The 141,856-nt window shown below is 44.5% G+C and overlaps 1 protein-coding gene across 1 annotated transcript; it reads left to right on the top strand.

Annotated features, from left to right (window-relative positions):
• Positions 1–28,432: 28,432 nt before the first annotated feature.
• CREB3L2 (cAMP responsive element binding protein 3 like 2) lies at positions 28,433–133,182 on the top strand. The gene is made up of 12 exons (XM_080818370.1): positions 28,433–28,945; positions 92,352–92,568; positions 105,955–106,130; positions 107,580–107,667; positions 111,216–111,400; positions 112,843–112,989; positions 114,053–114,111; positions 115,428–115,496; positions 127,953–128,052; positions 128,304–128,430; positions 129,844–130,060; positions 131,715–133,182. Exons 1-12 carry the CDS (start codon positions 28,844–28,846, stop codon positions 131,788–131,790), a joined length of 1,563 nt encoding a protein of 520 aa, XP_080674496.1. The 5' UTR covers positions 28,433–28,843; the 3' UTR covers positions 131,791–133,182.
• The last annotated feature ends 8,674 nt before the right edge of the window (positions 133,183–141,856 follow it).

Raw genomic sequence — 141,856 nt, 5'->3', positions numbered from 1 at the left:
TAATCAGTACAATTTCTTCATCAAATATTTGAGAACACCACTGAAATCACCAGGGTCTAGTGCATCTATTCCCATGGCATCAGTAGTGATGGCTCCTCTTTTCTTTCTGATATTGGTAATTTGTTTCTTCTCTCTTTTTTGTCTGAGTAAATCCAGTCAAAGGTTTATCACTTTCATTGATGTTTTTAAGGAATCATTGATTTAAAAATCATTGATTTTCTCTACTGATTTCTTATCTTCAATTTCATTGATTTCTGCTCTAATTTTTGTTATTTTATTCTATTTATTTTGAATTTAATTTGCTATTTATTTTTAAATTTATTTTATTATTATTTTGCTATTATGTTCAATTAGCCAACATATAGTTGGCTAAGCATCATTAGTTTTTAATGTACTGTTCAACAATTCATTAGTTGCATATAACACCCAGTCCTCATCACATCACATGCCCTCCTTAATACCCATCACCCAGTTACACCATCCCCCAACCCTTTCTTTTCTGTAACCCTCGGTTTCCTGGAGCCAAGAGTCTTTCATAGTTTTTCTCCTTTCTGATATCTTCCCATGCAGATTTCCCTCCCTTCCCCTATGGTCCTCTGTGCTACTCCTTATATTCCACATATGAGTGAAACCATATGATGATTGTCTTTCTCTGCTTGACTTATTTCACTTATCATAATACTCTCCAGTTCCATCCATGTCAATGCAAATGGTAGGTATTCATCCTTTCTGATGGCTGAGTAATATTCCATTGTATATACGCACCACATCTTCTTTATCCATTTATCTGTTGAAGGACATCTTAGTTCCTTCCACAGTTTGGTTATTGTGGACATTGCTGCTATGAACATTGGGGTGCATGTGCCCCTTCTTTATATTACATCTGTATCTTTGGGGTAAATACCTACTAGTGCAATTTCTGGGTAATAGTGTAGCTCTGTTTTTACCATCTTGAGGAAACTCCATACTATTTTCCAGAGTGACTGTACCAGATTACATTCCCACCAAGAATATAAGAGGGTTCCCCTTTCTCCATATCTTTGCCAACATTTGTTGTTCCCTGTCTTGTTAATTTTAGCCATTCTAACTGGTGTAAATTGGTATCTCATTGTAGTTTTGATTTTTATTTCCCTGATGGATAGTGATGTGGAGCATTTTTTTCATGTCTGTTAGCCATTTGTATGTCTTCTTTGGAGAAGTATCTGTTCATGTCTTCTGCCCATTTCTTGACAGGATTATTTGTTTTTTGGGTGTTCAGTTTGAAAGTTCTTTATAGATCTTGGATACCAGCCTTTTATCTGATATGTCATTTGCAAATATCTTCCCCCATTCCGTGGATTGCCTTTTAGTTTTGTTGACTGTTTCCCTTGCTGTGCAGAAGCTTTTTATCTTGAAGAAATCCCAATAGTTAATTTTTGCTTTTTGTTTCCCTTGCCTTTAGAGACATGTCTTTCAAGAAGTTGATGTGGCTGATGTCGAAGATGTTACTGCGGTCAATGTCAAAGATGTTACTGCCTATGTTTTCCTCTGGGAGTTTGATGGATTCCTGTCTCACATTTAGGTCTTTCATCCATTTTGAGTTTATCTTCGTGGATGGTGTATGAGAATGGTCCAGTTTCATTCTTCTGTATGTGACTATCCAATTTTCTCAGCACCATTTATTAAAGAGACTGTCCTTTTCCCATTGGATATTCTTTTCTTTGTCAAAGATTAGTTGACCATAGAGTTGAGGGTCCATTTCTGGACTCTCTATTCTGTTCCATTGATCTATGTGTCTATTTTTGTGCCAATACCATGCTGTCCTGATGATCATAGTTTTGTAATATAGCTTGAAGTCAGGCATAGTGATGCCCCCAGGTTTGGTTTTCTTTTTCAACATTCCCCTGGCAATTCAGGGTCTTTTCTGGTTCCAAACAAATTTTAAGATAGTTTGTTCCAGCTCTGTGAAAAATGTTGATGGTATTTTGATAGGGATTGCAATGAATGTGTAGATTGCTCTGGGCACCATAGACATTTTAACAATGTTTATTCTTCCAATCCATGAGCATGAGATATTTTTCCATCTCTTCGTGTCTTCCTCAATTTCTTTCATAAGTGTTCTGTTGTTTCTAGAATACAAATCCTTTATCTCTTTTTTAGGTTTATTCCTAGATATTTTATGGGTTTTGGTGCTATTGTAAATGGAATCAATTCCTTAATTTCTCTTTCTTCAGTCACACTGTTAGTGTTGGTGATTTCTGTGTATTGATTTTGTATCCTGTCATGTTACTTAATTGCTGTATGAGTTCTAGTAATTTGGGAGTGGAGTCGTTTGGGTTTTCCACATCAAGCATCATGTCATCTGAGAAGAGAGAGTTTGACTATTTCTTTGTCAATTTGAATGCTTTTTATTTCTTTTTGTTGTCTGATTCCTGAGGCTAGGACTTCTGCTACTATGCTGAACAATAGTGGTGAGAGTGGGCATCCCTGTCATGTTCCTGACCTTAAGGGAAAAGCTCTCAGTTTTTCCCCATTGAGAATGATATTTGCTGTGGGCTTTTCATAGATGGCTTTCATGATATTGAGGTATGTTCCTTTTATACCTATACTTTGAAGAGTTTTAATCAAGAAAGGATGCTGTATTTTGTCAAATGTTTTTTTCTGTATCAATTGAGAGGATCTTATGGTTCTTGTCTTTTCGTTTATTAATGTGCTCTATCTCGTTAATTGATTTGCAAATGTTGAACCACACTTGCAGCCCAGGAATAAATCTCACCTGGTTGTAGTGAATGATCCTTTTAATGTACTGTTGGATCCTATTGGCTAGGATCTTGTTGAGTATTTTGGCATCCATGTTCATCAGGGATATTGGTCTGTAATTCTCATTTTTGACGGGGTCTTTGGTTTTGGGATCAGGGTAATGCTGGCCTCATAGAACAAGTTTGGAAGTTTTCCTTCTGTTTCTATTTTTTGAAACAGCTTCTGTAGAATAGGTATTCATTCATTCTTTAAATCTTTGGTAGAATTCCCTTGGGAAGCATTTGGCCCTGGACTCTTGTTTTTTCGGAAGTGTTTGATTACTGCTTCAATTTCACTACTGGTAACTGGTCTAATCAGATTGTCTATTTCTTTCAGTTTCAGTCTTGGTAGTTTATAAGTTTCCAGAAATACATTCTTTTTTTCCAGGTTGCCTAATATGTTGGCATATAGCTGACGATAATAAGTACCAACAATTGTCTCTATTTCCTTGGTATTAGTTGTGATCTCTCCCCTTTTATTCATGATTTTATTAATTTGGGTCCTTTCTCTTCTCTTTTGGATAAGTCTGGCCAGAGTTTCATCGATCTTTTTAATTCTTTCAAAGAACCACTTTCTAGTTTTATTGATCTGTTCTACTGTTCTAGTTTCTATTTCATTGCTTTCTGCTCTAATCTTTATTATTTCTCTTCTCCTACTTGGTTTAGGCTTTTATTTGCTGTTCTTTCTCTAGGTCCTTTAGGTGTAAGGTTAGCTTGTGCATTTGGAATTTTTCTAAATTTTTGAGAGAGGCTTTGATGGCTATGTACTTCTCTCTTAGGACTGCCTTTGCAGTATCCCATAGGTTCTGAACCAATGTGTTTTCATTTTCATTGATTTTAGTGAATTGTTTACATTATTCTTTAATTTCCTGGTTGACCCATTCATTCTTCAGGATGCTTTTTAACCTCCAAGTGTTTGAGTTCCTTCCAAATTTCTTCTTATGATTGAATTTCACTTTCAAAGCATTGTGGTCTGAAAATGTACAGGGAATAATTTCAGTCTTTTGGTATCAGTTGAGACCTTATTTGTGACCCAGTATATGATCTATTCTGGAGAAAATTTATTCCATGTGCACTCAAGAAGAATCAGTATTCTGTTGTTTTAGGATGGAATGTTCTGTAAATATGAAGTCCATTTGGTCCACTGTATCATTCAAAGCTCTTGTTTCCTTGTTGATCTTCTGTTTAGATAATCTGTCCATTGCTTTGGAGTGCTGAAATCTCCTAATATTTTATTATTATCAATGTTTCTTTATTTTGGTTATTAATTGGGTTGTATAATTGGCTGCTCCCATGTTGTGGGTCATAGATATTTACAGTTGTTAGATCTTTTTGTTGGATAGTCCCTTTAAGTACTATATAGTATCCCTCTACATCTGTTACTACAGTATTTGGTTTAAAATTTATTTTGTCTGATATGAGGATTGTGACCCCAGCTTTCTTTTGAGGTCCATTAATGTGGTAAATGGTTTTCCATCCTCTCACTTTCAATCTGGAGGTGTCTTTAGTTAAAAATGAGTCTCTTGTAGACAGTAAATGGATGGGTCCTGCTATTTTATACAATCTGTTACCCTATGTCTTTTGATTGGAGCATTTAGCCCACTTACATTCAAAGTAACTATAGAAAGATATTAATTTAATGCCATTCTATTGCCTGTAAAGTCCCTGTTTCTGTAGATTTTCTCTGTTACTTTCTAGTCTATATTACTCTTGGGATCTCTTTTCACTTTCAGAATCCCCCTTAATGTTTCTTGCAGGGCTAGCTTGGGAGTCACATATTCTTACAGTTTCTGCCTGTTCTGGAAGTGCTTTATCTCTCCTCCCATTCTGAATGACAGCCCTGCTGGATAAAGTATTCTTGGCTGCATGTTCTTCTCATTTAGTACCCTGAATATGTCTTGCCAGCCCTTTCTGGCTTGGCAGTTTTCTGTGCATAGGTCTAATGTTATTCTGATGTTCCTCCTTTCATATGTAAGGAACTGCCTCTCCCTAGCTGCTCTCAGGATAGTTTCTTTGTTTGCAAGATTTGCAAGCTTCACTATTATATGTCTGGGTCTATTTTTATTGATTTTGGGAGAGGTCCTCTCTGCCTCTTGGACACGAATGCTGTTTCCTTCCCCAGATTAGGGAATTTCTCAGCTATGATTTGCTCAAATATACCTTCTAGCCCTCTCCCTCACTCCACCCCCTTGGGGATCCCAATAATTCTGACACTGGAATGTTTCATGGCATTATTAATCTCTCCAAGCCTTTTTTCATGGGATGTTAGTTGTCTTTCACAGTTTTGCTCAATTTCTTCTTTTCAATCAGCCTATCCTCTAGATCACTTTTTCTCTCTTCTGCCTCATTGACCCTAGCTGTTAAAGTATTCAGTTTAGACAGCATCTCACTCATAGCATTTTTAAGTTTGGTCTGATTAGATTTCATTTCTGCCCTTAGAGATTCTATATTTTCACTTATGCTATGCCCCAACCTCTGGCCCAGAGCAGAAAGATTGCAGTCTGCTCTCTTTGATAGACCCTCCTGGACAAACAGTCTCTGCTTCTGTATGCACCAAAACCTGCAACATCCCATGGCACATTCCCACTGCAACTGTTTCAGGCATAGTCCCACGGGCCCAGGAGTGCCACTGCCCTTTGTGGCTCTAAAGTCACAAGCAGCCACAGGCTTACACGCACATCATGTCTGGGTGCCACCCTTTCCAGGTTGCTATCACCTTGTGAGCTTTTGTCCCAGTTGTGGGTGCAGCTGTCTCACCCCACCCAGGGGATGGCAAATAGCCCCCAGGTTCCAGTTCTTTTCAGGCTGCTCAGGAAAAGAGAAATTACTGACCGGCCCAACTCTCAGTGAATGGTAACCCAAGCTGAGAGTCCCCTCCTGGGCTTGCTGACCATAACCTGCTTCCCAACTTCACTGCTTGGGCACTCTACCAGTTCAGGCACCCCATTTTCTGTGACTCCTTGGATCCCAAGACCACAACCCCCCACCTAGAATTCTGCCTTTTCATTTCCAGAGCCCCTTTCAGAGAGGGATGTATCTCACTAGAGCAGATTTCCAAGGGTTCTGATTTTGCACTCTGGTGTTATGTCACCTTCCAGGAGCCAGCTAATGGAGGCTCCCTCCTTCTTCCACTTATCTTTGGATATCTCCCCACAGATTCACAACTAAACATGTCCTACCTTGCAAAAAGCAGTTGCTTTTCTGCTTGTAGAGATCCAGATATATATTCTTACACCTCAGACTGATTTTGTGGGTATTCAATGGGGTTTGTTAGATATTCAGCTAAATTCAGGGGACCAGTTGAAATGGGGTCCCCTACTCCTCTGCCATTTTGCCTCCTCTTGTTATTTTTTTTTAAGATTTTATTCATTTATTTGACAGACAGAGAGATCACAAGAAGGCAGAGAGGCAGGCAGAAAGAGGGGGGAAGCAGGCTCCCCGCTGAGCAGAGAGCCCAATGCGGGGCTCAATCCCAGGACCCCAGGATCATGACCTGAGCTGAAGGCAGAGGCTTTAACCCACTGAGCCACCCAGGCACCCCTCCTCTTGTTATTTTTAATGTAATCTCCACCCCCCCACCCCAACATGGGGCTCAAACCCATGACTCCAAGATCAAGAGTTGCACCCTCCACCAACTGAGCCAGCCAGGTGCCCTGAATCTAATTTGCTCTTTATTCTCCAGTTTCCTAAAGTAGAAGCTTAAATTATTGATTTTATTGATTTCAGATCTTTCTTCTTTTCTAACATATGTGTTCAATGCTATAAATTTCCCTTAAAATACTGCTCTTGCTACATCCCACAAATTTTGATAAACCATATTTTCATTTTCATTTATTTCAAAATATCTAAAAATTTCTCAAGATTTCTTTTTGATCCATCAGCTATTTAGAAATGTATTGTTTAATATCCAAGTAGTCAAGAAGTCAACAGCTATCTTTCTGTTATCAGTTTCTAGTTTAATTCCATTGTAGTCTGAAAGCATATTTTGTGTAATTTCTGTTCATTTAAGAATGGTTATTAAGGAGGGCATGTGATGTCATGAGTACTAGGTGTTATACGCAAGCAATGAATTGTTGAATACTACATCTGAAACTATTGATGTACTATGTGATGTACTATGTGTTGGTTAATTGAATTAAAAAAAAAAAAAGATTGTTAAGGTGTGTTTTATGGCCCGGTATGTGATTTCTTTCTTTTTTTTTTTTTTTAAGATTTTATTTATTTATTTATTAGAGAGAGAGAGAGAGAGCATGAGCAGAAAAAGGGGCAAAGGGAGAAGGAAAAGCAGACTCTCCACCAAGCAGGGATCCCAACATGTAGCTTGATCCTAGAACCCTGGGATTATGACCTGAGTCAAAGGCAGATGCTTAGCCAACTGAGCCACCCAGGCACCCCCAGACTGTGACTTCTCTTGGTGAATATTCTGTGTGAGCTTGAAAATTATATGCACTCTCCTATTTTTGGATGACATAGTCTATAGACTATGTTTATTATTATTAACATACTATTAATTAGATCCAGGTGTTTGATGGTGCTGTTCAGCTCAATTATATCCTTATTGGTTTTTCCCTTCTTGATCTCTTCATTTCTGATAGAGGGGTGTTGAAGTCTCCAAATATAATAGTGGGTTAATCTATTTCTCTTCCCTTTCTCTTCTTAGCTCTATCAGCTTTTGCATCATGTATTTTATGGCTTTTTTGTTAAAAATGTTATTCTTACTTTGTTAAGTACACACATATCAGGAATTAAGTTTTCTTGGAGAATTGACCCTCCTATTATTATGAAATGCCTCTCTTTGCTCTGAAGTCCACTTTGTCTGAAATAGAATATTAGCGACAGTATACACATAATAGGAAGAAAACCCAGAAATAACCAAATGCCATTGACAGAAGGACAGATGACTTGTGGTGTATTCCACAATGCAATAATATAACTCAAAAGAAAATGAGCAAACAACAGCTACACAGAACAACATGTACAAATTCCATAATAGAATATTGAGTGACCAAAAGTCCTAGAAAACAACAAATAGTACGATATCTTTTCTGTGAAGTGCAAAAGCCATCAGAACTAAAATGTATATTGCTTGGCACAGATATTCTACATTTCATTGATTATAAGATGTAAGCTGAGGAAAAAGTTTTGATATAGAAACACTGGAATGACAAACAAGAAATAAGTAAAAATAGGGGAGGTGAACCATGATAGACTATGGACTCTGAAAAACAACCTGAGGGTTTTGAAGTGGGGGGGGGGGTGGGACGTCGGAGGAACCAGCTGGTGGGTATTAGGGAGGGCACGGATTGCATGGAGCACTGGGTGTGGTGAAAAAACAATGAATATTGTTACGCTGAAAAGAAATAAAAAATTAAAAAAATAAAAATAGTTCCCTCTAGTGGAGATGGTGGTAGTTTGGAGTCCTGGTGAAAGGCTTTGGAATAAAAGCAAATCCGTGAGTATGGTTTTTTAACATAATTTTTACCTTGAAAGTATGTATTTTTCATATTAAAAATTAGATCATAAAAGGAAAAAAAGCCTTAAAAAAGGAAACAAATGAACCTAACTATATATCCACTTGATAATAGAATCTCAGAGAAAAAACAATTATTCCAAGTGACCTTTCAACACAGAACTTTGTACATCTTCAGTGAGATATAGATTAAGGATAAAAGAAAAAAAAAAGAAGGAATTTGAGAGTGAGGGAACTACAAATAAACCATATTCCTCTGTCAATAGTTTCATTTTTAATAATAATACTGGGTACTGTAATTTTGAAAGTATATTATATCTACAATAAAGCAAGTAAATAAATATCTTAAAATTATTAGGAACCAAGATTTTCAGTGTCAGAGAGCTATAAATGTAAAATCATGCCATGTCATGTTAAATCTGAGTTGGATATACCAGGATAAATTCAAGCTAAAAATACATACATATATTCTGCATACTGAAAGGGTCTAAAAACAATGACGTTCTAGGAGTGAGCCTTGCTGGAGGTCAGATTTAGGTATTTACATACTTTTCTCCACTCTAGGGAATTAGGACTCTTCAGAGATATGGTTGAGGACTGGGGCTGGGAAAGGATAAGGTGGGCTTGTCACTTCTGGGTGTGCCAAAGAGAAGGAAGCATCAGAGACTACTGGGGTGACATCAAGAAGACAGAAGTCAGTTTGTTCAAGCTGCCATTGGTAAAATTTGGGGCAATTTGATTATCAAAAATATTAGTGATTATAAAAACAGTAAACAAATACAACTTCACAAGTCCAAAGTTATTAGAAAAGAAGAGCAGAAAAGATTTACAGATGATCATTGCAGACAATTATTATATAAGATAAAATAGAAATTGGTAGTTAAAGAAAAATAATTAAACTTTCATTCTGCCTTTGGCAAGGAACAACAGTTCATCTCCACTAGAGATAATGCTTCTTAACTGAAGGAGGCAGGTTATTCATGAAAGAATTAGAATATCACCATTTTGCAACTCCCATTAAACAATCGATTTAGGTAAATATCACAGTGATTGGCTCTACTTCCAAGTATATTGGGCAACGAGATAATTTACACTGTGCCAAAAAATCACCCCAGAGAAAAACAAACCTTTATATTAGTGTGATCTAGGAACTACCATTTTTAAAAAAAGATTTTATTTATGTATTTTAGAGATGAGAGAGAGAGAGAGAGCACAAGCTGGTGAAGGGTAGATGGGGAGGGAGAGAGACACATTCATGTGTACATGGAGTATTCACCAAAATAAACCAAGTCTCAAAAAATCTCAGAAGACTGAGAAACTACACAATATGTTCTCTGACCACAATGGAATGAAACTAAAAATTAATAACTAAGAGATACTCAAAAAATTCCAACATATTTGGAAATGAAGAAACACTTCTAAGTAACCCATGGGTAAAAGGAAAGTTTACAATAGATCTTGGATGGTATTTGAACTAAACAGTGACTATAAAACATTTCAAAATATATGGGATGCAGTTAAAGCAGTATTAAGAGGGGAACGTATAGCTGTAATACACTTTTTAAAAGAAGAAAGCTCTCAAATTAATGATGCAAGTTTCTTTTCAAGGAGGAAGGTTTTTCAGTACTAGAGCTATTGGATGTCTATATGAAAAAAAATCAACCTTGACCTCTACCTCACATCATACAGAAAATCTATTTTGAGATGGATTATAGACCTTAATGTAGAAGGTAAAATTATAAAGCTTTTAGGAATAATAAGAGAATGACTTCATTACCTAGGAGTAAGCAAAGATTTCTTAGGACATGAAAAGCACTAGCGCTAAATAAAAAATTTTAAAAATGGACTTAATTGAAATGTAAAAGTTCCACTCATCACAAGTCACCATTAAGTACATTAAAAGGGAAACTACACACTGGGAGAAAATAGTCACATTATTACATTACTTGTCATAATACATGTATTTCAAAATATATATATATATTTAAATTAAATTAAATTAATTAATATATATTATTAGTTTCAGAGGTAAAGGTCAGTGATTCAACAACCTTATATAATTCCCAGTGCCCTCCTTAATGTCCATCACCCAGTTATCCCATTGCCCCACTCCCTACAATGCCTGTATTTGACAAAGGATTTATATGCAGAATATAAGAAGGACTCCTAAATATCAGTTATAGGAAAGATAAACATCCCAATTCAAAATGGACAAAAATTTGAGAAGGAACATCATAAATATATCCAGATGGTTAATAAATGTATAAAAATGTGTGCAACATCACTAATCATTGGGGAAATACAAATGAAAACCACAAGAACAAATACAATTACAAAGACTGTCAGCGGCAGGTGTGAAGATGTGGAACGCCTGAAACTCTCATATTGCTGATGAGAGTGTGAAATAGTAAATCACTCTGGAAAACCATTTGAAAATTTCTAATAATACTGAACATGCACTGTAATTTCTCACCTCCAAAAGAAATGTGTGCAGTTTCACAAAATAGCTTTTATAAGAATGTTTATAGAGGAGTCAAGATGGCGGAGAAGTAGCAGGCTGAGACGACATCGGGTAGCAGGAGATCAGCTAGATAGCTTATCTAACCATTGTGAACACCTACAAATCCAACGGGAAATCAAAGAGAAGAAGAGCAACAATCCCAGAAACAGAAAATCGATCACTTTCTGAAAGGTAGGACCTGCGGAGAAGTGAATCCAAAGCGACGGGAAGATAGACCCCGGGGGGAGGGGCCGGCACCCGGCAAGCGGCGGAGCGACGGAGCACAAAATCGGGACTTTTAAAAGTCGGCTCCACTGGGAGACATCGCTCCAGAGGCTAAACTGGGGGGAAACCCAGGCGGGGTCAGCATAACCCCAGGACCCGCAGGGTCACAGAAGGACTGGGGGTGTCTGAGTGCCGCAGAGCTCGCAGGTATTGGAGCGGGGAAGCCGGCTATAGCGACAAAGCCGAGGAGTGAGCTCTAAGCCCAGGGTTACCTTGTGCCGGTCGCAGGCTGGGTGGGCTCGGAGCGCGGCCGGAGGCCACGGAGACAAAAGCGACCCGGCGCTTTTCTCCAGCTCCAACAATTGACTGCTTTCCTCGAGGCGCGACCGCAAGCCAGGGAGGCGGGACTGTTGGGCGCTTTGCTCTGAGAGCGCACTGAGGAGCGGAACCCCAAGCTCTCGGCTCCTCCGGGCCGAGAGATTGGGAGGCCGCCATCTTCATTCCCGTCCTCCGGAACTCTACGGAAAGCGCTCAGGGAACAAAAGCTCCCGAAAGCAAACCCGAGCGGATTCCTTAGCCCGGCCCCTGGCAAGGGCGGTGCAATTCCGCCTGCGGCAAGGACACTTGAAAATCACTACAACAGGCCCCTCCCCCAGAAGATCAACAAGAAACCGATCCAAAACCAACTTCAGTCACCAAGAACAGCGGAATTCCACAGCAGGAGAAAGCAAATCCTACCTGGACAAAATGACAAGGCGGAAAAACTCACCTCAAAAAAAAGAACAAGAGGCCGTACCGAAGGCTGGAGACCTAATCAATACAGACATAGGTAGCATGACAGATCTAGAGTTCAGAATGACAATTCTCAAGGTTCTAGCCGGGCTCGAAAAAGGCATAGAAGATATTAGAGAAACCCTCTCCGGAGAGATAAAAGCCCTTTCTGGAGAAATAAAAGAACTAAAATCTAACCAAGTTGAAATCAAAAAAGCTATTCATGAGGTGCAATCAAAAATGGAAGCTCTCACTGCCAGGATAAATGAGGCAGAAGAAAGAATTAGTGACATAGAAGACCAAATGACAGAGAATAAAGAAGCTGAGCAAAAGAGAGACAAACAACTACTGGAACACGAGGAGAGGATTCGAGAGATAAGTGACACCATAAGACGACACAACATTAGAATAATTGGGATTCCAGAAGAAGAAGAAAAAGAGAGGGGAGCAGAAGGTATATTGGAGACAATTATTGGAGAGAATTTCCCTAATATGGCAAAGGGAACAAACATCAAAATCCAGGAGATGCTAAGAACGCCCCTCAAAATCAATAAAAATAGGTCCACACCTCGTCACCTGATAGTAAAATTTACAAGTCTTAGCGACAAAGAGAAAATCCTGAAAGCAGCCCGGGAAAAGAAGTCTGTAACATACAAGGGTAAAAACATTAGATTGGCAGCGGACCTATCCACAGAGACCTGGCAGGCCAGAAAGAACTGGCATGACATATTCAGAGCACTAAACGAGAAAAACATGCAGCCAAGAATACTATATCCGGCTAGGCTATCATTGAAAATAGAAGGAGAGATAAAGAGCTTCCAGGACAAACAAAAGCTGAAAGAATTTGCAAACACCAAACCAGCTCTACAGGAAATATTGAAAGGGGTCCTCTAAGCAAAGAGAGACCCTAAAAGTAGTAGATCAGAAAGAAGCAGAAACAATATACAGTAACAATCACCTTACAGGCAATACAATGGCACTAAATTCATATCTCTCAATAGTTACCCTGAATGTTAATGGGCTAAATGCCCCAATCAAAAGACACAGGGTATCAGAATGGATAAAAAAACAAAACCCATCAATATGCTGCCTACAAGAAACTCATTTTAGACCCGAAGACACCTCCAGATTTAAAGTGAGGGGGTGGAAAACAATGTACCATGCTAATGGACATCAGAAGAAAGCTGGGGTGGCAATCCTTATATCAGATCAATTAGATTTTAAGCCAAAGACTATAATAAGAGATGAGGAAGGACACTATATCCTACTCAAAGGGTCTGTCCAACAAGAAGATCTAACAATCTTAAATATCTATGCCCCTAACATGGGAGCAGCCAACTATATAAACCAATTAATAACAAAATCAAAGAAATACATCGACAGTAATACAATAATAGCAGGGGACTTTAACACTCCCCTCACTGAAATGGACAGATCATCTAAGCAAAAGATCAACAAGGAAATAAAGGCCCTAAATGACACACTGGACCAGATGGACATCACAGATATATTCAGAACATTCCATCCCAAAGCAACAGAATATACATTCTTCTCTAGTGCACATGGAACATTCTCCAGAATAGACCACATCCTGGGTCATAAATCAGGTCTCAATCGGTACCAAAAGATCGAGATCATTCCCTGCATATTTTCAGACCACAATGCTCTGAAGCTCGAACTCAATCACAAGAGGAAATTTGGAAAGAACGCAAATACATGGAGACTAAACAGCATCCTTCTAAAAAATGAATGGGTCAACCAGGAAATTAAAGAAGAATTGAAAAAATTCATGGAAACAAATGATAATGAAAACACAACAGTTCAAAATCTGTGGGATACAACAAAGGCAGTCCTGAGAGGAAAATATATAGCACTGCAAGCCTTTCTCAAGAAACAAGAAAGGTCTCAAATACACAACCTAACCCTACACCTAAAGGAGCTGGAGAGAGAACAACAAAGAAAGCCTAAACCCAGCAGGAGAAGAGAAATCATAAAGATCAGAGCAGAAATCAATGAAATAGAAACTAAAAAAACAATAGAACAAATCAACAAAACTAGGAGCTGGTTCTTTGAAAGAATTAATAAGATTGATAAGCCCCTGGCCAGACTTATCAAAAAGAAAAGAGAAAGGACGCAAATAAATAAAATCATGAATGAAAGAGGAGAGATCACAACCAACACCAAAGAAATACAAACAATTATAAGAACATACTATGAGCCAACTCTACACCAACAAATTTGACAATCTGGAAGAAATGGATACATTTCTAGAGACATATAAACTACCACAACTGAACCAGGAAGAAATAGATAACCTGAACAGACCCATAACCAGTAAGGAGATTGAAACAGTCATCAAAAATCTCCAAACAAACAAAAGTCCAGGACCAGACGGCTTCCCAGGGGAATTCTACCAAACATTTCAAGATGAATTAATTCCTATTCTCCTGAAACTGTTCCAAAAAATAGAAATGGAAGGAAAACTTCCAAACTCATTCTATGAGGCCAGCATCACCTTGATCCCAAAACCAGACAAGGATCCCACCAAAAAAGGAAATTACAGACCAATATCCCTGATGAACACAGATGCGAAAATTCTCACCAAAATACTGGCCAATAGGATCCAACAGTACATTAAAAGGATTATTCACCACGACCAAGTGGGATTTATTCCAGGGCTGCAAGGTTGGTTCAACATCCGCAAATCCATCAATGTGATACAATACATTAATAAAAGAAAGAGTAAGAACCATATGATACTCTCAATAGATGCTGAAAAAGCGTTTGACAAAGTGCAGCATCCCTTCCTGATTAAAACTCTTCAAAGTGTAGGGATAGAAGGCACATACCTCAATATTATCAAAGCCATCTATGAAAAACCCACCGCAAATATCATTCTCAATGGAGAAAAACTGAAAGCTTTTCCGCTAAGGTCAGGAACACGGCAGGGATGTCCGTTATCACCACTGCTGTTCAACATAGTACTAGAAGTCCTAGCCTCAGCAATCAGACAACAAAAAGAAATTAAAGGCATCCAAATCGGCAAAGAAGAAGTCAAACTATCACTCTTTGCAGATGATATGATACTATATGTGGAAAACCCAAAAGGCTCCACTCCAAAACTGCTAGAACTTATACAGGAATTCAGTAAAGTGTCAGGATATAAAGTCAATGCACAGAAATCAGTCGCATTTCTTTACACTAACAACAAGACAGAAGAAAGAGAAATTGAGGAGTCAGTCCCATTTACAATCGTACCCAAAACCATAAGATACCTAGGAATAAATCTAACCAAAGAGGCAAAGAATCTATATTCAGAAAACTATAAAGTACTCATGAAAGAAATTGAGGAAGACACAAAGAAATGGAAAAATATTCCATGCTCATGGATTGGAAGAACAAATATTGTGAAAATGTCTATTCTACCTAAAGCAATCTACACATTTAATGCAATCCCTATCAAAATCCCATCCATTTTTTTTAAAGAAATAGAACAAATAATCCTAAAATTTATATGGAACCAGAAAAGACCTCGAATAGCCAAAGGAATATTGAAAAAGAAAGCCAAAGTCGGTGGCATCACAATTCCAGACTTCAAGCTCTATTACAAAGCTGTCATCATCAAGACAGTATGGTACTGGCACAAAAACAGACATATAGATCAATGGAACAGAATAGAGAGCCCAGAAATAGACCCTCAACTCTATGGTCAACTAATCTTCGACAAAGCAGGAAAGAATATCCAATGGAAAAAAGACAGCCTCTTCAACAAATGGTGCTGGGAAAATTGGACAGCCACATGCAGAAAAATGAAATTGGACTATTTCCTTACACCACACACGAAAATAGACTCAAAGTGGATGAAGGACCTCAATGTGCGAAAGGAATCTATCAAAATCCTTGAGGACAATGCAGGCAGCAACCTCTTTGACCTCAACCGCAGCAACTTCTTCCTAGGAACATCGCCAAAGGCAACAGAAGCAAGGGCAAAAATGAACTATTGGGATTTCATCAAGATCAAAAGCTTTTGCACAGCAAAGGAAACAGTAAACAAAACCAAAAGACAACTGACAGAATGGGAGAAGATATTTGCAAACGACATATCAGATAAAGGGCTCGTATCCAAAATCTATAAAGAGCTTATCAAACTCAATACCCAAAGAACAAATAATCCAGTCAAGAAATGGGCAGAGGACATGAACAGACATTTCTGCAAGGAAGACATCCAGATGGCCAACAGACACATGAAAAAATGCTCCACATCACTCGGCATCAGGGAAATACAAATCAAAACCACAATGAGATACCACCTCACACCAGTCAGAATGGCTAAAATTAACAAGTCAAGAAATGACAGATGCTGGCGAGGATGCGGAGAGAGGGGAACCCTCCTACACTGTTGGTGGGAATGCAAGCTGGTGCAACCACTCTGGAAAACAGTGTGGAGGTTCCTCAAAAAACTGAAAATAGAGCTACCCTACGACCCAGCAATTGCACTACTGGGTATATATCCTAAAGATACAAACGTGGTGCTCCGAAGGGGCACGTGCACCCGAATGTTTATAGCAGCAATGTCCACAATAGCCAAACTGTGGAAAGCGCCTAGATGTCCATCAACAGATGAATGGATAAAGAAGATGTGGTATATATACACAATGGAATACTATGCAGCCATCAAAAGACATGAAATCTTGCCATTTGCGACGACGTGGATGGAACTAGAGGGTATCATGCTTAGCGAAATAAGTCAATCGGAGAAATATAACTATCATATGATCTCTTTGATATGAGGAAGGGGAGATGCAAGGTGGGGGGGTTTGGGGGGAGGTAGGAAAAGAAAAAATGAAAAGATGGGATTGGGAGGGAGACAAACCATAAAAGACTCAATCTCAAGAAACAGACTGAGGGTTGCGGGGGGGAAGGGGGACGGGAGAGGGTGGTGGGGAAATGGACATTGGGGAGGGTATGGGCTATGATGAGTGCTGTGAAATGTGTAAACCAGATGATTCACAGACCTGTACCCCTGGGGATAAAAATACATTATATGTTTATTAAAATAAAAAAAAAATTAAAAAAAAAAAAAAGAATGTTTATAGAACCTTACTTCATCATAGCCCTAAATAGGAAACAACCCAAAATTCCATCTATGTGAATGGATAAACAGATAGTGCTTTATGCAGATAATGGAATATTACTCAGCAATAATAAAGAACAAAGTATGGATATAACTGATCCTCATTATCTATGGATTCTATGTTCGAGAATTTTCCTATTTGCTAAAATGTATGTGTAAGCCTAAAATCAATATGGCGTTCATGGCCATTCATGAACATGCGCAGAGTAGCAAAAACTTTTAATTGCTGGGTGGGCAGGTTTCCAGTGGGGATGAATAAAGCCATGCTCTGTCTTTTTGTTTTAGCCCTCATACTGTAAATATGTATTATTTGTGTGGTCCATTTAGTTCTATGTTTTTCATATTTTTTTGCTTTTTGATGGTGATTTCACCATTCAAAATGACCCAAGTGTAGTGCAAGAAGGCTGTGCCTTGCCTCACAGAGAAAATATACGTGTTGGATAAGCTTCTTTCAGGCACATAGCTCCTATAGTGCTGTTGGCAGTGAGTTCAAAGCTAATGAATCAACAATATACATTAAATAAGGCATCTTTAGACAGAAACACAGATAAACAAAGTATTTGTTTTGATTTTGCTTTTTTATGTGTATTAAGTTGACATATATTTGTATATATTGGTATGTTTGCTTATATGCATTGATGAGGTGAGTTAAGACTGAGACCCACAGGAACCTACTGCTGTATTTCCCCTAGAAGCAATTTCCCCTAGAAACAATGACCCAGTATTCACAATTCAATGTTTGTGGAGAATTTAGTCCCATTATTGGGAATAACCAGGAATTGACTACATGCAACAACATGGGTGAAACTTAAAGACACTGTGAGCCACACACAAAAGGGTATGTACTATAGGATTCCATTTATAGAATGCTCAAGAATAGCAGATCTAATGGAAGCTGGGAAAATGATGATGGGGAAGTACTGACTGGAAATAGCATAAGGACACTCTTTGGGTTGGTGGACATGTTTATTCCTTGACCTGGGAGGTACAAATTAAGATAGAGCATGAGAACGGATTCTATTTAGTAACTACTCTGCTCTTCCAACCCAAACTTGAGGTTTGCTAGATGCAATGTTCCACAGCCACATGGTGGCAGTGTTGTAGAAATGACGAAATTTCTCACTGAAACTTAAGTTCCTGTTCTCTCTAGAACAGATCTTAAGTTTCAGGTTGTCTTCCATCCTCCTTTTAGTAATCTATGGTCTCTCTTGTGACGCAGTGTGAACAGTTTCCTAAAGTGAGGACCTACATTGGTTAGAGGCAAAACTGTGGCATGGCAAAGAATATCCTTGTAGCCCATGTCCCTTCGCTGCCCCTTCAGGCCACTTTAGCCCCCAACCACTTACTAAGCTCTACTCCTGGAACCCCATCTCCAATCCTTGGGCACTTGGGGCTTGGAGGCTGTGAAATTCAACAATCTGAGCCTGATCTTCCATTTCTGGGAGAAGGTCGCTTCAAAAGAAAAAAGCATATTATCCCACGTCACCTGATTGATGTTTCCAGAGGTAAAATTTGGAAATGGAGTAAATGCTTGTCAACTGGGGGATAAAAAGTGCTTTATTTTGTTAAAATCAGGACAACAGGCACAAAATGGAATTGCTTACGCTAAGCCCCACATCACCAAACCAAGTTTAACTTGAAGTTTCAGTGCTCCCAGAAATGGAATAAAAAAAGAACCACCTGATCAACACCTGTAATTTCTCTGATAGACCCTGCCATCTCCCAAAGGGTAGTAACCTTGCATAACTAACCTGCTTTATGGCTTCGTACAACTTGCTTGTTCCTGCTCCCTTCTGCCTATGAAAGTTTTTCATTTTGTACAGCTCCCTGGAGTTCCTTTGTATTTGCTAGATTGAATGTGGCCTGACTCAATCAGTTTTTGCTCAAATAAACTCTTAAAATGTTTAATATGTCTTAGTTTATCTTTTAGTGGTCCTTTATCAGTCAGTCATTAACAAGAATGCACTAGATCTATATCAGAGGACTCTGGGAGATTTCCAAGCTCTATTGTAAAGCGAGAAAAGCAAAATGTAGGGAAGTGTGCATAACACAACAGTGATTAAGCTCCTCTGTATGTGTATTTGTATAGAACTATACAGACATAAAGAAAAGTGTGGAAAGGTACTTACTAGGCTGTTAACACCATATATTTGGGATGAGATGGGAGTACCAGGAAAAATAAATTAAAGGGACCGTCACCAAAAAAGACTCAGGTTAACAAGAGCATGGATAATATTTTAATTCCATTTACTCAAATTACATATTCTGTGTGGAGACACACACACACACACACATTCATATATATATATATATACATATATATACACACACACACTTATACACATCTATCTATGTATAAATAAATCTAGTTCTTCCTATATTTTTTCTGCCTTTTATATTATGTCTAGTCCTTTCTCACACTAAAATTATATAAGTATTTTATCACTATTTCCTTTAGATAGTTTTGTTTTATTTTATACTTTTGTCCTTAGTCCATCTGAAATTTAGTTCCATATAAGTTGTAAGGTAGGGATTGAATAAAATTTTATTTTCAAACAGCCAGTTGACTCAGAAAATTTTCTCTAACATTCTAAGAGGAGCTGTAGTGTATTGTTGGCAGGCCGTCTCAGTGGCAAAGCAGTGTGAGTGTGGATTCAGAACACGACTGTGAAGCTGCCTCGTGGCACTGAAAGGGTGGGGATCAAGATCTCTGGGGACAGCAATGGTCGAGCAAGGCTGGCTTGACAGACATTATCAATTGAAATGTGTTCCCCCAAAATACATGTTGAAGTTGCCAGTAATTTAGAATAAGACCCTATTTGGAAACACAATCATTGCAGATCCAATTAGTTGAAATAAGGTCATACTACAGTGGTGTGGGTCCTAATTCAATATAATTGGTATTCTTAAAAGAAGAGCAGTTAGAGAGACATAGGGAGGAGAATGCCACGTGAAGATACAGACACACGGAGGAGGATGCCATGTGACATTGGCAGCAAGGGTCATAATGACACAGTTGCAAGCCAAAAAATACCAAGGTTGGAGAGCTACCACCCGAGGCCAAGAGGAGGCAAAGAAGGATTGTATCTAGAGTCTCAGAAGGAGCATGGCTCTGCTGATACCTTAATTTAAGACCTCTGGTCTCTAGAACTGTGAGACAATTCATTTCTGCTGCTTTAAGCCTCCTGGTTTGTGGTACTTTATTTGGCAACTATAGGAGACTAACAGAGTTTGGCAACTTTTTGTGATGGCATGCTTTCTTGACTGCTTCTCTTCTTCACATAGTTCTCACCATTGATGAGGAAGACCTTTTTAAGCCAACTGCTCTCCAGTCTCACACATATTTTCTGACATACAATTTCATTTGGGAGGACCAACTCTTTAAGGCTTGCATCTTGTATCACTATCAGGATATGACTCTAGGGATGTTTTTATTATTCTGCATAGCTTTTCCTTGTGGGTTGAGGGAGATTTTTCCTCTCACCAAGAAAGGCAACAGGCTTGTCACTGAACTCTTTCTCTGATTTGTGGGAAATGGAGGAAAGATTACAGTTTAGGACAGAGAACCAAACAACCATATCTTTCTATCACCAACTTAAATTTCCTTAGGTGCTGTGATATTCATGTGCTGTGATATTCATCTATTGGTTAAGCCTTGAGGTAAAAGTTGATCTCCAGAAAAGCTTGATAAACACCAGACTGGAACGTATCTGCCATTGGGTTACCTCTTCATACTTGACCAAACATGGCCTTTTCTTCTCCTAACCATTAGTCTAGGAAAAGGGTGAGTGGTGAGATTCCATTTCTTTTTTTTGAGGAAATTTTATACCTGGAAAATATACACATACAATGTCTGGAATTCAAAACATACTTAACAAATCTTGTGGATCAATTGAAGAAATTATAGGACATAAAAAGAGAAAATCAAGAGACTAATATTTATTGAATACTCAGATTGAAAGCATGTGGATGCGCTGGGCCATGCCATCCTGTAAGGAGGGTTTTATTTTCGTGATGTGGAAATCTGTCAAGTGCCCAATTCTGGACACCATTTATCTTAATATTTAGGATGAAGGCATAGATAACATGTAGAGCAAAACTGTAAATAGATTGGGACATGGAAGTATAGGAAATAATATCACAAAAAATCAAGAAAAAATCTTGTTGGCTTTGTACTTCATTTTGGTTTTGGGAAAACATGACTTCCAATCATTCAGATGCCATTTATTTACCACGAACAGACAGGAGGCTCTGATTCAAGATGGCAGTGTAGGAGAATCCTGAACTTACATTCTGCCATGGCCCACTGAAGCTATACACAGAACAATTTCTTCTGAAAGAAATCCCCAAACCAGCTGAGCGACTCCTATACATTGGGCCAATAAGAAAAAGACCTACATCAAAATGGGCAGTAGAGCAGCAAATGGTTACATTAAAAAACAAGGAAAATCTCAACTAAACAATCTAACTTTTTACCTCAAGGAGTTAGAAAAAGAACAAATGAAGTTCGTTAGGATAAGAAAGGAAGTAACAAAGATCACAGTGGAAGTAAAAGACATAGACTTAAAAGATGATGGAAAAAAATGAAACTAAGAGTCTATTTAAGATTAAAAAAAAATTGACAAGCCTTTACTAGACTCCCCAAGAAAAATAGAGAAGACTCAACTAAATACAATCAGAAATTAAAGAGGAAATGTTACAACCAATACCACAAGAATACAAAGAATCATAAGAGACTGCTACGAACAATTATATGCCAAAAACTGGACAACCTAGAAGAAATGGATAAATTCTTGGAAACATACCACCTACCAAGACTGAATCATGAAGAAAGAAAAAAATCTGAACAGACAAATTATTATTATTTTTCAAAAGATTTTATTTATTTATTTGTCAGAGAGAGAGAGGGAGAGAGAGCAAGCGAACACAGGTGGACAGAGTGGCAGGCAGAGGCAGAGGGAGAAGCAGGCTCCCTGACGAGCAAGGAGCCCGACGTGGGACTCAATCCCAGGCCCCTGGGATCATGACCTGAGCTGAAGGCAGCCGCTTAACCAACTGAGCCACCCAGGTGTCCCTGAACAGACATATTATTAGTAAAGAAATTTAATTGGTTATCAAAAACCTCCAAACAAGCAAAAGTCCAGGACCAGATGGCTTCATTGCTGAATTCTACCAAGCATTTAAAGAAAAATTAATACCAAGCCTTCTCAAACTTTTCCAAAAAAATCAAAGAGGAGGGAACACTTCCCAACTCATTTTATGAAGCCAGCATTACCCTGATTCCAGAACCAGACAAGGACACCACCAAACAAAAGCCAGCATTACCCTGATTCCAGAACCAGACAAGGACACCACCAAACAAAACAAAACAAAACAAAAAAAAAAAGAGCGCCTGGGTGGCTCAGTGGGTTAAGCCTCTATCTTTGGCTCAAGTCATGATCTCAGGGTCCTGAGATTGAGTCCCGCATGAGGCTCTCTGCTCGGCAGGGAGCCTGCTTCCTCCTCTCTCTCTCTCTCTCTGCCTACTTGTGATCTCTCTCTGTCAAATAAATAAATAAATAAAATCTTAAAAAAAAGTGACAGGCCAATATCCCTGATAAATATAGATGCAAAAATTTTCAACAAAATATTAGCAAACCAAATCCAATAATACATTAAGAGGATGATACACCATAATCAGGTGGGATTTATTCCAAGGATGCAAGGAAGGTTCAACATTCATAAATCAATGTGATATAGCACGTTAACAAAATGAAAGATAAGACTCATATGATCATCTCAATAGGTGCAGAAAAAGCATTTGACAAAATTCAACATCCATTTATAAGAAAAACTCTCCACAAAGTAGTTATAAAGGGACTATCTCTCAACATACTAAAGCCCATATATGACAGGCCCACAGCCAACATCATACTCAGTGGGGAAAAGATCAGGAACAAGACAAGGATGACCATTCTCACCATTTTTATTCAAAATAGTACTGGAAGTTTTAGCCCAAGCAATTAGGCAAGAAAAAGAAATAAAAGGCATCAAGATAAGAAAGGAAGAAGTAAAACTATCTCCATTTATAGATGACACAATATTTTATTTGGAAAATCCTAAATACTCCACCAAAGAACTGTTAGACCTAATAAACAAACTCAATATTGTTGCAGGATACAAAAACCCACATGCAAAATCTGTTGGATTTTTATATCCTAATAATGAACCATCAGAATGAGAAATTAAGAAAACAATTCCATTCACAATGGCATCCAACAGAATGCAATACCTAGGAATAAATTTAACCAAGTAGGTGAAAGACCTGTAAATGAAAACTGAGACATTGATGAAAGAAATTAAAGAAAATCCAAATAAATGGAAAGGTATTTCTTGCTTCATGAATTGGAAGAATTAATATTGTTAAAATGTCCACATTACTCAAAGTGGTCTACAGATTCAATGTAATCCCTATCAAAATTCAAATGACATTTTTCACAGACATAGAACAAACAATCCCAAAACAGGAAAAGCAATTTTGAGAAAGTAAAACAAAGCTGGAGGCATCATGCTTTTTTTTTTTTTTTTAAGATTTTATTTTTTTAAGATTTTATTTATTTATTTGACAGACAGAGATCACAAGTAGGCAGAGGAGCAGAGAGAGAGAGAGAGGAGGAAGCAGGCTCCCTGCCAACCAGAGAGCCTGATCCGGGGCTCGATCCCAGGACCCTGAGATCATGACCCGAAGGCAGAGGCTTTAACCCACTGAGCCACCCAGGTGCCCTGACATCATGCTTCTTGATTTTAAACTGTATTATAAAGGCATAGTATTGGCATAAAAACAGACAGATCAGTGGAACAGAATAGAGGCCCAGAAAGAAACCAATCATATAAGGTCAATTAATTTATAAAAAAAGAGCTAAGAATATACAATGGGGAAAGGACAGTCTCTTTAATAAATGGTGATGTGAAAACTGGACAGCCACATGGAAAAGAATGAAACAAAACCACTGTCTTAAACCATACACAAAAATTAACTCAAAAGGGAATAAAACCTTTAATGTAAGACATGAAACCCAAAAAATCCTAGAAGAAGACATAGGTTGTAAGCTCCTTGACATTGTTATTGGCAATGATTTTTTGGATTTGAACACCAAAACCAAAGGCAATGAAAGCAACAGTAAACAAATGGGGCTACATCAAACCAAAAAGACAACCTACCAAATGGCATTAGATATTTGCAAATCACATATCTGATATGGGGTTAATATCCAAAATATATCAAGAACAGGGGTGCCTGGGTGGTTTAGTCAGTTAAGCCTCCAACTCTTAATTTGGAGTCATGATCTTAGGGTCGTGAGATGGAGCCGTGCATCAGGCTCTGTGCTAAATGTGGAGCCTGCTTAAGATTCTCTCCCTCTCCCTCTGATCCCTGCACTTATGCATTCTCTGTCTAAAATATACATACAGGGGCACCTGGGTGGCTCAGTGGGTTGAAGCCTCTGCCTTCAGCTCAGGTCATGATCCCAGAGTCCTGGGATCGAGTCCCACATTGGGCTCTCTGCTCAGCAGCGAGCCTGCTTCCCTTCCTCTCTCTTTGCCTGCCTCTCTGCCTACCTGTGATCTCTGTCTGTCAAATTAAATAATATCTTAAAAAAATGTTTAAAAAAATACATACATACATAAAAAGATGTTCAACATCACTAACTATCAGGGAAAGGGAAATGCAAACCACAATGAGATATCATCTTAAACTTGGTTGAGTAGCTATTATCAAAAAGACAATAGACAGCAAATGTTGGTGAGGATGTGCAGAAAAGGGAATCCTTGTGTACCGCCGGTGGGAATGTAAATTGGTGCAGGCGCTACGGAAAACAGTATGGATGTACCTCAAAAAACTAAAAATAGAACTATCACATGGCCCAGGAATTCCACTTCTGGGTATTCACCTGAAGGAAAGAAAATCACTAACTAGAAAAGGTATCTGCAGCCCCATGTTCATTGCAGCATTATTTATAATAGCCAAGACATGGAAGTAACCTAAGTGTCCATCAGTGGATGAATGAATAAAGAAAATGTAGTATATATACACAATGGAATATTATTTATCCATAAAAAGGAAATCTTGCCATTTGCAACAACATAGATGGACTTTGAGGGTGTTAGGTTAAGTGAAATAAGTCAGACAGAAAGACAAATACCATCTGATCTCATTTATATGTGGGATATAAAAATAAAAACAAAAAACTGAATGTATAGATACAAAGTGTTCAGATTGGTGGTGACCACAGGCAGGAGAGGGTAGGCAGAATGGGTGAAGTGGGTCAAAAGGTATCAACCCCTTAGTTATAAAATAATGAAGTCCTGGGAATGTAGCATACATCATGTTGACTATAGCCAGACATTGTGGTCATCTTTTTGCAATATATACAAATATTGAGTCATTATGTTGTACATCTGAAACTAATGTTATATATCAATTATATCTCAAAAAAGAAAAGAAAAAAAACAGGGAAGTAAGTGCTGCTGCTTTTTAGGGATGGCAGAGAGCTGGGGGGAAAAAAGTCAACACACTTGCTCAATCCTAAGAATGAGATGAAAAGGGACAGATGCTAGACTCAAGTGTAGAACAAGAAATGAGCTGGTGTGAAGTCTTGTGTACACTGAATGGAAGAAGGAAACATGAAACAAAGGAGGATGAAAAAACTCACCATCAGGGATTGTGACAGTGTTTTGGGGGTACAGGTATATTTCATCAAACATTTAGAGTACCAACTATTATATTACTTATGAAGAAAAAAATTAGTGGCTTAAAACAACATACCTGTATTACCTTTAGTATATGTAGTCTGGGAATCTGGGTGCAGCTTCGCTGAGTCCCCTGGTTCAGGGTCTCTAATAACATTACAGTTATCTTCAGGTTCAACTTGGGGTTGGGGGGAGGAATCTGTTCCCAGGGTCACTCACGTGGTTCTTAGCAGGATGCAGCTGCTCAAGGGTTGTTGGACTGAGGGATTCAGTTCTTTGCTGGCTATTGGCTGGACATTTTTCTGAGTTCCTTGCTATGTGGGCAGCTCACAACATGGCAGCTGGTTTTCCTTGGAGCAAACAAGCAAGAGAGGAAGAGAGGTCAAGTGAGGAGCCAGAATCTTTCTTGAAAGCCCATTACTTTTGCCATATTCTTTGTGTTTGAAGGAAGTCGAGCCCACACTGAAGGTTAGAGAGTTACACAAGGGTATAAACACCAAGAAGCAGAATATTTGGAGCTATCTTTGAAGATGCCTACCACATGGGTCATAACTAGGGGCTGATTTTTTTCAAAAGCAGAAATGTTTGATAGATAAAGGTTTGTATTCCAACATTAAGGAGAATGTACATGTTTCTAACTTACTTATGTTGAGAGTTATGCTAAAAGGATGTGGTGAAGGAGGCAGCAGATTAAAAAATGTAAACCAAGGACCAAGAGAAGAGTGAGAAACCTATTACACAAAGATGGTACATGCCCATAAACTGGAATTTCTACTCAAGTTTTACAGTATTCTCAAAAGTCCCAGGAGATAGGACCAGACAAATGGAATAGTTCACATGATAATCCACTGTTTAAAGACAACAGAGTTCCAAGACCTTTGACTGACCCCACTCACCGGGAAATACTTGCAAAGGAGAGGAAGTAATACTTAATATCTGAATGTGCCATTGTAAGAAACTTTAGAGACAACTGGCAGACTCCTTTTTATTTAAAATGAGCAAACTAATTAAAAATGCTAAAAACAAAATGAGCAAATTATATTTCCAACAACTTCGTTTCCCTTAAAGGAGGAGTCCAGAAAGAAAGAAAAATCACAGTGTTGGGGGAAAATACTTTACAATAGGCTCTCTCTTCCCTAATCTAGGCAGGCTGGTGATCTGGTCCCTGCCCATCTCTCAGGTCTCCTCTCCTATCACTCACTACCTGGCAAGTCTGGCTGCAGCCATATGGGCCTCCCTGTCTGTCAGCAAAACACCAGCTCCTCCCCAGATCTCATTTCATCCAGGTCCCTGCTCAAATGTCATTTTCCAAGAAGGAGCTTCCCTGAGTGCTATCTAAAACAGCACAGAACTGCCTCATACCCTTACCTTGCTTTTATTTTCTTTATACCAGTTACCCCTTTCTGAAAGGACATCATGCCACTATTCATTGACTTTTTTTTTTTTAAAGATTTTATTTATTTATTTGACAGAGAGAGATCACAAGTAGGCAGAGAGGTAGGCAGAGAGGAGGAAGCAGGCCCCCTGCTGAGCAGAGAGCCCGATGTGGGGCTTGATCCCAGGACGCTGGGATCATGACCTGAGACGGAGGCAGAGGCTTTAACGCACTGAGCCACCCAGGCACCCCTCACTATTCATTGACTTTTGATTTCAGCTCAGGTCGTGATCTTGGGGTCATGGGATGGAGCCCCTAGTGGGGCTCTGGGCTCAGCATGGGTCTGCTTGTCCTTCTCCTTCTGCTCTCCCCCCATTGTGTGCTCTCTCTCTCAAATAAATAAATAAAATCTTATTTAAAAATAAAAAGTTTACATTATGTCTTCTTTCCTTTGTTTATTGCCTGACTCCTCCACAGAGATCTAAGTTCTGTGAATTCAAGGTCTTTTTTTTTTTTTTTTTTTTAAAGAGAGAGAGAAGGAGCGGAAAGGGGCAGTCAGAGAAGCAGACACCGCACTGAGCAAGGAGCCCAACGCAGGGCACTATCCCAGGGTGCAGGACTGGATCCCAGGACCCTGGCACAGAAGCCAAAGGCAGACGCTGAACTTACTGAGCCACCTGGTGTCCCCGAATTCAAGGTCATAACTCACAGCTCTTGGGGACCTGGAAAAGCAAGCCATTGGCTTTTATCAATAATGTCTGTAGAGTGAACTGAAAGAAGAAAAAAATGAAGCCCATTAAAAAACGTGTCAGGAGAAGAGCATAACAGAACTTGGGAGAAAAATGTGAGGAACAGACAATGACTATTTGCCAGAACTGTGCTAATACAAATTCACGCACAATGCGGAATATTTATATTTGTGAATATGTAACTAATTTTTTAAAAATGTCAAAACTCAAATGAACTAATATACATTAAGAAAATATTTAAGACCGTATATAAACATATATAATATTTAAGACAGTATATAAATCTGCCCACACAGCGGCTCTCTTCCCCTCCACAAGCGCGCAACAACTTTTATGGATTCTAACCCAAGGAACGGAGTTCACCCGCCCTCCTTTATGAAATGTATTCTTGTCGCTATTTGATTGGCCGTTCCTCCCAGGCGCCCCTTTATCACTGGCCAAGCTCCCAGTCCATCACTCCCAGACTCAAGCACTCCATTGGTCCGCCGCCTCAGAGAGCGGTGGCTGGTTGCGCTCGGGCAGAAGGAGTTCCCCGGTGACGTCAAAGGCTCTCCCCGCCCACATTCCAAAGCCTGGGCAGAGACTTCCCTCTGCCCAGCCTTTCGGAGCGGGTCGGGGAGGAAAGCCAGACTTCTGATTGGATAGGGCTGGCGAGGTGAGTATCCGATTGGTCGCTTCCCTAGAAGGAGGTGGAGTCATAGCTGGGTCCTGGAGCCGAACTGAGGAGCCCTGGGGAGCCTCAAAGTTTGTGTCTGGAGCAGTAGCGGAGAGTGGGCTTGTTGCGAAGGGATTTTCTTGGGATGAGAGCTGCTCTCCTGCCTTCACTTTGGATGCGCGCCCTGCTTTAACCCCTGCAGCCTTCAGCAGGATCCCTGGAGAGCCTGTCTCCCCCGGCACTTTTCAGACTTCCGAGGACCCCGGACGGGAGCCCTTTAGCACTTCTCCCTCGGGCAGAGCAGAGAACGTTTTTTCCTAAGTGCATAAGCTTCACGCACACGCGCACACACGCACACACGCGCACACACCCCGCGGAGCCGGACCTTACCCTCCGAGGCGGCTCTGCCCGCACCTCCTCCTGCCCTCAGCATCCTCGGCCCAGCGTCCCTCGGACCAGCATGGAGGTGCTGGAGAGCGGGGAGCAGAGCGTCCTGCAGTGGGACCGCAAGCTGAGCGAGCTGTCAGAGCCCGGGGAAACCGAGGCTCTAATGTACCCTACGGTGAGGACTCGCGGGGCGGGGACCGGGCAGCTTGCGAGGGGGAAGTACTGTCAATAAGGGAACTGCTGGGAACAGGGACCTGGGAAGGAAGTCTTTGGGAAGAGGCAGGCATGCCCAGAGGAGATCTAGGGAGAGGTGAGGTTTTTCGATCCGAAGAGATAACTGCAGGCCCCTGGCCCTTTTCAAGTTTCGGTAACAGTAGTGACAGTTTGTATTCCTTTGGCAGTTTATAGTCTTTTCCCGAGTCTTTTTCACGTCGCAGTATCATTTGCTCTTGCTGTCAGTACTGTAAAGCCGAAGGGGGTCGTGGCGGAGAATAATGCGCCACTGTTGAGCTTGCTACTGACCTGGTGGGAAGGTTTTTAAAAAGCTAAACAAAGTGGCATTTTCTTTCTTTCGCTGTCAGACTCTTTCTCTCTCTCTCCTTTTTGTTTATATTTCAGGAAGTACACGTGTGTGTGCGTGTGTACGTGTGTGTGTGTGTTTGGAAAAGCCCGTTTGATATGAGGAGAGAGACTCCTTTATTTGGGCTCTTTAACTGTGCAGCCAAGCAATCTGCTTCCTCCCTCTTCAGGGGAAAGATCTGCAGAGTATGGAAAATCTGAGGCAGCTGCATATTGCAGAAAAGCTTTGGAGAAGGTTGGACGGCTCACCAGTTCTTTGTTCTGTCTTATGCCTCAGGGACCCCTTTGGGGATTGAAGTGTCACAGGAATTCTGCCCATTTGTTTTAAAAGTTTCAATTTCAAATCATCGGTATTACATTTGCGAAATGAAATTGTTTCCAACAGCCAGCAATGTTAATATGATTTTATGTGAGATCTGTTTGTTTTTTGTTTCTTATAAATGCAGAAGTTTGTAATGAGGAGAGAGAGAGTGAGAGACAGAGAGACAGAGATCACTAATGAGAAAACGAGAAGCTTGGCTGTTTCCCCTTCATGATTTTTCTAAGGGGGTCAGTGCCAGGATATTTGAAACTTTTGCAAAATGGCCTGTAGGCTCCACCTCCCTCCTTGGCCTTTGCCTCTGGTTGACGTTATTTTGGGAAAAGGGATGAGGGCCTCCCTGTGATTCCCACCAAGGCACTTGCGATAGCTGAGAATGGCTTGTGCGGGGTGGAGAGGGAGTGGTAGTTCATGCTGGGGCGAAAGCCAGATGTGTACTGTGATCTGGGTTTTGCTCACTGAGGCTTTCCCTGAGGAGACCACGTGGGCTGCATTTGCATTGAGGGCCCAGATGTGCTTCCTGTTGTCAGCACAGAGCTTAGAGCACCTTGGTCCTCAAATGTCTTCTAGTGATTGGGTGCTCCAGGTGTTTCTACTGACATGGGCTTTGGGGTGGGGGGCAGCTCTTCTCTTTTGTACTTAAACATACTGTGAAAATGTCTCACCCAGCAGCTGTCATGCCATAGCTTTGGGCCTGTCTTTCAGGTGGTGGCATGAATTATGCGCAGGCATACAGGTTTCCTTTCAGCCTGTGAGTTGCATTTGTGTGATCACGGACTAGGATTTGAGATGCTGCTACCTGTGACTATGACCTTTAAGTCCAGACAGAACCGTTTGTACTGGCTCTAGTTAAGATCTTTGTGCACCGTTACATTCCTTTTGGTATTAAGAGCTCAATTTTTCAACGTTATTGTGATGAAGCAGTGATGTGTGATTATTTTTCTTCTACTTTTTTTTTTAACGACTTTTACGTCTGCCACTTAGCGATGTTCTCTCCTCTGGGCAGCTCATTCTTATAAAATGCCACTCATCATTGCTACAAGTCATTGCCAACACACTGTGTATATGAATTAGTGTTGAAAGAGGTATTGGATTTAGTCGTATAGACGACTGATTATATTCCCTCTAAACTAAGGGGAGTTTGCCAGAGATTTGAACATAGATAACTTTCCCATCTGTTTCTTGAACTCTGTTGAGTATCCAGTTGCAGAGCTGGTTCTTATTGCTCTTAGTCCAAAATGTGAATAGCCTGACCTCCAGGTCTAAATAGGGGTTTAGTTACCGCATGCATGGCCACTCATGCTCTGTTTTAGCAAAACCTGTCCCCTGCTTGATTTTAAAAACAGAGAAGGTTCAAATTGCCTGAAGCTGGGACATACCATCTCTGGCAACTTTTGTGAACCATCAGGAGCAGTGTTTTTCTCATTTGGTTAGTTGTGAAGAAGTCTTCTTGGTTCAGAAGGACAAAGGTTTGGGGTGGGGGGGATAGGATAGAAGTCTACAAAATAATGAAGTGTGTGGATAGAATGAATATACATTTGCTTATTAGATCTTGGGTTATGAGAGCTTTGGGCTTCCTTTCGAAGCTTAAAAAATAGTTTCCATACAGATGACAATATATTATTTTAAATCAGCGAGTAGTACTTTTACAAACACTGTTGTTTCTGGAGTATGTACAGGCTAAACGTGGGTTTAGAAGAGATGGCGGATCTGAAGATGAGGAATGTGTGGTGTCTCTTTTCTGGTTTGAAATGCTGGTGAGAAACCTGGTTCCTTCCCCCAAGCCTACCTGGATGTTGGGCGTTTCTAATACATATGTCGTGTTCCTCTAAGATTCTGCGCAAATTGTATTTCTGGGAATTTGTTGTGGGGTTTTGTAATTTAAAGAGCAAAACAGGCTATGTGTTTTATCTACTTATATATACACCGTTCATATTCAGAAGGGTGCTTGAGAAATGGATAATTGTTTCTGGCAAGGGAACCTGGGGATTGGAGGTCAAGAGAGGGAGCAGGGGTGAGGGAGTTATTTACAAGCTATCCCTTGTGTGCTGTTCTGACTTTTACCTCCTGAATGTATTTAGAAAATGTAAAATTAAAACTTAAAGGTGCCATGTAACACTGGACTGGAGGTAATTTTAGCCTGAGTCTCTCTAGGGGAAGAAGAGGGGATCTGGTGCTCCATTAAAACTCAACCCTTCCCAAGTTGGTGGAGGCCTTGGGGGAAGAGAGGAGAAAGCAGCAGCTCTGGGTGGAAAGGGTCTCTAAGGATGGAGGGTTAACCGTGAGTTTGGTTCTGGTAAACTTTATGACCGTGGCAACTTTCTTATATCTCAGTTTAACAATCTGGAAAGTAGGGATTTTTTTTTTCAGTTTTTGCAATGGTTTTAATCTTTGTAAAAAAACCTCTACGATAGGAACTCTGAAGTCTTTGCAGAGATGATGACAGACGTTCTGCTTGTCTTCAATGCTGTTCATATAAATCCAGTACCGTGTAGGGTTATTTGGTGGCTCTGCACTATAATTTTATATCTAGTTGGTGTTCAAAGTGAAATGACCGGTTCCAGGCAGTGGGAGGTAGATAGTTAAGGGGATGTTCGACCCGCCTGGTATCTGGATGTAAAGGTCATCTGACTTCCACCTCTATCACTGAGTGCTGGGATGGAGTTGGCTAATCTCAGAGGCTGCTGGTCTCCCCTTCTCCTGGCTGGCCCAGCGACGCATGTGGCTCCAGAGGGATACTGAGGCTTTTGGGTTGGTGTTCACCTTGGAGACAACTCCTATTGTTGGCCCTGGCCAGGTTCTGAGGGGGAACCTGGGGTCCTCCCGGCTGGAGAAGATCATTACTTGTCACCTGATCTCCACAAACTGAAGGATGAGTGATGAGTTCTCATGAGAGAATTGCAAAGCAGATATACTTTGTCTTCAAAGCCCTCACTTCACCTTTCTTGACCTTTGTTTTCATGTTTTCCTCCCTTCTTGGACCCCAAGTACTCGCTGTAATGGTATTCTCTTTCTAACTCCCCCACTTAAATTTTGCTCTCATGAAAAATCTGATGAGCTTACACTGAATATTTAATTATTAGTGAGGCTGAGCTTATGACCCCCTAAATGGGCATTTAGATTTAATAGTAATTATATCAGCTCAGAAGGGTAGATCTCTAAATGGAGAACTTAAGGCAATCCCTAGGTTGTGGGAGGAGTATTTGGGGAGTGGAGGGAGCGCTCACTATTCTTCTATTCTATATATGGGGCCTTTATTCATAAGGCAGCCAGGTACCTATGTTGCTAATTTATCTATGATCTAAAGGATTTTCAGTGGCTTGGTGAAATTTCTTTGACCCATTATATTTTTGTCTCTAAACTTGTTCTCATGGTGATAACACAGGTTGGGGGCAAGTAGACTCAGGCACAGCTCTGAAATGTGAGAGGGTAGTACTGAATTTTGTACTTGCCCTCTTTCTTGAAAGACCCCCAGGTCTGTGGAAGCAGGGTGGTCTGATGTGAAGTTGCTCTTGCAGGAAACGAGGCATTGCCTCTAGATTAATAATTGAATTAAATTATAATGTTTGCAGCTATAAGTAAGTGAAACAGATTCAGACTGCTTGTACAATAAGTAAATTATGTCATGTCATAAGAGGCCTAGAGGTATAACTCCTTGTTTGGCTGATTTGGTAACTCCTCTGTCTTTAAAAAAAAAAGATTTTAGTTACTTATTTGACAGAGAATGAGAGAGCACAAGCAGGGGGAGTGGGAGAGGGATAAGCAGACTCTCCATGGAGCAGGGAGCCCGATGTGGGACTTGATCCCAGGACCCTGGGAACATGACCTGAGCCAACGACAGACGCTTAACTGACTGAGCCACCCAGGTGCCGCTCGGCAACTCCTCTAAATGCCATCCGTCTATATGCAGATTTCATTTTTGGGTTGGATGCAATCAGAAAATAGCTCATTTCCACATGAGTTTTGGGTGTTGGATTCAAAATGACATCCAGAGGAAAAAGAGGGCTTGATTCTTCCTGTAACCCTTTTTAGGAAGGAAGAAACCTTTTTCAGAAGCCCACCAGCTGATTTCTCTTTGAGCTTTATCTGCAAGGATTGGGTCACTTGACCATTTTAAAACCAAGGGCTGGAAAGGGATTTACACAGTTGGCTCAGATTAGTCAAGCGGGAGTTGAGGAGCTCTTTTCCGGTCAGCCAGCATGATTGTCATGATCATTAGAAAAATAGTCCAGGGAACCTGGGTGGCTCAGTGGGTTAAAGCCTCTGCTTTCGGCTCAGGTCATGATCCCAGCGTCCTGGGATCCAGTCCCGCATCGGGCTCTCTGCTCGACAGGGAGCCTGCTTCCTCCTCTTTCTCTGCCTGCCTCTCTGCCTACTTGTGATCTCTGTCTGTCAAATAAATAAATAAATAATCTTAAAAAAAAAAAAAAAAGAATAGCAGAATCTCAAAGCCCGAGATTTGGTTTATTAAAAAAAAATAGTCCAAGTTGGTAGTCCTTTCTTTAGTGTGTTTGTTGGACCAATGGCTGTTTCCCTCACAGAGGTGGACTAGCCGATGGAAAATGTTTTAAAATCCACAATAATTAGCCTTGGAAACAAAAGATCAAACCAAGTCCGGTGCCACTTGCAAAGCTCTAAGAGTATTATTTAGCTGTGCCGATAACGCCCAGCGAAGGAAGATTAGAGAGACAGAACTGACCTCTGAAATGCACACGAAGGCTAGCAGAGAGGGTGTGCTGCGGTGTTCCAACCCACTAACGAGGAAATGTTCAATTCACTCTATTATCTGACCTATCTGTATCAAGGTCAAATATTGGGGCCGGAGGTAACTAACTAAGCCTGCAATCACGCTTATCATGCAAGACAAGAATGACTTGTTTCGCATGAGGTCCACACAACCTCAGATCAGCAGGTGGAAAGCTGAATGTCAGTTTTCAGAGAAGCTGTTTCTTTCAGTTGCTTGTGGCGATTCAAGTATTGATAAACCCGTGTGTGCCTGTTGGCACCTTGAGCTGCCTGCCTCAGACTGGCAAAGTTCTGACCTGTCTTCTGTCTTAGGGCAAATGGCCCTAGGCCGTGGTGGGGCATTTAGTAAGGTTTCAGGCCTACAGCTGTAGGACATCTCAACTGTCTAAGTGAGTAATTTTATGAAAGAGGGGAGTGTTCATGTTCCCTGTTGGTGCAGAGTCAGGATTGAAAGAAAATGACGAGACCCATGATCTTTGGGTCAACCTTGAACCTATCCCTCTTCCTCCCTGCTCATCCCATGTTCTCCCTCTCTTTCAAATGAAGTCCTAAGTGACCTTGATTTTTCCTGTAATCAAATCCTATAGGCATAGAGGAGGCTTTGGCCTGTTTTATCTACCAAGAATCTGAGGCCTAGAGCAGTAAAGAGATTTGCTCAGCCGAAACACAAGCTCCTTGAGGAGAGGGGACATGACTTTGGCTTTTCTGTAGTCCCATGATGCTTAGCCAAGTGCAGAATGCTCAGAGAAGCACAATAATTGCTTGATGCCTAATTAAGTGGAGTGGAGTGAGGCAGCCTTGGAGAATGGATGAGCTTGGTAGCCTTGACCTCTTTTGTTATTGTATTTTTTTAAACTCTGAAATCTCATAAATGCTTCTGGAAATCTGAAAATTTAGTGTGAAAGCGACATGGGTAATTCGGTGTCAGTATCTTTTCTTATTTAGTTTATAGAGAACAAGGTGGAAGTGTGGGTGATTGTCGAACAGCCCCAGTCTTCCTGGGAATGCAGGGCAGCGCGGTGGAAAGGGTGGGTGGGCTTCGGGGTCAGGCAGATTCCGTGTCAAGGGTCACTGGTTCTCTAGTGACCTTGGGCAAGTTACCTCACATGTCACTGCCTGGCCCATAATAGATATTCTTCCCCCGCCCCAGCCCGAACCCCCGTCTCCACTAAGTTAACCGTCTTCTCTCTGAGGAAGAGATGCCCCGACCTCAGGAGTCTGACATCACTCAGGAAGCAAAGGGGCCTGTTATTAGTCTCACACGTCCTCATTTCCTGCCCTCCCCAGCTTCTACCTTCTGCTGTAAACACAGGTCTCTGCCTTGAACACATGTTTGCCAGATGCTGTTGCCTCTTCTTGCTCATTTTTTTTCTCTCTTGCTTACTGCCAGTTTGTCTCAAACAAGTAGTCAATACCTACTGCCTGCATTTCCTTCCTTTCTGCTTACTTCTGCACCCTGTCAGTTCTGGTTCCCTCTGTTGCTAGAAGGTCCTCTGACTTCTCTCTAACCCCTGCATCCAGTCTTTTCTACTAGGCCTCGTGGAAGTAATTTCGCAGCATCGTCTACAAGGTCATCTCATAACTCATTCTTGCTTTGGCTTCCATGATGGTCTGGTGGGCTCAGCTTTTCCCTCTTCCCTGGGCTTCCTTGTCACCAATTAAATATGAGCGTTTGATACTTGGCCTTCTGTTCTTTCTGTATGGTCCCCTGGGCTCCTCTGTCACCTTCAATACAGCTGGTTCTCAGATCTTTGTATCTGCTATTTGTCTCTTGACAGAAAGTGGGAGCTCTTTGGTATAACCCAAGATTCTTCTGGGCCCTCATGTTCTCTGGAAGAGCTCTGACTGGGTAGTCCTTGAATCTTCATGATGCATCACTCTAAGAAGAGCAGGGGACACTTTGAACCCCCTTTTCACTGCACCTCTTGTATCTCAGGAAATGTTTCCTGGCTCAGCTCTCCTGCAGTGTAGACCCATGAGAAGCTCACAGGTCATTTACTGGGACGCTTCTAGAGTCAGCATCACCCATCAGATGCAAGCTGTGTTTTTCCTGGGCTTGTGCTTATTCTTTGGGTTTGAGAAACACTCTGTGCTGTTCTGGGGTGATGTCTAATTTTTTCTAGGACTGTATGGAAGGTCAATGCAAAAATCAGACATACCTTCTTAGAAGCACCATATATTCCTCGGTTGGGTACCGCTCTGTCAAGCTCACTTGCAATTACCTCATGTTGAACTGCCTGCATCCAAATTGCTCTATTTGGGAGTAATTTATTTACTTTAACCTGTGCTGACGTTGCTGAAGAGCTTTGAGGGTGTTTTAAAGAATCAAGATGGGTGACTGAGCCACCCACATTCCTATGCCTGGTTCTTCTTAGAAGTTTCAATGGCGGCTCTTGGAAGAGAGTTTGTTGTTGGAGCATAAGTCATTTTGTTGTGTGAACTGGTTGTGTTGCAAGTTACTTGACATTGGGGTCTCCCTTTATCCAGCTGTAAAACACTGCATTTGTATCACACGGCCCCAAGGGTTTTTTTTAACGCCATCGTTCTGTTCTGGGTATCATGCTCCTACCTTTGAAAGGCTCTCAGCTTTGAAAAATGATTTCAAACACCCGACAAAGAGATTTAGTTGGTTGCCTGTATCATTGGGTCAACCCAGTTGGCAGATGTTGTGTTGTCTCTTTCCCGACTTAAGATCTTGCTTTGGTAAAACCCAGACAAAATAAAGAATGGAAAAAACAGAGAGGCACAGAGGTAGGAAACATTTTTTTAACATCAGAAAAAAAATTCTCTTCAGACTTCTTGGCAAATAAGAGGAGTCTGGGGAAAAAAAAAATCCACAAACAGTTTCCTAGTTGTCTGAGTGGAAAATCCTGGTTTTTAACATTTCATATCTTGGAAATGTCTGAATAGTTTTTGTTTAAAGGGAAATTCCTTTTGGCTGAGAAGGAGCCTGCAGGATTCAAACTGATAGGGTGATGTTTTTAGAAAACTTGGAGGAAATAAGGATTTGTGATGAAAGTGCTTTCTCACTGGCCAGTTGCTTTAAACAGAAATTCAAATCCAAGGTTACCAATCATAGCATTGTAAAGGTTGAACTGTTTAACCCCTTCCTTCCCGTGGCTTCCTGCCCATGCATCCTGGGGAAATGTCTTTCATAGCCGGTTCTTCCTCCAATTTGAGAAACTTAATGAACTGCTTTTCTAAACCTGTGTATGTTCTAGGCAGGAGGATATACATTCTTGACTTTGTGGCTCTCCTGGTTGAGTGGGAGGGAAGCTATATAAACAAGTCATTAAATACTTGGTGAACATTTTACATTAGAGCTGTATTCAAAGTATTTCTGGAGCACAGAGGAATCACAATTCCAAACGAGATAGAGTTTGGGAACACACCACAGAGCAGGTGATATTTACAGTGGGTCCTGACGTATAAATAGGAGTTCTCTAGACAGTGGGAACAGCAAGTACAAGGTAGGAATGTGCAAAATGTTTTGGTTGATTCTAGAAATCCCAAATAGTTCTATATACTTTGAGAGTACTCTGTGGGGGAGTGTTGGGAGATATGACAAGATCATGAAAGGTCTGCATACCTTGTTAACCATGTGGATGTCCTTTCACTTAGGATTTTATTTTTTATTTATTTGACAGAGAGAGCGAGACAGACAGACACAGAGAGAACACAAGCAGGGGGAGCAGCAGAGAGAGAGGGAGAAGCAGGCTCTGCTGAGCAGGGAGCCCGATGTAGGACTTGATCCCAGGACCCTGGAGTCATGACTTGAGCAGAAGGCAGACACTTAACCAACTGAGCCACCCAGGTGCCCCATTTGGATGTTCTTTTGTGGGCGGTGGAGTGGGAGGCTGTTAGGGATTTTAACAAGAGAGGCACAGGAACAGAAATATGTTTTAGAAAGGAAACCCTGGTGGTTACGACGGATGGATTGGAGGGTAAAATTAATGGTGGCAAGATGATCTGTGGCTGGCTTTTTCACCCATGAGGTTGTACAAGACACTGTGAGGGCCTTGAACCTGCCAGAGAGGAGCACATCCATCAAGCAAGGGCTAGGAGCTAGACTGGGAGACTTGGTGGCCTTGGGGGAGGGGAGGGGACATGGGAGACCTCCTGTTTCTGAAGTGGCAGACTAAGTCGGCAGTGCTTCCAGTGACCTGAAAGGGGAAATTAAAGGAGGAATGAGTTTGGTGGGTAAAATAATGAGTTCACTTTCAGACACAGTGAGTCTGACGTGTTCATGGGACATCCAGGCACTCTACTTCAAAGGGATTTGGGAACTTGGGTTTGGAGTTTGGAGAAAGGTCTGGTCTGGAGGTGTAGACTGGGGATGTTGCAAGCCTGGAGGGGATCGGTGAAGCCCCCAGTCCATAGAAGCTGGTCCAGGGAGGTTAGGTGAGAGTGAAGTGTGCAGGGAAGCCCGAGGACCAGAGCCCTCGGGGCCCCAGAAGTGTTGGCAGGAGAAGAGGAATCTGCAGGTGGGACTCAGAAAGAACCGGCAGGAAAATGTGGAGAAAATCCAGGAAAATCCCATCACGGGATCCAAGAGAAGAGAGCGTTGCTACAGACTGGTTGAGATAATGAAGGCTGACTGTGCATTTCACCTGGCTTCCAAGACTGTGTGCGTGTCGTCTCAGCGCAGTACCTGGGTCTCGGGGGCACAGCGGCCTCCCTGTGGTCTGAGCCTGTGACACTCTCGGTGACAGGCCTAGCTTCCAGGCAGGAGCAGAAGGCAGACAGACTAGAACTGGGAGTAAAGAGGCATGGGGGGTAAGAGAGACAACACTGCCTCTTTCTTCCCTTTGTTTTTGTACAAACCTGACAGCAATCCTTAATATTGGCCTTGGAGACTGTCAGGGTGCCCATGCCCTTTCATGAGGGTACTTCCTTCATTCTTCTCTCCAGGCCGACTCCATCTGTCCCTGGACGTCCTTTCGGTTGGCAACCAGGAGTCTGTGCATGTGTCCCTTTGTGCACGTGCCATCTCTGGCCTTGGGGCATGCAGAAGGTTGGTCTCTGGCCTCCGACACCCGTATGAGAGTGTTGGGGTTTGCCAAGTGCCTGTAAAGTTTGAACATTTCCCTTTATTTCTTCTGACTCTTCATATGAAGAAAGTACTAGGTAGACCCATTGATGGCCAAAGATGGATTTGATCACAGATACATCAACAATATTCAATAGGGAGAAAAAAAACTAATTGAATTGGGTCCATTTTTTTATATGATATAATAGGGGTAGATGAGGACAAATGGTGTTGTCGTCAGAGTGGGAACCTGAGGGTTTTCCAGTGGAAGGAACCATTAAAATAAATGATGCAGTTTCAAAGAAGATGGGCAGCTACAAGGAATCCCTGGGTTTTAGGACCTGCAAAGGGGACTCCCAGGGGACACCCTGTGGCCCTCGCCTGGCCCCCGGCGTGTCCCCTGAATGCTGGGGCCGGCTCCTCCTTTGGTCTCTGTGGAGCTGCTAGGGCCCCCAGCCCTCCGTGGGAGAGGAGAAACAGGCATGGGAGGGGGAGCTCTGCAGCCAGGACTGAGGGCCAAAGAAAGAGGGGGTGGGAGGGAAGGAGAATTCCGCTTCCCCCGCTGCCCAGAGAGGAAGCCACCCGGCGGCCGTCCTTCTCAGCCGGCAGCAGAGCAGACACCTGTGAGCATACACGAAGTTTGGGAACCACCCCGGAAATTCAGCTGCAGGGTGGGTTGAGTGGTCTCTTGGCTGACCGGGAACTGGATGATTTTTTTTATCCCACTATTTCAGTAACAAAATGTCTTATGCCCTGGAAGCACCTATGTGTACAAATTAAAAAAAAAATAGATTTAAGTTTTTAGACTGGCTTTAGGTTCATAGTAAAATTGAGCAGAATATACAGTGAATTCCCAAACACCTATGGGTTCATAAGCTGGGGTTACCTGTGGCAGCTTTGGATTTTAACTTCGTGGGTTGTTGTTGTTGTTGTTGTTTTTGAATTTTTTTTTTGAAAATGTGTTGGCTAATTGAATTTAAATAAAAAAATTAAAATTAGTCACAGACAAGGTTCCTTTTGTAGTCCAGCAAGAAGCCATACTGGCCCACAAGGACTTTAAATGGGGGTGTGTGTGTGTGTGGTTTTTTTGTTTTGTTTTAATAAAAAGTTACTCCAAACAATTTAAGAGCAGACCTATGGATTTCAGTAGAATACAATGAAAAAGTTAAAATGCGGTATTTCTCCCACCCCCAGCTTTCCATTTACAAACGGTGTAGGCACTGGACGCTGTTCCTTGAAAAGGAGGGTGGGGTCGAGTGGGGGAAATACCATATTTTTTTTGTAACCAGAGTGCCCAAAGCCCATCTCTGTAGCTGTGACTTTTAACTTTCTACCCCGAGATGGTATTCATTTCTGAGGCCTGGCCAGGAGTTGTTTTTCTGGTTCTGCTCTGGATTTGCAAGTTTTCTTTCCAGGGCTCTTGGCAGCCCATGACCCACATTTGGTCAGCTGGAAGGCCTGGTGCTCTGGTCCGAGGAGGCAGAGAAGGGGGACCGGACCCAGGTGGGCACAAACCTGCTGCCCTTGGGCTCCAGCGTACCGCGTTCTAAATGAAGGCGCCTACCTGCCCCAGAGGCCTTGAACGTGGGCACTTTCGTGTGTGATGCGAACGGAAAGCAGAAAAAGAGCAGCCAGAAAACCATTTGGTGTTTCAGCTGTATTTACATATTCAGAACACGAGGTGGGTCGAAACCTAGTGTTTCCTTCTGATTTAAATACACACTTAGAGGAGAAACCGAAATGAAGGCTGGCCCAAGAGGTGGGATGGTTGAGTAACGGAGCGGGATGAATGTTCCGCTTGCTTATTGCTACCCTTCCTCTTTCTGCTGTGGGATTCTGTAGGTCCCAATGTCTGCTGATGGCTCCAACCCTGGGGACCGGGGGTCGGTAGACAAGGCAGGGATTTGGAGTCAGCATGAAGTTCATAGCCCTGATCACCAGCAAGCAATCATTTATTCAGTGCTTCCGAGCCTTGGTGGACAGGCACTTGTGGACAGTGATGTTTTCTGCAGGGGGCACTGAAGCCTTGGGGGAAGGCTGCTCACGGCCCGCAGGCTCTGTCGGCAGCAGCCTCTGCTTGGGGCACTCCTTAGGCACACTGGTTAGGAAGCTACCAGAACAGGGCTGAGCATACACAGGTACTCAGTAAAATATTTGCTGCTTGAGTAGAATCCGTGACTCCGGGCTTTGTCTGGTGCTGGCGCTCCCTCCTCCGGGTACCCTTCTGAGGCTGGTTCACAAGGCCATGAGCAAGGATGAGTGACACGATATGAATAATGCGTCTGTGCCTATGCCTGGCGTGTGGCCACTGCTTAGGAGAAAGTAGTTCCCTGTGCTCCATTTTTTTTTTTCTTCTGTAACTTCAGGGGTGCAGAGGAAGAAAACCCTTGCTGAGTTCTATCTAAACTTCAGAGGAAAAAAATGCCAAAACAAAAATAAAGCCTCTCTAAGGTGACCTAATTGTATGTATGCATATATTTATTATTTATTTACTTTCTCCAGTTTTACTGAGATGCAGTTGACCTCTGACATTGTATTATACGTTTAAGGCGGGCAACGTAATGATGCGGTGTGTGTCTATATTCAAAGTGATCACCACTGTAAGTTTCATTGACATCTGTCACCTCACATCATTACAAATCCTTTTTCTTGTGATGAGAGCTTTTAAATCTACTCTCTTAGTCACTTTCAAATATATAACACAGTGTTGTCAACTATAGTCATCATCTTGTACGTCACATCCCCAGAACCTTTGTCTTACAACTGTAAGTTTGTACCTTCAACCCCCTTCACCCTAGTGTGGCCTAATTGATAGGGACTGACATGGGGTGGGGGGGTGGAAACCTTAACTTTTTTTTTTTTTTTTTTTAAATGTTCCTATCTGAATCTTTTTAAGCTGAAGGCCTGGTATTGATTTGCATGACTAAATTCACACTTGGATTTTTCAGGCACCTGCTTCTGCAGAACTGAAATTGTTTGGAGGTTTCGCGGGGGGTGGGTTGGTGGCAGGTGTTAACATTTTTCAGAACACGAGAGGGAAGGCAGGAGGGGTCTGGACCATCCATCCGCCCCCCCCCCAGCATCCCCTGAAGCAACTATTTCTGAATGGATATTAAGATCATTTGCAGTGTTTTTCTCATACGATAATGTTTCTGGGACTAATTGAGAGATGCTGAGGAATCCATCAGCATGAGAGCGGAAAGGGAACAGTGAGCCTGGGGGGGCAGCCCCATGGGGCCCAGCTGTAGAACTGGGGAGAAGCCTGAAGGGATCCCTGCTTGTTCCCCCCCAACCCCCCAGATGCTGTTGCTAAGCTGCAGCAACTGGCATAGAAACCACCGTCTCTCTTTCTGACCCCTGGCCTGACTGCGTATGGCCTTTGACCTTCCAAAGTATTGATATAAGGACAGTCGAGCCTGACCTTCCAAAGTATTGATATAAGGACAGTCGAGCCAGAGAACCTGCACTGAGCCCACCTTCTTGGGAAGCAGGTTCCAAGTCAGTCTGCTCTGCCTGACTTTTTATCTGGACTGACCAGCATCCTATCCAATAGAGGTTCCATAGAGATTCTGGCCTGGGAATGGACCCACTCCGGTAATACCTTGTTAATTATTTTGGCAATTTCAGTAGGGCTTTGGGAGGGGCCTGCTAGAAATCTGTGCCCTAATCTCAACCCTTTCTGGAAGTCATATGTCTTTATTTTAAACCACAACAATAACAACAACAACAACATCCCCAAATTTCTGGTAATGGGGCTGAATGCCAATGGGAGGAAATCCTTAGCTATAGAGGCCAACAAATTTGAATAAGTTACTGGATGTTTCTGTTCCGTGGAGCTGCGTTCCTGCAAAGCAGCTGGCTGATTGGGGAACTGGTGAGCCCCCCATTGGTTTTTTATAAGATGCAGCTGACTTTCATGACGAGTTTGTCCTTTGGGATTTGCCAACCAAAAGAAAAATATCCTGGTAGGTAGATTTATTTTTCCTCCTTGCCCTTTTGAGAAACTGTTACCTGTGCCAAATTTGCTTCTCGAAAGAAAAAAAAAAAAAGGAACAGGAACCAAAGTTTCAGAGTTGGAACTATATACGTCCCTTAGCTTCAGAATACACTAAGCTAGACATTAGTTTAGCTTTATGAACTTAGCTTTATGAACCAAGAAGTCCTGAGTGAGGCTTTCCAGGACTAGTGTGGTGGGCGAACAGTGCCAGTGGGTCCCAGGGTTGTCTCACGTTTTCATTCTGCCTTCTTTAGCAGGTAGACCTTTGTCCTCCTGGGCATTGCCTCATGACTACAAGATGACTGCATCACCTCCAGCATTACATCAGCTTCCCTGGCAGGAAGAAAGTGGGATGGCAAAGCAGAAGAGGATAGTACCTGTGTTAGAAAAGCCAAGGCTTGCTCTGAGGTCCCAGCAGGGTTTCGCTGGCTATCCTTCACTGTCACAGGGTGTCCAGGAACATGAGTGGTTTAGCCGGGCACCTTGCTACTCTGAACAACATGGGCATGCCTGGTGGTGAGGTGGGAGGACAGGATGAATATTAAGTGGCCAAGCAGCAGAGTCTGCCTCACTACAAAATAATGCTTTCCCAAACTTCCAGGATCATAGATCTCATAGGGACCTTCAATATGGCTGAGCACGACCCCTTCATGTCCCAGATAAGGGAACTGCTTTATTTCCTTTCTACTTCTCTGCTCAACGTGCCCCAAACCCCCAATTGTGCTTTCTGGCACTCCTGGGCCGAGCGGCTCATCCCAGAGGTATAAACTGTGCCCAGAATGTGAGCGGGCTGTGAAGTCCCTTTCACCAGGGAGGAGAGAGGCAGGGACACAGGCGGTTTGTATATGGGAATCAAAAGGTCTGATTATGCTTTCTCAGGAAAAGCAGCTGGCCAACAGAAATTACTGGGGGCCTCTGAGTACAGAACCTGGAATCTAGCCTCCTGGAATGATTACAAAAAAATAGAAGCTCGGCCTTGCCCTTGAGGAGCGAAGCCTAGCAAGGCCTCGGGAACGCTCAGCTTGTGGAAGACCAAGCAGAGACGCAGGCTAACAAGACAATCCGGGGCAGACGGAGTAGCCAGGCCCGGAAGGCGGTTTGCAGGAACTGGCTGTGAGCAGGGACGTGTAAAGGCCTGCTATTTGGTGGAGAGCAGTGGTGTCTAAAAACAGTGGTTTGGGAGGGAGCAACATTTGCCTGGCTGGGGCCATTGGCTAATGGCTACCTGAAGCCCAGCGTGTTTTCTTTAGAAGAGCGGCCTGAAGGCGATCCTGTTTATGGATTCCTCACAGAGGGAGGATGAAGTTAGCCAGATTAATTGGAATGTATGTGAAAAGTCCACCAGCTCTGTAGCAGCTTTCCCTTTGATTTTTTTTTTTTCGGTGTCCACTTCCTCCCTTCCCCCATCTGCTGGGACTGCCCGGGACCCGTGACATTTCATTTCTGCCCTGACTTCTCCTTTACCTGGAATGTGAGTGGGCTGGGAAGAAGCTCACTTCTTTGGGGGACCCGGCCTGTCTCCTCAGTGCTAGAACTGTGGGCCCACTAGTGCTTGGAGGGCATTTTCCATCCTTGCCTCGGGGCCATGTGGCCGAGGAGGCGAAAATGAGGGGACCAGTGTTTCGGGCTCTCCTGCCCCACGGTAGAGCAGGTGGCTAGTGTTTGGCATTGAGAGTCTCTAGGTGTCTTAGTGCAGGCTGCTGTCACAAAATATCGTAGAGTGGGTGACTGAAACAATGGACGTTTATTTTTCACAGTTTGGAGGCTGGAAAGTCCAGGATCAAGGGATTAGCAAATCCTTCCTCTGGCCTTCTTGGCTTTCTTTACACTGTGACCTCAGCCGGTGGAGAGACAGAGATCTGTGGTTTCTTTTTCAGAGAACATTACATTAATCCCATCATGGGGGTCCCACCCTTATGACCACCCCCAGATACTATCACATTAGAGCTTAGGACATCAACATATGGTGGTCTGTGCTTAGGGTGCCCACTGCCAGCGTCCTGTGTGCATGGCCGAGAACCATTGCTGTGCAGCTGTCCATCCCCCAGAATGTTCCAGGGAAGCCGGGCTCCCTCTTGCTGCTGTGAACTCATTAGACCCTGACCACGGACAGTTGAGCTTAACCACCCAGGCACTAAAGACAGCTTCACTGCAAGCAGCACTGTTCGTCCCTTAAACCTAACCCTTTGTCTTTGTCTTTCTAGGGAACAAACTCCTCCCTCCACCGCCCGACGCTTTTTTGGAGAATGCATAAAAAATGAGTGGTTTACATCATATGCCAAAAAAAGAAAAAAAAAATCTTACTACAGACATTTTGTAGTATTCTCAAGATACTGAGTCAAAGCGGGCAAAAGTTGAAGCTGTCTTTTCTGACCATAAATGGAGGGCTCCGGCCCACATACTCGTTCATGACACCCAGTGCTAACGCTAGCTCCCCCTTCCTTTGTTCTCCTCCACTTCCGGTCCTCCCGCATCACAAATTCTTCTCTACATCCATTTTGAATTGTATTTGGCCTAATATTGTAGGTTTCCTTTAAGCCATTGAAATCAGTTTTGGAAACATGGCAAACATGAAGACATTTTAGGAGCACAGACCTTCCTAGAATCTGGGTTTAGCGGAGGGCTGGCTCACTCCTGACCTCATCTCCTCCTTTTCCCCACCTGGGCCTCTTCTTCCTGTCCCCCATCTCTCTTGTCCCATTCCTGTGTCCTTTGCTCTCCTCCTTTCTTTCTCTCCTCTAGGCCCTTCCCTTCCCTGACTGTGCTCTGACTTTGCCACTGTTTCTGGAGCTTTGCTCGGTCCTGACAGCAAGCGGACCCGAACTCAGGGTTTAGAATCTCGTCTCAGATTCTCCTGCCTCCTTGCAAGGACTTGTGGGCTCTGGAGGTGGTCACAGCAGTCCTGTGCGTTGTGAATGGTCTTTTGGGAAGCGGGGATTGGAAACTGCAGAGTTGACTTTCCACATATATGGGGCAGCTAGGAAGCCAGAAGGGGTTACATTGTGGAGTAACCGAGCCAGTGTGTAAAGAAAGAGGAGTAGCCAAGAGAAGAGCTAGTTACTCTTACAGTCACTGAGCAGTTGTTCCTGGGAACAGTGGAAAACTTCTGCCCTATTTTGCCTTCCCACCCCCCCACCCCCCCAACACCCCCCCACCCCACCCTCCGTGTTGAAATACTGAGAACCTCCCGCCTGTGGCTCTCCTGGTTCTGGAGCAAACATGAGTGAGCCAGTTACGTATTTTAGGAGCCTGCTCCCTTGTTTGCGAAATTTGGATCTAGGTTTTCTATTTACATGTGTCTATAATGCTAGGGGGAAGCCCTGGGCACCAGCAACCCCTGCTTCCCGTTTCTCTGGTTGTATTTCTCCAGGCCTCAGGGTGTGGCCCTCTAGGCTGAGACCTTAACTAGGCCTCTGGTCACTTCTGTGGCTGACCCCACCCTCAAGTAGCTTCAGGCCAGATGAACACTCTGGAACTACAAGCCTCCACCTTTGACCATCCCTCTGCCTAGAGCAATGGTTTTTGATCTTGGCTACATGTTATAATTACCCGACAGCTTAAAATATTGATGCATGGGTCCCAGCCCAAGAGATTCAGATCTGATTTGTTCTGGGATGAGGTTTGGGCAGCAGGAAATTTTAACAGCTTTCCTAGTGATTCCAAAATGAAATGAAGGTTGAGAACTGCTGGCTTAGAGCTTTGCTACTCAAAGTGTGGTCCATGGACCAGCCATATCAGTATCTGCTGGGACTTTGTCACTGACCCATTATCTCAGCCCCTACTCTAGACTTTCCCAGTGATAAACTGAAGATCTACAGCTCCTCAGGTGATCCCTGCACCTTACAGTTTGAGAACCACTGGCAAGGTGTCCTGTTGCCCTACCTGTGAGGCTGATTGGATCCTAGCCCTGCCACATTGCACCAAGTGCTAATGCCAGGTCCATCCAGAAAGAGCCCAAGACTTGGCCTCCTGTGAGCCCCTTTGGGGTCAGTTCCACATCTGGGTGCCTGAGTCTGGGCGGCAATCCTGTTCTGAAATTAAGGTCCAGCGGGACGAGCTTCAGCCTGTGCTGTGGGATCTCTTGGCCTGATGGCTTGACCTCGTGGCACTTTGCCTAGCCTCCCTGATGGAGCTTGCCCTGCCCGAACCCTGGGGTGGAACTAGGAGAATAAAACTAAAAACTAAAGTTTCAAGATAATGAATAAAACACGCTAGAGCTGGGATGACTGGACCAGAGAGGACGGGTGCTCGGCAGCCAAGGCGTTCTTCCCCCTGCTGTCCTGCGGTGGACACCTGCTCTTGAACCCCACAGTTCTCCCTTTGCAGCTCACACTTGACCCTAGCCCTTCTCAAAAGGCATTCGAGGCCGATATTCCCAGTTCCTCGGATTGTGCACGTAAGGTGCAACGGTTCTGAATTTCCTTTTTCCCACAGTAGCATCGGTTGCTACTTGTATCATGACTCTTCTGTTTCATAGTACAACTTCTGAGTTCTCAAGAACCTCTGAGACGCCACCAGCATTTCCATCCTCATTTTGCTGCTCTTTCTAGGCCCTCACAGACAACTGGTCAACCAAACTCTGGTGTCTCTGAGATTGTCATCCATGTCTCCATTCCACACATCTTTCTCGAGCAGCACTCTGGGCCCAGTACTGCAAGGAGCTGGGACTTGGGGAAGCACAGACTAGTGGGGACCCAGTCCTTACCTCAGCTGCATCACCCCTGCTGCCCTCCTCAAACAGCCTCATTGCTGTCATTCCTCATCATTTGGTGGGAATAGCAGTGGATTGGGTCATTCGGCTTCCTGTTCCCCAATGTCAAGGCCTGACCAGTGTCCTACTCATTGCCTATTCCCTGCTATTGGAAAACAACGTGACCTGACTTACTAACCTTCATACAGCATCCGGGCTGACCATTCCCACCTTTCTGGACCATCAGCCATCATGTTGACTTGAGCTCAGGGCTCAGGCAGGTGGAGAGGGAAGCTGTCAGGGAGTGAAACTAGTGTGAGGGGTCACGGGGAGCAGGAAGGACTTCAGAGACTGGGAGAACATGGGACCTGTTCAAAGAAAGCAGCAGCCACTCAGCCCCACCAGGCTGACAAGAATTTAGACCCAGAGTTGGCAGGTACCTGACTTTAAAAGAAGCTGGAAATATAGACTTTTGTGTGAATCTCTTGCTTTTAAAAAATTGCTCCCCTATGTTCTGCCAATAAATTAAAGCAAGAAACATGAAATAGGTATCTTTTTTTTTTTTTTTAAAGATCTTATTGACTTTATTAAGTGATTCATGAATTGGGCAACATTCCATCTAGCAAATAGAGAGATCCTCCCAAAGTAGATGTCTTAATAGGCCATTCAGAAATAAATTGTGGACTCTCCCCAAATCCACAGAAATCTAATGAGTGCTCCAGCCACATCGACTGTGCTGAGATTGTCCAGATCAAGGCATGGCTCTCCAGCGTCCTGGCTTATCTGCATTTCATAAAAAGAGTACTGTTTCTGCACCCATCTAAAATGTTGCTGGAATTAGAACCAGAAATGGTATCAGGACATTTTATTTGCTGTGACCTGACTGCTTTTCAAGCTCATCTTTTCCATTGCTCAGTCTGTTTTAAGAGAGATTATTCTATCTGACCTTGATTTCAGTTTTTCTGTAAAGTGCTTTCAGATTACAAAAATGTGGCTAGAAGTCAGATAATTACCTTCTGGGTTTGTGGAGCTCAATAGTCTCTGATTTAATTTTATTTATCTTGGACTCATTTGCTTCATTTGTAAAGTGAAGTGATAATACCCATTGACTTCACAGGGTTGGTATGAGGATTAAATGAGATTTTTTTTTTTTAATGTGGAATCACTTTTGAAAATGTTAAGTGTGCTCCCTGATTCTGGAGTATTAAGTTCAAATTAAAAGGCACTGCAGGATACTGCTTCAACATTTCTTTCTTTCTTTCTTTTTTTTTTTTTAGGATTTTGTTTATTTATTCGATAGAGAGAGAGAGAGAGATCACAAATAGGCAGAGGCAGGCAGAGAGAGGGGGGGAGGCAGGCTCCCTGCTGAGCAGAGCGCCCGATGCGGGGCTCAATCGCAGGACCCTGAGATCATGACCTGAGCCGAAGGCAGAGGCTTTAGCCCCCTGAGCCACCCAGACGCCCCTGCTTCGACATTTCTTAAACAAAACACGACAAGGTTTATTGGTGTTGTTGCATATGATTGATCTGTTTGTTGTCTTCAACTTGAAATTAATATCCAAGCTTTTCTGGTATTGCTACTAATTATCTAATTAGCTACCCAGTGGTCTATACCAAGGTTCTTCTCGTAATCACTACTTGTCATTCCTTTTTCTGAACTCCTGTAGGTATTATTTTTCCCTCTAGTTTTATCTTGAAATTGTTGCATCCCTACCTCATATGTGTGCTCTGGGTCTCTGAGCAAAAAGGGAGATGTTGCTGCTACAGCAGCTGCTGCCACCATAGCATTCTCCTTCTGGGTTGTCTGGACCGAGAAACCTAGACAGGGCTTATTGCTAATCCTCTTCTTTTTGCTAGATTTTGAGAAGACCTGTAGCCCCTTTCTATGCAGCCTTCTGCTGTGAATAGGAGGCATCCTATTGCCTCCTTGTAAGGAGGAGAAGGAAACTGGCAGGGATGAAGGAAGGCAGCTGGGCAGAGGTGATGTACCAGTGTGTAAGCAAATTCAGGGAGTGTCTTTGGACCCAAATTCTCCCTGCACCACCCCTCAATACCTTGCTGAGGCCTTGGTTCTGAGAGAATAAAAGCAAATCTTTCCAACCCCCACCTCCATATCTTTTGCCCTTTGTGTTTGTTGTGTGTGTTGGTGTGCGCATAGAGGAAGGCTGAGCATTGCAAGCCGCATAGCTTCTTTTGTCTCACTCCCACTGATCAGGGCTCGTGGCAAGCAGATGCTTTCTTGCCTATCTCTTTGCCTACATATTTGAATTACCTGAGGAGATTTTTTTAAAAAATACTGATGCCCAAGCCCCACTTCAAGACTAACTGAGTCAACTGTTTTGAAGATAGAGCATTGGAGTTTTTTAAAATAGTTCTCAGACCAGATTTGTATTTATATAGAAGTCTGCAGTTTGTTATATAACACATAAAAAAATAAAAAACAAAATGGGGTGATGCATGATAGAGTGGATAGATTTGTGATAAGGCAAGAACAATAAAATGTTAATGGTCAAATCTAAGAGGTAGGCATATAGTGTTCATTATAGAATTTTTTCAACTTTGCTCTGATTGACATTTTTCAAATTAAAATGTTGGAGGGGAAAAAAAAGAAACCCTCCCACACTTCAGATTACTAATTTGGGGTCAGTGCCACCCAAGGCCTAATGTTTGAGATGGGCAGAGAGAGAGAATGCATCTGCCCTGTGCCAAAGAGTATTGGGTTACCAGGTCTGAGCACAGGCCTGGTGGCTGGCTGGCCATTGTATTTTTAGGAAAGGTACCCCAGGAAAGCCCCAGAGAGAAAGTAGATGAGAGAGAGCAAACTCCTGGCTGATAAAATTTCCCTGTTGAACCCAAGTCCGATTAATTGAAATTCGGAGTGCCTTTAACTCACATATTAGCAGAGAGGGGAAAAAAAAAGAAAAGAGAGGTTTTTGAAAGATGCTGATTCTTTTGTAGGAACATCTGGTTCTTCCATGTGGGAGCCGAATCATCTTGGAGCTGAGAAGCCGTTGAGGGTCATCTGGTCGTGCCTCCCACTCTGTGTCTTTCTCAATGGCCTGAGCTGAATTGCATTTGATTTGTGCAGCTGGGCAGAGTGATTCCAAGGTCCCTGTTTTGAGGGTGAAATCACTTTTAATTCTAGCGCATGGATATAGTTTAAAACAGCTTTCCTCCGAGAAAAATAAAAGCTGTTTTGTGCAAGGCTTGACTGCCTCTCTCTTTTCCTGCTATTTTACAACTGGGTGTTGAGGCCCCGGGAGGAGAGCCGTGCCTCAAGGAGAGTGTGCTGCCCGGGTTTTACTTCCCACTGAGTCCTGGGTCCTGGTCCTTCCTGAAATGTGCAGAATGAAGTCTCTTTCTCACTTCCCTGCTCCCCAAACTTGATGCTGCCTTTAAGGAGTAACAGAAGCAAAGGCCCTCTGTCCTGCCTGTGGGATTGGGGAACAAACAACAAAGACCCTTTAAGGGAGGGGAGATGGGGCAGGAGTCCTGCAGATGTGAGCATACAGTGTGTCAGCCGGCCCCCTGGGAGCGGCAGCCAGCGTGTTGCAGAGGCCAGAGTGTGGGACTCATTTGTGGGTTCCCAAAAAGAAATACCCTGCCGATTATGAGTCCCTCTCAGCCCCCTTCCCAGAGCCTCTCGGGCTCACAGAGAACTCAGTCTGTTCTCCTGGACTTTTTGAAGCTTTGATAGGGATTAAACTCCTGCCCAGTCTGTCTACACAACCAGTGGCCTGGTCGAGCCTCATCTGTAACTTCTCTTTCAGTTTCACACCTATAAGATACGGAGAAATATTAGTCTCCCAATCCTTCTCAGTTTATAAAATAGAAATAGAAATAGAAATCCTTCTCAGTTTATAAAATACATTATTCTCCCTTATCTCCCTTGAGTCAGACAATCTTCCAAAAGGGTTTGCGTATCTCAGGGCGTGATGCCTAAATGTCTCTTCTCACTCTGTAACCTTTGCTCGAGCAACTTCTGTTGCTTCAGTTACCGTATCTACGTTATGATAGGCTATAATTTATATCTTGAGCCTGGATCTCTCTCTAAGTCCTGATTGTCCTGTTGCCAGCTTACCTCTCCACTGGGCTATCTCAAAGATTTCTCAGTGAAATATGTCACACATTGAACTTGAGATGCTTCTCTCCCCCAGGCTGTGCCTAAAACCTGTTGCTTATCTCAGGGATGGATACGGGCACTCATCACTCAGGCAGGTGAGGTACCTCCAAGCGATCCTTGTCATCCTTTCCTGAAACCCCTGTATTCAGTCTGTCACGCAGCCTCCTGTAGACCTTTCCTGTTTTCCCATCTCCTTGGCTGCCTCATTAGTTCAAAGCTGCCCCCATTTTTCACCAGGACCTGCTGCATAACCTATCAGCCATTCTCCTTGCATCTATTTTGTCTTCTCCTTCCCATTATCTCCAGGTCTAGGAGAAATATTTTCAAAATGCAGATCTGCCCAGATCACTGTCATTTCTTAAGCCCCTCAATGGCTTTATATTGTTACAATTAAAAAAAAAAAATCCTAATAAGGCCTGCATCTCCCTTGGGGCTTGACCTCTGTACGACTTTTCCCTGGCAATCTGTGCTCCAGCCTGAAGAATTCCGTTCCCTTTTTTAAGTGTTTAAAATCTTTTTCTCCCAGGAACAGGGCTTTTACACACACTGTTCCCTCTGTCTGGAACCTTCTTCCCCTCTCCCTTTGCCCAGGTAACTGCTGTTTATCTGTTAGACTGAGCTTGAGTCTTACGGAAACTCGGCCTGCTCTTGGCAATCTGGTTGCCTTTATTTCAGAGGGATTATAACGTTTTTATATTTTATAATATATTTTTATATATTTTTATATTTTATAATATAAACATTTTATATTTGTATTTATATTATATATATTTATATATGTTTGTTATTTTGATTGATGGACATCTTCTCACCCATTAGTGTAAGTTCCAGTACAGCAAGGATCTGTTTGCTTCTTACCATCACTACACCACTTACCACTATATACCCAACATGCAGAAATATTTGTTCAGTGGATGAATCCAATGGGGTAGATAGGACAGGTCTTTTTATTGACTTTTTCTTTTTTTAATATGACAGGATTTTTTTTTTAAGGCTGATACTTGGCATTTTACTTTTCTTTCTAATTATTTCTATTTCTATTATTTCTTCACTTTTATTTCTAATTTTATAATATGGATATTTCTGCCTCTCATCAGTTCCTTCCCTCTCATGTCTCATTCCTAGCGATTCTAGCTTTGCTGCAGCAGAGTCAATGATGGGCAATCATTGGTCTGGAAATGCTCTTCAGAACCTACAATGTCAACTCATAAAATGTTTTTAGATCGCTAGTAATCTTGTGAAAACTTGCATGATTAACTGGTGGAGAACTAAACTGTGAATATGGATAAGAGAGTCATTAATTAGAAGCTCCATATGGATCATTACATAATGGAAGTGGGTTTCTAAGAGGAGGATTTTGAGACTGAATTGTAAAGCCACGGCTGACTGAGACCCCCCTTGCCATTGTCCCTTTCTACCCGCATGGCATTCTGAGAAATAACCTGTCTCTTACGGGGTCCCGGATGTACCATACTGAGTCTCTGGGCATAATAATGTACCTGGTGCCGAGGGGCCCTACGCTCCTACTTTCTTGGCCCTAAGCATCTCCTGTTACCTTTGGCTACCACAGTAGACTAACTTGCTCTCATCGTGCATTCTTCTGGCTTCCAAGGGACACGTGGATCTCCACTGTGTTCAAAGAGAATGGGCACCTGTGGGTCACTGTCTAGAAAACTGTGTTGTCTGTTCCTCATTCTAGTACTAAGCTGATTTGGTAAAAGCTTATCAACTTTGAGCACACACTCACTGTGAGCTTGTGGATTCAGAGAACTCCCAGGATCTCTACCCCTGAGGACCCAAGTCTTCCACACAAGGCAAGAAATGGGAATAGGGCTCCCTGTGACTAAGTCCACTGTTAGCTGCAGAATTTCAAATCATTTTAGTCTTTCATATAGGTTATTTCTTTAACTTTCTGGGGTGTGTGTGTGTGTGTGTGTGTGTGGTCATGTATTCTCATACATAAATATTTTTGCAGAGACTCCAAAGCCTCTATCCCTGTGTTGGCAACTGGGGACACTCCCCAAAGCAAATAGGAGAACTTTGTTGCCAGAGTGTGAATGTGGGGACTTGCTAGTGTGAAAACACGCCCTGTGTTGGTTGATGCACAATGTATTTATTGAATGTATTAAATGCTACGGTGTTTAATTCCCTTAGATAACTGTAGGTTCATAATCAGAAATCTGCCCTTATTCATTGTTTTCCTTGTTTAAAATCAAGAATAACTGTTACTGTTATTACAAGAAGAATGTTACCCCATTACAGAAATGGAAACAGAGACATCTCTCAAAAACTCATTACAACCCCCTAAAAGGGCCGTAAATTTCTGTTGCATTAGCATTCAGACATTTTCTATGAGTCTTTTATATAGCTGTAATTAATATTCCTCATAACTTTTGTGTCATATTTTTTAACATCCAGTGATAGACATTTTTCTTATTTTAATATTTACCTATTACTTCTTTAAAAAAATTCCAGTATAATTAACATACAGTGTCATATTAATTTCAGGTGTACAATATAGTAATTCAGCAATTCTACCCATTACTCAGTGCTCATCGTGATAATTGCAGTCTTAATCCCCTTCAGCTGTTTCGCCCATCGTCCCACCCCCTCCTTGCTTCTGGCAACCACCCATTTGTTTTATTTCTTACCTATCACTTTTTAATACTTATGTCACCTTCATTGTGCATCTCTTTTGTATTTCTTAACTAATATTCCAGTGTTAGAATTTTGGTGTTGCCCCTTCTTTTTTCTCTTTTAAAAAGGTTTGCTTAATTTTTAATTAATAATAGTAGAAAGGTGAAAAGAGCCGGAGTACACATTATAAACAGCCCATGGGTTTTTGTGACTCTCCAGAGAAGTCCATGATTAAGGTCAGAAGAACATGAGGTCAGTGGCTTTGCAGTGGGCAGGGGGGCCCCCGGTGTTCTGAATGCACAGCAGAAGGCTTTGTGTTCTGTGTGCTCCCACATGGCAGAGCCTTGTCCCCGAGGGAGCGGGTTCGGGGGGCTACAGTGTCTGCAGTTCCCCTTCGTGTCCCTTGTAAAAACTGCTCTGTCTTCTAAAACTCTTTCTTTTTTTAAATATATAACTCAAATTCCAGGAATACTGTGGGCCTCTGTGTAGACTTCATTGTTTTCTTTTAAATTTGGGTGTTTCCGTGGTGCTGCTAACTGAATTTGGGGACTCCGTTCCTACTGATGTTGGAAGCATGTCCTAGTCTAGGCTTGTATAAAATAAGGATGTTCCGGAGTATCTCCCACTGAGGCACACAGTTTTAAAGTATGCACAGATATAGGTCGATGTGCACCGTATAACAGATCTTCTGTATGCTGGAGAAATCGCTCGAGGAGAAATCTGTTCTTAGAACAAGGCACATGCTGTTGGTTCCAGACATTCTTGCTGGAGGATACAAAAGTGGTGTTTAACGGCTGCTGGCCCCACGCCCACTCTCCAGCCCTGAGGAATGCACTCTGTCTGGGCGGCACTCCCAGCCATCAAGGGCAGTTCTGTGGGGAGGGGAGAAGCCCGCCCTCAGGGTCCCTGGCCAGCGGGAGCTTTTCCGGCCAAAAGAAGAAATCGGTTTTGACTTTGGGCTTCCCACCAGCCTCTACCTCTGCTCCATGAACGGCCCCGCTTAGCGGCAGGAGGCTCAGTTTTCTTTCTTACAGTTTCTGTTTCTTCACTGCAAGTGCTTTACCCTGAACGTCAAGTTCAAGGGCATTTATAGGAAGCTTTGTTTGGTAGAGAGGTGTCATCCTGTTCTCCCCTTTACAGCCCTGATAGATGGATCCATTCCAGTATCTGCGGTTTTTGGCACATGCCATCTCTCTGAAATTGCTTCTCTGTGTTTTACATAGGAGGAAGAGAGAAAAAAAAATCTAAAACAAAATAGTTGGTCTAGCCTTTGGGATTCTATTTGGCAGTTTAAGTGGGGATAGTGTTTTTTTGGTCCTTTCTCATACCAATAATACTAATATGATGATGATGAATTATCTTTCATAATTATTACGAATTGTCTCGTTTAAGTCTTTAACTCCTTGAGTTAGGTATTATATTTGGCCCTATTTTACAGGTGAGGAGACTGAGGTTTGAGGAGGTTTGGGAGCTTGTTCTGCTCACCCGTGGTAGGTGGTGTCTCCCCATAGGCAGCCCACAGCCAGAGCTCCATGCCCCCCCAACCCCCACATCACTGCATAGTAGCACCTTCACCATCAGTGGCAGGAACTTACTGAGTCAATGGAAATGTCCTGAGGCTAATGGAAGTTTCTTTTCTCAGGTTGGGGCTAATTTGTATTTTTTTTCCCTTAAACTTTTTATTTCGAAAAATTTTAGACCTGCGAAAAGTTGTAAAAATAGTGCAGTGAAGACATAGATCCTCCAACTAAATTTACCAGTTGTTTACATTTTACCATATTAGCTTATTTCCGTGTGTGTGTATGTGTGTGTATGTGTGTTGTTTTATTGCTCACCCTTTAAAAGTGAGACATTATGACATTTGATCTTTAAGTACTTTAGCAGATGCTCTTTGAAGAACAAAGACGTGCTCCGGAACAACTTCCTGCACTCAAAACAATTGAACATGGATGCCCTACTGCTTTCTCATATGTGTGTGTTCAGATTGCCCCAGTTGTCCCCAAATGTCTTTTATAGCTGGTTTCTTTTCTTATCTGGGATCTGATGAAAGATCAGACATTGCTTTTACGATTTGTAATTCTTGATATCAGGCACATTCTCTTCTCAGACTGGGAACAGTTTGCTTTGGCTGGATGGGGAAGACCAGGGATTGTGCTGCAGGTCCAGACTTTCCTGTCCTTCCTGACTAAGCAGCCTCATGAATGTCCTTATTTGACATGTGTTGTTTAACTGGGCAGCATGTGGTCGGCTTTCTTCTTTCTTCCTTCTCTCTCTTCAGTGCTTTTTAAAATTTTTTTAAAATTCTCTCTTCTCCTTCCTTTGTCTTTTCCCGTCATCTCCTTTGTCCCTCCTTTCTCCCCACCCCATATGATATATACAAGACTTGTTCTTATGCATCCTGATGATTTTGGGCTTCAACTTGGAAATTGATGGTGAGGCAGGTGGGAGTTGCCAAACTGGATTCACTTATGGGCTGGGACAGAGATTAGGCAATGAGATTAAGGGGGTATATGGGAATGGGGGAGGGGTACTGACTTAGCTGTGGACCTTATTGGAGGAGGCTGGGATGGCACTGTGTGAGGCTAAGAGGGTGGCTATAAGAGTGGCCAGCTCTGGTCCAGGGTAGCATCAGCCATGGCGGATAGGGAAAGGATGGGGTTCACCAAGATGGGGTGGAAATGGCACTAGGGCATAGTAGGAAGAAAAGGACTTTGAAATCAAGCAGGCAGGTTAAAATAGCAAGTCTTTACTGACTGGCTGTATGATTTTGATAAGATTATTTAACTTTGGTTTGTTTGGTTTTTGTTTTATGTATTAATTTATTTTTATTTGAGTGTAGTTGAATTACTTAACTTTTTAAGTCTCATGTTCTTCACCTCCAAATGGGAAGAGTAGTAATTGCCTGCAGCGTTGTGTTGAGGCCTAACACATGTTAAAGCAAAAATCCTTCGTTTCAACACAGTTGGTGATCAACCAACAGTAGTCGTTAGGTATTCCTATGGTATTACAACCAGTGGATGGGGTACTACAGTGCAATGAATCACGGGTAGGTGAGGGCGGTCAGTGCGTGCAGGTGGCCAGTGTGAGGCTGAGCTGTCAGGGGAAGACGGTCCTTTGGAGTGGAGTTCAGGCAGGCCTCCTGTTACGGGGAACTGGTAGGCAGCAAACACTGATCAGAAGCCAAACTCCAGTTAGAAGCCATGGCGTTTGGGATCTGGAAGAGAATCCAAGCGCCAGAACCAAACTATCCCATCAGGTTCAAGGGAATAGCAAGGGTGCCCTGCGGCAGAGCCAAGCAGAGAGCCTCTCTCGTTTGAGATTAGCAGTGGGTCGGAACCGGGGTAGGGAGTGGAGCCACTCTGGGAGGGGAGCTGGGACTCAAACCAAGTCTGGCATTTATTCTGTTTTAGATCTGCTACTAGTGCGATGACATTATTATATTAAAAAGTATCCTTTCTGGACACTTGGCCTGAAGTTAGATTAATTGTCACTAGGTAGGTGATGATATCTTGATTATGAGTTCAGAGCCCCGAACTGCTGGGTTGACCTACATTCACTCCCCTTCTGACTTAGCTTGAGTTTCTGTAACAAAATACGTAGACTGGATGGCTTAAGCAACAGAAACTCATTTCTCCCAGTTGGATGGGGGGGTGGGGGGACAAAGAAAGAGGGAGAGAGGGAGTGGGGGAGAGGAGCGAGTGAGAAGGAGGGAGAGAGGGAGGGAGTGAGAAATCAAGAGGGAGGGAGGGAGGGAGGAAAAGAGAGGGGGAGATCCATGAGGAGGGAGGGAGGGAGAGAGAAACGGGAGGGTAAGAGAGATCTAGTGGGGGGAAGAGGGAGAGAATGCAAGCAAGAAGCAAGCAGTGAGCAGCGTGCTCCCTGGTCTCTTCTTATCAGGGCCCTAATCTCATCAGGAGGATCACACCCTCCAGACCTCTTAACCTAATCACTCTCCAAGGCCCCCGCCTCCAGATAGATACCATCACTTTGACAGCTGGGGCTTCCACAGACGAATTTTAGGGGGATACAGCTCTTCAGTCCATGACAACCTCCTTCCATGCTCCCATTCCCGGATGCTTCAGAGTCTGTATGTAAGGAGAGGTGTCACCTGGAGGAGGGTGCTGCTCGCATGTAGCCTCGGGAAGGAGGACAATGCTCCTGAACCACGGTTCTTGAAGCTGGTCAGTAAAAACCGTTTTCAGGGGAGCCCTGACTGACTCTCAGATTGCAAAGGTGCTTCCCTTTTGCCTCCAATTTTTCTTTCTATAACTTGCTGATTTTTACGATTTGTTACTCCAGAGGCATGAAGCTGAGGCACAGTATGTTACTGCTGATTCTTTGTGAAATCTCCACCTTGAACTTCCTGGAGTTAGAAGTGAGACGTTCTCCCTCTTCTCTCCAAAATATTAGGTTGTTCCAAGCTTTCTCCTCTCTGTCTGAGCCAGGACTAGAATTAACATGTGCCTCTTAAAGATTCACATTCAACACCAAGGACACAGCCCCTCTTTCTCCTGAGCGCTGAGCATCAATGTATTTCCAGTTTTCTTTGTTGACTAAATTTGCTTTTGTTTTTACCTGCTTTCTGAAAGAGCTTCAGATTACAACCTAAGCTTATTAGGACTTTTTTTTTAAGTATTGAAAGTATTGTAAGTATTGAAATTAGATAAATGATGAAAATAACACATATTTTGCAAATTATAAGGTAATATACATTAGGATATAATTTAAGAAGATGCAGCTAGCCCTGTGTTTTCACTTTCTGAAAGAATTTCATGGCTGTCCCTTTCTCTGGTGTGTGTCCTCTTCGGCTCCTCTTTGCCTTGGTTGGCTGGCTCCTCTCCCAGCCTCAGCTCCCAAAGTCCCCGATCCCATCAGTGAATGTCATGTGCCTTCCCCGGAGACCAGCGGTTCTCAACATCTGCTCCATGGACCACAGCAGCATCTGACAAGTGGTTAGAAATGCATATTTCTTGGCACCATCCCAGACCTACCGAATTAGAAACTCCAGCAGTGAGCCCCAGGCATCTGGGTCTTACTAGATCCTCCAGGTGATTGAGGGTCTTACCAGACCCTTCAGTGATACAAGTTTGCAGTGGACTGAATATTCATGTCTGCCCAAATTTCATATGTGAAAATTCTAACCTCCAGTGTAATGGCATTTGGAGGTAGAGCTTTCCCAAGGTGAATAAGATCTAGCACCCGTGTAGGGGCTCCTGGGTGGCACAGTGGGTTGAGCATCTGACCCTTGGTTTCTGCTCCTGTCGTGAGCTCACGGTCATGAGGTTGACTCAGCGTCCAGCTCCGTGCTCTGCCTGGAGTCTGCTCGAGATTCTCTCTCCCTTTCCCTCTGCCCCTTCTGCTTCGTGCTCTCTTTCAAATGGATAAGTAAATCTTAAAAAAAGATATAGCACTCATATAAAAGAGATCCCAGAGAGATCTCTGGCCCCTTCTGCCATGTAAGGATGCAGTAAGAAGTTGAAGTCTGTGACCAACGGGGCTCTCACCACTCACTGAATCTGCCCGCACCTTTGACCTTGGACTTCTCAACCTCTGGAAAACAAGTTTCTGTCATTGGTTAAGCCAGCCAGTCGGCCGTATTCTGGTATAGTGACCTGAAGGGACGAAGTGCAGAATTTCTGTCCCCTGTTAGGCGACTGCAGTCAGTGGACTTATCTCTCAATGGCTGATTTTGGCATAAGTAACAGCATTTTAGTTTGCTTCTCCTCAGATGTAGAATCGGACAGGGTTGGGGGAGTGAGACTTTAGAGGTCATCCTGGTCACTTCACTTGACCGTGGAAGAGAGCCCAAGGCCTGGGCTTAAAGCTCTGCAGAGAGTGCATCGTTCAGATGGGAACCCAGGGCTTCCTCTTCTGGGCTCCTTGCTCCTGACGTGGGCCACACTCCTTCTCTAAAGACTGTTTAATCAACGCTTTCTGAGGACATGATTCTTCGTAAGGTGTTGTGAGGAAATATTCCAGAAGAACCACTCAAAGTGGCCTAGTCACTTGTGGGTTCCCTTAATATTCTAAAATGAAAAATATTCTAATATTTCATGTGTGGACTCCAAAGTCTCAGAATCAAGTAGCTTTCATCATTGATTTGGTTTAATTATTCTAGAAGAGAAACCCCAATTGCTTACACCAGCACAATTCCACATATTTCTGTCTTTTATGGCTTTGGTTCTCCTGTCATGAATATAAATGTATTTGTGTGCTGTGTGTGTATATACGATGTGTGTTGGGAGAGAGGGGAGAGTATGGAGCTGCTGCTGCTGCTTCTTCTTCTTCTTTTTTTTTTTTTTTTAAAGATTTTTAATGCATCCATTTGAGAGAGCTAGAGCAGGTGATAGCATAGCTGGGGAGAGGGCCAGAGGGAGAGGGAGAAGCAGCTCCCCGTAGAGCAAAGAGCCCAATGCGGGGCTCAATCCCAGGACCCGGGGTTCCTGACCAAAGCTGAAGGCGTATGCTTAACCAACTGAACCACCCAGGCGCCGTTCCAAGCTCCTATTTATAGGGAAACTGTGAGTTATCTGAAGAGAATGTGCTTGGTGGAGTCAGCCACAGCCTGAGCTGTTGTGGGGCACCAGGCACCGCAGCGTCCCCTGGCTCTCCTCTGGTTTTGGAGGCAATGGCCTCCAGTGTCTTCACAAAGGCCGTTCCCCTATTGCTCTCTTTTCCAATAGTGGATCATCTCTGTGGTCGAACTAGATTTTTACTCACTCCTGGTTTGTGAGTCTCCGTCATTGGAAAGAAAGGATAGCCTTGGAAGAATGGGAAGCAGGTTGTCCAGATAATTCGGTGTCCAACTCCTTTGCATATCACGGCTGTCCCCTCCTCCCCTGTACTGCGATGATCTGGTTTTTCTGGATGGCTTAGGATTCCTGTATTTGTTGAGTCGTAGCCCCAGGTGCTCCAGTGTTTTCGTGGAGTGGTGGGAAGAATAAACATCTGAGGAAGACATTCCCCTGTCGACAACATTGATGGCTTTGGTTGTGACGAGTGCTTTGGGAGCCCAGGTAGACAGACTTGCTAGTAGGTTAAGTGAGGGTTTCTTTAACGTGGTAAATTTAAAGGGGATAAGGGGATGTTTAGACTTTCTAGAGATCTGTTTCTGCTGAAAGCAGATGGTGGTAAGTTCTTCCTTGGTGTTGCTATCCTTCCTCCATATTTATTTTTTCTTTTGTTCTTCAACAGATAAGCCACACACAGCAAAAACAGGCTTAAAACAAAACCCTACCAAAACTAAGAGGGGAATGACCATTTCTGTTTTAAGGTTTTTCAAAACAAATCTAGTAACACCTGAACATAATTATCCCTGGATCAGAAATTTAGGGAGGAGGATTTCAAAGGATCCAGGGAAAAAAATTAGATAGGCTCTATGACGAGGAGCCTACTGTAAATATAGTTGATGAAGTTGGAAGAAAGATTAAATCCAACCTGTAAAACAACAGGAACAATAATGCAAAAGAATGTATCCAGAAGATAGAAGCGTTGGTGTCCATTGGAAGACAAATATAAAAGTTGCATGGACTGTTAAAAACCAGTATAAGGGGGTGTCTGGATGGCTCCGTCGGTTGAGCGTCCAACTCTTGGTTTTGGCTCAAGTTGTGATCTCGGGGTCATGGGGTAGAGCCACATGTCGGGCTCTGTGCTCCATGTGGAGTCTGCTTGTCCCTCTCCCTCTGCTTTTCTCTCTCTCTCTCTCTCAAATAAATAAATAAAATCTTTAAAAAAGTATAAGGATTTTAAAATGAAGCATGTATTACAAGAAGACTAGAGAGAAGTGAGTACAGTATAGATTTTTGAAAAGGAAAAGCTTGACATTAATGTCTGGAAAGCATCTATAGCTGATTATGGAACAGAACCTTTGTGAATAGGAAGAGAACAGTGTTGGCCTTGTGGTAGGGTGGGTTGGCTAAGAGGTAGTCAAGAGAATGTAGATTCTAGCTTAATATCGAAGAAGAGAGGAGTCTTTGGTTATCTCCGTTCATCTTTCTTATCAGCAAATTAGAAGAGGACATAGGCCGTGTGCTTCTCCGTGCTTTTGTTGGGGTAGAAGGTTCTGGAGTGGGAAGGGGAGGGAAAGAGGGGTCTGGTGTCAAGGAGGGGATAGAGGGCTGAAGACCCAGGGGACTCAAAGCGGGAAGGGACTGCTCATCAGTTAGAATCCATATTCAGAATCACCCTGGGAGTAGGGCACACAGGCCAGTGTGAGAGCAAGGAAACACGCGAGTGATGGGGATGGTGAGCATGGAAGGCGTGGGGATTCATGTATTGATGAAAATATTTATGGAGCACTTACTTGGTGCCAGCTGCTATATTCTGGGTGCTGAGGATGCAGCAGGGAATCAAGCAGACAAGGGTCCAGCCTTCCTAGAGGTGCCATGCTGGTGAGGGAGGGAGAAAGCAAACACATCTATAATTTCTCAGAGGTGATAGTGTTATGGGGAACAGAACAGGTGGGGTGGCTCGTTGACCTGGGGTAGTCAGGGAAGGCCTCTCTGATATTGTGGCATTTGAGCCTCCAGGCAGCACTCAACCCAGGGAAGGTGGGGAAGGTGGATCCCAAAGGAGTGTGCTGGGCCTGGGGGAGGCCTGCAGAGGCCCCGTGTGCCTGGAGCAGAGTGAGCCAGGGGAGGAGGGGAAATGATGGATGCTGGAGAAGATGGGAGGTGAAGGCCCACGAAGGAGAGCCTGGGAGCCAGTGGTTCATCCAGGTGAGTGACGAGACCTGAGAATTAAAAACTCAGAGTCCATACTGACAGGCTTCAAATAAGCTCCAAGGTCCAGACCACAGCCATCCAGCGAAAGTGGTAAAGGAGGCAGCTTTTAGTTTTGCACGTGACCGCTTAGCTGCTCAGCGGTGGTCTGTGTGGTCTCGAACTTCAGAAATGCTGTAGGCGGTGACCCTGCATTGAGACGGGCTTAAAGTTTAAAAACCTCCAATGTCCCTTTCAATGTGAACATTTTGGTTCTCCCCCCTTGGGGAGCGAGAGTCTCCTGACTTCGGTCTGGATTTTCGGTGGGATGGCACATGGGGAAGGGGGTAATGGGGAGGAGGAGAAGGAGGGCTGGAGACAGGTTCATGAGGACATGGTGAAGCCGTCTGAGTCCGGAGGAAAGCGCCCAGAAAAGTGAGGGAGTCTGGCCTCGGGGGACGGGAGGCTGGCACTGGGGAGTCTGGGGAGGGTGTCATCCTGAGATCAAGCAACAGAGGCCTGGCAGGTGTGTTGGCCGGTAGGCAGTGGGGGGCAAACAGTGACGGATGAGCCTGAGAACTTCCAGGGACAGAGCGTAGGGACTGCAGTCAAGGTGGGACTCATGAGGTTGTGCCTCTGGGCAAGATAAGGAAAAGCATCGGGGCTCCAGGGACCAGCTCACCAGAGAACAAGACCCCTGGTGTAGAAATGGGGTGGAGGGGTGGCGTGACAGAAGAGTGACTCTGGAACACCACAGCCGGAGGTGAGGCCTAGCAGCTGCGTCCGCGGAAGCATCTGAATGTTCCCTTACAGCCAAGGTGGGAAGGAGGGACCTCCTCCAGAGAGGGCGAAGTAGGAAAGGGCTGAGAGACGCCCCCCCCCCACCCCGCCCCAGCTCTGGGACTCTTGGGTGGAGGAAGTGACAGCTGACCCAACCAGAGAGTATCAGACTCTGCTTCGCTTTGGCAAAAAATGGCGGTGTTCTTTCCCCAGTATTGATTCAGGTGACTGAATCCACTTTCCCCCAAACCGTTGCCTGTTTATATGCTGGCCAGATCTCAGGGCCACCAGAGGAATTAATTTAAATCGAAACAATTGAGAGCAGTTGAAATTTTTAAATTCTCATCTCTCTCTTCTGGCTTATAAATAATTTGGAAGAAGGAAATGAATTTCAGGAAGAGCATAAAGATTTAATTTGAAAATAGAAGTTTCTGACAAAAACAGTTGGTGTACTTTTTAAGGCTACATTTCTTTTTTAAATACAAGTCAAATAATAGTTTACTATTAAGTTTAAAATAATTGATGAATAAGATTATATTTATTTGTTTGTGTAAATAAAACCCATGTCTAACTTTAGTAGTGGTAGTGTTATGGGAAACTGTTCACAAATATGGACAATTAGCTGGTTGCATTTCTGTGAATTTCAGAAAGTTCCCCTCCTGATGCCTTCACAGGTGTCTGCTTTGGGTTCAGAGACCACAGCTTCAGTGATGTCTTTTCTTAGATAATTAGATAACAAGTATTTAATCTTTTTTTTTTAAGATTTTATTTATTTATTTGACAGACAGAGATCACAAGTAGGCAGAAAGGCAGGCAGAGAAAGAGAGAAAGAAGCAGGCTCCCCCCTGAGCAGAGAGCCCGATGTGGGGCCCGATCCCAGGACCCCGGGACCATGACCCGAGCCGAAGGCAGAGGCTTTAACCCACTGAGCCACCCAGGTGCCCCAACAAGCATTTAATCTTCACCATCTTATATTTTTGCTGCTTTCTCTCTCTTTCCCTCAGTCTCGGAAAGGGTTTGGCCAAAGTCAATAAAGTTCCAACTTTTGGGGCAGAGTTGCAGTTGGCACAGCTGCATCTTTTTCTCTCTCCACCCTGTGTATGTATGTGTGTGTGTGTTTATTTATTTTTGCATTTATTTATAGTCACTGTATTTTGAGCCTGTGCTCTCATGAGAAGTCTATGTTATGAGCCCAGCATTTACTATTCCGTCGAGGCTATGTTGCGTAATGGAAAATGTGTGAGCTGCGAAATCACACAGATGCTGGTTTAAATTCTGTCTCCAGCACATTCAGACCATGTGACTGTGGCAAGTTACTTAACCTCTCCGAGCCTTGGTTTACTGCTCTATAAAATGGGTCTAATTGTACTCAACTCATGGGGTCGTTGTGAAAATTCAAAGTATAGTGCGTATGAAGCACCTAGTAAAGGATTTCTGTCAGTGGAAGTTACTGCTGTTCTGTGGTTTTGCTAAGAGGACTACAGTGGGGATACAAAGTAATGGGAATTATAAAAATTAGGACCCTGCAATGTGGATAAGTAGACTTCTGTGACAGGCAAGGGAGTGGAAGTGAAAGTTACTGGGGTGAGGATTTTGTCATTCTATTTTCTGTTGCACTGGTAAGCTCAGTAATGAATTTACTTTAAATTTTCTAAATATTGTGTCCACTTCCCTCCCTTAGTGTAAAGGATGAAATTTACCAAATGATAATTTCATTCGGTCTTTAGGATTTGATTTTTCATCATGATTTCACTTGCCCTACTTTGTAGAACATTTGGGAAATTATTGGTCTGGTTTTCTGTCTCCAAGGAATTGAATGCCATTTGGACATATGATTATCTCTTCTCTTTCAGAAAGTTTTGGGGAATGGTGTATGACTTTTTGCTGCGTGACAAATTAGTGACTCAAAGCATACAACCATTTATTTAGCCCACAATTCTGTGGACCAACCATTTGGACTTGGCTCACATGGGTTGTTCTTGTGCTGTTGTCAGCTGAGCTCACTCATGAGTCTGTGGTGAGCTGCTGCTCAGCTAGTTGCTCCTGAGGGTGGCTGGCGATCAGCCGGAGTAGAACAGAAAGGGAATGGTGGGGGTACAGGACCTGGGGTCTCTCATCCTCCAGCAGGCTAGCCCAGCCTTATTCACGTGGCCGCTCATTTCCTTGAGGGAGATTGGGAGGGCCAAAGACTCTTAGGTCACGTTCTGCCCAGCTTCAGAACTTGGACAAAGTCACTTCCCCCACAATCTGTTGGCCAAAACAACTCAAAAAGCTATTCTAGAAACAACAAGTAGAGAAATAGAGACCACCTCTTAATGTAAGGGATTGCATAGTATGGAGACCATTTTTGCAACCCTCCCCAGGTGAGGACTCTGATCTTCACTAGTAAGTCAATTGTAGTTCCTTGGAGTCAAGATTCTTTCTCTTAGGCTTTAATTTTCATCTTTTTTGGTTTTGTTTTTTTCATGATTCGATCTTTTCTTTTCTTTTTTTTTTTTTTTTTAAGATTTTGTTTATTTATTTGACAGAGAGAAAGAGAGAGAGAGCATGCATGAGCCAGGGGAGAAGCAGAGGGAGAAGCAGCTCCCCACGGAGCAGGGATCCCAATGTGAGGCTCGATCCAGGAACCTTGTGATCATGACCTGAGCCAAAGGCAGATGCTTAACTGACTGAGCCACCCAGGTGCCCCATGAATTGATATTTTCAAGACTGAAAAGAGATACTTAAGTTATTATTTCCCTTATATTTCTGCCAGAGCTCAAGTTTGTATGGTGCGGGCACTGGAGATTGACCCTGACTCTCTAGGACCTTCCCTGGGTTTCATCCATGACCAGATCCACTCACCCAAATCTAGGCAGGGGGCTGGCAGAGTAGGGACAGTCAGTTGGATGACCTGGCTGGAGGAGCTCAAGGGGTCCTGACTTATGAGCAACTTACTCATTGTCCCTTGATGCGGAAGGTATGACATTCAGAAAAAGAGACTCCCCACTTAATTAACTGGATCTCTTGGAACATTCACACATTGCATTGCAGCAAATGCTAGGCAGATAAGGCGGTTCCTTAAATAAAGTTGTTTTGAACTCTTTTTAATCCTTCTGATGATCTCAAGTGACTGGGTTTAAGTAGCTAAGGATTTCTTTTCTGATTATTTTGAGAGAATAGAAATTCTAGTCATCTTCCGCAGACACCAGAGATCTTAGTGGTTTGTCTACAAGTCCCAAAGTTAATGCGATCCCTTTTTAAAATATGAATGCTCTTCTAACTTGTGTTAGTTCATAAAGTCTGTTAGCCATAGCCTTGGCCCGTAGGCCTTGGGTAACAGGAACTTCCGGAATTGTCTTCTGGCCTATGAGTATTAAACTGAACCATATTCCCGCTGGCCCCAGGGAACTGCATGATCAAGGAAGAAAGAAGAAAGATCTGAGAGCTGCCTGCTTCTCAACGACCACAGAAGTGAACCGTAGGGATGGCCTGGATTTAGGAGAAAATTGGCAAGTGATTGGTTTGGTTTACAGCTCCTTAAGACGTCAGTGGGTCAGGCCTACTACAGAGCGTGCCAAACACGATGCTTTCCCTTTGTGGAAGGAGATGCTGTATTATGATCATGATTCCACCCTGCGTTACAGCAAAAATTAGTAAGAGCTCATCTGAAATGTTTTGACTTATGGATCAGTTATAACTTTGGCAGAGGAAAGAGGTAAAGGTCATTGCATTTATCATTCTTCTTTTATACCCAGTCATCTTTCTCTAGGCGTGTTCTTATTGTTTTTTTTTTTTTAAGATTTTATTTATTTATGCAAGAGAGAGAGCACACACAGAGGGGGAGAGAGGAGGAAATAGATAAAAAATGCACAAAGTAAGTAATAAATGCAGTAGGAGGAGGATATATTCGGGCTCTGGGTGCCCTGAACAACCTGACTCCCAGGGGGGAGTGGGAAGAGGCCGGATTATGAGGTGGGGAGGGAGGGAGCAGATGCCAGGCCCTGTGTCCGAAGGCCAGGAGGAGTGAGGAGCGCTGCGTGTTTGGGGAAATCCATGTCGTTAAGTCTGGCTAGACCAGACCAGGGGCCTCGCGAGTGCACAGGCAGGAAGAAAAGAAGACAAACATTCTGAGAATTTGAATGTACACCAGAGGGGAGCTAGATTAAATTCACACACGCTGCTTTTAGAAAGGCCTCCGTTTTATAAAAGGAAACCTGTTCTCTAAAAGCAGCTCTTCAACGATCGGGTTCATTGAGTTTTGCTACTTTCCTGCCAGCGACAGATCCCTTTTCCTAGAAAAAAAAGATGACTAGGTTCAGCTAGCCCCCCGGGGAAATGTTCGTTCACCTTTTGAATGGTTCGACTTCTCAAGCGAGGCAGTGTGCGCTCCGTACTGATCATAACATTTAGACCCTGGGTTGTGAGATACAAATTAAAATAACCGTTGCTGTGATTTTGTGCTGTTTCCGTATGGCATTTCTGGGCCTTGGGTTTTCTAGAGCTACTCAGCGTGGCAAGCGGATAGATCGTCAAGGCCCCAGAGATGGAAACTACAGAGGGGAGTGACATCCCGAAAGGAGCTGAGGTGGGCTCGAGCACTTACGAGAACAGGAAGGAGCTCCGTTTTGATCTGATTGTTTTATAATTGAAAATGTTCAGTTATATTGAAATTGGAAGTTTCTGGTTACATCGTATGCACTTCCTACCGTGGCTGCTTTTTTATTTCATTTCCACTTATTTCCGAGCAGGGAACAACTGGTGTACCACGGCCATCTACCATTCACGTCCAAATATAGGGTAAAGAGGGGGAGGTCCGCTGTCTCTGTCAGCGGGCTGTCAGAGGAATGCTGCCCTTTAGAGTTTATTTGGTGTCAAAGAAGAACCCAGGCGTGGGGATCAGGGTGGGGAAACTCCAGCATCCCAGACGCTGGCTCACTGCCGTTTTACAGTGGGGACCTGCAGAGCAGGGTTTCCTGAGTCTGGATTCCTTGTGACTCAGGGTGTTGAATGACTAAGTACGCCTGTGTTTAGGCAATGTCTGCACTTTTCTTTCTACTCCCTTGTAGGTTGAGCAACGGTCACGGTTTGCCTGGGACTGAGGAGTTTCCCCAGATGCAGGACTTGGAATGCTAAAACCAGGGACGTTTGGGCAAACTGGGGCAGCTGGTCAACCTCCCTCTGGCCCCCTGCCTGACTCTGCTGCCTCCTCTCACTGCCACACAGAAAGCAGTGAGCGCCCCCCAAACACCTTTGTGCAGCATTCCAGGTGATAGAACTGGGGAGCTGGACAAAACAGAACAATTGTGTTTTGAAACAGAGGTGCTGCTGAAGTAGCTCGGACTGCAGTTTCACTGCCTGTCTTTATAGAGGGTGACACCACCCACGGTGTCCTGATTGTTTGCTTGCATTGCTTTTCCTTTTGCTAAACGTTGATGAAAATTGCAGGTGGGGGCCACGGCAGGCCCCGTGGGCGGGCCCGAGATGAGCCGTCCCACCCGGCTCTACTCCTGTCTCTCCTGGTGCTTTCGGCTGTCCCCACCGGGAGCGCAGTTGTCATTGTAAGCTGTGGATTGTGTCCCTGGGATTAGCTTGCTAGTCTTTCCCCCTCCCCCTGAGGAAAATAATATACAATCGGAGCAAATCAAGTAATCCTGTACTCTTGTCCCCAGAAGTTGTTCAATGCTACAGGTCATTTCCTAATTTTAGTTGTCATTTTAGCTGTCCCTCATGACAACACATGCAACCTATATCTCAAATCAAAGGGCGGAATTCCCAGTGTGCTCGTGGAACTGCAGAATCCCCGACAGAAGCCCATGCAGGGGGCCTCTCAAGATTTTGATCTTCTTTCCATTAAGAGTGACTGGATTTTTTGCTCCTTATGATTCATCAGGAAAGTTCCATCCACCCTTCCATGTTTGCTGCTCACAAACCCCTGCTTCTTTTTCCTGCTGGCAAAGTGACAGGACTGTGTGATGTGACTGGGCTGTGTGAAAACCCAGGATCATAGCAAGCGTTGGGCAGTTGCCTAGAAACCATCATGTAAACAGGATTAGGTAAAGCATTTTTTTCTATATCACAGCTGCTTTCTGATTTAAGATGTGGTGTTACCAACAGCTCAGTGTATATACCCCCTCATGGCCTTAAAACACAGGTAAGTGAAAAAAGGATTTCCCAGCAGAGATAAAATGATTTTTCCATTGTCACATTTCCAGGTGCTCACCACCAGCCCACATCTCCCCCTCCTCCACAACCCCACTCGTACCTCCCTTTCGGGGGTGGTGGGTGTCATGTGTTGGGGATTGTTGGCTCTGGTAGGAGAACATTAACATAAACCAACAACAGCTCTCGCACGTGATTATTCTTCAACAGCCCCTCAAGCTCAGCCAGACTGGAGTGTGTGCAGAGAAGTTAGGAGGCTTTTGCTGTGATTTAGTCATGAAGAAGGAATGTGTGATGTGGAGTAGCAATTAATCAGCCAAGCGATAAGCAGGTCTTCAACGAAACACCACCAGTGGCCAATCCCACTTGGAATCAACTGCATTGAATTCGAACGAAAGCTTTAACTCTGAACCCTGCTGTCTCCCAGGAAATTAGCCGGGATGGAGTCAAGGGACACAGAGGAGTGTACGTGGAAAGGACTTACGAGATGACTGGCGTATTCCTAGACTCCTGGAATAAGATAATGGGTAGATAAATGATGAACACTGGTTTGGGGTCAAAGGAGAAAAAGGAATCAGGAAAACCCCAGAGTCAGTAAGTCAGCAAATATTTATTGAGCTCCTCCTATCTGGCCCTTCCAGGTGGGGGGTGGGGGGTGAGGTGACTGCAGACAATGAGCCTAACAGGCTCTATATTCTAGGGAGGGGGCAGGGGTCAGCCAATACAAGCTGGACCAGATGAATAAGATAATTTAAGATAATGGCAAATGCCATGAAGGTGATAAAACAGGATCCGTGACTGCAGTCAGGGAGCACAGGCACTCCATTTCTGGGCTGACATTTGAGGTGAGGGGCTGAGAATCTGAGGCTTTAGAGCAGTGTCCTATCAGCCCTGAGGAAGCAGGGTGGGAGGCTGAGTATACAGTAGGAATAGAAATCAGAACATGAAGAGAAACTTCGATGTTGCTGGATCCTAAGTCCCATCCGTGTTGGGAAGATCATTCTCAAGTTTCTCAGAAAAGTAAATCAAACCTCACCAGTCCCCCAGATGGTTTTAATTACGTTTGGAAGTGTTGCCTCATATTGGATTAGTCACAGAATTGACAAGAAGGACTTTCGTGTTTTTCTCACTGACATTAATGGGGGGAATTATTTTGTACTTAGAATTTTATTTTTAAGCCATGAAAATAACATGAGTGAAGTCGGAGAAATAAAAACAAATCTTCTCTAATTCTGCTAACTTAGAGGCACTATTACCTATTTTGTATATTCCCTCTCGGTCTTTTTTATGTAATATATGATTTTAGATTGTTAATATGTGACTCTTTAAATGCATAGCAGACATTTTACCCCACCTCCTCAAATTTATATTCTGTGCTCACAAATTCTAATGACTAAATATAGTCTGTTCTCGTGTTGGGGGAAGTTATGCTCTATAAAGCTGCTGTGAACACTGAGTCAATGAGTACTAAATCATTGCTTGTAGGGGAAATGTAGGGTTAGGTTCCTATGAGCCTCTGGTCCCAATATTTTCATTAAGCACTAATACATACCTTGTTTTAGGTGTGTTTCTGTATAAAGATACCTTATTTAATGCATTTTAAAAATTCATTAGCATCGAACTCATGCCAACAGCACTGTAACTCATGCCTGAACGAAGCTTACCTAACACATAGTTTTTCCATAAGGCACATCATGGCGTTCTTGTGCTTAGAAACACAAGCCAACACATCAGCACTGCCTTTGGGGGACATTTTCAATAGCAAAATCACCAAGAAAGAGCACAAAAATGTGAAAAATGTGGCATTAAATAGTCCATGGAAAGGACGTTTTTGCTTCTAGAATGAGAGCTGGAACAAAAAGACAGAGCTTCAAGCTCAGCTGAGAACGTGCACTTGGGTGAACCCAGATTGTTGCCACTCTGCGCTTATATGTGAGTGACCGCGAAAGTGCCACAAGGGTTGATTTGGGGGTTACAAATAAAGTGGGACAGTAGGCGAATCTGCAAGTAGGGAATCTGCCTATAACGAGGATTGGCTGTGTATGCTATTGTACCGACTGGCTTTGCCATGATTAACTGAACCATAAATGACTCACTGTGGAAAGGTACCAACACACGTCTCTGGTGTTGGTGGAGCCTTCATAATCCTTCCCCGCTCCCCACCCTAAACAAACTCGATCCCGAAAAAAGCCCTGCTGGGGAGTAGCTCAGAAGCATACAGTAGGACATAGCCCTCTGAGTCTTAGTGGGGGATAAGGGAAATAATTCCACCTTCCATTTATCAGGGCTTTCACATTTGCGAAGTTCTTTGATGTGGTCTGTGCCATTTGATCGTGACAATGCCCCGCTGAGGGAGATGGAATTGTTACCTTCATTTACCCAGAAAAAAAACAATGTGAGTTGATGGTAAGCATACCTGACCTTACCTGTCTTTCTGAAATAACTATCAGGTGTTTTGCCTTCAGCAGAGGCCCAGAGAGTGAGTCTGGTTCCTTTCTGTGAATGCTGCCTGCTTCATGAGACTCGATGTCCTCACCGGAAAACACAGTGGCAGTCATATGGCCCACAAATGCATGACACCATCTACCCACATGTTTACGATGGAGGGTCAGGGGGCATGTTGGAAAGAATGTAGTTTTTACAGTCAGAGAAACGAATTTTGATTTCCTGACTCTGCCCCTTCCTCAGCTGTGCAACTTTTGCCAAGTTATGGAACCTCTCTGAGCTTGCATATTTTCACTGGTGAAATGGGGATAATGATATCACATAATCCACACGTTCGTTGTGAAGATTTAACAAAGTAATATATTTAGCCACTCTCCTCATTATGCCTCTGATGATGAGAATTATGTTGACAAGGAGATAGATCCTTAGAGAAAATCAATAAATAATCTTGACAGTGACCTTTGCTTCTTGGCAACTCTGCCTGGAGATCACCACCCTCAACCAGCACCATTATCAAATAAAGAGTGTACATTGGCTTCTACATCAATAAGTGCCTAAGCCCATGTCACTATTTAATTTTTTGTAACACACAACTCTCCCCTAGTATAAGAAATACAAATGTTTCAAAATAACCATTAATGAAGTCTTCCTTGGATTTTTTTTCCTAATCTTGCCTGGGATGTTGATAAGCTTTATGTGTCCTGTTCGCTGTTGAATGAAGTGATAGAAGAGACCTGCCAATATCGCAGAGCCAGGTAAAGCAAGTTGTGTGAGGAGAGGTTAGTGTACAGGCACCTGTTTTGTTTATAGGAAAAGTGAAATATAAAAAGGTGACTTGACAGTAATATCCCCAAACTAGAGAAGGTGTTCCCAAGCTCTCAACCTTTGAGTCCACTTCACTAGGATTGGCCAGAGTGTGGGGGGCAGTCTAAAAAGAGTCCCTTTCTTCTGATAATTTTACCATTACATGAGAATATGTAGGTCTTTCATAAAATGTTTTGAGGTCTAGTTTACACCTGTACGATGTAGGTGTAATGTTTTGGGCATTATTTTTTTAATTTCTGTGTGACATTAGCCCAAGATGGACCCCAACTACTGAAGTACTCTCATAAGGTCACCATGAAGGTCACAGTGGTAGGGGTGATGGGGTCAGCAATCTGGATGTTAAAATGCCCGTCTAAGTGGCTATTTTTTTCCTGAACTTTGATAGTAGGTATCTCCTTAAGGGAAAACATTTGTTTTTGCTGGCTTGGCCTTTGAGATTACCCTGGGACCAGTGATCTTTGGACACTGATGTGAGCTATTGACTCATTTCCCAACTAGATAGAGGGCACCTTCATGTATAACTTGTTCGGAATTTTTTTCTCATTCTTGTGTTAATGTCCCATTATATTTCTGATGACTCATACACAGCGATGCTTAAGCCTGGGACAGAGTTAACAAAGCTGACATGGGCAGTTTCCAGGGATCATGCTGGTTTTCATTGTCATCACCAGAATGCACGTGAATGGCCACTTCCTCATCGTGTTTGTAGGTAGCAGAACAAAGACAACAAAATGCATTTGATATACCTTCTGGGAACTGCAGTCTAAGACAGACACGTGGCTGGTAGATGGTCAGCTTGCTTTCATGAAGGTGTTTTTCAGTAATACACTAATATTCATGCCTGTGGATTCCATAGGGGAATTCAAACTAAGGAATTCTTGTGTTGAGCCCAGCACACATTAGAATAGTCAAGAGAACCCTCTTAGAGGTATTTACCTCTACTGATTCATGTCGCCCCAAGGCGAGTCAGTATTGTTTCCTTCTTTACTAACGATGGGCACCTATGAGTAGATAGTCTAATAGTGAGAAGCCTACTATGGAACTTAGACACTGAAATCCTATTACATTGGTTTTCGCCCAACTCTATAGTGCATATTTTTAGGAGATAGAGAAGCTGAGGGTAAGTTTTGGTCGCCATTATGCTGCTTTTCTGGCTACTAGCAAGGCGAAGCTTAGGCACTAACTGAGAAAAATAATTTGACTGTGGATTGAGTTTTGGCATCATGTGGTACCAGCCTCAATCATGGACTAGTAAGCATGTTTTAGGCAGTCCTAGTAGGCCTCGAGCTGCATGACAGCATCTCCGTATCCAGAATTCAGCACAGTTGCCTGATACAGTGAATTCTGAATATATCTCAGCTGAGTCAAAGCTGAAGAGGTCAGAGAAAAGGGTAAGACATAGGAGCAAAGAGACCCAAAGACAGCAAGTGACACTAAAGTGTTATCTTGTGAGGTCCCCAGTGTGAGGCCTAGGAGAGGAATTGTTGAAGTCAGATGGGTGGTACCTGGTTATCCATGGAGCCGGAAACCAGAACAGGAGGGCCTGGGAGGGAAGCTACAGAGTGGAAGGGCCCTAGAGTGAGTTAAGGTGCCAACTCAAATGCAAGTCAGGCCAGAGGGAAGCTGGCACAGTTGTAAACCTCCTGCAAAGATAGGGCCGGGGAGGGAAGCGGATGTGGAGATGAATATTCCAGAAGCTACACCAGCCAACCCAGGCTGTGACTAGCCTTTAGTTAATGTAGAACAAGAAATAGGTCCTAAGTAAATGTGTCTATTTTTTTTTTTTAATTTCAAAAAAATCTTTCTCCTTCCATCGCTTGGTTTTCTTGTAAAAGTTTCTGTAAAAGAAAAAAGTCAACTTCGCCTTGGCCAGGAAAAAGAGACTTATCCAAACCTAGATGTGTGATCTGGGAGGCCAGGTATGAAGTCATAGCCGCCATCTTGGCCCGACTTCCCAGAAGGAGCGAACAGAGGGAGGTGAAGCAAAGCGTCAGGTTCAAGAAACAGGGGTGGAGCGCCTTGGACAAGTCAGGGGCAGGGCCACTCTCTTCAGTTGGAGCCTGACTACAAGGCTAACAGAGTCTCCAGCCCCCACATTTGTCCTCGGGATTGACGTTTCCTCCACAAAAACATCTTCAGAGATCTGGACAAGAAGATTGTGGGTGAGGGAGTGGACAGACACATAGCCAGTGAGTGGGTGTAGTCGTTTTCTATTGCTACATAACAAATTACCACAGACTTACTTGCTTAGAACAACACCATGTATCCTTCATGGTTTCCCTTGGTCAGGAGTCTGGGTGCAATTTCGCTGGGTCTCCTGCTGACAGAATTCAGTTTCTTCCATGTGTAGGACTCTTGGTGGCCTGCTTCTTCCAGGCCGGTAGGAAAATCTCTTTTGGACTTCTAGAACTTCTCCGAAAAGGCTTGCCTGATGAGGTCAGACCCACTCAGAATAACATCTCCATCGATGACCTCAGAGTCAGCTGAATTGGGACCTTAATTATATCTGCAAAATTGCCTTCACTGATGTGCCATCATAGTCTCATGTCATACAGGCCGCACTCAGGGGAAGGGGATCTTAGAGGGTGTGAACCAGGGAGAGGAATCTTGGGGTCATCTTAGAATTCAGCCTTCCACGGTGGCTGAGAGACAGTGAGTGGCCAGTGCTGGTCTGTTCTCTCCGTGTAGCAGACTGTAATTTGGGAAGGGGACGTGGGGTGAGAGCAAGGATGGAAGATACTATTTTTAGGGATTTATGACTGGTGGCCCTAATTCATGAGAGAACAGAAATCACTACTAAATACAATCTAAGGATAAAAGCTCCCATAGTTGGGGGATGTTCTGGGCCCACCCTGGTGAGGGGATGGTGAATAAAAGGGAGCTCGTTTTCAGCATTTGGGATTCTGTGGCATACAGAGCTCTCCATTGAAACTGGTTTTGAAAACAAGCTCTTCATGTTCACTTGTAGTAGGTAGCCATACTCGTTGGCGAAAGGCCCAGTTGTGGGGCCTGATTGTCCTCAAAATGGAGGACAAAATTGAAGAGATTTCTGTGTGTTTAACATTTAAAGAGCCAGAGCGGGGGGTGGGGGGACCCAGTGGGGATATTATGTCCTTACACAGTGGTTCGGTAAGCCTGGGTCTACCAATGGGTTATTATTATTATTTTTAATCAGGAATGAAATAGAGAAAATCTGCCTTCTGGGCAGACCATGCTTGTCCTTAGTCAGCTCTCCTCACTGTTCTTTGTTCCCTGAGGACTATTTAATCCAGGTCTCGTTTAATTTGATTAAATGGAGTCTGTTTTTAAAAACAAATGCTTCCCCCCGCCATTATAAACTCATAGATTTTCAGTGTAGAAAATATAACTAGGAACAAACAACCCACATCTGTTGTGTGATATTACCAGTTACACATCTGTTACTAAGCAGAAACTTGTCAACATTTTGTCAGATATCTCCCCAGACGTTATAGCATTTGTAGATAATTCTCTACAACTGAAAAATAAGGGAATTCAGTTGTAATATGTTTGCTCTTTGAGATATATATATATATACACACACACACATATACATATACATATACCCACACATATATTTTTTAGTGTTTTAACGGATTCACAAACAGCTTTCTGCAATAGTGTTTTGAGTACCGACTTACTTAGGTTGCTTACTTACCTTCATTTCTGGAAACAAACTCATAGGGGCTATTTGACATTTCAGATAGATGATAAATACCAAGTCAGGGTTATCTGCCTTTGATCAGTACATCCTTCTTGGAGGTTGTGATCGTGTTGTTTTCACCCAGGGCTGCGTGTGTTACAGGCTTCCCTGTCGTTGCCGGAAAGCTCGCTGCTGGCAAAGGCAAAACTTGGGCTTGATGTTTACTTTTCCCCTGGTCCATCCCCAAGTTTACTCATAAAGTTTTTAAATACGTCTTTTGTGAGCAAGAAGCCCTAATAAACCACTTTGTTGAGACGGGAGTATTCGCACTGGCACAGTTTACTAACTTCACTGCACCGTCGCAGACGTCACGAGTCAGCGAGGTGCCCGGCGGCACCTCCGTTCCACACCCGGACTCTGTGTGCAGCTTTGTGAGCGGCTGTTTGCCTTTCCTCTGCCCTTCTCGAGGGGCTGCTGGTGACACAAATCTGTTTAAACAAAGGGGAGCCAAGGATCAGACTTTAAAAGTTAGAGATTGCGCCTACTAGAAAACTGAGCTTTGCGAATGTTGAGAGTATGAGGATTCGTGGGGAGAGAGACCCTCAGATGTCGGTAGGCGGTTGAGTGGTGGAGGAAAAAGAAATCAGCGACCCAGACAGCCACCAAGAGAACGTTCTGACCCCGTGCCGCGTTTCCTGTGAATAATGAAAACAGACGCACGGAAGACCCCGGAGGAGCATAGCCATCCTTCGTGATCTGCCTGAGTCTACATATCACAAGTTCTCTTCTTCGGGTTTTCGAAATCCGGGGTGGATTTTGGATTGTCCTCAGGAGGGGGAGTGAGAAGCTTTTGTGTTCAGGGGCCCTGGGATGATGCAGGACAGTTCCGATCAACGGAGAATCTTTTTTACCTAAAATAACCACAGGGTCTGGTTGAGAACTTCTAACCGCTTCACAGTGTTTGGTTTCTTCGAAGGAACAGAGCAGAAAACGTGATAGGACAGCCGTGAATTCTTCTGGGGCTTCCTAGGAATTGTCTAGTCCTTTCTCTCTCCCCCATTTCTCGGAGTGGTTCTGCACTGCTGAGGCTGGAAGGATATTGGTCCATGGGGAGGCAGTGGGGGCCCAGGGAAAAGCCGTCCAGCACTCGTTAGCTTCGATTAGTTCTCTCCGTCTATACTTGGCCTGCCAAAGTTGAGTCATTTTTTCTGATAAAATCCTGTCTGGTTGTTTGTCTCCTAGGCCAGCTGTTCAAAGGCAGGAATTAGCCAAGGACCATCCAGCTGTTAGCGCAGTCATCCTCAAGGGTACCGATTCTTTGCCAAAAGAGCCTCAGAAAAGGCTGGAGAGGAGTTGCAGGGAACACTGACTCAGGCTTAAGATTTGTTTTCGGGCTGTTTTATTCCCCTCGGTGAGGGGAAGTGGAGGCCGCCTACCTCATAACTGATCTCAGAATGTCAGAGCTGCAGGAGGCCTGGGAGACCAGCTGGTTTTACTCTTTTATTTGGTATTCTAAGAAAAGAGGCCCGGAGAGGTTAAATGACTTGCCTGAAGTTACAGAGCCAGGTTGTGACAGAGCTAGGTCTAAACCCAGACCTTTTAATTCCAAATCGAGCTTCCCTTTTACCGACCCAGCAGCTGCCCTTTTGACTTCTTATTTTATTTATTAAGGAATCTTTGCTGGCTTTCTTTCCAAAACATTCCCTGCCCCCACGAAAGCATTGCACCCTCATTACATTCAGACCTTCTGTCATCTCTGAGACCGTCTGGCTTCAGACATAAGGGAGAAGCACCTTTTACGACCGGAGAGCAAATGCTCCCTGTTTGTGACTCAGTAAGCAAGCATCCACCCCTGTTAAATAATGAAAAAACTGTAGAAGCGTTGCCCTACATTGTCTTTTGGGAGGAAAATGAAGCTGTTCAGGTTTTCACATGTGTTTGCACGTTGTTTCCCAGAGGGATAGCAAAATGTCTTCAGTTTGCTTATTCTGATAATAGCCTTGAGATCATTCCATTCCATTCATGGTCTTTCTTAGAGAATTCAGGCTCCTTTTTTTTTTTTCACCATCATTATTAGACAGTCTCCAAGCCTTCCGAGGTCAAATGAAGAGGAGAGGCGGGATGGTAGCTGTTCGACGGAGCATCAGCCTGGTGGCCAAAGCCCATACCTTTTGGAGCACCTGGAGTCCATCTCTAGAGCAAGACTTGAGAACCTAAAAATATCCATCTCGGGGAAGCTTTGGCTCACTGCTGTTGACGGTCAGGGCAAGATGTCTTTGAACATGTCCAGGACATTTTTTCACAACCAACTTGTCCTATTTTTCTCACTTTCTGCTGGTTCTGTCATGGCTTCTCAGTAGCCCCCTGGGTGATGATCTCTTTCTTCTCTCGTCGGTTTGCTTTGAGTTTTCTGGGCCTTTCTTGTCAGTGCCCCACCGAGTGAACACTTCATAATCCAGCTTGGCTGTGACCAGTTCCCTTACAGAAAGTTGAGTGAGGAGTTTCCATGAAAATTTGCTGGATGAAATGAAAAAGCACTGAAGAAACATGGATGCAATCATGATTCTCCATAATCGTGGTCTATGGAGGAATATCGGGGTTTAAGACTGGAGATGTGGGCCTGGTTTTCAAAAGGGGGAGAAGAAGATTTATCAATTAGGAATTGATGCAGTGAACACAGAGCCCCCTAGTAAGTGAAAGAACAAACTAGAATCTAATATGAGATCACCAGGAATAAATGAGCCTTGCAGTCTGTGTTAATAGACTGATAGATCAAAGAAATGCTTAATAATTTGTCCCAATTTCAGCAAAGTTTATAGTCATGATAACAATGAAACAGCATTTATTGAGTTCTTATTAGAGAGAGAAACTGTTCTAAGTGAATAAACATCAAGTTTTGGTTCTAAGGATGTGCCCTGACATCTCTTAACTTTGGTTTCTTCATTTAAAATAATGGAGCTTAGAGCCCCTGGGTGGCTCCTTCGGCTAAAGCTCTGACTCTTGATTTTGGCTCAGGTCCTGATCTCAGAGTGGTGGGATCGAACCCTGCGTGGGACTCCCTGCTCATTTCAGAGTCTGCTCCTCCCTCTCCCTCTGCTCCTCCCCTGCTCATGCTCTCTCTCTCTCAAAATAAGTAAATAGATCTTTAAAAAAAATAATGGAGCTCCCCTTTCTAATCGCTCTCCAATCTCACCAGTTATCAGAGAGCTAACTAATTGGTGGTTCTTTACTCCTCATTGTCCCAAGATTTCTGTCCTGACCAAGCTGCTGGGCTCTTGGATTCTAATAGCATTCAGAGATAGAAGGTGATTCATTACCTCAGCTGGTTGGGTTTCATAAGAGGAAGGAACATGCCGGAGCAGACATCCAGCAGGTACCCCAGTCCCCATATTTGCAGTTGTTAACTGGCCAGTCAAGAGGAGGTAAGAAATAACTATGTGGCTGACGGTAGCTTTCATGTTCATAACCCACTCATGGTTCTCAGCTAGTTTTTATTTGCCATAGCACCATATCATATTGGAATCAGACTGTCTATGAATTTTTTTTTATCTTTGTGACAATTTTGAAAGGCAGCTTGTAGTTTTCCTCACTTCAGCTGAAGTAGAAAGCAGGAGTGATTTGCTCAAGGTGACTACTAAAAATTATAGAGCTGATCTAGAATATATGTGTTCCGACTCCTGGCTCCAGTGGATGGACCGCTCCTTCACGTGGTTAAGAGTCTCCGGTATGTTTCCGCAGGTCAGCATTGCACGGAGGTGGAGCGCGCTTGTGAGATCTGACAGAGCAAAAGTCTAAGTGGCTTTAAGCCAGAACTTGCCTGGGTTTCCTAGTTTGGCGACCTGTGGGATTCCTGTTGCTCTTATCTGGGGGCGAAGTGGTACCTCCTGGCAGTGAGTCACTCCCTGTGCATTTGAACAAGAAAGCAGATAGTATCTTGTACTCTTGAAGCACTTTCCCTTTTTCCTAGCGTGGCATTCTAGGGAGGAGAATTGATTGACGTATCTGGCTCAGAAATAAATAGGGTTTTTTTTTTTTTTCCATGAAAACTTTATGGCTCCTTTAATTTTTCACACCTGACATCCTTGGCATTGGATCTTAACCTGAGGCAGAATTGTCCCATTGCAAAACATGTGTCCTATCCAAAAAATTCCATGAAGGATGTCTGTGGGACTCTTCAGTCATTTGGCCATCCTTAATGATAGTCACCATCTTTCTGGTTACAGAATCAAGAGTGTAAAAATTTCACATACTGCCCTGAACCTCAGTTTTCTCAAATTAAAATGACTAGGTAGGCCCTGATCATAATCATAATCAGAAATTTTTCTGGAATGGCAAAATACCAGATTTTAGTAGTTTTAGGGTAGGGCCCAAAGAGAATAGAAACAATGAATATTTTATGCCTTTCTCAAAGGTGAAGGCCCTGAGGAAATGCCCTGGGTGTTTCTTGGTGAAGACTGGAAGGTGTGTGGTGGGGCAAAGAGATGGTGTTTTCTGTTGAGAGTGGAGGACACCTGAGAGGAGGAGGAGTTGTCTGTGGAGGAGGCAGGAGATATAGTCGGAGGAGACGGGCCAAAACAAGCCTCCCAGCTGGCTTGTATAATGAGAACATAAAAGGGTAAAAACTGCAAATTGAAGGTAAGGCCCAGAAGGAGGGTTATCAACAAGGGACAAAACATCAATTAGGAAGAAACTTCAGAGAATCTGGGGGATGATGAATAAGAAATTTAAATCTACTTTAACTCTGTGGGGAGTTTGGACTTCGATGGCATTATGTTGGGCCTTTTAAGTGTGGGAAGGTTAAAAGTAAACCTGTTGGCTTTGGCGTGTGGTGTGGATCAGACAGATCCATACCGCCGGGTCAGCAGTGCTCCCACTGGCAATGCGGAGGCAGAATCCGGACTTAGGGACTGAGTGAGGGAAGAAATGGCTGTCAAGGTGGCTGCTGCTCATGTCCCAGCTCTCGGAGGCTCCGCCGTGGATGGAGAGAACAAAATGGCAGATTCTGTACTGCCTCCACCTTGGATGGTTGGCTTGATTATGATTTTGAGTTTGTCTTTGGGGAGATTCAGCTGTCTGTTGTGACAGAAGAAGAGAAGGACTCCAGGGGATGGTTTGAGTTTCTTAAATCAAAGAGGACTCCTCCATCTGATACGGAGTATGTGTTATTTCTGGAACAGCTCCGCCTGCTCTGAAAGGATCCCGAGGCTCTCCTCCCACAATCTGAGGGGATGTCCTGGTCTCGGGCCCAAACTACAACTCCAAAAGCATTTGGCAATCAGGAATCTGGTTACTGAGTTCTGGTTGTGTTCGTGTTCAGGGGCAGCAGGCAAAGCTGAAAGTGAACGGGAACAGAACTGGCAGCCAGGAACCCTGACCAACTCCCCCATTCTCCACAGCCCCCATCCCCACCTTCTGGATAATTCTGGATCTTGTCGAGATCAGATACAATAATGGTGTGGAAGTGTTTTGTCCTGTGTAAAGCACTATGCATTCAACATGGCGTATTATTATTATTAATTATTAGATTTTCTTATAATTTTTCTTCCTGTTGAGACTGGTTAGATACTGTTAAGCCAGAGAAGAAGCCTTCTACCAGGCTAAGGCTGGTGTGGGTTCCAGAAGAACTAAGAAGCACATTTGGGGACATTTGCAGGTATATATATGAATGAACCAAGAACTAGGCAGATTGGATTTCTTTGGGCTAGTTAACTCTGAATCTCTGAGCTCTCCTTTGCCAGCAGGAGCCACCCACGGGGTGTTTCTCCCTTCCTCTCATTAGCTGATTTCCTTGTATAAAATAAAATAATGAAGTTTTTCACCTCAACCGTTAAGCAAGAAGACCTGCTATAGGCCGTCAAGATTGGATTGCATTTGGAGAAAATGCATCATTACTTATCTTAATGATGAAAAATTATGTCATTTAAAAGGGATTAGTATTGGTGCATCTCCCTGGAAACAAATATCACATAAAAATTCATATTTCTATAATAAATAAATTAGGGGTGACTCTTTTTTACAAAAAATAGAATACGCCCTACCGATGGATTTTTAGTAGGGTTCTTTACATAGACATCCCCCAATGCCTTTACAATTGGGCTGACCTATTTCACATACCTTTTATTTTTTACAAAGAGAGGCACATCTGAGTACTACAAACCAACGGCTGGGTATTTTGGCCCTTTAAGAAACAATTTCTGCTACTGCTTGTGAAATTTCAGTGAAGCATATATCACTTTACAAAAAGATACAACCCCCCTCCCAAAAAAAAAAAACCCCTTCAAACTGCCTGTGTAATAAGGAATTCTAAAGCTCAACCCCACATTTCTTTATTTAGAGAAATATGTATTATACCTTAATATTGGTACCAGCAAAAAATTGATTGCCCTGGAAGTTTCACTGTCTTAGGGTTTGATTTGTGAGTATTTTATTTTCTTGGGATTTTCAACAGAAAAGCCAGTTTTCTCTTCTACTAGGCATCAGGCTGTATCCTGTTTGCAGGTCAAGATCCACGCAGGTCTAAGGAACACTGTCCTTGAAGGTGGTCCCTGGGAGAGTGGAGAGGGGAGGCCATCTCTCTTTCCCCTCCCTCCTCCCTCCCCTCCTGACTCTCCCCTCCTGCCCCCACCCTCCTTCCTTTCTCCTCCCTCTCTCCCTCCTGTCCAGTACTGGCCAACTGTGTGTTTTGCTGGAGGGAAACCTTGGTTTCTAAAGTGAATTTGAGCTGTGCCCTCAAAATTATTTCTCGGCATTTCTTTGAGGCTTTGGGGGTTGTCGGCTTGCCTCTACCACGTCCCCTATGTCTGTCCGAGGCTCCAAGTCTTTAAAGCATTCTGCGCTCCCGGCAAGCTCCTAGCTGCAATTTTTCACTAAAAACCCTTCTTCCCCTGCCTGAGAGTGAGCCTTGAGCCAGATGCGGTCAGCCAAGGCAGCCCTGTTCCAGGCAGGAGGCCTGGAGAATAGAATCTTTATTGAGCACATTCACCAGGCCCCGGGGCAGGCCTTGCCCCCCACTCTCCCCCCACCCTCACCCCCGCCTCTTGAGGAAGCTGCCAGGTGCTGTTGCCTCGCTGGGTTCCTCCTGTGCCTCCTCAGCTTCACAACCCAAGACAGGGTAACACGGGGCGAACAAGCCCAAGAAGCAGAAAGAGGGCATTTCCCAAGTTTTGAAAAGCGTTTGCATTTTGTATTGCCTGTAACATTTCAGAAAATTATAGGGTGTTAGAGCTGAATGTGTTGATAGCCATGACCTTTAACTATTTGTGTGTTGTTACTATTACCTCTGCTGGGAGTTTGTTTTGTTTTGTTTTGTTTTTTAAGATTTTATTTATTTATGTGTCAGAGAGAGAGAGAGAGAGAGAGAGCGCGCACAGGCAGGCAGAGTGGCAGCAGAGGCAGAGGGAGAAGCGGCTCCCTGCGGAGCAAGGAGCCCATTGCAGGACTCGATCCCCGGATCCTGGGATCACGGCCCGGCCCGAGGCGAAGGCAGCCGCCCAATTAACTGAGCCACCCAGGCGTCCCTGCTGGGATTTTTTTTTTTTTAATTGTTTATTTATTTGACAGACAGAGATCACAAGCAGGCAGAGAGGCCGGCAGAGAGGGAGGGAGAAGCAGGCTCCCTGCGGAGCAGAGAGCCCAATGCAGGGCTCCACCCCAGGACCCTGAGATCATGACCCGAGCCGAAGGCAGAGGCTTAACCCACTGAACCACCCAGGCGCCCCTTAATGGGAGATCCATGGAATCCTCCTCTCCTGTCCTTGGACAGGCTTGAGGGCGCGGGGAGCCACCAAGAATCTGCGTCTGTGGGCCTGTTTCTGTAGGAAGCTTTCATTCGAGTCTCAAAAGGGTCCAGAGATCAGAAGAGAGGAGAAACCACTGAAATCAAGTCCAAAGTCCAGTTGTTCATGCTGCCCACCCCCTAAACACACACACACACACACACACACACACACACACACTCAGTTTCCAGACAAGGAAACTGAATCCAGAGGAGAGGGTATGATGGCCAGAGAAGCCCAGGCAGGGACTGGTTGCTCGTGTTAGCTTGAACCCAGAAGATGCCATCTGGCCCACCTCGGGAGGGCATCACGGCTTTGAACATGCTCTCTGAGCTCGTTGCTCCAGAGGGGCCCAGGATATCCATTTCAGGTAACTGTATGGCATCTCAGGACCATGATCTCTTTATAAGATGACCCTCATTCACCCTCTAAATAGGGCCGGTAGAGCCCCTTGCTCAGGGTAGCCGCTCACTGTGTTTGTTGGAAGAGCAAAACTTCGTGGCGAGCAGAAGTACAAGGATGACGGCTCTATGCGACCAGTTGTTTGAGCTCAAGAATGATGAATCTGTTGTGTTCCTCCTCCTCCCTTTTCCTCACCCCCATGACCTCAGTTCTTGGGGCAACTGTCAGCGGCGGCAGGCCGCCCAGATTGTAAACCACTCTTTCTTGTGTGCTCCTTTGACAGCTGGTTAATGACCTACAAACACAATGTCAGTGCTTCAGAAATTTTTTTTTTATAAAGTAAATGATATATGTCCAGTTAAGCATTTCTCTTAATTGATCTGATCTGTACTCGTGGATATATGTTTTAAACATTTGATAGCGCTTCTTTCTTAATTGTAGGGAGGCCTAGGTTTTGATGGAGATTTGTTCACGGTTTGGCTGAGATGTTGTAGAATGATAATAAATTGAGACAAGAAATAGTTGGGGAGCGCATGTGATCGGTGGTCTGTACTGGGCTCAGAGGGAGCTGGCTGAAAATGTTTACTTCTTGGTTATGGAGTTTATAAGGCCCAAGGGCAAAAGGTTTAAGTAACTTGGCAATGAGAGGGACACCAAAGAAGAGTAAAAATGTGTCTGATTAAGAGATACATATTCCCAAAGGTTGAAGCTGGTCAGGGAAATAAGAGGCCCATTGCAAGCTATATCTGTCTAGGATGACTTGTAAAAGAAATAGATTCTTCTTCTCATTCTTTTTTTTTTTTTTTTTTTAGGTAGTTTCCTAATGGATAGGAAAATGAAAGGATATTCTAGAAAGAACACTGTGAAAAACCAGTGTGCAAGTACAGATGCCAACATTTTATTGTTTTCATTTTTATAGGTTTTTTTTTTTCTTTTTCCCTAAAGAGCTTTTTAAAAAATTGATTGCTATGCCAGTGAAGTGTTGGGGGTATCACATGCATTATTTAACTAACTCCTCACAACGGGAAGCTGCTACTGTTATTCTGTTTACATTACAGGGGGAACAGACTGAAATTTAGAGACCTGAGCTCCTCCTGCACTGAGGCCCATATAGCTAGGAGCCAGGATCCAAACTCAGAGTCTGGTTCTGGAGCTGTGTCGCCCAAGGTCATAAGGGCACAAGTGGCATTGGAGTGAAAGTATCAGGGGTTAGAATCAAGGGAGGCAAGACTTCATAGGACGGCTGGGGCTGGGCTGGAGGATATTAAATGTAGGGTGTTAGATCAGGAGGAGATGAGACCTTGACACAGGTTCTTTTTTTTTAAGATTTTATTTATTTATTTGATAGAGAGAGACACAGCGAGAGAAGGAACACAAGCCGGGGTAGTGGGAGAGGAAGAATCAGGCTTCCTGCCAAGTGGGGAGCCTGATGCTGGGCTCGATCCCAGGATGCGGGGCTCGATCCCAGGACCCGGGGATCGTGACCTGAGCCTAAGGCAAATGCTTAACGACTGAGCCGCTCAGGCGCCCCACTGACACAGGTTCTTAAAGCAAGTTGCCAAGGGCCTTCTTCACTGAGGTGGGCCAGGAACACTCCTGTCGTGAGGCAGGGGTTCAACCCCGTCAGACGGTTTCTTCCAACCCAGAGATTCAGTGATGGGACCGTGAACCCTTGGGCAGAACCATGCCCCGAGGGCAAGGGCCTGTCTGTCATCATTACTGCTGGCGTCCCATGGAAGTGATGTTAGGAGCCTCCCCGTCTAGCAGCTCCCCGGCACGTTTCTATACTGAGTGTGGAAGACTGTTTGTGGTGGACGAGTGGACGGGCTGTCTGTGAAATCTACGTGAGTGTTTTTGAAATTCCAGCCCCCGCGACAGGTCGGCTTTGGAGACAGACTTCAGGGAGGCCACGTTCTGTAGTGGAAAGTGCGTGGACTTCGACACCTGTGGCACCAACCCTGGGCAATGCACCTGACTTCCCCAAACCCCCATTTTCTCACTGGTGAATGGACACGTGTCTGCCTGATAGGAGAGCACCTCGCTCGCTTTCTGGGAGTCTAATAGTTGAAGCGCTCCTCCTCCAGACGGCCTGGCACCTGGTCCCGTCGACGTCCTCATCGGGGATCAGCGGCAGCTTCCTGGTGTCATACCAGGTGGAACTTCTCCATGCACTCGGATCGTGAAGCTCCAGCACCTCTTTCTAGAAGAAATACTGGGGGCAGGTTCGGTCAGTTTGAAATAAGAGGACCTCGCTCAAGCAGTAGGCAACTGAGGTCTTGTGGGCACTCGTTGAGGGGAGAGCTTTGAAAATAACTTGTAAATCCAGACAGCTTGACCAGAGTCTTAGGCAGAATGGTAAATGCTATGACGCCATGTGAACTAACATTTCATAACCCTCAGATTCACATGCGTGGTCCTTTGCTCAAGTGTTTGCAGGATCCAGGAAGGCTCCCTGTTTGGGGAGGTTCACTTTGCTCCAAGACCACATGCCCCCCTCTCACCGGCTGCCGGGAATGATGGGCCGGTTCTGGCCTCGTCCCTGCACCAGCGGGGGGATGGTGACCTGTCCTCTGAGCCCCTGAGCCCCCAGCTGCCATGGAGGCCAGCAGGAGCTGATCAGCTGGGCTGAGTCACATCACCCGGCTGGGACAAGTTGGGACGATATCTTTTCAATCACAGATCTCCCCCTGGGACCTACTCAGTGCTCACCACCTTGCCAAGTTCCTAGGTGTGAGTGGCAATCAGGTTTGGTTGGTCCTTCTCCCAAGGAGGTTCTTTAGCCAGAGGGGAGGTTAGCGTAATGCCTTCAGGAACGACTGCAAGTTCCTCAGGACTGTCTATCATTTAGGGCTACATTGTTCGGCAACGTGGTAATTACTACAAAACCCAAAGTAGAGGGAGTTCAGGGATGGTTAGCAGCATTAGAGAAGGTTTATTATTGGTTATCTGGGGGATGTTCATGAAAACATTCATTACGGCTGCTCAGGAGAAGGAAAACCGTGTCCGCTGAGTAGCCCAACCTGGCGGCTTCTGTGGGAAAGCAGGGCAGTCGAAGAGAGCCTTGGCTCAGGGTAGAACGGGATTCCAGAGGTGTAGCAGGGTCAGCACGGCTGGCCAGAGTTGACATTGTCGCTCAGGGGACTGTATTGTGGCTGGGAAATGCAGGGACTGTGAGTTCGGTTCTTGAGTTTGCATTTTAATGTCGTGTTGCTTATTTCTCTTTCTGCTCCCTGAATGTTGGCCTCGGAAGGAATTCTGTCAGATATTTGCAGAATATTCACCATCAGGCAACCACGAAATTTGTCTTTGGGGACCTGCTGAGGGAGTTAGACCCTGACTTTGGGTGATCTTATAGTCTGGAAACCTGGCCCTTAACCTGAGCCTTGTAGGTGTTCTGCTCCTTGCTCTGCAGAGCGTGGTCTGTGGACCAGCAGCATTAACTGGGAGCTGGTTAGAAATGCAGACCCCCAGGTCCACTGGACTTGCGAGTCACCATCTGTGTCTTAAGGGGATTCATGTGAACATCAGAGTGTGAGAAGCACTGGCCTAAATGGCAAGCCCAGGAAAGGCACGGCTTTTCTGTTGTCTTCCTTCTTATTTCGTATCCCCAATACCTAGTTCAGGTTTAACATACGGTGGCTCAATAAGCCATGAGTCTTCCTCTGACTCGCGCATAGCTCAGGCTCTAGGGACATTGTAAGTTTCTAGGGAACTAATTGTAAAGTGGGGCGTGTGGGGGTGGGGGTGGTGAGTGGGTGTGGGTTCACCCTTCAGTGGTTGAAAAATTGAAGTGAACATTAGAAGCACAGGTGGTGGGGGTGGTTTTCATACATACAGCTTTTGAACAACTCAAAACCTCTGCAGGTGGGTCAGAGGATTTGTATTTTTTTTTTTAAATTTCCCATCATTTCCAAGAATGTTTATTATAGTATCATATATAATAATGAGATATTGAGATATCACTCAAGAAGAAACAGATAAAGGGGTGTCTGGGTGGCTCAGTCAGTTAAGCCTCTGCCTTCAGCTCAGGTCATCATCCCAGGATCCTGGGATCGAGTCCCGCGTTGTGGGGTGTGGTCCTTGCTCAGTGGGGAGCCTGCTTTTCCCTCTGCCTGATGCTCCTTCTGTTTGCACTTTCTCTCTCTGTGTCAAATAAAGAAATAAAGTCTTTTTTTTTTTTTTTTTTTAGATTTTATTTCATTTGACAGAGAGAGACACAGCGAGAGAGGGAACACAAGCAGGGGGAGTGGGAGAGGGAGAAGCAGGCTTCCCCCAGAGCAGGGAGCCTCATGCAGGGCTCGATCCCAGGACCCTGGAATCATGACTTGAGCCGAAGGCAAATGCTTAAGGACTGCACCACTCAGGCACCCCAATAAATAATATCTTTAAAAAGAGAAGAAATAGGTAAATACAATGGAATACAAATCAGAAGTTCAGAAGAATGAAATAGAGCTGCATGTATAATCATGAATGAATCTAAAAAATGTTTTTGGAGAGAATAAAGGTGCAGAAGGATGTGTGAGGGATGGTACTATTTATTTAAAGTTTAAAGTGTTCTTATGTATGTGGTGGAAATACGCATATGTAGGAAGAATGTAAAGACCTGAATGGGGATGATAACCAAGTTCAGGGTATTGGTTAACTTTGGGAGGGAGGAAGGGAAATGGGTGGGAGCTTTAATAGTCCCTTCATGTTTTATTTCTTTAAAAAAGAAAGAGTAAAGAAAAAAAACGTTGCAGCAGGAAATATGGAAAAATAAGATTTTCCCCAAAGGAATGGATACATAATTATTCGTGGTACTGTTTTCTATAATTTTTCTGAATGTCTTAAATATTTCATTATAAAATGACTAAAACAAAGTCTCTTGGTGATTGTGATGCAGGCGGTTGACTTTTGGGAATTCTTGCCTTAGATGCTTCTAGGGGCTTTTCAGTTCTAAATGTGTTTGTGTGCAGAGAATTCATCCCCAAGTGCCTCTCTTATTCTTGTAGATGGCTGATATCTGTCAGCCTGTGCTCAAGGCCTGTGGCTTTCCTGTATTCTGTCCCAATGAGATGCAGCCACTTCTGTTGGTGATGTTGCCAAAACTCGACTCTGAGGACCTCGCCTACAAGGGCCTCTTCTGTGTTGTCTCCTTCTCTCCTTTATTAAAGGAGAAGTTGTATCCTAGATCTACCATAATCTTAGAGCTCTAACCTCCTTCCTTCCCATCCCCAAGGTGCTTTCATTTTCAGAACACCTTCCCTGACCTTCAGTCGTAGGGCTTAGTATGCATGTGGATATCGAGAGTTTTCTTTGCCTACCCTAGGCATCACCTTTTGCAATCAGTTCTCCAGTTGTTGTATCTGCTTTTGTAACTTCCTTTCTATACCAGAAGTGTCCCTAAAATTTAATCAATAAAGATGACACTATTATTCTGTGACTCAGGAAGCTTAAGAAAGATGAAATGATTCTAACAGCTGGTGCCAAAGTGGACTTTCATATTTAATTTAATTTTGTTGTTATTATTTTGAATTAATTATTTTATTAACATATAATGTATTATTTGCCCCAGGGCTACAGGTCTGTGAATCGTGAGGCTTACACACTTCACAGCACTCACCGTATCACATTGTTGTTATTATTTTTAGTGCAGTCGGTAATGGTAGTTCTAAACCAGGGATGATTGCCTCCTCCGTCCCCCCAACCCAGGGACATTTGGCAATCTAGAGACATTTCCAGTTTTCAAAACTAGGGAAGTGCTACTAGCATTGAGTAGGCGCTAAACATCCTATAAAACACAGGACCCCCCCCCCCCGCCTGCCGCATAACAAAGAATTATCTGGTCCAAAGTGTCCATAGTGCCGAGATTGAAAAACCCTGTTCTACATACCCTCAAACCATGAACATCCCCCTATCCATGAGGGAGAGTGGTTGGGGCTGTACTTCCATGACTGTGGGACTGTGGAACAGGGGATCCAGGAGTCCCTGTGAATATGTGTGTAGACCATTCCCGTATCATGTTCACTGCATGGTGTGGGCTAGAGACTCAGTGGTGTTGGACTCAGTGGAGACTCAGTGGAGATGGAAGATGAGAAGAGATTAAGGAAAAACTGCAGAGGAACAGAGTCTAGGTGGTGGGGAGAGCAGAGGGAAGCTGCCTCTGATGCCTTTGAACTTGGCACCTTGCTATAAATAGTACCCTCATGCTGTAGAAATACAGGATAGTGTGTTTAAAAATATTCCCAATGAAAAATGTGGTAGATAGTTCCAGTGATGGCCTCTAGTGATCTGCACTGACCTCCGCCCACACTTGTCTGCTGTGATTTTGCCATTCCTCTCGTCAGGAGGTGGAGTCCATTTTTCCAGCCCATGCCTCTGGGCTGCCCTTGTCACTTGCCTTGACCGTAAGAATGTGGAGGGAGTGTTGATGTGCGACTTCAGAGGCCATTCAGCTTTGGTTTTCCTCCCTGTTAGTGCCTTTCTGCCATCCTGGGAAGCATGTCAGCCTGACACAGTTTTTGAAAGAAGGATCCAGGCGTTTGGCTGGCCCGGCCCCACGTAGCTCCCAGCCAACCTTCCAGCTCAAGGAGCTCACATGAGATGAGCTTGTGTGCCTAGCCAATCCACAGGGTAGTGCGGAATAATAAATTGTAGTTATTTGAAGCCTCTAAACTTTGGGGTAGTTTGCTCCCCAACCACAGGTGACTGGACCTTGTATGTAAGTGACGTCTCCCTCTTTTGTGTCTCGTAGCACTTCTCAGAACTCCTGGATGAGTTTTCCCAGAACGTGCTGGGTCAGCTCCTGAATGACCCTTTCCTCTCAGAGAAGAGCGTGTCGATGGAGGTGGAGCCGTGCCCGACATCCCCCGCGCCTCTCATCCAGGCCGAGCACAGCTACTCCCTCTGTGAGGAGCCTCGGGCCCAGTCACCGTTCACCCACGTTACCTCCAGTGACAGCGTCAATGACGGTAAATGCAGAGCAAGAGCGGCACCGGGGACCATGGCTCTGAGCAACTCGGGGGTGCGGAGTGTGTGTTACACTCTTGTCGGCCCGCACTTGAGCCCCATACGTGCTCCATATAAAGCCTGGGGCTGGGGCTGTGGGGAAATGCAAAGGGTTGGGGGGAGCACATTTCTTTACCCCTGGCCGGGTGGTCTGGAAGCTTGCTGTCACTGAGTCGTTGCTTTCTTTGACCCTGTGGATGGGGCAGCAGGTTGTCCTTTTGCAAATCAGGTGGGCTTCTCTGGTTGAAAATTCCAGGAAGCCCGTTGTTTTAAGAGGTCATGTCTTTTTTTTTTTTTTTTTCCTGAGGAAGAATTTTTCTGACCGCTCTTCTCCTCAGCTCCTTTTTGGACACCCTGTCAACCCACATTTAGTCCGGTCCCTTGACCACATGCATATGAGATTTTGGTGAGCGTTCCCAGGGCACCGAGCATTCTGGGTGACCCTTTCTTGCCCATCGTCAATGCCATCCGTATGATATTTGTTCAAGATCTAGTTTTCTTGGCTATAGAGTGTTAAGCTGTTTGCCCATTTGTCTGGAGAGTGACTGTCTTCTGTGGCTGAACTCTCCTGGATCACATATTATCAGTGCCTTAAAGTGTAGCCATTCATTCACCTGGTGGTTCTTGAGTTCACAGGTGAGGCAGTGAAGGAAATAGAAAGAAAAAAAATGTACACCTTGCTCTCCTAGAACCTGTCCTCTGGGGAACATGAGAAATGTATACAACCGACAGTAAAATTGTTGAACATATGCTAAGGGTGGGGTAAAAGTGATGTGCTCCACAGTCAGACCTCACTTTAGGATCTATGTCAGGGCCTAGTTAGGGGCAGGCAACTGAATGTGGTCAAACCCTAGGTTCCTCGTGCATAAAAGTAGGACAAGTCAGCGTCGACTCCATGTCCTGTTGTGAAGATTAAACATGAGACTCTGCACCAGCACCTAGCCCAGGACCTGACTCATAGTGAGATATTGTTCTTAGCTGCTGTTGCAATCGTATTATTCCAAACCAGGAGCTGTAAGAGGCTGGCAGGACCTTAGGTGATCAGGAAGTTTTGGGGGAGGATTTCTCAACTTCCCAGGCTGTGTGCTCCAATGACGTATGGTAGTGGGTTCCTACCCATCAAACTTACTGTGGGATTATTTTCTTTTTGTTCGTTTATTCTTCATACGTCTGTTAGACTCAGCGAATGTGCTTGAGATTATAATCTTTAAGAGCACAGGGACAAACTACAAATCTAATGCAGCTGGTTTCTGGGACTAATGAGTGGAAATATTTCTCTGGAGGGTAGTTAGGGTACTCGTAAAGTCAGGACTCCAAGGAGTTAGATGGGATGAAGGTATTAAAAGATTCAAGAAGAATATTCACTTCTGTTCAGATTCATTCCCTATTACAAAATCTCAAACAGTTCTCCATTGTTCTGTAGAATGAAGCCAACCTTTGAGCGTGGCTTTTGAGGTCCTTTGTGGGCTGGGCTGAACCTACCTCCCTCCCCAACCTTGTCCCATTCCTCCCTGTCTGTGTGGCTCTGGCAGTGACTTCTCCACGCCATGCCTTACACTGCCTTCCCTACTCAGAGTTTCCATTGCCTTCTCTCACCCTCTTGTCAACCCCACTAGTCACATTCCCACTGATCCTTCAAGACTCAACTCAATGTCATCTAGACTGTCCCCCATGGACGTTGTCAGCCTTTATGTTTTCATAGCACCATTTTTGTTTGTTTGTTTATTTCATTTTTTGCCAGTTTTGTAGAGACTATCACACTTGCCCTTATATTTCAGCCATTATTTATTTTTGTGTTCTCTATTTGGAGCTGGCTGTGAGCAAGTGTGATTATGTGTTCCTGGTACTTGCTTGGCACTCGGAAGGTATCCGATGAGCAGTTACTTCATTGAATTAATTGTGCAGTCAGTTGTTAAGGGAGAAGGTGTGGAAGACGAAGCACATTCCTCATCTCTGTTGATGGCATCAGGGAAGACACCTGCTCTCTTCTTCCAGGCATTGCTAGGTCTCTAATGATGCCGGTACACTGGGCTGGGTGCCTTTGATCAGGTGGTATTTCTTGGCTTCTAGCAGCTGTCTTGTGTAGAAGCAAACATTGGAAGGAAAAGTAGATATTTTATAAATGCTTTATGATTCACTTTTCAGATTCACGTCATAGCGATCTGTCGAGTAACTACTTTGTATTTCACCTGCCAGGGACTGTCCTAAGCATTGAGGGTAAAAGAGCAAACACAGTGAACAAAGATCTCTGCCCTTGTAGAGTTTACGCTCTAGGAGATAGGGGCGGAGTAGAAAGTGAGAAAAGGTACGAAGTAAAATATATGGTTTATTGGATGGTGATGAGCGATATACAGAAAAATAAACTGGGAAGAGGGGTAGGGCATTGCTGGAGGAGGTGGGCAGGTGTCTTAGTCCATTCAGTCTGCTTTAACAAAAATCCCAAAGACTAGATAGCTTATAAACAACAGAAATTCCTTCCTTACAGTTCTAGAGGCTGGATGTCCCAGATTCGGGTGCCAGCAGGTTTGGGTGAGAGTCCTCTCCGGTCGCTGACCTCCTGTGCTTTCCTTGCGTGGCGGAAGGGACAAGGGAGCTCACTGGGGTCTCTTTAATAAGGGCATGGTTTCCATTTGTGTGGGCTCCACCATGACTTAAGCACCTTCTGAAGGCTCTCCACCTGGTACCATCACATGGGACATTAGGGTTTCAACAGAAGCATCTGCGGGGAGCACAAACATTCACACCATAACAGGGGAGGGGGAGCTGAAATCTTAAATAGGAGAGACAGAGCCTTCTTGGAAGATAAGGTCTGAGCAAAGATCAGCAGGAGATGAGAGAAAGAACTAGATGTGTCAGGAAGAGGCTTCTAGGCAGAGGAAACAGCAAGAACAGAGGGCAGAGGCCGTGTGACTTGAGTCCTAACCACAAAGCCACACTTACACTGAGACCATTAGCGTCTGTGGGGTTGTCAGCCCCTCTGTGGCCTGGCTGTTCTAGAATATGCAGGCTAGAGAAGGCCTCGATGATCGAGGCAGACTGACTTTCCCCTCAGTTCCGCGGATGTTTGTTGAACACCTGCTATGTGTCAGACACCGTCCTACAGACTTAAAGGACGCAGCAGTGAAATTTAGATCCTACCTCTAAGTAACGCAGGGTCTAGTGAAAATGCCACGTACCTCCCGTACTTTACCAGACAGAATATAAGCAACGTCCCAAGGGGAAATGAAACTGGAGGGGTTCAGGGCAGAGGGAGCGTGCCCAAGGAAGATCATAGGAAAGGTTGCATGAATGAGGCAGAGCTTCCGGGGGCCTGGATGCATTGAGTAGAGTTGAAACAGTGGGAGTGACTGGAGGGAAACAGAGGGAGGCCCGAGGGCTAGGACATTGATTCTTCTGAAGCAAGATCTCTAGTGAAATGACTGCAAATAAGAAGGTTTCCTTCTCTTCCATGATGAAACGATTTCTTTGTATTTTAATTGTGATCGATCGAAATGCAACGTAGGGGAACTCTACGTAGGTGTGCCACCTATGCCAATAGTGTTGGAGAAAAAGAATCGGGGAGTCTTTTCCAGGAAGACTTTCTTATCGTTAGGCCAAAGCACACACGTTTCAGTGCCCTCACCTCCTGCCTTGTTCTATTTATAGATCCTGAGCTGCAGTGGACCCGTGCTAGTAATTTGCTGAGAACAGTTAATAGTGAGTCAAATATATTTTGCAAAGGGTTTCTGACCCACAGTTCATGTTCAAATATTGGTATTTCTCTGAGTTAAAGCCACCTTTCTCAGCCAGCAAAAGCCCTCATATCAGTAGGGAATAGTGAACAAGGAGAGTAACTATTTGGACTGCGAAATCACAGTTAAACACTGTACCTGAGTAGACGGGGAACTTGCCCGGGAAAGCTTTGTCTAGGTCTTAGCTTCCAGTATTTTTCTGAGTTTTATGTGAAGGGGCAAATGTTTGGGAACAGCCTTGGTTTATTCATTTGAACCCAAGTTTGCATCTGCCTCGAGGGAGGAGCAATCCCAAGGACCCCCCCCCCCCTTGTACCATGTGCCCTGTCCTCTCTGTTGTAGAAGGACGGTAGCTGTTTAAGGCAGTGAATCACGAGGCAGCCTTTAAAAAATTGCTGTTCACATTCAATTTAATCCTCTTTTTCTCTTGCATTGGGAAAACAGCATAAGCAGAACTAGGAGTCCTTGTTTCCAGTGACGGATAGTGAGGCCACTGGAATTCTTCTATAGTCGCCTCTAAGCCTGAAAGAAAGTGATACACAGTTTGCGTGCCCTGCCCTAGTTTATTAGGCTTTTTCTCCCTCTTTCTCCCCTTTAGCCTCTCTTCTTCTGTCTCCCACTTCTTCCTTCTTCTTTGTCCTTCCTCGTTTTCTCCCTGCTTACTCTCTGTCCTCCCCCATCCCTCCCCCCTTGAACCCCAGGCCAGTTACATGGGGCATATGTAGTGAGTGCTGTTCTTCTGTTAACTTATCATGGACCCAGATGGACTGTAGATCCCTAAAATTATATACGACATTTGGGGCTTTATCTACTTTTGTCAGTTTTTCTGCTGAGAGCATCTGTACCTTTTTTTAGATCCTCAAAAGAGTCTGTGACCCCCCCCCCCCCAAAGAGGTTGAGAAACACTGATCTAAGATTACATAGGAATCATCTATCTTCAGGACCGATTTGACGATAGATTTCTCTGAAACACTAGAGCTAAAGAACTTCATGTGGGCTTGCCAACCACAATTGCCAGCCATTAGAATGTGGGCTCGGCCTTCAAAACCACCAGAAAGACATCCTGCATTGAGCTCATTCATTTCTCCCCATGATTAAGGCTGTTAACCATATGCCAGGCAGGGTTTTCTGTTCTACAAAAACAGAGAGAGAGGAAGAGGGAGAGAGAAGGTTAAACATCCAACCAAAATGTCTGTGGATATTTTTATACTCTGATTGAAAGGGAAAAAAAGCTTATATTTGAATGACCAAGTCTTGTGCCTTACCATGTGGAAGGCATCTTCATGAGTTAGTCTATTTTAGTCATCTTCCTTTGTAATTAAGTTGGGATGCTAGGTGCTCATTTGCTTTGTTCTTCAATTTCAGTCTTCTTCCGAAAGAAAAAACTTAGTGGTGTTGGAGGAAGTCTGTTTAGAGAGAACTAGATATGGCCACTATCCTCCCCGATGACATAAGAACAAAATTAGAATGCACATAAAATACCAGCAGACTCAGCAAAAAAAAATATACAGGTCCTGAAGTGATCTAATGCAATATTCCTACCACACACAAGCCAAGGGGGCTTTATTTGGGGTGGAATAAGGAACTGTAACTGTGGCTGTTCCAGGTTCTAGAGAGGGTGGGACCAGGGACATAATAATTATCTTCCTTCTGATGAAGCCAGTTGGGCTTTTCACACTAGCCGGGGCAAGGGATGGCCGAGTCAGGCGGCTTAGCATGGATACCCTGAATTTATGGAGCTGTTGTCACAGGTGGGAATGAAAACTCTGGTGTGTGAGTTAAAGAGGAGCAGTGCTGCTGGTGAATGTGAAGCCTGGTGGAGGCCGAGACTTGGGGTTTGGGGGGCAACAGATCTTTAGGAAAGTGGGATGGTGTTTTGGGAGAAGAGTAGAAGAAAATGATGTCGCATGGCTGATGAGGCCACGGCACGGAAGGTGTGCCTGGACACAGGTCAGTAATACAGGGAGGAAAGGGAAGGTGTGTAACACGGATGGCAGAGAAGTAATGGGTTTTGGACTAATGGGGCTGAAACCCATGGCAGGATTAGCACAGGATCTTGTATTCGGGATAAAGGGGAGAGATGAGTCATAAGTGACTTGGGTTTGCAGCGTGCAGTGTTGAAGACATCTTGATGTTGCGATGTTCCAAGGAGGTGGGACCTCAAAGAAAGTCACAGAAAGACAACAAACAAGCTGTATCTTCATTACATTTTGTTCAAGCTACTGACAAGAGCATCAGTCAATCAGAGCCATCGTAAGGCGTGTGGATTTAGGGGTAAGAAAGGAAGTTGTGTTGCTCATCTCCCCACAGAGGGGAACTGGGTTCTCTGACATGGGTGGGTTGAGACTCAGGTAGGGTTAGACAAGCAGAGGAGCCTTTGTCCTCTCAGAGTCTGGCACCTGGGCTTGTGATAGAAGCTCTTTTGCTATTTATCACCCTTCTTGGTGATGGTAATCTTGTATCTTGGTGATGCTTTCTTTTCCTAATAGGCAGGAAGAATAATGAGGCTTCCCCTTTAAAAAGAAAAGAAAGAAAGAATGAATGAATGACTTCTTTGCCTAATCCCTGCAATGCTAGAATAGCAACAGAAAACAACGTGTACATCCATCTAGCAATTGAGATGACTTTGGATATTCACGCATGAGAGTCATAACTTTGCTTAGGGAAAAGAAGTGTACAGGAGAGGTTGTTTTGTGTCTTAAATATTTTGAAGTCAACCATGTCTTCCACAGATACTTATTTATATCGTACTCTAAACATGGTATCTGAGAGGAGGACCAGACCTGCTCAATGCCGAATGCCTGCTAATCTCTAGAGTCAAACTGTCTAAATTTGAACTTGGACCCTGCCACTTACTAATGGGGTGAGCTTAGGCACCTTGCTCAACTCTCGTGTCACTTTCCTGATCTGTAAAATGAAAATAATGATACTAGTACATGCCTCCAACTGCCGTGGTGGGGCTTACATGAATTACGTGTATTAAATATTTACAACAGGGCCTGGCAGTTAGTAACCACCAAATAAATATTATTACCTTTAAGCAGGTGACTGCATAATTAAATATATACTGCGCCAGCTGGCTGCCGTAGGAATGACTGCAGTACGGGAAAGGGGTTCTCCGTCCGCAGGCACAGAAAGGACACGGAGTTAGGGAAGTGCTCGAGAGAAATCGTGCTGATCACAGAGGTCCATCTGATACACGAAAACACTGAGAACAGTGCCTGGCACATAGTGAGCACTGAAAACATTGGTCTTAGCCCCGGAATCTACCTCAGGAACACTGGGATTCGAATTCTATACAAACCAAGGTGAGAAGATAGCAAGAACCAATATTGCATTTTTTGTAGTGGCTAATTAATGAGCTCCAAACGTATTAATTGACTACAGTCACTTTGGCTGGAGATTAAAATCACTGATTAGCAATGTACTAGAGGGGCAAAGAGAAGAGGATGAGAATCCCAGGTCTGCCCCATACCAGCTGGGTGACTTGGAGTGAGTCACTTAAATCTTTTCGGTTCCTTGTCTAGCAAGTATGTGTAATTAGAAGCGCCTGCCTTACCTGGCTGCTCTTAGGATTACATTAAAATATGTAAAGCTCTTAGACCAATACTTTCACACATAGTAAACACTCACAGAGGAGTGTTTGCTGTTTTTACTGTTTTTGCTACTTCATCCAATCACTCATGACTGAAGGTTGTTTCAGGGTCAAGGCTCTCAGGGAGGGACCATGGACAGACAGGCCTCTAACTTTCATTCCAACATGTGGTGGGCTGCTGTTTAATAGGATTCCGACACATTCAACTCAATTCTTGCCCTTCTCCCAGCCTCCAGAACCCAGCCTTAGCATTTCTTCCTTTAAGAGCTTTTTGCATAAAAAATCCGTCAAGATTTCCCAACTCCTTTGAAAATGTCAAAGAGCAAACACGGTTATCAAATGCTGAGGGATTTAGATGAGGCAGGCTTGACAAAATTTCCTTTTCACGTTAGCCCTGTTCTATAAATAGCCAGTGGATATCTAGACGTATATATCCTCCTGTAAGTGGTATTGGCCCCATAGGATTTCGCTTTTTAAGAATACACACACACACACACACACACACACTGTATATACATATGTGTGTATACGCATATAAACATAAAATAGGTAACATATTTGTAAAGATATTGCCTACTCCTAATTTAGAGTTTGACCTTTTTTCTTCCCCCTCTTCCTGAGGAATGAGGATCTGTTCAGTACGGTTATTTATACAGTACATATGGAAATGATTGAGGATGGGCAATAGGGTGTTGCCTCCATATTGGTTTCCATCCCATGTCTTTTCTAGCCCCTCTGGGCACCCTGCTGTGGGAGTAGTCTCAGAGTCTAGCGCCATTTTGTCCTTGGACAGGAAGGACTTGCTCACCACCAGGAGACAGTGGCTTGTTTTTATTTCCTTGCTGATAGCTAAGTGGTGATGCTGAGGAGACGTGCCAGTTGAGCTTGACCTTTGACAGGAAGCTGTTTATAAATAAAATCGGATGATATGGGGGTTGTTCTTCTTTCCCGCAGTATGTGCTACTGACCTTAGTTATTGGGTAATGTTTTCCTTCCAAAGTGAAACTTCAAAGTAATGTAAACACAATTTAGGGAAAAAAAATTTTTTTTCCACTCAATATCTGAGCTTCAGGTTTTAGAAATTAGGGGGTATAGAGTGTATTGACTCTTGTTTTTGTAGTTTAGCCAATAACTCGAACATCTAAGGATAATTCCAGTTCTAAGCCATGGTGGCTCTACTGATCTTTTTGCCCATAAAATCAAACTACAAGAATAAGGTCATGTGGAAAATTGTAATATGTGTTCTGCTCACTTTCTTTCACTCTGCCCTTTGTTAACACCCTGCCTCATAGGTTACATTTGTCATTTTGTTTTCTCTGATTTGATATTTATTTTTAGGGAGAAACAGAGAACAAGCCAACACTTTGTAGTTTAGGATAAACACTCTTCTCTCTAATTTCAACTGCCAATGAAATTCTGTTCTCACCAAACTTCGTACCTGGCTGACTTTGTTCGATATGCAGTCATTTATTTTATGATGGGACTGGTAGGTAGATCTAATCAGTCACTTTACAAATTTATTGGTATGGTTCACAAATAATGGCTTAGAAGAATTAGGCAAGTAAGTGCAGCTCTTTTGTTGCAATAGGTTCTGATGTAATGGATTTAATTTCTTGTATACACGTCCAGCTAGATTGTATAAGCCAGCTAGATCACTGTGTAACAAACCACCCCAAGACTCTAACTTCAGCCACAATCATTTGTTATTATAGCTCATATATCTATGCCTTGGCTGGAGGTCAGCTGCTTTAGCTGGAAGACAGTCAAGTGATTTTCCTACGTTCAACCAGATTCACTCACATGTTGAAGGCTGGGAATTGGCTGATCTTGATCAGGCTCCGTTGTGGGCCAAACTCTGTTTTACGTGTCTGTCCTCCTTCTCCTAGGGTCAGTAGATTGTCCTGGCACATACTTTTCATTAGGATGTCAAAAGCACAAGTGTGTAAGTCCAGTTGTGCAAGTGCATTTTAAGACTCTACTTATGTTAGGAAGCTAACATCCCTCTGGCCAAAGCAAGTCATGTGGCCAGTCCGAGGTGGGGATTAGTCCACAGTGGGAAGGCACTGCAAAACTGCATGGCAGTGGACATGGATAGAGGGGTGAGCCAATTGGCTGAAGCCAATTATGCAATTTATAACAAACATGAAAGTACTCATTGACTCTTGTTGAGTCAAGGGACTCTGAATGGGCCCCCCTTGAGCCACTGGGGCCTCTATCTAATAATTACCATCATAAGGTGTCATAAAATAGAGCAGGCAGAGAAAGCAGGCCATGTCCATATATGATTATCCAGGAACAGTATATCCTGGTACAGGAAATCTAGAAATCATATAAAATCTAAAGGGGGAAAAAAAAGTCATTCATGTTCTGGATTATTCTTTAGAGATATTTTTACCATTTTGATATGCTTCCTTTCAGTTCTTCATTAATAATATATAAATGTATATCTAGATTTTTCCTTAATATTCTATAACAAATCTTTCTTTGCCTTGTTATTAAAAAGACTTTGCATGTGTAATATTATCCACATAAATGTTTCATGTATGGATGCATCATAATTTGTTCACCTAGCCCTTGTTCTTTACTGTTTTGGTTCTTTTCAGTGTTTTTTGATTAAAATAATGCTACAGTAAGCATATCTGTGCACAAATCTTTATTTACGTTTGTAGTTGTTTCTTGGATGGAAGGACTACTGGTTGGAAATGCAGAGATCTGGGACGGTCACCATTTTACCATGCAGTCTGGATCTAGGTGTCCACTTCCTCATTAGAAAATGATGTATTTGAGCTCGATGGCCTTAAACTTCTTTCTAATTCAAACACCATCTTCAAGTTAGAGTAATAAATTATTTTATTGAAGTGGAAGCACAAAGGCAGCACCAGTGTTTTGTCCTCAACAAAGCTCACAGGGAGAGAGGCCACTTCCCTGGAGTTCTCGCTTGGAAGAGTTCAGTGTCTTTGAGAGAGGAGGTTTTGCTTCGTAGTTCAAGTATCATTGTTCGTCCTTCAGTCTCCATTCCTGATATAGCAATGGTTTTATACATATATATAAATATGCATATATTTATATATGTATATAAATTATATATAATATCTATACATTATATGTATAAATATTATATGTAATATATAATATACATAAATGTCCTGCAAACCTATTTTAAAATTATGTATTATTTTAAAATAATACTGGCACTGCATCGTGGGGAGGAACTTCGGTAGTTATGTGACACATGAAACCAAACACTTCATCTACTTCTACCTGGGCCAAGTGGCCATTCTTCTGTTCAAATCTGGTTAAACGCATGGACTGTGTCACACACCCAGTGATCCATCCAAAACCAAGGACTGCAGCCTAAATTCCAAATAACAGAGACTGAAATCTTCAGCCTTGCCTAGGGGAACACCTCGATCTTTGAACCTTTATTGTGTTGTTTTGTGCAGGGTATTCTCTGTACAAATTTGTTGTGGTTATAAAACAATTAGCGAAACAGCTTACATTTGTATTTATTTTCTATTCCATACCTCTGCCCCATGTTTTTTCTCCTCAAAATCCATTCCTTTCAAATAAATCTGTTGGAGAAGTGAAAAAAAAAATTTTTTTTAAAAATTATGTATTATTTTAAAATAGGCTCGCAGGACATTGAGCATTAAGAATATCAACTATCTTGTCCCGTGTTTGAGGATGACTTAGCTACACGGGAAGAACTGATTGCATTACCTGTCTTTATTTTGTCTTATAGTTCTGTATTGCTTTTTGTTTTTATTTTTGCCTTTTCTCCCCGCCTGTGGATTAAGCTTCATTATAGTAGTCATAAGTGCACAGCCTGAGGATCTGGCCTTATCTCACAATTTCCTGGTGGGACCTTTTCTCAGCGATGCCTCCTTACTGTTAATTTTAATATACGCTGAGGCTGTATTGCATCTTGCTGTCTCCCTTCCAGTCTCTGGCAGGGATCAACACTGCTCGTGTGGATAGGCTGTAAGTGCCGACTTCACAAAGGAAAAGGCATCCGTATGTCATTGCCGAATAGAGAAAGTAGAATCTGTGTACTCTGTCTCTCCAGCTCTTCCCCAGACCTGTCTGTCCTGAGTGTGTCTTCCTTGCTGGTGACAGAATTTTCTAGTTCTTAAGCTCATTTTGGAAGAGGCATTAAAATCTTCTTTTGGCTCTTCATCCAGTTGCTTCTCTAAGTTGTGCGGGGAGCCCATGTGGCCAGCAGAATTCTGTGTCAAGTCCAACGTGGTCTCTCTCCTCTAGCCGCCATCAAAAGGCCCTTTGTTTCCTCCCCCTCCCCCTCGGCCAGGACGTGGTGAGCCCCCTGCGAATGATGGAAATTCTCCCATCACACCATAGCATTCAGCAGCTTTTTAGAACCAGTTCCAAAAGGAAAACATCTTCCACCCACAGAAGTCTTGCCCATCTTTACTTTGCCTCAGGAAATAAATCAGGGCTGGGATAATTAATCAAGTCAGATACAAACTCGATTTAGGGGGGCACATCATTCTCCTTTGTACATGTGAATCTAACGTTTTCTTGAGTTTCAAGGAAGTTGCTTAGGAAGCGCAATTTTAATAATTGTGAACTTTCCGTTTTTCGCTTCTGTGCCCACTCTTTTCCCATGTCTAGCAGTTCTAAACGATCTTCACGTACCTTTCCTTAAGAAAGCTTGAGTTCCCGCTGAGTCCAGTTCTTGGGTGTAGAATTATTTCCTAATGGGAACAACTTTGCTCTTCTGGATAGTAATCATTCACTAACTATGTGTGTGTGTGTTTAAACATTTTCATGAAGCAAGCAATGTATCTTTGCTTTATTTTAGCCTCATTTTAGTAAACATGGTTTCAGGTAAGGAATGCTGACTTTGGGAATTTCTGGCTTGTTTTTTCTTGTTCTGCACCTGTTTGCAATCCCCTTGTCTTGTCTTTTCTGCCCGTCTCCCTCCTTCTCCAGGGCTGTGGTTGGCTAGTGGCTCTGAAGTAATTTCGTAAGAAACAGGTGGACGTGAGCTCCTAGAAGAATGTGTGTTTACTGTAGAGGTGCTTCTGTCTGTTCTTATTCCTTTGTCCTGATCTCTAGGCCTGTGAGCATCATGAGAGCCAGTAGCAAGCCAAGATCCACGCTTGTCAAGATCCGGCTCTTTTCTCTAGATATTTGGTCCATTTCAGTAAAGGCAGATGTTTGTTACAAACTCTGAAGTTTCACAGAGGGCTAAGTAAAGTTCTGGAGGTCTAGGTCAGGCTTAAGGCATAACTGGGGTCGTAGGGAAACCAGAGGACAACAATAGAAGGTGAGAAGAAAAAAAAAAAAAAGAAAACAAGTAACTGTCCACTGGGAGAAGAACAGAGCCCACCTCACCGTGGTCCCCAGACCTCTCTCCTGAGACTCTGGTTACACACCATTTGTTTCTTAATTTTAAATGTACTTATTGGGGCACCTGCATGGCTCAGTTTGTTAAGTATCCAACTCATGATTTCAGCCCAGGTCCTGGTGTCAGGGTCCTGAGATCGAGCCCCATGTCGGGCTCTGTGTTCAGCGGGGAATCTGCTTGAGGGTCTCTCTCCTCCCTCTGCCCCTCCCCTCACCACGCTGTCTCTCAAATAAATGAATAAATAAATCTTTTAAAAATGTGTGCTTATTTACTTTTAAATAGATAACACAGTCACTCAGTTTGAAAACCAAAAAGTATACAGCATCGCACATGGAGATTCTCCCTCCTGTCCTGTGCCCCGTCCACTCAGCCTCCTTCCTGCCGACCGGGAAGGCAGGTTTCTTTGATGTGGATCCTCGAGGTTCCTTTAGGCGTACTTACACTCAAACGAATACAAGTATGGATTCTTACTTCGCCATTCGTTTCATTACCCGTTTATCTCCTCTCTCACATCCTCACTTGAGTTCCTCTTATTCTACTCTCAGTAACCTGTGGTTGGAGCTCTTTTCTGAGGAGCAGGGTCAGTGGTCATTTGTTTTACTTACGTCTGATACCCCTGACCAGATTCATACGCGTGCTTGTCTTTTCCCCACAGATGAAGTGGAAAGTGAGAAATGGTACCTGTCTACAGACTTTCCATCCACCACCATCAAGACAGAGCCGATTACAGAGGAGCCGCCCCCAGGACTTGTTCCCTCCGTCACTCTGACCATCACAGCCATCTCCACCCCTTTTGAGAAGGAGGAACCCCCGCTGGAAATGACTCCTGGGGTATGCTCCCTTTTCTTCCCTACACACACATTGGATCAAAAGACATTGATCCTCATTCTCCAATAAGGCATTTAACCATCTATGGAGCTAGGGGTTCTAGATGTTTCAGGGTAGGTAATTGCACATGTGTGTATGTCTATATCAAGGATATGTTGATTTGGGATCAGCATTGATTATGCCACTTCCTTTAAAGGCATTGTTCAGAAAACGGTGGCAAGTCTGATTTCATTTTTCCGAAGACTGCTGTTACAAAATTAAGATAAATAGACCGATATCCGTGGTTTAAAAAAAAAAAGACAAAACAAAAAACCAAACTCCCCATGGGACTGATTTTTAGGCCAGTGGAAAGAGAGGAGCTAAATGGTGATGCAATCCTTGGCTTGTTTGCCGGCGCTGAGGGAAGTGTTGTTTCCTGTGTAATGTTTTCCTCTCCTTGTGCGATGTGGAGTTGCCCCAACCCAATCTGGGGATCTCCCACCTGCCAACTTTTATTGTATGACACATGGAAAACATACTAAATTGGGCATTCCTTGCTTGTTCGATTCCATGCCTACATGCCTACCCTACCTTCTCTCCAGGCATTTCCAGTGTCCAGTGGTGGACCAGAATCATACATGGACATCTTCCTCCAGATGTTGAAAGCCAGTCCTGAGTTTCCTAAAGTTCAAAGCCAAAGGTTTATAAACAATGGCTCCACTGATGTTAAGTCAGAACTTCTCTGAGCAAGGTGTCCTATCTACCTATGCCTTTTTAGGAAGAGGTCACACAGAAGCAGTAGAAAGCTTTGGTGCACACTTGTTCTTAGCGTTCTTTACAACCCGTCTAGGAGAAGTGGGAGACTGTGGACAGAGCCCCAACAGAGGGGCGCTCTAGAATTCCTTTCTCGTGGACGGCCTCGGTCTGTTCATGGCACTGGGCTTCTAGAGCGTCTCTCAGTCTCCTTGAACCATGAGATGTCAGTTCGGTTGATTTTTTAATGTGTAACTAAGAAACGCCAGGGTCTTGGCCTCACTCCACGCATAGGCCAGAGACCTTTTCTTCTTTCTGTAGCGAGTGTTCATGGTTCGACGCTGTCGGTCCTGAGGAAGCCTGGAGGGGATCACAGGCCACTTGGTTCAGGCAGCTCCTGCTGTAGGACAAACTAGTGCAGGCCTGTGGCCCTTTTCAAAGTTGCCAGACTATTTTATGGTATTTATATTATGATAAAAACAATAGAAAGAGGAGGCCTGGTTTTTTAACTTTGGAATCCCGAGGGTTCGGTCGGCTGAAGTGCTGGGTTAGGCGGTGAGAGAAAGTCTAAGAAGGAAGCCGCCTGCCTGTCCGAGAAGGAACCTGCTTGTCTCCCTCTCCGGAGAGGGAGACACATAGTTGGATGACAAGTCGCTCCCCTGGTGTCCCTCTAGGTTTGTTCCTGGTTTTTAAAAAAACTGTTTGAAATTCCTCCTCTAGGTTGATTCCTCGTGCCAGACCATTATACCTAAGATCAAGCTGGAGCCCCACGAAGTGGATCAGTTCCTCAACTTCTCTCCGAAAGAAGGTCCGTCTGCTCTCCCTGCCTTCCTTGGGGTCCCGGATGTCGGTGTGCGGAGAAAGGGGGTGTGGGAGAGGGTGCTGGCATTAATGTGTAGCACAGGCATCGCCTGCTCTCTGAAATAGCTCTGCTCTTGAAAACCTTGGTTCCTAGTACAAATGTTGAAAGCTAAATTTTAATTTCCCCTCTGCATTACATGCTTAAATCTTTTATCTAAATATGTGTATATGCTTAAGGCTTTTATGCTAAGTCTTGTATTTTACTTTTACTCCTAGCAGAGGCGTTTTTTCCCCAAACTTTTATGGTCAGCTATGACTTGGGTGCTGGTGAACAAGGCAAGTGTTGCCTTTCTGGGTGTGAATGTGTGAATCGAGCCCCGTTCTCTGTTCTGCGGGCATGAGCAGTAGAGGCCAATAGGCGAATAGCCACAGAGGCACCTGGCCTGTTTAAAACAACTCAGTTTAAACCCCTTGTCAAGTGAATCCATGATTTGATCATTCACTGTGCTTAAATGCTGACTTAAGATGACAGTAGTTGCAAGGAGCCTCTTTCCTAGTTACAAATTAGTTCATGCATCCCAATGTCATATTCTAAGCTGCCATACTTTTCACTTTTTCTTTCTTTGTGTCAGTTTCTTTCTGACTTCTCCCTCTTGTTCTCAGATGAAACCCATAATTGGGAATCCTGAACACTGACCACTGTCCCCCCCTCCCCGCAAGTATCATAAAGTCTAAGGAAGCTTTTTTTTGCCTTTTTAAAAATGGAGAATACCCCTGCGTGGGCCCTGGGCTTTAAATTTTCTGCCTTCAGACCTGCCGTCATCTTCCTTTTTTATTGATGTCTTCTGGACCAGGTTAGAAGGACAGTTTGTTAGTGTGGTCAACAAATAAGAAAGTCATGTATGCGTTTCTTGTAGAAAATGTGTGGGTGTTACAAATGAGCAGTTCTCATGAAAGCATCATGTCCTTCGTTCCGCTAGGAACTCGGGATTTTATCTGTGACAGTTTAATCAGGGCTGGTATTTGCCTTTGTTATCAGTAAGAAACGATTGCATTTTTGAAATTAACAGTATCGACTAGAATCCATTTAGAAAGAATATTTCTTTCCACTGAGTGTTATCCATTAGTGCTTTCTGCTTACTTACTGTTCTAAAGTAATTCCTTTCTTTTTCATGAAGGCTATCAAATACATTTTGCTCTTTTAGTTTATGTTGCCATATGCTTCAGAAAGTGTCCTAACTGTAACAATGATGGCTCAGGCTTCAGACTCAGAGATCACTAGAGAAGAAACATTTCCAGAGTAAAGTAAGTGGTGGGCAGTCCTTCCTCATTATCCTAGATAAACAGAGAGGAGGAAATTCAATATCTTAGAAGCAGTGGAGCTTCTAGGCAAAGTAGCTTGCTGTCTCCAGACCTTTGAAGTAATCTGAGACTGGTATTTCAAGTGATATTTAGAAATCTGATACCGAGGCACCTAGAGCCAGGTCAGAAGCTCTTAATAAGCAGGAACGAGGAAATTTGAGTTTCTCTCACTTTTCCTGATGCACCATTTCTGTTTTTTTATAGAGCACCTTCTGCTTGGAAAAGAAAAAAATATTAGAATAATTTGGACTGTGCTAAGGGAGAGGGACAAGTAAGCTCTAGGTGCAGTTGGCTAGTTCTCCTGAATGTAATAGCACGGTGTGGCAGGCAGCAGGAGCCCCTGATAGGTTTTGCTCTTGGGTTTGGTTGTTGTGGTGGTGGTGGTGGTTTTTCCCACCATTGTTAAAAGATAAACTGAAGCATATTAAAATTTTTAGGAGTTTATTGGAGAAAAAGTGTATTCAAATTGGCAGCCCCAAACCGGAAGGTGTTGGGAGCCTTCCACCATTGGGCGCTCAGGAGAGGCTTTGATACTTTGTGGAAGCAAAGTCAGGAGATCCTTGAGTGGCTGTTGTTTAAAGCCTAGTTGGTTCTCTGTGACTGGTTGTCCTTGGGTTTCAATTTGGTAACCTTGATGTGTCTACAGGCATCGATCTTGGTTTGCTCACATAGACCACGGCATGAAAGACAGCTCGGTCCAATGGCCTCTTTGTTGAAGCCATTGGACACCTTGGTTGACACTCTCAGGACTCTATGCTGGGCAGGGGCGGCGGGGGGTGTGTATGTGTGTGTGTGCATATTTAAGGCCCCTGGAACCGTTGGCAGGGATGTTGGCTCTAGAGATGCAAGGATTATTTTAGAATATTCGTTAGTTTTCGAAGTGGCTGCAGACTCTACAAAGCCCAGGGTGCTCTTTGGCAAGACTTTGTCAGAGAAAAAGGGAAGGATCTAGTGAAAGGTACTATGTTAGAAAAAGAGGAAGAGAGGAAGACGCAGGGAAAGAGCTGTGTGCTGTGAAAAGCAGGGAGGGCGGCAGGAGGGACGGCTGGGAGGCACATGACTGGCTCTGGGTGGGATCTGGTGGGTCAGTTGTGCCTCAGAAGACCCTTCCCACCTCGGGAAGTCTCTGGTGATAGGAGAGAAGACGAGGCCGAAGCCTTTCCGTGGCCCCAAGCTCTCCTTCGGCCGAGCTGCACCTTTGGTCCTAAAGGGCTCGGTTGTCTTGGGGGCCCCGAAGCGGTGTGGGGCGAAAGGCTTACCCAGGGTTATGCCCCTCGGCTCAGAAACAGTGGCTGCCTCTCAAGGCACTTCGGCTTAGCGGGAATAGAAAGGAGACCAGAAAAAGGAGAGCTCTTTTGTCCATAAGGTTGAACTCAGGGTGGATTCTGCCTCCTGGAGCCCATCCCCGCTGCCCTGGAGATGTGTGATTGATGACACTGACTGTGGCTCACACGGTCCAGCAGACAGCCTGTCTGTGACTCCCTGAGGGGAGGCGAAGGGACTGTAGAGCAGCAAGGCGCCCCCAGCACACACACACACACACACACACACACACACACACACACACACACACGTGCGCGCGCCCCTTTTCCAGTGCCTACCTACCTAGCTACAGATGGATTTAGGATTTTCTGAAGGAGGAATGTCAGGCGTCTTGCCTGGGGGGCCTGCCATGCACATTCCTTCAGAAACAAATGAGCTTTTCTCAAAGCAGCCTTTGGGAATGCTCTCGGGCTCCAGGTTTTGCTAATTTCTTTTTTTTAAGCACCTGTGCCATTAGCGTGGTAGACAAGTCAAACGATATAAATGATAAGAAGCGAATACAGTGAGAAGTTATACGCACTGCCACGGTTTACCCTAATTTCCCCCAGTCCCCAAGAGGTCATAATTTTATTAATTTCTTATGTATTTCCCATGTTTTTTTATGCAGAGACGAACAAATAGGAGTCTCTATTCACCTCCTCTCGTCTTTCATACAAAAGGAGGGCTCCTTTATATATCATTCTGCACCGTGATGTACCCCCTCCCCCCTAACAAAATACGCTGGGGATCTTTCCCTATCCGCACACGCAGAATCTCCATCCCTTTGTTCAGCGGACCTGAGTTGGGCTGCGTGGACGTGCAGCTGATTGACCGCCTCCGAGTCCTGCTTCGTTGCTGTCTGATGGATAAAACCCGCTTTCTTTCCCTCAGCCTCCGTGGAGCACCTGCACTTACCCCCCACCCCTCCCAGCAGCCACAGCAGCGACTCCGAGGGCAGCCTGAGTCCCAACCCCCGCCTGCACCCCTTCGGCCTGCCGCAGACCCACAGCCCTGCCAGAGCCGTGGCACGGGCCCCCTCGGCCCTGTCCAGCTCCCCTCTCCTCACGGCCCCTCACGTGAGTATTTCGCCCGCAGCCCTTTCCCTTTGGTCCCTTGGAGCTTCGCTGGGAGTGGGTGTCCTTCAAGGCCACTTGACTTTTGTTCTTGGAAGGAAGTCTTAGGTTTAGTTGCTAAAGCAGGGTGACAGCCACCTTGAAGAACACTTTTAAAGACCTGCCTGTTGATCTCGCCATGCTAACACCATCCTCTCCCTTTCCCTGTGCACATGCGCGTTACTGCTTGTTTGTTTCATTGGACACAGCTCAGAGCAGAAGGGGTCACACTGTTGTGTTGCCTTCCTCCTCAAAATCACGTCCCAAATACTTACCATCACTTTCGATGATCCTGTGGCCTACGATAGGAAAGAACTTGTTTTTCAAATAAACAGTCTTGGATGAACCTAAAACTTTGTCCGAGATGAAATGTTTTGTTGCTGAAAGCTCAGAAGTATAGTTTAACCCTTTCTTGCCTGTGGTACAACTCCCAATCCAGAGACTCGTGTTGGAAAGCACGAGTCATCATTCATCCCTAATGTGTATAAGGGCACCTTGTCCCAGATAAAAATAGAGACAAAGAATTAACATTTTACTGTTCTGAAGAATTCATTGATTTCTATGAAATCTGAAAAATGATAAAATTATTGTCAACTGTATTGAATTTATATCACATAGAGAACATTTGAATGAGATGAGATATTTAAAAACTCTATAAGAATCATCTCTCAGTTAATATAACTTTGACGATTTAAAGTCAGTGTGCCCCACAGAGTTCTGGATCTGTGGCCGTGTTAGGAAATCCTCCCGGTGTCACACCCCTACAGTGTCTTGTTTGCCCTACAGTGTCTTGTTCCTCTTAGTGGGGAACAAGAAGTGACCCCTGGTATGTGGAGAGCATCTTGCAAAATTGTGCTTTCAGGAGAACAAGGACACTCTTTCACCAAGAGCTCCAAGTGAATCCCCCATCACTCCAAGGCCATGAAATCTCGAGATGTGGGAAATGAATCCTGTAATGTTTCTTTTGATGTTTTACCCATTGGGGTACCTTCTGGGAATTGATGGGTGGAGGTTTCTTCACCCTTTCCCTTGAGTGATAATCCTTGGGTTGTGTTCTCCATCTTTGCTTCTGCTTCAGACTACGCATCTCTCACCTGAAGCATATGAGCATCCTTTTCTCTAAGAGTTTTGCAAGTTTCTTTTTTTTTTTTTAAGATTTTATTTATTTGACAGAGAGAGATCACAAGTAGGCAGAGAGGCTGGCAGAGAGAGAGGAGGAAGCAGGCTCCCTGCTGAGCAGAGAGCCCAATGCGGGGCTCGATCCAAGGACCCTGGGATCACGACCTGAGCCGAAGGCAGAGGCTTTAACCCACTGAGACACCCGGGTGCCCCTGAATTTTGCAAGTTTCTTGAGTGTTGCCCAGTTGTTCTGCCTTGACCCTTTTTCTGCCCCTTAATCTGCACAGAAACTGCAAGGGTCAGGCCCCCTGGTCCTGACAGAAGAGGAGAAGAGGACCCTGATCGCCGAGGGCTATCCCATCCCCACCAAATTGCCTCTAACAAAATCAGAGGAAAAGGCTTTGAAGAAGATTCGGAGGAAAATCAAGAACAAGGTGAGCCCTTTAAATCTTCTATGATCAGAGACCATGACAAGAATTAAGAATTAATTCTTAATTAATGACAAGAATTAAGCCTGGGTACCCCCATGCCCCCTCTTCCCAGTGGCCTACACGGGCCCATCTCATGGAGGGAGGACAAGGGGGACAAGGGAGACAAGGCTCAGTCTTGCCCTTCCCCTCAGTGGGGAGCAGGAACACAGTCCCCACTGACCCCTGTGTTCCTCCAGTCCCTCCACCCATCCTGTGTCAGTGGATCCCAAATTGGGTGTGCCTACTCCTTGGTGCCCATGGGGATCCATTCCGGGCTAAGAGGAAAACATTAAAACTCCCATTAATATTTTTTACATCAGCCTTTTAAGTTTCTGTTTTATGATGTACACAGTATTTCCTTCTCATGGGCATGTATATAATTTATAAATAAATTAATATAAATGTGTTATGGGTGTTTAATTTTTTTCTTTACTAGGTTTTTTATTTAAAAAAAAAAAAAATCCTGTAGTCTGCTGTTCTATGCCCGGATTTAGTAGTCTCCTAGCCCTAGGTCCCTACAGGGCAAATCAGGACTGGTGAGGTCAGGGGGCATGGCTAGGGTACCGACAGGCCAGAAGGCAAGAGACAGAGAAAGAAAAAGAGAGTTCAGTTAGGACTCTTCGTCTCTGGGCAGAACCAGGAAGGGGGTTATGTCTGACCAAGCCCAGTTGTCTGGGTGTACATGTTCTAGTTGAGCCAACTGAGGCCCATGGAGTTGAAATCATTTATTGAAGATGACACTGATGGCTTGTGACCCACGTGTTCTGTTCTGACTCAGGCCTGCCAGGCTTCCCACGAAGGGCCCACTTTGGTGGGAACTAGTGACCACACAGGCTGGTTGAAACCAGGGAGGCCAGAAGAGATGACTCACAGATGAACCAGCGGGTTATCTCAGTGAAGAATGGCCACAGAAATGAGCAGGACTCTGGGGATTTCTGTGCGAACAGACTCCTCTCTTCCCATTTACACACAACTGACTTCCGGAGCCGGCAGGAAGTTAATCCTTTCTTCTCCCCTTCTGTCTCAGATTTCTGCCCAGGAAAGTAGGAGAAAGAAGAAAGAATACATGGACAGCTTGGAGAAAAAGTAAGCCTCCTGCCGAAACTGGGTGATCTGCGTAGCAAAATGGGGGTGTGCCCAGCTTCTGTTTTCCGAGGAAAGTGGATGAAGTTCATTCTGGCCACCATCAAAGCCCGTTGGTCCATCCCCTAGGTCTTGCCTGCCACCTAGTGGATTTGAGAGGGGGAGGCTTTACAAGCATGGCCTTAAGTTAAAAAATGCAGTCTTAGCAGGCATTGGTACCACAGCATTTCTAACCAGAGTTAAGTCCTCGAAGGCTTCCTTTCAAACAAGTGCACATATTAACACTCATTCCCGTTCCTGGAACTCTCCTCAGAGGAGAGGCACTGTTTCCGCCGAAAGGAGCAGTGCTAATTAATCCCTCACGCCCTAGAGAAGGCGCGTGGGCAGTGCCGCGAGTGCGGCTGGCGTTCTTCACTTTCCGTCCACTGTAATTCATGCTTCGAGCTAGCTACTACCCACAAAAACACTCGAAGGCACCCTTTGTTCTTCTGAGTAGTCCTGAATATCAGGAGGGCTGTAGAAAAACGTGAATGAGATGCAATTTTGTATTAGCCTTAGAAATATAGTTCTCCACTTGACCAACAAATATCGTCTAAGATGGAAATGAGGCCCCTGACCCGGCAATGAAGCCCCTGACCCGGAAATGAGGCCCCTGGCCCGGAAGTGAATCTTCCTGTGTGTCTGGGGAGAAGAGCAGGTCCTGGCTGGGTCTTGACCTTCTACTGAAAGTTAGTGTCTCTACATTCCTAGGTTAGGTATTGGTAATTGAGCATGAAGTAGTCCCATGCTGTTCCATTATTTTCTGTAGGCTTCAGGGTCAAGATGGTCTTTAATGCCTCTGGGAGGTACGTTCCTGCAGCTGGATTCCTTGTCTTGAAGTGCTGCGTTTTTGTCCTCTCCTCTTGTCTATCTGGAGCCCTTTGGCTCCCTATCAGCCTTTCTGGCCAAGACTACAGCCAACAGCATCCAGGCTCCTGTAGATGAGGGAGATGAATGATGGGCATTGAGAGCAGTAGGGATGAAATAAAAGAAATGAAGTTTGGAACACCCTAGGACTTTACAGTTTGTACCATCCTTATTCATTTTCTGGTTCTGAGGCACGTGTTACTCATCTCTCTCTCTCTCTCTCTCTCTCTCTTTTTTCTTTTGTCTTCTTACATTTCTTCCCAACTCAGGTTGGCTAGGCTCGCTCCCTCACTTCCCTAGAGTAGCTGATGCCCAGTCCTCCTTCTCCAACCCCCCCTGCCTCCACCCTAGCTCCTGGCTTTGCATTTGCTCAACTGATACAACTAATTGTCTTCTCTCTTGCTCCTCTGTAGGGTGGAGTCTTGTTCAACTGAGAACTTGGAGCTTCGGAAGAAGGTAGAGGTTCTGGAGAACACCAATAGGTGAGTGTCGCTGGAGTGAAGAGCTGTTCAAACTGCCTAATGGAAGGTGGGGGAAAAGGGGGAGGGCAGATCCAGCACCAGAGTAGGAGGAAGGTGTGAAGGCGCTTGGGATGGCCATATTCCACACACGTACACTTACACACACACACACACACACACACATACTTTACTTTTCCTAAAATACATGGCAGGAAACTTGGAGGAGAGTAAGGATGGTAAATTTAATTCTCCTGTAAAAGACATTCGGCTTTAGAGGTGGACAGAGGGGGACTGGCCTCTTCATCGTCACCCAATCTTAGTAACAGATGATGTTTATTCGTGAAAGGAAAAGAGGACACCAGGTTTGTTTTTTAAGTAACAGTTTATAAAATTTAATGACATTTCAAACCCATTTTAAAAAATATATATAGGACAGAGTGAGTTAACGGGCTCTTCCGGCACTTTCTTGCCAGGTGTTGTTTTTAGCACATCACAGATGTGAACTCCTTAAACCTTCCAGCAGCCCTAGGAGGTGATCCTATTAATATCCCCATTATATAAAAGAGATCACTGAGACTCAGGCGGTTATGTGATATGCCCAAAGTCACACAGTAAATGATAGAGCTGCATTTGAACGCAGGCAATCTGGCTCTGGAGCCTAAATGTAGGAGAAGTGTATTGAGTGTTATCCTGGGTCGTGTGCAAGAGAAAGGGGTTGAGGTATAGGATTAAGAAAAAGGGGTTAAGGTATAGGGTTAAGAGTTGGGGAGTTTAGAATGTGTGTGTATGTGTACGAAGTGCCTACTACGCTTTAAAAATTAAAATATTCGTTAGGGGATCCTATTGCCCTTAGTTGTTACAGATCTGACAATGCAAGTAGAGAAAAATAGCCTTTTAGGTAAGAAGAATATTACTTAATCATGTCAAGGCTTAGCATTAATGCCTAATAATGATTTTGCAATCGTTAAGGGATCAGGTTGAATCTATTTGCCTGTCACTTGATAACACTAAATTTGGCTCCCGTCTTCATGGTGTGATGCTTGGGCAGCAGGCTTTTCTACTCCTAAGTTTAAACTGCCATCAGTGGGAACATCGGACATTGTAACCCACTGGACTTCCCTCTGCGTTTCTGGGAACGTATGTGCTCATACAGCAGGTCAAGGGCAGTCACCTCGCGTACTCCACAGACAGATGACAGAAATAAATAAACACCCCCTGCTCCAGGTGCTCTCACCTTGATCCCCTGCGGCAAAGGAGACGGTTTCCATTACCACTTTAGGGTTCTGTTTTCATGGTTCCCTGTGGTCAGGTAGTCTCCTGAGGCTTTGCCCCTTCTTACCTCCAACTTCACTCCTGCCGTAGTAGATCTCTGGGTCCGGAACCCCTACCAGAGTCTGTGTCCACTTGTTAGCATCCTGAACGCCCATCCTAGCACTTACAATGCCCCATGTTCACGAGGGGGACAAATCCACATTATGAACGGGTGAAAGAGTAAGAGGAATGTATCCAAGATAATCCTGGAGTTTGATCCGGGTTCGTCCTTGTCACAGGGCTCCAAGGTGCCAGTCTTTTCGCAGCCACACGGGGGCAGCAGAGGTGCAGTACGGGCTCAGCTTTGGGGAGCGGGGTGCTTGTGATTAGAAGTGCTCTGCTGCCCTGCTTCTCCTAGGAAAGGCCTCTCCTCCCCTCTCCCGGCTGACCGTGCTGTATCTTTTTTTTTTTTTTTAAAGATTTTATTTATTTATTTGAGAGAGTGAGTGTGTGCGTGAGCAGGGAGGGAGGGAGTGGGAGAAGCTGATTCCCCGCTGAGAAGGGAGCCATACGTGGGGCTGGATCCCAGGACCCTGAGATCACCACCTAAGCCAAAGGCAGATGCTTAAACGACTGAGCTACCTAGACGCCTCCATATTTTTTAAACTTAAAAAAGCAACCTGGGTGCCTGGGTGGCTTATTGGGTTGAATGTCTGCCTTTAGGCTTTAGTCGTGCTCCCCGGGTTCTGGGATCAAATGCTGCGTAGGGCTCCCTGCTCAGCTGGGACTCTGCTTCTCCCTCTGCGCCCCCCACCCTTGTGCGCGCGCGCACTCCCTCTCTCTCTCTCAAAAGCAAAAACAAAAAAAAACACAAAAAAACTTACACATGTAATATATTTGTCATCACAGAAAAAAATCAGAAACTACAGTTAAAAAAGAAAAAAATTGCCATCTTTTCACCCAGAGATATTTATAATTTGTAATATTTTATACATACATATTTATACATATACACATCCTCTTTCGTTAAGAGCTTTTTCCATTTAACAGAACGCAGTGGACATATTTTCGTATCAGTGTATTTCCTCAGAGTCCTTATTTCTGTCAGAAGCTGATAAAGAGCTATCGTGTGAGGAGCACTGACATAAGGTACATCTGATTCTGTGTAACACAATCTGTGTTTTGCCAGTTACTTTTATCTTTTTAAATAATGGCCATGGCGATTTCAATAATACTAGTTATTCTAGAACAGGAGTTACGGAAACATATGGTGTATTTGAGCGTGGGGTCAGCCTATCTCATGTTCTTCCCTGGGAGTCAATGATGAGTTTCCTCTTTTCTTCTTCATGGACTGTGTGGAAATTCTTCCCAGCATTTAGCCCCCACTGAAGAAACAATGTGCCTCAGGCCATTGGCACCCTGCTCTGTCTCTTGGCAGCCCTGTATGTGTTCTCCGCCTTCAGAACTCACCTTGCGGGCAGACAACCCTTCTTTTGTGGCTGACAGTTGACTGACCTGTAGTCTTCCCACAGATGATCTTATCAGGGGACTCCTGGGGTTATAATTTCTAAGTAATTTTTAATGTGTTTTAGCCTGAGAGGTCAAGAAATGAAAGCCGGGCTGTTCTTGTTGAGACAAGGAAAGTGGGTCTGCATCCCTTTGGCGTCTTCCCCTCCTCAAGGGCCTCGCCTTGCTCTGAGGACACGGCACCAACCACAGTGACTCTGAGGTAACCTTGGCAGTCTCCTGCCATCTACCTGTCACGAGGAGGTGGTGGTTTGGGCGTGTGGCAAGGGAGACTTTTGGCCCCCTTGCTCACACAACATTGCGTTGGTGACACGGTGTTTGAACTAAGTACAGGGCTGGGCCTAATGAACACACACCTGTGTTTGTGTTCCTGGCCGTGTTTCTTGGATCTATCATCCTTTGGAGGTAGCTGGATACACACAGAAGAGCTGGGCATGAACCGGATCCTGCATCTTTGGAGTGGGCTGGGGAGATCGCGGGCGCCATGATGTCATGGGACCTGACGTGGTGGGGACAGTGAGTGGCTATTTCCTTGTTGACCACATGAAAGGAAGATGATTTTTTCATTTTCCCACTTCTGTGTTACACCCCAAGAGGGACTTTTCCATCTCTCTGGATAAAAATGAGTGCTCCGATTCAGAGTCAATCCCGAATCTTTTGGTTAATGCTGGACTTGGCAATGGCCACCTAGTAGAGCGCATTGTTGGTTTCTAGGTGTAAAGACCCTTTTATCTGAGCTCGGGAAGCTGGAAGGGGTTGAGGGCGGGAGAGAAAATGAAGAAATGCTCTTAACACTTCTGCAGCCTTAACCGGAGCCTCTCGGAGCCGAGCCAGGCCGTGCGAAAGCACCTTCACACTTGCTCTGCTGAGGCGAGCCACTAATTGCGTGCCATCAGGAGATGTGTGAGATGAGAGAGAGACAGTTTCCCAGGGGGCCTGTCTTCCTGCGCTCAATCAGGAAATACATTTTCACTTACAAGGTCCGGTTGAGGCCCGTGTGTGTGTGTGTGTGTGTGTGTGTGTGTGGCTGCTGGACGATCATGCTGGCTTTCCCATGCTCATCCCTCACCCTCTGGGCGGCCCTACCCTTGTCCCATTCCAGAGGAATCCTGTGCAGGTGACCCACACCGCTCCGCCCAGCAGTTTCAGGTGTCGGTGGTTCTGTTGGCCCTCTGGTTTCATATTTTGCCCCTTGCCTCTGTCAGGCCGTGAGCCACAGGCCCTCTCCTCCTGTGCTGATGTGTGGAGCCATGCGTGGGAGCTTAGGCCTGAAGTCCATGTTAGCACAGACTACCTAATTTGACTTCTACTCACTTTATTTTGTAGAAGGGGAAACTGAGGCACCGTGAGGTTCAGGTCATCCAAATGTCTAGAGGTAGAAGGGTAGACCTCAGCCACTCAAGTTTTAAATGGATGCATATCTTCATTCTTCTTCTGCTGTGCCCCTTTCTCTTTCAAGGACCACTGCCTTTGCCCAGGCAAACAGGGCTAACTTAAATCCGAATAAGAGGGCCTTGCTTTGGACCTGTGTTTTCGGGGACCCTGCTCTGGCTCACCTCTAGCCACACGTCTGTCTGTGGGAAGATAACAGCAGGCCCAAGGCAATGTTTGCATGTGGAGCTCTTTCTCTACCCCCTTAGAACCCACCCTGGTACCTGGGATTCTGGAATTCCTTGCCCCAGGGGCCTTGGGTCATCTCCAGGGCCTGCGTGGATCTCTACCCCAAGTCTCTTCTCCGAAGGGTAGACCAAGCCACCAGGGGGCCACCCCCGAAGCTGGTGCGTCAGGAGTTTGAACCCTGGCTGCTGTGTGCCTGGAGTCCTGCATGGTGTATCATGTCCTCTCAGCTATAACCCTCTCTGTCTACCTCTTCTTGTCTTATTCTTGGAATCTACACGTGGTTCCTGATACAGCTGTTTCCATCTATGTGCACTGGACTTTCACCGTGTTCCACCTCTCCTCATTTGTTTACTTGGCCCCTATGCCTGTGCCCATTTGCACGAAACACTGTCACCCTCTTCCCCAGGCTCCCCTGTTCTCTGTAGATTAACCGTCACTGCCAATCCCCCCTGCTGCCCTACTCGGGGAGGCCCCTGGAATACTGATGAATGATACGACTTACCACTCTACAGACCTTCACCTTGCTTTAATTCACTTTCATTTCCCTGGTATCTGTGACTTCTGGTTGTGGAAAGAGTATAAGCTTTCTAATATTTCAAACCTCCCTTTGGGTACCAGACAGAGTTCCCCAGAGAGACTGAAAGGGCATGTCAGTATAATTTTGTGGCAAAGTCAGTCATTCCACAGCTCCAGAGAACATTCTAGAGCTCTCTTGTTCCTGGTCCTGCACAAGTAGGTAATGGAATCTTTCATAAGTATCCTCTGGTCCCGGCACAGCAAACCCTTTGTGATACAGCAATTACACAGAAAGAGGAAGGAAAAAATGCATCCTTGTTTTTTTTTTTTTTTTCCTATTGAGGCCAAAGCCCCATGAACAGCCCTCAAAGCTTAAGTAAAAGATCATACGTAAATATTATGCAAAGGTTAGGGTTTTAGCGCCCTGTGACTGTCATTTATTTGCATATGTCACGCTTCAGTATTTAGAAGTCTTGGAGATGGTTCGTGAGTCTCCTTACATCTCGTTATGCAGCGTGTGGAACTTTAAATCATGGTCCACTCTACCCCAGCTCCTCCCCATCTCCACCCCAGGACTTGGAAGTAGATGGTTTAGCTTTTGAACACCCTCCTCCTAACCCTCAGAAATTCCGAGACAATAACTCTAAAAGACCAGGGTGGGTGTGGGGTTAGGGAAGGATTCAGGTGGGATTTTTTTTTTTTTTTCCCAGAAGGACACGGATGCTTGGCTCTTTTGTCATAAAGCAACCTGATATGCAGCCATATATAATTATTGTGCTTGGGTGCACCAGCTGAGTGGCGCTGAGACTTTTCAGTTGTAATCCTTTTGCATTTTATGTAGTGACCCAGACATCCCATGGGAACCTCTACCCCACATGCATAACTAGTAGGAGGGCTTCACAGCTGGATGCTTATTTACAATGCGTGATAGCCCCGGATCCCGTGTGTTCCAGCTGATTGTTTCATTAAAAAATTCACAATTTGGGGCGCCTGGGTGGCTCAGTGGGTTAGAGCCTCTGCCTTCGGCTCAGGTCATGATCCCAGAGTCCTGGGATCGAGCCCCACATCAGGCTCTCTGCTCAGCGGGGAGCCTGCTTCCCTCTCACTCTCTGCATGCCTCTCTGCCTGCTTGTGATCTCTCTCTCTCCATCAAAGAAATAAATAAAATCTTAAAAAAAAAAAAAATTCACCACTGACAACCCGAGTGTTTCCACAACACACTAATGGTTCATGATGGGGAATTTGGAGAACAACACTGCTCTGATAGTTCTGGAAGGAGGGGAAAAAGGTTCCCGCATCTCTGTAGGAGGCTGACTTATCCAGAGAGTGGTTCGTGTGCCCACACTCACGGGTGTGTTAGAAGATGTTAGAAAGTACATCTATGAAGAGTTCCTGGCACAGCAAGTTATCAGGAACTTCCAGTTTATTCTTTTTCCCTGGTTCTGGTTTGTTACTCTGGTGGGCAGTCAGGTAGCTGAATGTTCCAAGTACAAAAGGCAGTAATAAGTATATGACCATTTCTTCTTTCTCTCTCTCTCTCGTCCTCTCTGTGTCTCATAAATAAAGGAAACAGTAGAATACTAAATTAAATGAAAGACAAAGAAAATCATGAGGCTGTTGATGCATTTCCCAGTTGTGCTAAGAGTATGTCTCGCCCTCCTGGTGACTTCTGAACCCTTTGCCTGATTTCCCTTCATCCTCCTCCCAAGATACAGGGTGACGCTATGTTTTGGGTGAGTCTGGCTGCTGCCTCGGACTGCTCTTTTGCAATGAGCTGCATGAGGACAGTCACTAAGTTTATTTTTACATCTCATCACAGGACAAAATCCGCATTTTCAATCAAGAGTTGGATACTCCAATTTAACAAGTTGGGAAAAATCTCTTGGCCCAGATAAATGTTTGCTACGAGTACTCCTTTCTCTAAATTGAGACCTTGCTCCCGGAAGCCCAAGAATTCATTAAGCCATAATTAGCCATGGTCACTGATGATTTAAAATACAGTAATAAAGGAAAAGTTTATTCTGGGCTGTGCATGCACTGTTGGGTCTGTCCTATGGTTGGGTTTTTATAGCTTTAGTTTTAAAATACTTCTTCCATTTCCCCTGATGGCTGCCTTTCCTTCAGCCAGCCCTTCGTGCAAACAGGGTGACGGCTGTCATCCACACTCCCGATGTCACAGGCCATGGCATCTGTCCCAGGGACATCAGGAAGAATCCCACATCATCTCAGATCTGTGTTTCAGTTAGGAGGCCCCAAGCTTCCCTGTAAAGGGCTGGCTTCATCTGTCACCCGTGGTAAGGGGTAGCAGGCATTCTGGAAGGGTGTCTTTGCTTCAAGAAACCAAGAGTACAGGAAGGGGAATTCTCTCCTTCTTTTGTTAGCTGAGGAGATCAAAGGGATTCACTTCGACTGGCTACCTAAACTCAGGACTGAGATAACTTGATTAAAGCTACGCAGCAGTGGTACCAAGATCTAAACTCAGCCAGTCCTCTGTTCCAGTGCAGATGCTCCAATTCTGAAGCCGTCCCGTCCATTCTTCCAGTGTCTCATGGAGGGACAGGTCTTGTAGTTTCCATTTTCCTAATCAGAGCCCAGGTTTGACTTCCAGACACCTGAAGGAGCACCCTTGATTCTTTAACCTCTCACTTGGCATTTTATCTTTGGTATAGTCTGAGATGTGCCACATGACAAACAATGTCATGTCATTGTTTTTATTTGTATCGTTGTCATAGAAACCTTGTTAGTATGGATCTCTGATTTTTATTGTGGCTCTGCCATCTGTGGCTTGACCCCTGTTGATAGTAACCTTTTCCTTTTTTTTTTTTCTTTTAGAGAGTGAGCTCGAGAGTGAGTGTATGGGGGGAAGGGCAGAGGGAGAGGCAGAGAGAGAAAATCTTAAGCAGGCTCCATGCCCAGCATGGAGTCTGATGGGCTCAGTCTCATGTCCCTGAGATCATGACCTGAGTTGAAGTCAAGAATCAGACTCTTAACCGACTGAGCCACCCAGGTGCCCCTACAGTAACCTTGTCTTATCGAAGGATGGACGTATCTTTTCTTTGAGCTATTATTGATATGACGTTAATGTCACTGGGTTTAAGAAAAATCTACCTAACTGAGAGGTATTTTGGTTCTTGATTTTATTAGGTTATCAACAAGGGTACGTGTCCTAGCACATTGGAAAATCCATGAACTACAGAATCAGCTTTTACATATAAGGGCTTCAACTTAGGAGTTACATGTCTTTGAGACAGTTGTTTGGTATCTCTCAGTATATGGGGTTCCTAGAACTCAATCAGTGGGTGCTCACTGTTAGTTTCCTTTCCGTATGACAAAGATGAGTGTTTCTGTTGTAGGAATGAATATATATGAGTTTCTCAGACTTGATTGGATCATTGGAATCTGTTTAGATTTGGGGATGGATGACCTCCATCACTTTCCTTGGGTGGAATCACTCTGAGTTGCTGATTGATGGGCTTCAGAATGTCATCATTTCCACCATCAGCTCAGTTCACCTCCACTGATCTGAGCAGGAGAAGCAGCAGCAGCAAATAGCACATGATCGATCGCTGTTGCTTTCCACCAACATTGCAAGCTTAAAAAAAAAATCTGTTTTAAAACTACATGTTTGCTCATCTCAAAGAGAAGGATTATAAACTGTTAGAAATCAGGGACCATTAAACAACTATTTTCATTTGCAGTGGATTCAGAATATAATTATCTTGAGTTTGGAGAAGATGCACTGCTGAATGCCAAGTAAACTTCCACCCAACTGGAAAACATCAAGCCTTCCCTGCCCGCCCAGCCAGACTTAGATGGTCCTTAATCCACACTTGTAGCACTTTGCCTCTGTCCTTAGGGGTCCCAGCTTGAGGCAAGGACATCCTACCACTGGTAGACATGCTTAGGCAGGTCTGGTCTGTGAGGGGTCTGCTTTCAGGGGCCACAATGGAGCCTCCTGGGAGACTCTTCAGTCTAGGGCAGGGGTAGTGATCGCAAGCAGAAATTTGAAGGGAGGAGTGATTCCAAGTAATTGATGGATTTGGTTTTCTTGGTGTTTCACACTCTGAAGATGGGGCTCGGAGCTGGGGACAGGCAGGAAAGAAGTGTGGGATGATTGTGGGCGAATAAGGTTGGTTGGTAAAATAGGGAATTGGTTTCACTTTAAAATCACCTTAAGACTTTGGAGCAAAAGGCAATGTCTTTGGAAACATCTGGAAAGCTGCACAGAGCACAGCTGAACTTGAGTACCTCAGGCTGCCAGCTCAGGCAACAGGGGTGCCCCATGGGAGTTGAGGTGCCCACCCCCCCCACCAAAGCAGCCATTGCTTCAAGAAGCAATGTGAGGAAACCATGATACCCCTCTCCATAGTCTAGCGGGCAACCAATACATGACTCAGTACCACAGAAGGAGGCCAGAATATGAGAGAAAAGGGTTGTGCCCTATGGCCAAATGCAGGTCTTAGAATTCCAACATACAACAGGGAGAACCCAGGGAAGGCTTTGGGGCCAACACCACTGAGGTGGTCAAGAAAATGGAAGCTACTGCCTGCCACATCCTAGCGCTGGGAGAACGAAAGCTCCCCCAGGAAGTGGGTGTGCATTAGGTCACTTAGCACCCTGTTTGGGAAAGGCAGCTATGCCAGCGGCTAAGAATAGGGTGCTTGTCCAGAGTGCTGGGAGAAGAGGAAAAATGCGTGAGGAGAAAAACCTGCTACATTATCTGATCATTTCATTGCAAGCTCTTTTTTTCCCTTTTTCTTCAGCTTTCTAGAAGTATAATTGACAAAATTGTTAGATATTCAAAGTAGACATGATTTGAAATACGCATGCTTTGTGAAAGTATTAACGCATCCTTCACCTCACATGTTTACTGTTTTTTGTTTTGAATGTTCTAGTGAGTACATTTTTGTTTCACTCTCTTTGCAAATTTCAGTCATCTAATATAGCACGACAGAGTACGGTTATTCTGTTGTACGTTAGATCCTCTTATGGCTTTTACCAACCTCTCCCTATGCCTCCCAACCCCCAGCCCTTGGCAACTGCTTTTCTACTCTGCTTCAGAGTTCAACTTAAAAAAAAAAAAAGGTTTTTCTTTAAAGGTTCCGTATATAAGTGATACCATACGGTGTTTTTCTTTCTCTGTTTGGCTTATTTCACTTAGTGTAATGCCCTCCAGGTTCATCATCCATATTGTCTGACAACAAATGACAGGCTCTCTGTAAGAGGAATTTAAAATAATTATACTATCAGTATTTCTCAGCCTTGAATAGCATACAGATACTTTTTATCTATCTATCTATTTATTTATTTATATTTTATTAACATATAATGTATTATTAGCCCCAGGGGTACAGGTCTGTGAATCGTCAGGCTTACACAATTCATAGCACTCATCATAGCACATACCCTCCCCAGTGTCCATAACCCCACCACCCTCCCCTAACCCCCACTCCCCAGCAACCCTCAGTTAGCTTCCTGAGATTAAGAGTGTCTTAAGGTTTGTCTCCCTTCCTGGTTCCATCTTGTTTCATTTTTTCCCTCCCTTCCCCCCACAGCCCCCTGCCCTGCCTGTCAAATTCCTCATATCAGTGAGATCATATGATAATTGTGTTTCTCTGATTGACTTATTTTGCTCAGCACAATACCCTCTAGTTCCATCATTGTCGTTGCAAATGGCAAGATTTCATTTCTTTTCATGCCTGTGTAGTATTCCATTGTGTATATATACCACATCTTCTTTATCCATTCATCTGTTGAAGGACATCTAGGTTCTTTCCATAGTTTGGCTATTGTGGACATTGCTGCTATAAACATTCGGGTGCACGTGCCCCTTTGGATCACTACATTTGTATCTTTAGGGTAAATACCCAGGAGTGAGATTGCTGGGTCATAGGGTAGCTCTGTTTTCAGCTTTTTGAGGAACAGAACGTTTTTAAAGAACATGTTGCCTGAATATACAGAAACCAGGTCCAAATGGTTTGATTATACTTCTAGGTAACAATGAACAACAACAAAATGTACCAGAAGGTACTAAAAAGATGTCCATATTAATAGAATTTAAATTAATGATACTGATTCATGGGATGGATGATTTTGTTTTGCTTAAATTAAATTCATCAGGACCACACAGCGTTGTTTTTGTTGTTGTTGTTTTGGTTTATTGGGGATTTTTGTGTGTGTGCTGTGCACTGCCCCAGTTCTGCCCCAAATCTTAGCCAGCTAGCTGCTAACAGCAGTGTCATCCTATGGCCACCCTGTCCCTGCTTGGCTTAACCCTGGGAGAACTCATGTCATTGGCTCTCGTCAGGGTGGAGGTTGCAAACTCTGAGAAGACTAGTCTGTCCTTCCAGTACTTGAAGGCTCTTCAGGAGGTAGATTGTGTCTAGAGGTAGGTTCTCCGGGAGAGCCCAGAATTCTGCAAACGAGTGATTTGCTGATGTTTCCAAATGAGCTTGTCTGGCTTTCTGATGTGACATCACAGCATGAATTTGTTGAAAATTTCTGAGACTCGAGAAAAAGCATCTGCTTATAAAATGGTTCCACTTTGTCATGTGCACGGGGCTTGGGGAAGGAGTGAAGCAAAGAGGAGCTTCAGCTCTCGGCTGCTCACATGGGTTTATCCCAGAGGCTCTGATTCAGGAGGCTGTGTTGTAAGATCCTTTTCTGTGGCTTGCAGTGTTCAGAATTTGCAAAGAATGTCACCATCTGCTCTCTCTGTGACCTGATGTCACACAGACCAGAATATAGGATTCTCATCCCAAACCCTTCCCTTTTAAGGGTATGCACGGTTGTCCAATTTTAGGGAGAGAACAACTCTTTTTTGCTTCTGCTCCCTGTCTCTTCCTGGAGAAGGAGCAGAGTCTGTATGGGGGGGGGGGGTGTCCCAAGAGCCCTGGCTCTGAGCATGCGTCCAGTCGGGCAGACTTCTTTGCTCTGTCGTAGTTTGGCTTTGTTTCTGACTGTAGAGTTGCCGTGAGCCTGCAAGGACCATAGGTGTGAGGTGCCCCTGCCTGTTTGCCTCCCTGGCATTCCTGGTTTTCCTCTCTTCCTCCTCAAGTTTGCCATCTGAGTGATCGTGGCTCACGGATCCTGCCGCCATTTCCAGTGACAGCCACCATCTCTGGCCACTCCTTCAGGTCTCTGTGTTTCTCCTTTCTTATGTCCTCTTCAGCGTTTCCCTTCTCGTAGGTAAATGAGATCCGCTTGTACCACCATCACCCACCCATCGAATTGTTCCTTTTGGTTTTTTGTTTTGTCTCAGGGGCTGATAGACAAGTCCCAGCATTGTAGGGGATAACTTGGGGCATTCACCTCTTACACAAAGCAGCACAAGAACTGGACAGGCTGCCAAAGTGAGGGGCGTGTTGCAAACTCTGGGGAGTCCTGCCGCACGGGTGCGGCACTGGTGTCCGTATCTCCCTCCAAATGAGACTTTCCCTAGGCATTGCATTCAAATTCAGATGCAAAGCTCTGGCAGCTTCCCCGGAGCATGGGGACAGAGGTCACCGGAAAGCACTCTCCTCTGTCTCAGACTCTTCATGCTTTGATTTGCTGTGTTTGCAGAACTCTCCTGCAGCAACTACAAAAACTTCAGACTTTGGTGATGGGCAAGGTTTCGCGCACCTGCAAGTTGGCGGGCACACAGACGGGCACGTGCCTCATGGTGAGTTTCCCAAAAGGACAGCGCCGCAAGTGCCCTGCCCCCCCCCAACCCCAGTCGCCATCTATCCCCAACTTACCACATCCACGTCCACGTGCGGTTGGAGGAGCTGTGTGGCTCGCTGTGATGTTCTCCGGGGTTGACCAGTTGGCCCAGTCCAGCCTGGGGAAGGGGAGTCTGAGTCCCTGCACTTCCCCGGCTGTTGCCTGGGATGGTGGACTGACAGCTCCCCGTGCTCTCTCATCCCCCTGCAGGTGGTCGTGCTGTGCTTTGCTGTCGCATTCGGCAGCTTCCTTCAGGGCTACGGGCCCTATCCCTCTGCCACCAAGATGGCTCTGCCCAGCCAGCATTCCCTGCAGGAGCCATATACAGCCTCTGTCGGTAAGGTGGCACTAGGCAACTTGTGAAGCGTCTTGTTTCGTTTCTCTGGAGCTTTCTGAAAGCTCAACTTTCTGAGGGAAGTCTTATGAGAAGGTCTTATCTTTAAAAACGGGTAGAAGCATAGCTTCTCTCTTGAAGGGAGGGAAGAGGGACCCAGTGGGTCTGGTGCCCAGGCATGTGGCTCCCTTCTTGTGCCTCTCCTCCCCCCGCCCGAGGCTCCACTGGGAATTCTCTAGAGCAGAGTATGGCAGAGTACAGTTTGCAAACTCTTGCTCTAGGCTATGTTCCCTGGAAAATTCTGAGGTCTCCTTTTTGAGCTCTGATAAGGGGGAGGGATGTAGATTTGGCGGGGGGAGTAGTAGTTGGAGGGGGGACATTAAGCTTTCTCTGACATTTTAAAGGACTTCCCTATGTTTCTACTTCTATTCATTGGAATTGTATGTTGCCGTAGTAAGAGTTTGTGAAATGAATCAGTCTGTCTCCCAACACATTATGACCAAGATTTAGAGAATTTAGAGACTCAGGTGTTAGAAGTGTGATAACCTCACCTAGTTCAATGATCCCTTTTAAGTATGTAGGAAATAATGAAGTGGCCTGTGGGAATCATAACATATACACAGATACCCGCACACACTAATAAGAACAAGTGTGGAACTGGGGTGCTAGATTGGCAGCAGGCACAGTCTTGCTGTTCTGAAACGTCTCTGATCTTCACCAGGTGGTTATATCTCTGCCAGGTTTATGACAGAAATGCTAGCATTTCAACCACATAGTTTCAGTGATCTCTTGGGAAATTCTTTCCCCCCCCCCCCCAAGGGAACGTATCTGTAAATTTAAATGGAAGCCAATGAGAAAAGAGTTTCTATGTTGTAGAAAATTGCTACAGAGCCATCCAGCTCTGCAACTATCCTATAAAACAAAGAAACTGTCTCTGTCATTTGATTTATGGCTTCGGCTTTGGGGCTTCTCTCTGGTTTCCAGATGAAAATGCAGTTTTCTGCCCTAGTACCTTCTCTCCATGCAAGATCAGCTCATTGGAAATGTTTCTCATTTTAGCTGGTCTGGACATCTCCAAGTATTTGACTCCCATTCTTTGTGACTTGTTTCCCTCAGATGGTTATGGCTGGGCAAGGAGGGGAGTTTTATTTTCCAAGCAGTGGGGATAGCGGTTTGCTGCATGTCTGTTTGCTTTTCCGTTGTTCTTCCAGCACTGGATAATTGGTATAATGTTTCACTGCACAAAACTCTGAAACCCTGAAGCCTTTATGGAAAGCCAATACCAGCAGGCACCCTCAGTTCTGGGCAAAGGAACCCACAAGTTGTCATCTGTTTCTGGCCCTGGGCATTTGAGTGAGGGGATAGGATAAACCCTGTGGTCTTTCCCTAACACCTGTTCCTTTGCTCTGTCCTCAGTGAGATCCAGGAATCTGCTGATCTACGAGGAACATTCCCCGCTGGAAGAGCCGTCCAGCCCAGCCTCGGCTGGGGAACTTGGGCACTGGGACCGAGGATCCTCTCTGCTCAGGGCATCAGGCCTGGAGACCAGGCCTGATGTGGATCTTCCCCATTTCATTATCTCCAATGAGACCAGCCTGGAGAAATCCGTGCTATTGGAGCTACAGCAACACTTGTGAGTCAAGTACACGTAGATCCAGCTCCCCTGAGGCGCGCATGATGGGTTGTGGGTCGGCAACCTGGAATGTGGGGTGTCGACTTTCCCATGGGCCCAGTCCAGGTCTTGCGCTCTTTCGGGACCTCTCTCTGGGACCTGGGACTCTGGAGAGGCTACTACTTGCCAACAGCTGCCCTTAGCAGAGATGGGGTTGTGGGGGGGCGGGGGGGCGTGGTGGTGGAGGACCTAGGGTGAGCTGCCCCTCTGTCTGCTTTGTCACTGGGGAGCTGGCCATGGTGGCTTGACTCCCTCCTTCCTCCCCTCAGAACCTCATATAGAAAACATACAGCCCAGCCCAAGCAGTGCGCTTACCCTGCAGACGCAGCCTCAGGACCCCTTCCCTCCCTTCCTCCCACTGAAGTTGTGTGTATGTTCTGCTAGATGTCAGCATAGAGTTTGATGATTTATATACAAATAAATGTGTATTAATTGTAATTATAGATTTATATTGAGGGACATCATTTGAGAGGCACTTTGCACAGATGGGTTTCCATATGGAAAATAACACTGGGCTCCAATTCTCCATGCGTTGTTTCTTTTAGAACGTTAAGGGGGAAAGTCTTTTGGGAAACTTAAAGGCATGAAGGATGGCCAGATAGTGTTACTGTGCTGGGGGAGGTTCCTGAAAATGCCAGACAGCACAGGAAGGAGGGTCTGCGTGCGCACTCCTGGTTATGTGTGGCCTGGTTGGTGATCTAGCTGAACTCACCCCTGTGCTTCCCAGAAATGATGCTCTTCCAATGCAAGGCCTCCCACTTGAAGATTCAACTGAAAATCCTGCAGCTTTTCCCCGTAAAGCTGTGGGAAAGGTTCATAATTACATGTACTTGTGTATGTTTACATGATACATGCATATTGAATGTTTACTGCACCTAGTCCCGTAAGTACTGTGCAAATGTGATCTATAAATCCTTTGAATACTTTAAGAGGCTAGGTGTTATGATTTCCATTCTAGAGAAACTTGTAGAGTGCCACTGGGAGCTATGGAACACTCCACTGCTTGGTTACGTGGCTCATGCCCCAAGTCCTCTCCCCTCTTGGCTCCACTATTCAGGGCCCCGTTGAAACTCTCACTTGTTCTAGGATGTCTCCCTGACACCAAAGCCCTCCGCCCTCCTCTGAGAGCTTAGAGACTTTCTAGGCTGTTATATAATTTAATAACATGTTTATTTTCTATTATATGTTTAGTGTTATTTCAACTTAATTTTTTTTTAATTTATCTGAATGATTAGTATTCTAAACCAGGGATCAGACTTTTTCCTTTTTATTCTTTTCTTTCCAGAGTGTAGCATAGGGTTACGCATCCTCTGATGGTACATTCGCTTAAAGCAATTTATAACAAGTCAGCATCAAACCACCATGCTTATCCTCTGGGTTGGGATGTCTCCTCTTGGGTAGGGATAAAGGAAGGAATGTGAACGAGCCGATGGGCTGGTAGCTGGAGACTTTGGGAACAGAGGATTTCTAGTAGGTGGGCAAAGAATGAGAACCCGCTTGGGCCTGCCCTCAAAGTTGACGAAGTTGCAGTCATGGAATGATTGTATCATACTCCCAAGCATGAGAATCGTAGTTGTCAGTCAGCTAAGACTCTTCCCTTTTGGTGTCTTTCCAGGGTCAACGCCAAACTGGAGGGGAACGAGACACTAAAAGTTGTAGAACTGGACAGAAGAGTGAACGCCACTTTCTAAAGAGGCTGTCCACCTCCCTCTTTCTCTTCACTCTGCTTTCCTGTCCCCAAACCACCTTTGTCATAAGCTTTTCCTTTTTTGCCTTTGATCTGGACGAAGATATGGGCGAGCGATCATGGCTTTGGATGGGAGGACAGCCTGGGATTTCCACCTGTGGTGAGAGACCACCATCCCTCCATCCCATGCCCCCCCTGAAGAAGGGAGCCTGGCATCCCTCCCTCCCTCCTATTTACTGCCATAGGAAATTGTTTTAGGGTTGGGGCTGGGACAAGCAGGCCCGTTTCTACCAATAGTGCCAAAAAGATACTGCCTGATTTTCACCATGGGATGTGACCATCTGTTTGGAGAAGAGATGACTCTTATTCATGTGAGACCCCAGACTCTAGCCTTGAAAATTCCAGGATGCCTGTTGGGATCTGGCAAAGCTCTGACTGACGTCCTGCCTTCCTCAGCCTTGGTCTCTGGTGTGTCTGCACCTTGACAGCCCCGGAAGTTCCAGCGCCTTCAGTGAGCACCCCAGCCACTCTGCCCCATCAGAGCCCTCGCAGATCGTCCTTCCCGCACTGGAGCGAGGGCTCTCCCATCCCCATTCTCAGGCCGCAAGTGCAATGCCTGAAAGAATCAGGCTTTTCTACTCCAGGCGAACCTGCCCTGTCTTGTTGCTTGTAGGGCATCCCCACAACTGGCTTCCCCGCATACCCCTAGGTCTGCCTCCCCGGCTTCTCCTCCCCATTTGTAAATAGTATTTATTAGCTCGCTGAGGCTTCCCTGCTAGCAACCACACTGAAAAGATCCAATGTCTCCCTCCAAACTGGTCTTTGGAGCTAGCTAGGAGGGCCCCCGAGCTCTGGGATTCCCCAATCCTCCAGATGGTGTTTTTTTTTTTTTTTGTTTTTTTTCCGTGTTCTTCTGCTTCTTCTTCCTCTTCCTCCTTCCACTGGAGGCCTCTAATTATAATCGGGAAATCCCCTTCAGCTTGTGTCCTCCTGCAGAATGAAGTCAGAGGGAAAGATGGAGTAATGCCTTAATCAGGCCCGTGGCTCTGTGGTCCGAGGCTTTTTCTGTCCTGTTCCCATAAAAGAAGGGAGTCCTTGTCCCTGACAACAGGCGTTTCAGACAACCTTGCTGGCTTGCCTCTCCACGCCTGCTCCTAGCGCGCCCCCCCCCGCCCCCACCACCCACTTCTGCTTTACCCTCCTCTTCTGCCTCGACACAGGGGGTGGGCCCGAGGCCTGGGGTCGGAGTAGGTGACATTTGTGTATCCATAGTCTTACCTTTTATAGTCAGGTTTGGCTACTTTGCAGCTTACCCAAAGAGACACAACCTAAACCCCCCGACCTACTTTTTTTTTTGTCTGTTTGTTTAATGATTAAAAGTAACTTTTGTAGTTTAAAAAATTCTTTCCTCTTTCATACAAATAAGAAATGGAAATTGCCTTTGTATTGTATAATGTAGAAGATCCCCTTTAAGTGTTTTTCCCTAGCTTTGGGGAAGATTTTGTGTAAGAAATCTGCTTGCATTTTGTATTTTATTTTTAGTAGTAGCTGAAGGACCTTTAGCTTTAACTCCTCTCTCTGTCTCTGTCTCTCTCTCTTTTTGGTCTACACTGGCATTGAACCTGCACTTACAAGGGATTAAGCCCATGCCTGGCCTTCCATTCCATATTGGATGCAGGACTTGGTGTCATTAGCATTTTCCCATCGTACCTCATAAGCAGATCCCTGCTTTGTCTGCCTACGTACATCTGGGGCTCCCTGTGAGTGATTCCTCTCTCTCTCTCTCTCTGCTGTGGTAGAACGTTCCGGACCAGGAGATGTCAAGGGTGTCTTCTCAGCCATGTGTAAAGCTGGATTGGCGCTTCTGTCCACAGTCTCAGGGTCCCCTGCATTGGGGAGGGAGAGCAGAGGCTGTGTGAGCTGTGGAGGAAGAGGGCTTACTAATGTGTCCCCTCCCCTTGCTTCTCTGCTCTCCATTCCCTCCTTCCCGTCCGCCTCTGGATCTTCCTGGGCCTGGCTGGCGTCAGGTAGTCACGGGCCACTGCTGACCCATCCCTCTCTTTAAAATGCCTTGTAATTTTCAGGCAAGGGCGCCCATGGGGGCCTAAGAAGGTAAAAAGAAGGAACTCAAGTAGTATTCGGTCAACGAGAAAGGAAAGGTCTTCTATTTGGGGCCGAAGTGTGAGCATGGGTCAGCCGAGTGACGTGCTGCCGTGGAACCAGATCAGGTTTGGCAGCCTCCTGGGTTAGCCAGGGTGGGAAACCCGCTCCTCTGAATGAGGCAGGAGAAGGGACAGGCCGGCACATGTCTGGTACCTCCCCTCAGTACCTTGAGGATTTTATTTTCTCCCTAGCTACCCTTGCTTGTTCTCCCCCTCTCCAGACCTCCAAACAGCAGGCTGTTTTCTCTGGGAAGCTGTTCTTCCAGAACTGAAGCTGTATCTGGAAACAGGAGACATCGGCCTGGGAGCTCCAATGACCATGTTAAGGGGCTTCCAAGAACCAACCTTGCCGCTGTTTTGAGCACAGTCTTTGCCCTCCGCTCCCTACTTGGACACGTCAAGGGAAAACATCCCTTTAGGAGGATGCCAGGGTCTCAAGAAGACACAAAAGAGTCGGATAATGCCAAGTGATGAAGGGATGCATGCTCCTTTGCCGTTCTGGGGTTTAGCCCTGGTATCAGTGGTTTTGCTTCCCCCATAGAGCAGTCCCATAGCCTGGTCAGTAATGCCTGGTTAACCCTGAAGATACCAAAGAGAGGCAGACGTTGGCTTCCGAACTTGAGTTTTGAAAACTGTGAGACTGTTAGCATCCCCATACACCATAAATAATAAATAGGCTACTCGTAAGTACATTAATTCTGTTTTTCATCAGGTAAACAGTGTTTCCTCTTCCTTCTCCTTGATTACCCTGGTGTAGGAGATGTCTTGCAAACATTCCGAGAACAAGCGCTTTCTCACTGGCTGAGCCCCGAGTGACTCAGGCCCCCCCAGCTTGGCCCTTTCCACAGCTCTTAACTCTGTGCTTAGAAAAGGATACTGGAGATGAAAGCCCTGGGTGCCCGTTTAAGAAAGAATTCCTGTGAAGTGTTAGGACTCTGGAGCCTTGGTCACATAAAGAGAGTGTTATGTAAAAATCTGACAGCTGAGCTAGGTTGCTTCTTTTGGTGGTGGGGAGAGATTTGACATCAGCTTAGGCAAAATGAGATCACCTTTTCGTTAATAAAAATGATTTTGATTTGGAGAACTAATCTGTGGGTTGTGAGAGCAGCTTTTAGCTCAACTTATTTACAAACCAACTATCATTCCCCTGGTTTTTTCCTTCCTCTTAATCTCTCGGTTTAGTCTGAATGCCAAAAGAGGGCGGTGAATGTCACATGCCGGTAGAAGGGGGGGAGTGTTGAAGTGATTCAGCTTCATGACAGCAGTGAGACCCTGTCCAGAATTTTGGTCACATGTGTGTCATTAAAATTTTTCAACACTTCATGGCCTCTTTCTTCCACGGCCTCAGACCAAGCAAAACCACAAAGCGAGCATCAGAGGCATCTTGGGGCCAGCTCTCGAGCACTCATCCCATGGGGCACGTCCTCGAGCCTGACACACCAAATGGAGACGTCCCACTCTACATGGAGGAAATGGACCCTCCGTGCTGGTCTTGCTCACGTGGGGGAGACTGGAGATGAAGGAGGAGGCTTTTGGCCTCCCCCTGGTCTGCTTGAGTCACAACTTGGGTTCTGTCGAATGCAACCTTTGCAAAACCTTTATTAAAGACCCCGGCTCTCCTGCTTGAAGTGCTGACCGGACCTGTGAAACCATTAGCAGGTAGCGCTCTAGTGAGAGCCATTTCATTGGAATGCTGAGACAATTAGGGGACATGTGGTGGTGTGAGCCCCTCTGGGAGGCCAGTTATAGAAGCCGGTGGGAGGCAGTGAAGGAGCCAGAGATGGATTTCAGGTTTCCCAGTCAGTCAGTCCATCAGTCCGTCAGTCCATCAGTCCATCAGTCAGTCCTCAGGCTTTTCAGTTTTACGGAGGCAGAGTTCTGCATGGAGCCCTAGGGATTGTTGGGGAGTCAGGGGTCTGAGGAGGTTTCATAACTAATAGCTATTCAAAAGACAAAAGCACTACGCCTCTCTCTCTCTCTCCTTTCTGACGTGTGCACAAATGTCCCCCTTGTCTCCAACACTCATCTGCCTTAAATGTGCCTTATATACATCCGCCAGGATGACTGAAGACTCTGGTTCCTGGGAGGTGTCACAGATAGCCTTGTGGTATTAGGCTGAAGCGAGTGTGGGCAAAGAGCCTTTTTCCAGAGGCTCGAAAGTGGTTTCCTAAAAATGAACCGCGATCGGATTTGCACATCAGGAGAAAAGAAACGGGGTTTTGTCCATTAGGAAAATCCCATTTTGTAGAGCTGCAGTCACATCAAAAACTGGCCAGCCTGGATTAAAGTTATCATCAGTCCTCACAGCAGAACATTTTCTCAGGGCCAAGGAACCTGGCCCATTCGAGGATTAACGTTCCACCTCTCTGTGGCCAAAGACCCCACGCTTAGCACAGGAAAAATCTAGGTGTTGTTTCAAGTTGTCACTTTAGGCATCATAATTCAGGAATGCTTTATTTTTGTCTTGGTTTGGAGAAGGGAGAGAAATACTATTCCTTGAGTACCTTTTAAGTACTGGGTACTGTGCTTAATACATTGAGGCTTTCAATTTTACAGAGAAAACAGGGCAACTAGTTACCAGGAGACAGGTAGATCACTAAGAGATGTGGAAAGTACAGTTTGTGATTCGGTTGGGCAGATTCCTTTCTGGGAACCTGTAAGGTTGTCCGGTCCCTGTGCTGGGTCCACCGTGTAGCATTCAGTTCTTCGCTTCCTGCTGGAGGTACCCACCCGACGCTCATGTCCTGTCTTGTTCATCTAGTCGTCTGTGAATTCCAGCTAGCAGACTTGGCATCCTGAAAAAGAAAAACCAGGGATTTTCACTCCATTCCTCTGCTCCTGTCCTTTGCTCACCAGCGAAGTGAGAACATAAACTTTTTGCACCACAGGCCCATGGCTTGCCCTGCTTAGAGCCTCTTCCTTGTAGAGAAAATGCTTTATGAGTCTATGGAAAACGCCAGCACACCTTGACGAATCGTGAGGGACCCTATTGAAACGATGCTGAGCAGACCCTAGACTGTCATCTACCTTGAGCTTTAATGTCCATGCTGACAGGCTGGACTTTCTACTCTCTCTTGTAATAATAGTTCTGTAGACCAGCAGTGTGTAAGTCTAAACAGATTGTGAGTCTATTATCTGTCATATTGTGCTTTTTTTTTTATGGCTTTTTAGTCTTTATCATAGCTAAGTAAATACCAAGAATAAAAAAAGCCTTGTAGGATACTTGTACTTAGTTTGGGGGGAAAAAAATGAACTGAAAAATTGTTACGCTTTTGTATTTCCATTTCTTGCGAATAAAAATATTTTTTCTTAATTAGTAACACGTTGTCCCCGTCTTTCAAATCCTGGTCATCTGGTTTTGAAAGCATTTTGCTTTTCGGAGGAGCGTGGCTCTCGTCTATGTGTGCCTCACCATTCTTTTCTGATTATCTAGCTGACGGAAGAGCCTCCAACAGCAATTTATCTGATGTGTAGGACTGAAATCCAAGCCTCCATGTCTCCTCCAAAATATGGAGACATGGAATTGTTTTCTCAGTCAGTCCCAGGAAGAAAAACAGCGTTCTCTGGAGATTTTTGCCGCCTGACTGCTGAGTCCGCTGTCTGCTACGACCGTGCGCTAACTAGATTACGGGATTCTTCCGATTTGATACTGCTTTCCCCATCTTGGGATGCTGGGAATGAAGGTCTGGGCTGGAGCCAGGAGAGGCGGCTTTTTCTTCAGATGGACAGTCACGGGCAACGCCTAGCCCAGCGTCGTGCTCCAGAAACTCTAATGAAATGGTTGATAAAGGTCAACACACTCAAGCAGGATCATCATGATTCCATTGCAGTTTCAGCGTTCAAATTTAATTTTCTCCACTCAGAGAGAGTGGGGCTTCATTTAGCCTCAAAAAGAGCACCCAGGATGTTAAGAGATGAAGGCCGTGGACTTCGCTTGCCTACAAAACAACCTTTTTAAAAAAATTCTATTACTATTTTTTAAAGCAGCGTGACTGTCCCTGCTTTGGGCCAAAGGGTACGTTAGTGTCCTGCTGCCTTTCCCCTCTGAGCACCTTGACCTTCTCTTCTATTCAAACACAAGGGGCCTCTCCCTGTGAAAGCTTTAAATAACACATTTCCCCTCTTTTCTTCTTATATTGGGAGCCGATTATGGAAGCCCCCCTTTTGACATGCTGATATCTGTCTAGTGATGAGTGGAGGGGGCAGATACTCACGATTTGAGAACATTCTGTATTAATTGTGCCTTTATATTTTTCTGTATTCCTAATGCTTTGGATCTGGGGCTTTGCAGACCCAGGAGGGACTGCCCCTCCCAGGGATAGCCAGTTCCTAGAGACAGTAAAGGACTTGCCTACAAACCCAACTTTCACATGCAAACCAACCAATCCAGAGCCCATATCCCAGTCACCCTTGCTTCAGTCACCCCAGGGCCCAGTCCCCGACAACCAGAGACAGTCCCTATACCCAGAGAGCCCACTGAGATGATTCAAACTAGCTAGTCTGAACCTGCTTACCTTCTCTTGCTCTTTCCTTCCTGTGGAAACTACAATAAAGGTTCTTGCTGACTTCCTCCTTCCCTCTGCCTCCTGACCGACCATGGCCCTTCCCTATGTGGCCCCCAGGGCATGGTACGCTCCCTCCTCTCGGGACCTATGGGTAACAAGCTCTGTTTTCATCCGCAATCCTCTCTTCATCGGGCAGCCTCACCGTATTTGAATAATTACCTACTTTTCAAAACACATTCCTTAGGCATTGGAATGTCAGGTTAGAGGCTGATCCTGGACTCATGGGCATTCTGAGTTTCACGATTGGGCCTACTGTGATGTAGGACAAAATAAGAGATATCTTGTGTCATTTTACACTGGTTGTCACTTGGGCTCCAGAGAAGAAAAGCGAGACCTGTAGAGGGTGGTGGTTCTCGTTCCCAGGAAAAGAGGTAAATCAGAGAGCAGATGTCAAAAGGCCCAGTCTTGTGCTCAGGATCCAGGCTAAACCATACCCCAGTCTCTGAAAATGGGAGCCATCGAGGCAAGGAAACAGTGGTGAATACAGTGGGGGAAAGAACCCAGCTGGATACAGGAGATAAACGTTAATGGATTCTTGCATAGTTTTATCAACTTGCTAGCTGTGAGGAAAAAGAAGATATTTACTGAGCACCTATTCTGCACCAGGTGATCTTTATGTATTATCTGTGACCTTTATTTCCTCTAAAAACTTCATGAAGAATATATAATTTCCCCCTTTCATAGTTGAGAAAGCTGGGATGTAAAAAGGGTAAGGAACATACTCTAAGTCATACAGATGAGAGAAGTGAGCCATGCTCTTCTCTAACTCAGAGTACAGAGTCTTCGAACTACGCCGTGCTGTGCTTTAGGGCTTGGAGATTTTTACTTGTCAAAATACAGGAGTTAGCCTGTGTCCGATTACAGACCTTCAGCTTGTGCACAAATATTTCTGGTTTGGTCCCATGATGTTTCAAACCTTTAAAAATTATCCGCTAACTTTCAACATTCAAAGATTTCTCTTAACACCAGATTTTTATCTTCCCTTAGAAGACTGGAGGATCCACTAACTGTGGGTGCTGAGTAATGTGAGCGTTCAGTAGCATGGGTCGTCTTGGGTGGCCACATGTCTCTATGCCTCCGCTGGTTCGCTCATGTATGTCGCTTCCTGAATCCTTCTGTCATCTGGATTCAAAAGGAAGGGAATCAAGGATAAGATGCCGAATGAGGACGGGACTAGGATCCCAAGAGACAGAAACTGAGAGGCCTGAGTAGGGAGACAACCAGGCTATGCCTCATCTGGACAGGTGACACGAAGTTATCTAAGTCACCTATGACCCCTCCAATGGGATTGCTTTTCAAGGTGCCACTGCCATATTGTTTTCCTGGAATTCACAGGACTGAGTTTTAACATAGATAGCTAGATAGATAGATAGACAGATAGATAGATAGGTATTTCCGTCAAAAGGCCCCTGTCTCTACAGAGGGGGGAAAAAAGAGAAGATGGCTCATCTCAGTCATTTCCTAAAAAATAATCCAAGTCACCGTTTGAGAGGCCGGTTACACTTGACCCCTCATTTGGTGAGCCTGGGCAGGTGGCACAAGTTGATGTTGTCTTCCAATGGGCACAGCTGTTGCTAGATCTTTTGGCAACTCGAAAGAAGCATTCTGGCCCCATGAGGAGCCCATGTGTTCTCCTCCTCCCTCTCTGCTGTTGTTTTTAGACGGAGGAACAAAAATAACCATTGAAGAATACCATGAAAGCTGCCAGAGAGGCTGTTGTGCTCTTCTCCAAGAGTCTGTTTCAAAATGTTTAATGTTTTTTGAGTGAAAAGTATTTGGGAATTGGGGCTGCCAGAGTGTTCATCGGTCATGTCCTCCCCAGTATCACTGTAAAACAGATGGTAGGTTGAGTTTCCTGATGGGTGCATGAGACGGTCCAGGTGCTTGGGCTGGTTCCAAGAAACCCCCCCCTCCTGCCCCGAGAAAAAAGTGTAAAAATACAACCACCTACGTATGCAGAGACCACCAGGACAGAAAAGGTGTCTTCAATCCCCCAAATGTTTCCTTGTTTGACTTAGTTATTATTTAAATGCTTTCAAGATTTGATACAGCTTTTTATCCTGGTTTGAGAGAGTGTAAATGGTAAGTAAATCCAGAAAAGAAATATAGTTGATGTGCTATGTCCAATACTGCACACGTAATTCCACGCAATCCCACCTCAGGGTCAGAACTTGACGGCGGATATAAGTTGAACTAGGAGGGGTGCTATAGGGAAAGTCTGAGTAGGGACTATACATATGACATAATGAGGGTAAGAAGAGGTAGAGAGAATGCTGTTGGAACCAATGGCAAAATTTTCCTACAATACAATCAAATTTTAAAATATTGTAGTTATATGGTACATAGCTAAAAAATTAGGATACTAAAAAGCTCCCGTTGAAAAATAGTCCATGGGACGCCTGGGTGGCTCAGTTGGTTAAGCAGCTGCCTTCGGCTCAGGTCATGATCCCAGCGTACTGGGATTGAGTCCCGCATCGGGCTCCTTGCTCGGCAGGGAACTTGCTTCTCCCTCTGCCTCTGCCTGCCACTCTGCCTGCCTGTGCTCGTTCGCTCTCTCTCCCTCTGACAAATAAATAAATAAAATCTTAAAAAAAAAAAAAAAGAAAAAGAAAAATAGTCCATTTTTCTAGTCTTTTCTATCCACCAGTCCTACTTCTTGGAAGGAACCAGTTTCAATTTTTTCTCACATTTATCCTTATACTTCTTTTTTTAAAAAAAGATTTTATTTATTTCAGAGAGAGAGAGACTGTGAGTGAGCACAAGTCAGGGAAGGGGCAGAAGGAGCAGGAGAGAGAGAATCCCCAGCAGACTCCACACTAACTGTAGAGCCCCATGTGGGGCCCACTGAGATCATGACCTGAGCTGAAATCAAGAGTTGACTGCATAAGTGGTTGAGCCACCCAGAGGCCCCTCTCTATGTTTCTAAATAACAAGTTTATGCTGTTAATACTTGATATATGAAATTTAGACATTTGCTATTAGTTATTATTATGGTTATAACAATTTTACCACCTCTAGGGCACACATGCACACACACATGCATGCACACATACTTCTCTTCCTGTTTTCTTCCCATTTTGTCTCTCTTCCATAATCAAGCTTCCTTAAAGATCTGAATGGCTATTGTCCATTCACATGCATTACAATGTACAATGATTGTTATTCTAAATTTGGGAGTCAGGGTAAGGGGATAGTCATTTTCCCCGAAGTGTGCTGCAGACAATGGGGGGAGGGAAATCGATTTAGTGTGTTTTGACCAATTTAAAAAAAGAGAAACAGAATGGAATGCAATAGAATGGGTTGGGATGGAATGAAATTACGGAGTAAAATAGAAAATAGAATG

This window comes from Martes martes, assembly GCF_963455335.1.
Source record: "Martes martes genome assembly, chromosome: 11".
NCBI classification, from domain to species: domain Eukaryota; kingdom Metazoa; phylum Chordata; class Mammalia; order Carnivora; family Mustelidae; genus Martes; species Martes martes.
The sequence above is the reverse complement of the archived record's forward strand: the minus strand, read 5'-3'. Positions and strand labels throughout refer to the sequence as shown.

Bases quoted from the DNA above. Each gene is read 5' to 3' on its own strand.
- CREB3L2 (XM_080818370.1), top strand. From the start codon at position 28,844: ATGGAGGTGCTGGAGAGCGGGGAGCAGAGCGTCCTGCAGTGGGACCGC. The intron at 114,112-115,427 runs GTAAGCCTCCTG...GCTCCTCTGTAG, and splicing joins ATGGACAGCTTGGAGAAAAA to GGTGGAGTCTTGTTCAACTG. The intron at 128,053-128,303 runs GTGAGTTTCCCA...ATCCCCCTGCAG, and splicing joins AGACGGGCACGTGCCTCATG to GTGGTCGTGCTGTGCTTTGC.